General features: G+C 49.5%; 3 protein-coding genes across 7 annotated transcripts; 1 reads left to right on the top strand and 2 right to left on the bottom strand.

The window, feature by feature from the left end:
* Nucleotides 1-37,900: 37,900 nt before the first annotated feature.
* NDUFA8 (NADH:ubiquinone oxidoreductase subunit A8) lies at nucleotides 37,901-54,057 on the bottom strand. Its single transcript, XM_032165045.2, has 4 exons — nucleotides 53,848-54,057; nucleotides 46,664-46,827; nucleotides 41,930-42,095; nucleotides 37,901-38,221 (listed from the first exon to the last, which is right to left on the bottom strand). Exons 1-4 carry the CDS (start codon nucleotides 53,896-53,898, stop codon nucleotides 38,084-38,086), a joined length of 519 nt encoding a protein of 172 aa, XP_032020936.1. The 5' UTR covers nucleotides 53,899-54,057; the 3' UTR covers nucleotides 37,901-38,083.
* A 2-nt stretch (nucleotides 54,058-54,059) lies between these two features.
* On the top strand, nucleotides 54,060-92,558 carry MORN5 (MORN repeat containing 5). 3 transcript variants are annotated; one of them, XM_032165047.2, is made up of 5 exons: nucleotides 54,064-54,240; nucleotides 60,015-60,162; nucleotides 62,631-62,742; nucleotides 67,481-67,612; nucleotides 92,353-92,558. In XM_032165047.2, the coding sequence occupies exons 1-5, from the start codon at nucleotides 54,194-54,196 to the stop codon at nucleotides 92,430-92,432; spliced, it is 519 nt and encodes a 172-aa protein (XP_032020938.1). In that variant the 5' UTR covers nucleotides 54,064-54,193; the 3' UTR covers nucleotides 92,433-92,558. The 3 variants fall into 3 exon arrangements, with proteins under 3 accessions (XP_032020939.1, XP_032020937.1, XP_032020938.1); XM_032165046.2 differs by lacking the exon at nucleotides 92,353-92,558 and having other exon boundaries at nucleotides 54,061-54,240; nucleotides 67,481-67,701; XM_032165048.2 differs by lacking the exons at nucleotides 62,631-62,742; nucleotides 92,353-92,558 and having other exon boundaries at nucleotides 54,060-54,240; nucleotides 67,481-67,576.
* A 2,500-nt stretch (nucleotides 92,559-95,058) lies between these two features.
* On the bottom strand, nucleotides 95,059-121,591 carry LHX6 (LIM homeobox 6). Of its 3 annotated transcripts, XM_032165049.2 has the most exons (10): nucleotides 121,291-121,591; nucleotides 120,043-120,114; nucleotides 119,480-119,662; nucleotides 118,997-119,118; nucleotides 109,650-109,870; nucleotides 106,771-106,871; nucleotides 106,462-106,557; nucleotides 106,094-106,268; nucleotides 102,091-102,194; nucleotides 95,059-97,258 (listed from the first exon to the last, which is right to left on the bottom strand). In XM_032165049.2, the coding sequence occupies exons 1-10, from the start codon at nucleotides 121,372-121,374 to the stop codon at nucleotides 97,238-97,240; spliced, it is 1,179 nt and encodes a 392-aa protein (XP_032020940.1). In that variant the 5' UTR covers nucleotides 121,375-121,591; the 3' UTR covers nucleotides 95,059-97,237. The 3 variants fall into 3 exon arrangements, with proteins under 3 accessions (XP_032020940.1, XP_032020941.1, XP_058301507.1); XM_032165050.2 differs by lacking the exon at nucleotides 102,091-102,194; XM_058445524.1 differs by lacking the exons at nucleotides 102,091-102,194; nucleotides 121,291-121,591 and adding an exon at nucleotides 120,942-120,992 and having other exon boundaries at nucleotides 95,063-97,258.
* Between the last annotated feature and the right edge of the window lie 5,082 nt (nucleotides 121,592-126,673).

The raw sequence follows: 126,673 nt of genomic DNA on the forward strand, positions 1-126,673 counted from the left end.
CACCTTCTTCACCAGGTGGCAGGAAGGAGAATGAACTCAGGAGGAACTACCAAATACTTATAAAACCATCAGATCTCGTGAGAACTCACTCACTATCATGAGAACAGCATGGGAGCACTGCCCCATGATTCAGTTATCTCCACTTGGTCTCTCCCTTGGGGATTATGGGGATTACAATTCAAGATGAGATTTTCAGTGGGAACACAGCCAAACTGTATCACCCCTTAAGAGCTCTGTTATCTATACCGATATTTTACAAATCGGTAAAGAAGATGATACGGAAATGTGGCGTGTTTGGCCAGGCTCCATGCACCAGGCATTCCTGTGCCATCACCACTAAGCCTAGGGGATGACTTCCCGTCTCCCTCACTGGACTCACATGCCAGCCACGGGAAGAAGAGGAGATGCACCATACCGTATCTACAGGTAACAGAATAAAGGCCAGGCTTGTGCAGCAGTAAGCTGGAAAGAAAATAACTGAGAACCCGACACCATCTTAGATTCTCCAAGCATTCTGTGAAGGCCGTGAATAAACATTAAATTTCAAACAACTTTTCCTAAAAGGTCAAGAGAAATTGAAAGTAACCGCACTCTCCTAACAACAGCCTTCTCTCCTGGAGAGCTGTCAGGGTTTAAAAATATTTTACAAAGCAATCATCTGCATGCAATCAAGAGAGATGCCTCACTTAGGTCAAGAAGTAGGGGCTGTTGAAATGTGTCAGTGGAATTGTGCTAGGAAAAACCCACCACTGATAGCTCAATTCTAACCTAACTTCGGAAAGCAAGTTAAAAGTAAAAATAAAAATGAACAAAGGAAAATCAATCCAAGTGTTCCCAAGTGGCCCAATTTGAGAAGAAATCCTTTTCCTTGTTGGTTTAAGGGGTGAACTGGATGGACAAGATAAAGGTACATAATGCATGCTCCTGCACCAGTACCTGGCCTTCCAGGTGCCTCAGGCTCAACTGATGCTTCCTTCACTCCCGCCTTCTGTGCCAAGGCCTGTGCTGGGAGCTCCACACAGGGATGAGTAAGACAAGGCCCCTGGGGCCTGGTGATTTTCTCTGTCCACCGAGAGGCCAGGTGCATCCATAAATAACAGCAGAGCTTGAAGTGATATAATAGACAAACAGGGCGGTCAAGTTGGGCCTCTTAGCCAGGGTGACCTTTGAATGGGCTCCTGCAGCAGGGAGAGCTCACCAGGCAGATGGGGAGGGGTGGGGAGGCTTTCTAGACTGGTGGGGCGGTGGGGGGGCTGGCTCATGCAAAGACAGAAGTGTGAATCAGCCTGGTGCAGGTGGCCAAAAAGAACAGTGTTACGTGGGACATCCATATAAAGCAGTGGACGGGGGAGGCTGCAGAGGCAGGCAGGGCCAGCGACTGACACAGGGTCTTGCAAGCCTGGAGAGTGAGTGTGAGCAAAAGCCTGCGCTCAGCAGCAGGGCACTGTGGGTTTGGAACCAGAGCAGGACAGGACTAGATCGAGCTTTTCCATGTGTTTCTGGCTACTGAGTAGAGAAAGACTTGGAGGGAAGGAGTCTGGAGGCAGCTGGCCAGAGCCTGAACTAGGCATTCATTCATTCAACACATGTTCATGGAACACCAACTGCGTGCCAGGCACTGCTTCCGGTGTGGGGTAGTTTGGACCGTGGGGATGGAGAGAAGGGCACAGACCTAGAGAGGTGGTGAGGTGAGGAAGGGGTGGAAGTCCAGGGGACTCCCTGGCTGTGGCTTGCCCAACTGAGGGATGGATGGTGTTATTGGCTAAAATGAAACCAGAAGAAGAAGCAGGTTTGGGAGACAACCGTGAGCTCAGTCTTGGAGTGTTGGTTTGAGATGTCTGCGGAGCAGTGGACACCTCTCCAGCCTACATTTCCGTCAGTGCTGTGTGACAATAGCCTGGATGTTGGGGTTGTCAGATATTGTCCCTGTCTTCAACTTTCCCTGGTCTATATTTCTGGAGCCAGAGAAGCTCCAGGGCTATGCCCAGGCGGAGTGGGGAAAACCTGTGGGAATTTGCTTGTTCAGAGGAGACAGGATGGGAGAGAGAGGAAGCCGGGTGTAGCTGAGGAATCTGGGGGAGGAGGGGGTCTTTGACAGTCTGTATGGCCTCCAAAGGAAGCCATGGAGCAAGGGAACAGACCGACCTTCCAGCTTCGATTTTCTGTCTGTAAATAGGATTGATAAAACAGTTGACGATTAAACCAGACCATTCAGGTAAAATTGTTAGCAAGAGGCCAGGTCCATAACATCCGATCTCTAAGTGACTGATGTTTTTATTAGTTTGTTGGGCCCTGGATGCAGCTAGGGCCCAAGCCCAGAGGTTTGGGGATGCATATTCAGCTCCCGGACAGGAAGAATCTTAAAAAGCCAGGTGTCCTGGGAGGGAGCGAGGAGAAAGGGAGAGGAGTCAGGAAGGCCAGAGCAGACCAGCTGGGCACCCCCCATCCCCAGCCCCCACTCCCGGTGAGGGCCTGAGGCTGAGTGCTACCACTGATCCTCTCTTTCCCCCGAATCTGGGAGCCAGGTAGCTGTGCAGGGTGGGGCAGGGAGGTGGCAGGGTGTACTGGCCAGGAGGCAAGAGAGGCCGGCAAGAGGAACGCAGCTGGTGGGCACTGGCATGTGAGGGAGGAAGCCTGGTGAGGGGACAGCTTGGGCACCCTAGGGGTCAAGGCCCCGTCTTTGCACCAGGAGGAAGAGGTCCAGTGAGGAACTGCATAGCGGCCAAGGCCTGTCCCACCTGGCCCTGCCTCAGGCAGGCTGCCCTCAGGCAGGGGGAATTGACTAATCCCCCAGCGCCACCACCTTCAGGGATACCCAGTCCCAGAGTCCTAAAAAGACAGGCCAGGTTGGCAACAACCCACCACCACCACCTCAAAATACAGCCTTTCCAAGAAAACCACCCCAAACCAGTTCAGGGCACGTCCCCGACAGGTGAATAGAGACACCTGGCCACCGGCTTCCTGGGCCCGGCTTTGGCCTGGTCCCCAGGGAAAGGGTGCTTGGGGGCTGGGGTTTCTAACCAGCCGCATGCTATTGCCCACCTGTCACTCCCCACAGAGTGTGGGCGGGGCTTGAAGAGGAGCCCTCTGCATGGGGGATGCCAGTGACATAGGGGCCTGTGTCTGCTAATACCTCTCACCTTCTCCACTCCCCTGACCTCATCCCATTTCTGGTTCTAACATGAGGGTCAAATCTATTTGGAGCTCAAGGTGAGCAGCAGGAGAGATCTTTCAGGTTCCTCCCAGCATCCCAGGCCTCTGTTGCATTCAGCAAGCACATATTTGAGCCAGGCACTTCGACACAGACAAATCCTCCTGCCCACACTGGCCCCCAAGCATCACACTTCCATTCTCCTGGGCTGCCTCCACCAATGTCTGCCTGTGGAAGTCCTATCCATCCTGCAAGGATGGGCTTCAAGGACACCACCTCCAGGAAGCCTACCCTGACTGCACCTCCTTTTCTCTCCCTGTGTCTGCCTGAGCCAGAGTGATGTTCCCTCCTTTGAGCTCCTGCATCCCCTTTTCTGACCCTGGTCTCAGGTTTATTCATGGCAGGGCAGGCTCCCCCAAGAGGCCATGAGCTCTGAGAGCAGACCCAGTCTGAAGCAACAGGGGATGCTTTTTGAGCACCTCCTGGGCACCGGGTGCTGTGGTAGTGTGACGTGCTCCATCTCATTGACATTGACCCTTCGCTCAGTGCTATAAGGTGGGCACTGAGACCATCGCCATTCTACCATAGAGAAACTAGGCCACTGCTTGACAAGCCAGTCGTGGGAGCAGAGACTGTATCTGCCTCACCCAGAGAAAATAAGAATGAGTGGGGCCCCGCCAGCTGTTCTGCAGTTCTGCCCAGTGCCATCTGCCTGGAGCTCACTCTGCTGCCACCAGCTCTGCTCCACCTGCCCTTCCAAGCTTCAGCCTCTGTTTTCCGAAGGGCCCCTGGCCAGCTGGGAGCCTCCCTCCCAGGGCACGGTATAACCTGGGATTCCTCTCAGCTGGGGCCCTGGATGACTGGGCCTGGGGGTTTCAGGATCACCCGACCTGGCCCATGGCAGCCAAGGTGGCTGGCCAGGCTGCAACCCCCCACCCCACATCTATGTATGCCCCGCTGCCCAGCCCTGGAGCTGCCACCTGCTTTCAATCTTCAAATGGCTTGTGCTTTGAGGACCCCAAGTTCAGTTGGTCACAACCCTGGCCCCCAGAAATACCCTAAGGTGGCCCATGGGCCCTGGATGATCTGCTCCCCCACCCTCTTCAACCCCCCATCCTCACATTCCATTTCCCAGCCATTGCTCCAAGCACCACTTCCTCCCACAGGCTGGCTTCTCTCCTCAAGATCATGACACCCAAAGCTTCCTCTTCCTGACCAACTCCATCATCCTCCCTGGCCAACTCCATCATCCTCCAGGTCTCTGCTCCAAAGTCCCCTCCTCAGGGAGGCCAACCCTGAACCCCAGAGTAGATCTCCCAGCGCCCTGGGCCTTCTTGTTGTCCTCATCACACTTGACATGGCATTTGAGCAGCCTCCCCCATTGGTGTGAGAGTGAGCTCCATGAAACAGGGCACTGGCTCCTGCTCCGAGCCCAGCACAGTGCCTGGCACACAGTAACCCTGCTGAGGACAGGACACGCAGACTCCTGGGACACCTGGGAAGGAGGGAGAGAACATTTTTAAGTGAAGGTTGGAAAAAGCAGTCCACAGGACTGGCATCTGAGCTCATACCCAGGCGGGCAAGGCAGGAAGGGCATTCCTGATGAAGGGAGCAGCCTGGGCAAGGGGATGAGGGGGCCCCGTTATGGTCCCCAGCAGACAGATGAGAGACCTGAGCCTTGGCTGGGTTCCACGACCTGCCCAAGCTGGCCCAGTTAGCAGCAGGGCCTGAGTTCAAATTCAGTCAGTCTGATTCCACAGGCTACGTCTCCCAACCTGGCCCATCTGGCACCCTGGCCCACCGCCGGTGCCATCCTCTGGCTGCAGTCCATAGAATGACTCAGGGGACAGTGCCTGAGCCCCCATGAAAAATAAAACGATATTCCAGGCTGAGCCCCAGACCACAGCTGCCGAGGAAGCCGAACAGAATTCAGGGAGAGGGGAAGCTCTGACCAGTGGGCTGTGATCCAGGCCTGGCAAAGGGACTGCGGCCCCTGGGTGAGGGCCTCCTCTGTGCTTCCCCATCACAACCCTTCCCTGCCCTCCCCCAGCCTCAGTCCCTTCACCTGTTAAATAGGACCAGCCATGCCTACCTTGAGTGGTTTTGTTTTTATTTTTTATTTTATTTATTTATTTTTTGAGACGGAGTCTCGCCCTCAGCCAGGCTGGAGTGCAGTGGCGCAATCTCGGCTCACTGCAAGCTCCGCCTCCCGGGTTCCTGCCATTCTCCTGCCTCAGCCTCTCCGAGCTGCTGGGACTACAGGCACCCGCCACCACATCCGGCTAATTTTTTTGTACTTTTTTTTAGTAGAGACGGGGTTTCACCGTGGTCTCGATCTCCTGACCTGGTGATCCGCCCGCCTCGGCCTCCCAAAGTGCTGGGATTACAAGTGTGAGCCACCGCGCCCGGCGAGTAGTTTTTATCAAGGGAGGAAGTGGAAATAAAACACCAAGTGTCCTGCAAATGTCAGTTGCTGACATACACATTTTTATTATAATGACTTAGGAATACTATTGATTTCTGATTCCCACTTCGCATTGTGCTTTGATTGTCAGAGGCATTTCAGATTGTGGGGGAGACCCCTCTTGGCGGCGGCAGCCCTAGGCCAGGGGCTACCCTGAGACAGACTATCATCCCTACCCTATCCTTTCTGTCTCAGCCAAATGGCCCCTCCCCTTGCCCAGGTTTTGGGGTCTCCATCCTTCTTGGCCAGTCCTCCACACAGTCAACTCAGGAACCTTTGCTGGCTGCCCGCCATGGGCAGGGTTTTCTGCTGGAGGAGCCAGAATATCAGGCCCTGTGGTCAGGGAGTTACTGGGAAAGACAGAGGACACCAGTAGAAGAGCTAGGGCCATGCTGGGGGAGGCGCTGGGTGCCCGAACAGCACAGAGGCCCCAGTCCAGCCTCTCTCCTGGCCTGGTGTGGGGGGGAGCTGCCACTTGCCAGGGCCCTCCGTCTCCCCTGTTCTGATCATCCGTAGCAGCTGTAATTCGGGGCTCAGTGTGGAGTTCTGGGTTGTCCCAGCCTGCTCTCTCTGGATCTTGGAGCCTGTGGCTCCCGCCTTCATCACCTCCCCATCCTTCCCCTCCTCCCATCCTGACATGCAAGCTGCTCCTTTGGGGAACTCTCCAGGTGTTCTGCCTGAGGGAATCCCATTAGAACAGTCTTGGGGGAATTCAGTTCCCTTCAATAAACATTTACAAGCATAGTCAGAGTGTGTGTACTGAGAGTCAGCAAAAAGCAAACTTTGATCATACCCACAGCTGCCCTGGGAGGGCAGAATTACTACTACCCCCAGTTAACAGATGGGACATTCAAGGTTCCATTCATTCGTTCATCTGTCCCCATGTGCTGGAGATGCAGCAGTGACCATGCACTCAGGACCGCCGCCCAGAGGGAGCCCAGGGACCCTGAGTGAGTCGTTCCTAATGACAAGATGAGAGGAAAGGGAACCCTGGGAAGGTGGACTTTGGGGAGGGTCAGAGACCTGGAGGACAAGGGGATGGTAGACAGAGGTGGGTCAGGATGGAGAAGCAACACAAGTTAGCAATTTGCCCAACTCCAAGTGAGAGCCACAGCTGGAACTCACTAGGGTCCGGGCCCAGTGCTCTTCCCACAACGTCGTGCTGCCATGCTGACCACCTGTATGGCCATGCCCTGTCCTGGGCACAACATGCCATGAGTGTTACAGCGTGGACATGGCTATGAGAGCCCAGGGAAGGAAGTTTGCCTGGGAAGAGTGGGAAAGGTCTAGGAGTGTTACAGGAAAGGGGCCCCAATCCAGACCCCAAGAGAGGGTTCTCGGATCTCACGCAAGAAAGAATTCAGGGAGCGTTTGTAAAGTGAAAGCAAGTTGATTAGGAAAATAAAGGAATAAAGAATGGCTACTCCAGAGATAGAGCAGCCCCAAGGGCTGCTGGTTGCCCATTTTTATGGTTATTTCTTGATAATATGCTAAACAAGGGGTGGATTATTCATGCCTCCCCTTTTTAGGCCATATTAGGTAACTTCTTGCTGTTGCCATGGCATTTGTAAACTGTCACGGCAGTGGTGGGAGTGTAGCAGTGAGGATGACCAGAGGTCACTCTTGTTGCCATCTTGGTTTTGGTGGGGTTCAGCTGGCTTCTTTACTGCAAGCTCTTTTATCGGCAGGGTCTTTATGACCTGTATCTTGTGCCGACCTCCTATCTCATCCTGTAACTTAGAATACCTTAACCATCTGGGAATACAGCCCAATAGGTCTCAGCCTCATTTCACCTAGCCCCAACTCAAGATGGAGTTGCTCTGGTTCAAACACCTCTGACAGGAGGGCTTCACAGAGGAGGTGACGTGGAAGCCAGTCTTTGTAAGATGGGTAGGAGTTTGCCAGATAGAGGAGGGCTGTCCATGCTGAAGGAGTAGGGTAAGCAAAAGCTCAGAGATGAGAATGTGATTTGCATTCTGGGGACCTCACTATGGGGAGATGAGTGAAGGAAGGGGGCCTAAGAAGTCAGCTCTCAACCCCTGTGGCTCCATCAGGATGTGAAGGAATCAGGCAGAGGAAGGAAGAACTGGAATTGAGAAGGAGAGCTAGGAGCCAGGCTCTGCCGCACGGAGAGGGGACCAGCTGCCAGTAATTGAGGCGCGTTGTTGGCTCCTCCATTCATTCCTGTCTCTCTCAGAAGCTGATTAGCAATTGTTCCTCCAGCTTCTTAAGAGGCCAGGGGATTGCAGGGAGGGAGGGGGCGCCTGGAGAAGCTGCCAGGCTTCCGTGGAAGGATCCAGGCACAATTTGGAAGGCACAGGAGGCCCCTCGACCTCAGACACCTACTCCTAACCCCTCCATGCTCCCCCCCTTTCCAACTAAACCTGGGAAATGGGAGAGGAGAAAAACACCTAAAAATACTGAGACAAACCAAAGCATTCTGAGGCAGAGGCATTTAAATCCATGGAGCAGTGGAGCAACAGAAAAAAAAAATCCTTGGATCACACCTGTTATGGTGGTTCATGCCTGTAATCCCAGCACTTTGGGAGAGTGAAGCGGGTGAATTGTTTAAGCCCAGGAGTTCGAGACCAACCTGGGCAATATGGTGAAACCCCTTCTCTACAGAAAATAAACAAAATTAGCCAGGCATGGTGATGTATGCCTGTAGTCCCAGCTACTTAGGAGGCTGAGATGGGAGGATCACATGAGCCTGGGAGGTCGAGGCTGCAGTGAGCCAAGATTGAGCCATTGCACTCCAGCCTGGGTGACAGAGCAAGACCTTGTCTAAAAAAAAAAAAAAAAAAAAAATCCTTGGATCATCAGACAGATGTGAGTTTGAGTTTTCTCTCAGGATGAACTTGCTGTGTGGCCTCAGGTGAGCAGCCTAACCTCTCTGAGTCTCAAGTTCCTGACCAACGTTATTTGGAAGGCTTAAGGAGGCAAAGTTGGCATAGAGGTTAACAAACAGTAGGTGCTCAATAAATTTGCAGTTGAAAAGACAGGGCATTCAATGGATATCTCTATTTTCAAATCTCAGTGGGGCTGTCCTGGACAGAGAGGGTCCTGATGGGGAAGAGGTACCTAAGGAGGCAGGGGCTAGCCCAGCACAACACAGAGAGGAGACGGCAGCCCCCGTCACCACCCACCAACATACCCCCGATGCAGAGGCCCCCGCAGGGTTAGCATCCTCGGCCAAACAGCAGCCCAGTCTCTGCCTCTCTCGGCAGAGTCTCCATCTCCGTCCTTGTCTGCATCTCTGTCTGTGTGTCTCTGTCTGTGTGCCTCTCCCTCTCCCTACGTCTCTCTCTGTCTTTGTGTCTTTCTGTCTCGGTGTGCTCTGCAATGTTTTTAGCAACTCGTGTTTCTCACTGTGTTGCCCAGTGTGTCTGTGTCTGTCTCTGTCTTTGTTTCTGCCTCAGATTCTCTATTTCTCTCTTATTCTTTCTCTTCTCATTTTTGTCACCTTCTGTTCAGCCAAAAAAACAGAGACTGCCTGAGTCTAGTGATTGGAAAACCACCATTTTCTCCAAAATGTTCCAACCCCCTACCCCAGTCCTGGCCGTGGTTCCTGGCCTCTGAAGTTTGGGGGAGGATGGACCCCTCGACCCCTCTGCTGCAGAGGCCAGATCTTGATGAGAGCAGGGAGCACTCCATTCTGGATATGACCATTTTCTGCACAGCCACCATGTGCCTGATAGAGAAGCACTCTAGGCTCCTAACCTCCCCCGCTGCGGCCTTGAGTCATACATCCTATGACCTCAGCTCCTCTTTTCCTGTCCTTGCCGTGGGTCAGGGTTCATCCTCCCAGCCGATGTGCAGTGCCAGCCTCCTCGCTGCCCTGCTGGCCTGGGGCTGATGCCTCCCACCCATCCTAGCCTGCCCCATCACAGGATGAGCTTCTGACCTGCTTATTCCTGCTCAAGAACCTTCTGTGGCTCCCACCTCCTTTAAAATAAGCCCACACTTGCCCACTGGCGACCTCTTCGGCACCTGCCTCTCCAGCTGCCCACCTTCTGTGCAGCCATAGTAGACTTCCACTGCCCCAAACACGCTCCGCCCTCTCCTGGCTCTTGGCTCAGCATTTGCCGTTCCTTCCAGTTGGTATTTCTGCTCCACTGCCACTTCTTGCCCCTCAAGCCAGCTCCAGTGGCCTCTCCTCAGGAAAACGTGAGTTATTCTCGGCTCTGTGTTCCCCAAGCCCTGGCTGTCCGCTTGCATAACCCCAATCCCTCAGGCTTGCCTCCTGGTCTGTCTCCATAAGACTGTGAGCTCCCTGTTCCTGGGGCTGCACAGAGGAGGCACGGAGCGCTTGAGGAGATGAGCCCACCGGACCCTCTGGGGTCTGTCTGCAGCTCTCCCACCAGCCAGCCCAGGACAGAAGCACCATGCCAGGCCAATTTTCCTCTGCCAGCTCTCTTGGGCTTGTGGCCCAGGCTGCTTAAGGGAGGAAGGCATCTTCTCCCTGCCAGCTGTCCAACCAGTGACCCCAGGGCTGCCATTTAGCCAGCAGCCCCTTCAGAGCCACTCACGCCCCCCACAGAGGCCCTGAGTCAATGGGCCTGCGGGAAAAGCACCACCCTTGCTGTGCAAAGCCCTCTCCACATGACTGGGTTTGAGATACATGGTAGAGGGGGTGGGGTTTGCCAACAATGGGGTAGGTTACCCCATGCATTCCATGAATCTCTGCTTCCTGGTACCTGCTGCTCACTGTAGAAAGGGAAGGGGCTTTAGGGGAAGTTCTGGGGCAGGGTTCCAAAGCTGGGGTTCAATCTTGGCTGAGCTCCTGACCTTGAGCTGTGTGACCTTCTTTTGGAGCTCTGTTTCTCCATTGTCCCATGAGAACCAGATGGTCTCTCTGATGCTTGCAGCTCTGACATGCTGGGCTGTGAGACCTGGACTCCCCACAGTCTGCCCTCTGGTAACATCAACCCTAAATACCCACCTTCTGCCTCACCGAAGCCCCTGTGTGCAGAAGCGATGCATGTGAGTGAGGACTTGTGACTACCCCACTCCTGACCTTCCAGAAGCTGGCACTCAGCCCCAGGCAGTGCTTGCCTCGCCCAGGACTCACCCAGGAGGGAGATGACAAGGGTGGTAGAGTGCGAGGTTGGAGCCCTCCGCTTGGGCGCAAACCCTGATTACGTCACTTTTTGGTTGAGTTACCTTAGATCAGGGGCTTCTCAACCTCAACACCAGGACATTCTGGGTTAGAAACATCTGTGCTGCAGGGGTGTCCCGTGCACGGGAGAGTATTTAGCAGCATCCCTGCAGCACCCCCTGAGATGTGACAACCACAACGTCTCCAGACATTAACAAATGGCCCCCCCGGAGTACAATCACCCTTGTTGAGAACCACTGCCTTGGACAAGTCACTTATTTTTCTTTGACCTCAGTTTCTCCATCAGTAAAATGGGAATTAATTGTGATAAGGACAAAAGCTAACTTGCATTGTTTACTGAATGTGAGAAATTGTTCTAAGTGCTACACATGTTTTAAGTTTAAATTCATTGTATCGTTGCCACTGCCTTAAAGGTGGGTATTATTCTTCCCATATTCTGGGGAAGGAAATAAAGACACTCAGAAGTTGAGTAACTCTCCAAGGTCGGACAGCTAAGAGGGCTGCTGTATTAGTCCGTTCTCACGCTGCTATAAAAGACTGCCTGAGACCGGGTAATTTATAAAGGAAAGAGGTTTAATTGACTCACAGTTCAGCATGGCTGGGGAGGCCTCAGGAAACTTACAATGATGATGGAAGGGGAAGCAAACACATCCTTCTTCGCATGATGGCAGGAAGGAGAAGTGCTGAGCACAAGGCGGAAGGTCCCTCCCATCAGATCTCGTGAGAACTCACTCACTATCATGAGAACAGCATGAGGGTAACCACCCCCGTGATTAAATTACCTCCCACTGGGCCCCTCCCACAACATGTGGGGATTATGGGAACTACAATTCAAGATGAGATTTGGGTGGGGACACACCCAAACCATATCAGCTGCCCAGCTCAAACCTTAGGCCCATAACCTTAATGCCTGGCCTCCAGGGCATAAAAAGTTCAGGACTGAATGAGGCAATGCATGTAATGTGCACTGTATCTGGAATTATCTCAGTGCTCAATAAATGGTATTATTAGTCTCAACAAACCTCTGCAACCCAAATGCTGGCCCTTTATGCAGATACAACAGGTTGTATCTCCTGTTGTTTCTGAGTCAGCTAATGGTTATGGCGGTCGGGCACAGTGGCTGATGCCTGTAATCCCAGTGCTTTGGGAGGCCAAGGGTGGAGGATCACTTGAGGCCAGGAGTTCGAGACCAGCCTGGGCAACATAGTGAGACCCCTGTCTCTAAAAAAAAAAAGCAAAAACAAAAAAAACCATGGCTATTGAGTGACTAGTCTGTTCCAGTTATCACATTTAATCCCATGAGAAATTTCCCTGCCCAGGTTGCAGAGGGGAAAAGAATGACCCAGGGAGGGGAAGGGACTGGCCCAGAGTCACACCACCAGGCACAAGGCCAGCACCGGGCCATGGGGCTGTCTGCTATAGCATGACCCTCAGTGGGACCTGGGTGCCCAATGGCAGGCTCTCTCTGCCTCTGCAAGAAATGTCAGGGAGAAGATGACCAAGTGGTATTGGACAGAATGGCAATGATGCCGAGGAAGAAACCAAAGGTGAGCACCCCCTCCCTTTGTGTTAAATGAAACTTTCCAGGCTCAGGGCCTGCAGCCTGTACGGTGTCAAAAAACAATTGTCATAAGTTGTGAACACTTGGAAACATTTAAACTTGTGAGGTTTCACATTAAAATCTGTATTACTGCCTTCCTTTACAAATTTGGAAGAAGGAATGCATCTGTATAGGTGGGTAAGAGCAGGGGCTCTGGAGTCACACTACCTGGGTTCCAATCCTAACTCTGCCACTAGCTTGCTGTGTGTCTTTGGCTGAGTTGCTTAACCTCTCTGTGCTCTGCTTACTTCATCTGCATAACGGGGATAATAACAGCACTTTCACCAAGATTGTCATGGAGATTAAATAAGAAAGTGCCTATACAGCACTTCTTTTGAACAGCACCAGGCACAAAAGAAGCATGCAAAATGTTAGCTGGTGTTATTTGTAACTTTTTTTTTTTTTTTTTGAGACAGGGTCTTTCTCTGTCACCCAGCCTGGAGTGCAGTGGCACAATCACGGCTCACTGCAGCCTTGACCTCCTGAGCTCAAGTGATCCTCCTGCTTCAGCCTCCCAAGTAGCTGGAACTACAGGCTTGGGCCACCATGCCTGGCCATTTGTATCATTATTTACAGAGTTTAGTATTAGGCAGTGCTGACCCTGCATTCTGTCCCCGGCAGAGCTGAGTAATAGCTGCCCCTTTAGATGAAGTGTGAGCTCTTCCATTGTCTACAGCCCACAACCCCAGGGACCAAGACTGAGGTCCTAAAAAAGCCAACACTGTGTAGGGGCCTGACTCCTGGTTGCTATCTGACTTTGGACAGTCACTTCATCTGTCTGGGCCAGCGTCCTCACTTATAAACCGGAAGCACAGAACCCTGAAAACATTATGCTAAGTGAAAGAAGCCAGACACGGAAGGCCACACAATGTATAATCCCATTCCTATCAAATGCCCAGAATGGAGAATCCATGGAGATGAACAGTGAATTAGTGGTTGCAGGGGCTGAAGGAATGGGGAGTGACATCTCATGGCCACAGGGTTTCTTGTGGGGCCACAAAAATGTTCTGGAGCTCCATAGTGGGAATGGTCGCACAGCCTTATGAACGCAGTCATGCGTTGCTTAATGATGGGGATACGACCGGGCACAGTGGCTCATGCCTGTAATGCCAGCACTTTGGGAGGCCGAGGTGGGTGGATCACCTGAGGTCAGTAGTTCGAGATGAGCCTGGCCAACATGGCGAAACCCCGTCTCTACTAAAAATACAAAAATTAGCTGGGTGTGGTGGCACGTGATTGTAATCCCAGCTGCTCAGGAAGCTGAGGCAGAAGAATTGTTTGAACCTGGGAGGCAGAGGTTGCAGTGAGCCGAGATTGCGCCACTGCACTCCAGCCTGGACTACAGAGTGAGACTCCGTCTCAAAAAAAAAAAAAAAAAAAATACGGGGATACATTCTGAGAAATGTGTCAGCGGGCAATTTTGGTGTGCAAACTTACACGAACCTAGATGGTGTAGCCTACTGCACACCTAGGCCACATGACATAGCCTATTGCTCCTATGCTATAAACCTGTACGGCATGGTACTGTGCTGAATACTGTCAGCAACTGTAACGCAGTGCTAAGTATGTGTGTATCTAAATATATCTGGATGGTTTCCCTGCAGGTAACAGCTGGCTCTGATGTCCTGAGGAGACCCCAGCGCCACGACAAACCCAGGGATCTCTGATTGCTCCCAGCCTGAGTGGGTTCATATCCTACATGGGAGGCTGAATCCACAATCCCTCCCACAGAGGTACCCTCTCCTCTCCCTTGTCCCTGCAGAGGCCAAGGCTGCAGGGGATGAGGCTTGCCCCTAGTACTGCATGACCCTGTCTACTGGTTCGGAGGCTCCTCAGCTCAGCCTCGGCCCCTGGGCACTTGTCTTGCTAAGCCCAGCGACCCAGCTCCCACTGGGCTTGGTGGCTGCTTGAAGTGGATCATGCCTTGCACCTCCCCCTCCTCTCCAGAATCTTCTATGTGTGCCAAGATTCCCAGAACAGGAGACATTTGGCTACATCACCCAAGATGGTGCCCACTTTCCATTGCCATGGGTCTAAGAAAAGGTGAAATTCCCTCCCCCAGTCCTTCCCTGCCTGCTGAGGGGTAGGACATGTGTCGCCATCTGCTCTGGATGCAGGGAGGCCTGGAGGAGTGCTCTGTGCTCTGAGTAAGGCATGTTCCCCTGTAAGTGTGCCCATGACAGCTTGTGTATGCATATGTGCATATATGGATATGCATGTTTGTCGACAGGGATCTGTGCACATTTGTAGGTCTGCCTTTCTACCCGTCTTGTGTTCTGGACTGTGCACATATCTGCCTTGACAGACTTATCAAGGTTCACACACTGGCTACACCTGTACATTGTCTATATGTGTGGCTGTGTGCATGAGTCCGCCGGAGCTTGTGTCTGCACTTGTGTGGCTGAGCTGTTTACACCTGTCTGAATATGAGGGGTGTGTTCACGTGTCCCCTGAACGCACACTAGTGCATGTGTCCCTTCTGTGTGTGTCAAGGCAGGGCGCATGGCCATGAGGACATAGCCCAGGCCTTGGAAGTTTTCCACGAGCTTAGACTCCAGCACCCACTGCACATGGCAAATGGCACCAGTGACCTGCCATGGCAGGCACTGATGCCAGAGGGCACCACTACTCCAGCAGGAGCAACACCAACAAGGCCAGCACCAGCCCCACCCATGGCCTCCAGGGATCCTGGAGCCTGGACGGCCCAGACGAGCTGGCAGCTCCAGGCTCCAGGCTCCTCAAGGTCCCACGGACAGGCCAAAATCCAGAGAGCGGGAAGGGACAGCACAAGCCAGAGCCTGGGGACCAGGGGCAGTTTGGGGGTGCTCCATGGGGCTCCACCCCAAGCCTGCTCTACATATTCTTCTAGGGCTCCAGGAGTGGGGAGAGCCACAGGTGGGGAGGGCTGCCCCACAGGTGCACAGATACAGGTGTGAGGCTGACATAGGTGGGTGAAGGATCAGAATCAGGAAGAGGAGATACTTCCTGCCTGATGAGTCTCTAGCTGTCCCCTCCAGGGTGTTAGCCCCCAGCACCTCCTTCTCTCCTGTCTTTGGGGCACCCAGCCATGGCCCCAGCAGCAGCAGCAGATGCAGGAGGCTGAGGCTCAAGTGAGAGTGGCTAGTGAGCAGGTGAGCTGAGCAGGTGGAGGCCAGACCACCCTTTCCCATCCCAGCTGGCCTGGTCCACAGGTGCCACTTGATGAGGCCTCAGCTAAGCACCGAGATAGTTGCCCTCAGAGAGCCCATGCCCGCCAGCTCCCTGCACCAACCAGAATCTCCTGAGGCACCTGGCACCACCAGAGGCCCGCCTGGGAAAGAGAGGGCTCGAGAGCCAGCTCAGCCTAGCACCCGGGAGGCGATGGTCTGGTGAGACTTGGGAAGCTGAAGGTCCTGCCCCAGGTGGAACTCAGAAAGATAAAGAAAGGGCAGCTCAGAGATAGGAGGGGACTTGCATAGGCTGCCTGTCCAGGCAGCGGCCAAGCTCTTGTGACTGTAGAGTCCTTTATTACCCTTTCCCACTCCCAAGCCAAAATGCTGGTACCAGGACCCAACTGAGTCAGATCCATCTTCAGTTTCCCCTAGACACCCAGTGGGCTCCAAGAGGCCAAATCCTGGGGACTGGACCCCTAGGACAAGTTGGTGGCCCAGGGTTGCCTGCCCTTCTTTGCTCCAATACCAGGGCTGCCCTGGGCCTATAAGATGCTTTCCTGAATTCTGGATAGGTCTTCCTACCATAGCTCAGAGAGGGTTGCCCACTTGCCCACGGTCACACGGCCAGGGAGCTGGCACAGGACAGCTGGCCCGTGGGTGCTCTCCTGTGTCACTCTCCTCGGCTGCCCTGGGCTGGCCCAGCTTCTGAGGGGGAGGGGCCCTCCAGGGAGGCACTGTCTCCCCAGGCCACCTCTTGCTTCTGCCCTGGCTTCAGCTTCCCTGCCACCCACCAGCAGTGATCAACTAAAGCCACACTTTGTCAGACATGGAATGAGGCTCCAACCCTGACTCCTTGTCCACAGCTGAGGCCACCAGCACACCAGCCCCTCTGAAGATCTGATGGCGGCCCAGAGCCAGGAACCAACTGTCGTGACCCTCACATTGCCCCTGCCCCCAACCGGCACCAAAGGACTGCAGACCCACAGGGCAGCGCTGGGAGGTGTCCCAGGATAGGACGGGGCTGCCTCAGAGACCTGAGGACCAGCAGTGCTGAGGAGATTCTCATGCTCTTTCCCTCCTTGTCCTGATGAGCCCTGAGGCCCAAAGAGGGCACAGGTGCTGACATGTCCCAGACAGGGCAAACAGTGGCAGGACAAGGAGCCCGGACAAAGAGCCAGAGCTCTGCCCTGGGGGCAGACAGAAGGGGCAGAGGCAGCCCCACCCCCACCCCAGTACTCCCCATAAGAGGAAGCAGAGGCCACCTTCAGAGACAGTCACTGCAGGCAGGTTTAACCCAAACTCATGGGATGGTCTGTCCTCACTCAGCTAACCTTGCACACGCCTGTAGGGCTCCTCGGGCTAGCATTCTGTGTTCTCGCTACATGCTATGCCTGTGCCATTGACCTTACTTTACACACTTATTGTGGTCAGATGGGGGGTGTCACATTGGGCTGGGAAGGCGGTAAGGGGATGCAAAATGAAGGGGATCCCAACAGGGTCCAAGAGAATATGATGTCCAACTGCCCCATTTTGCAGAGAAAGAAACTGAGGCCCAGAGAGCCCAAGGACGCATCATAGATGAAAACAGCATCTGGAAGCCGACTCCTTACAGAAGGCTCAGCCCACGCAGGACCTGTTTTTATGCTGCCCCCTTGTGGTCAGAGGAGTGACTGCCACCCAGAGGCGCCCCCTGCCTTGAGTCCACTGAAACATTGGGTCTCCTTTTCTCCTTCTGAGGTCAGCTCGCCTCAACCCTACCCCAGGGTCCTACTCCCTCCTTGTTTGTAGGTCCGGAGGATCCTCAAGGGCAAAGGGCACCCGAGTGTCCCCACCAAAGGCTGGCGCCCCTTGAGCAGGGATACGTGGAGAGATGACCAACTTTGCTCTGCTGAGCCTGCCTGGCAGCCCCACAGCCACATTTGGGCCCCCTCTTCAGTCCTCATCTCTGTGCCTCCTCTTGTTTCCTACATGACTGATCACGTCCTCTTTCTTGGAACCCCCTCCTTCCTTGGCCCCAGTGATGCCACATTCTCCTGGGTTTCCTCCAGCCTCCCTGGCTGTTCCTTCTCTCTTTTGTGGGCATCTTGTTCCCCTCGGTCCCAGCCTGTTGGTATCCCCTGAGCCTCTTGTTTTTGCCTGGATTTGGAGCTGGGCCACCTAGCCGGCAAGACACCTCAGGGCACCATCAGACCAGGAGCATCAAACAAGGAAGACGAGGAGGAAAATGTGTTTCTGTGAACCCATGGATGTGATGATTGCAAAAGTTTTTTTTTGTTTTTATTTGTTTTTTTTTTTGTTTTGTTTTGTTTGAAATGGAGTCTCACTCTGTTGCTCAGGCTGGAGTGCAGTGGTGCGATCTCGGCTCACTGCAACCTCTCCCTCCCAGGTGCAAGCAATTCTCCTGCCTCAGCCTCCCGAGTAGCTAGAATTACAGGCATGCGCCACTATGCCCGGCTAACTTTTTGTATTTTTAGTAGAGATGGGGTTTCACCATGTTGGCCAGGCTGGTCTCAAACTCTTGACCTCAGGTAATCTGCCCATCTTGGCCTCCCAAAATGCTGGGATTACAGGTGTGAGCCACCGTGCCAGGCCAAGAGTTTTGTAATGCATGTAAGTGTTACATTTTATAATTTAATTTAGACTCCTTCTTTTTGACTCACGGGGGTGAGGTGAACACCATGACATCTTTGGTGCTTAGGGCTTCCAAGGACCCTTCCTGGGTGGCCTCAGCTGTGCACTGCCTTCAACCACCTGTCAGTAACCTTCCAACTCCCAAGTGAATATCTCCAGGTCTGATTTCAACTGCCTCCTGGATACCTCTCCAGACATCCCCTTGGCTCTCAGGCTCTACAGAGCCACATCAGACTCATCATCTCTCCCCCAGGCCCCTTTGTCAGCACTGATATGCCCCGAGGTGACTTCACCTTCCGGCTCCATGCCCACCATGGCCAAATCCTCACCAAAGCCTAGTGAGTCCATCTCCTTAATAGCTCTGGGATCTGCATCTTTCTTGCCACCTCACTCCTGCCCCGTCCCGGTCCAGGCCACCGCATCCCTCCTGTCTGGCCTTCCTGCCTCAGTCTGTTCTCCTTAGCTGGTGCTCACATGCCCATCTGACCAAGTCGCTTCCCTGTCTGGGCCTGTCTCCAGATCCCTGTCCCCCAGAATAAAGTCCACACACCTAACACTGGCCTTGAAGACCTCCAAGAGGTGGCCTGGCCACCCTCCGCAGCCTCATCTCTGGCCACCCAGGATCTCACCCTGCTGTTTCAGGTGCTGAGATGCTCTCAGAGTTTGATGACTGACAAACAAACCAAACAGGAGAGTGGCCGGGCTGGGGTGAAGTAGGAGAAGGCTAGACATACCTCCCAGGGCTCTTCAAGCTGGTGATGACCTATGAAGTTGTCCACTCTGCCACTAAAGACCGCCAATCTTCAAGTGGTCCCAGCCCAACTCGTACTCCTCCCATGATAAGGAGCTCTGCTCCCTCACCATCCCTGGACTGGTCCTTCTGTGAGCAAGTTCTGCCCACATGTTCTGCAGTACATGCAGATTGGGGTAGGGAACTGGAACTCAAAAGACCCCCGACCCTAGGAACACAAATTCCTTTTCCTCCCTGAAATCCCATCCTTGGGAGTCCCAGTTCTCTGGGTCTGGGCCTGGGCCTGGGCACCCGCATCGTGGCTCAGCTGTGGTTCTAGGAAGACAGCCAGAGCCTGACGGAGAGATTGCCAAGACAGCCGCCAGAGGGCAGTGCTGCCACACACACGCCCAGGGGCCAGCCTGCCTTTGTGTCTCAGCCTGCGTGGGTCTTTCAAGGAGAGGCTGCGTGTCTGTGTTTGTGTGTATGTGACTGTGGGAGTCTATTACTTTGTGTGTCTCTGGCGGCAGGGTTGGGAGTTGTCTAGGCCAGTTGGTATATGTGGTTGTCCATTTTTGCTCACGTCTGAATCCCCCAATTTCCATCCCAGGAAGGGGTGCAGATGCCTGGTTACTTGGTGGGGCCCCAGGCAGGATGGGGAGGAGCACGGCCATCCTCTGAAGAGCCCTCGCCACCATCACCCCCACCATGAGCCTCCAGCCAGACCGGGCCTCAGGTACCTGTCAGTTAAGCCGATGACCCAGTGAGAAGGACCAGTTAGTTGTCCTTGTCACTGGAACCCAGGGCCAGTCCTGGCCTGTGGGGTCCAGGTGCTGCAAACCCCCAGTCCCTCCCTCCCAGCCTCCTCTCCCCTCCTGCCCACCATCACCATACAGCAAGGACAGGGAGACTATACCCCCATATCACAGTGGAGGTGTCCGTTTGATCAGCCTTGAGCTGGACACCAGAGCTTCGTGGTGACTCACCGGCAGCCCCCAGGCCGGTCAGGCCCGGGAGGACACCAGTGTCCCCTAGCTGCTGCTGTAACTGCAGGACATGCCTGGACACCAGGGTGCTCTGGGAGGGAGCTGTCCTGTTGCCTGCGGTGGTAGGGACAGGGGAAGGCTGCTCTGAGCTGTACTCGGGATGCGTCTGGAAAGACAGGAAGGGCGTGCCAGCAAGAGAACAGCATGTGCAGGGCAGGGAGGTGTGAAGGCGCAGCCTGGGCAGCCAGGGGGCCGGCGCCGCAGGATAAGTGGGTCTGGTGGCATACGGGAGGCGGCAGAGGCAGCGGGCAGGGAGGGGCCTCTCTCCCCAGCAACTTGGTTGCGGGGACGAGCCAAGCCACCCCATGTTCACAGCCAAGACAGAGGTCTTGAGACCCGCCTCATACCTCTGTGACCTCCACGGAGCAGACAGTCCCCGTTACTGCCCCTGCTGTCCCCAGGCACCCAGGAACGCAGGGAATGTGCAGCTGGAGGGGGAGGGACAGCGACTGACATTCTAGACCGGTGATGCACCCAGTTAGAGGCCTAGAGCGAGGAGAGGAAGTGTGGGGCACAGAATAAGGAGAGAGAGAACAGAGGGAGAAAGAGACACTGGGAGGGGAAGGGAGACAGAGACGGGGAGTCGGAGGAGGGAGCGGAGAGAACCGAGGGAAGGGGGTGCCAGGAGGAGGGGTAGGGAGAACTTTCTTGGCCTCCCTGCTCGCGCCCTCCCGGGCAATCAGGCCGGCAGGAGGCAGGTGGTCCGGGGCAGACAATGGCGCGAAGGAGTGCGGAACCTGGGACTAAATTTGGCGTTGCCTTTGCAGGGCGCGGGGCGCCCGTTCATCTCGATGCAAAGGAGAGACGAAATGAATATGCAGCGCGGGCTGTAATTGGGCCGCCGCGGCCGCCGCCGCCGCCGCCGCACTATAATTTTCCAAACAGGATCTTGCAATCAGGGCCTTATTCATTAGCGCATAAACAATTTTGTTTCTCGGCACTCGAGCTTGTCAATCACGCGGAGAGAGAACATCTTGGCCGGAGGCGCGGGCCGCCATGCGCGCTCCCACGCGCGCCCCCTCGAGCGCCGCCAGGTGGCTTTGTGTCCGGGAGGCCCTTGGGTGCTGGGGTGGAGGGGGCCCGGGGCACGCTTCGGGGTTCACACCCCAGCCCGGCAGATGGGGGTGGGCGGCCTGAGAGAACACAGGTTTCGGGGCCCACCGCCCCAGCTTGCAATTCTGCTTCTGACCTCACCAGCTCTGCCCTTGGGCAACTCCCCTCCTCCTCCCCAGCCTCAGTTTGCCCTCTGTAAGATGTGCGCAGCACACTCACCCCGCAGAACTAGAGGGGGCATCGGGTGGAATAATGGATGCTTTGGGGGCTAAGGCTGGGGGGTGGGGTGCTGAGGAGGGGGCCTTCTAGCTCCTTTTATTGAAGGAGGGGATCAGAGGCCCACAGAGAGCTTCTCATCCCATCACCACCCCCACCCCTCTAGGAGGGCTCCTGCCACACTGCCTAGTGAGGCCTCAGAGTGGTTCTCTAACAGCTATGCTGGGCACAGCCCTGGGCTCACCCACACTCTGGGGTGGGCACGCATGCGTGATCTCCCGTGCTGGCTCCCAGGAGGGCTGTGCAAGCGGAGACACCTATAACTCTACAAGCCCATGTGTGACTGTGCCACAGGCTTTGTGCCTGTGTGTGTGTGGGGGCGGGGGGGGGGGGCGCTGTGACTGTGTGTGCAGCTACTTGGCTCCTGGTGAGATCATGGAGCTGAGTGTGGCTGCCTAGCAGTAGCCAGGTGACAAGGACTGAAGGGGGCTGGTGAACAGAACTGTGGGGTCTTTGGGGCCCAGGTGACCTGGCAAGAACTGCAGAGAGGGCAGGAAGCACTGAAGGGCTGTGTCTTTCAGGACAGATGACAGCTCTGTCCTCCCCACCTCCTCCCTGGCGACCCCTCCATCAGCCCCACGTCCCCAGCACAGTCATCCAGGGTGCCCAGGCTGGGGAGATAAACAGCCTGGTTTTGCCCTACTGCCAGGCCTTGCAATGGGGAGGGTTCACCTTCCCCACCTCTCTGACCCCACCCCCAGCCCCCTCAGTGCCTCCCTGACAGCACCGAGACTCAGCCCCATCTCCCTCCATCAGGGAAGCCCAAAGGCCTCTGGAATTTCAGGGCCAAATGTCCTCATCAGCTCAGATTTACAGAGATCACAGCAGGTCGGAGCTGGATAGACCCATTGCATGGATGAAGAAGCAGAGGCTTAGGACTGGAAACAGGAACGATACAGGCCTGGGAACGCCCTCCGCCCCGCCCACAAGCAAGTGGGGAGCAGAGCTAGGATCTGAACTCCTGTCTCTGGCCCCAAAGCAGAGGGCAAGGACCTGACTTCCCAAAGACACACACCGCCGACAAGCGGAAGCACCAACAGACCACGGAGGCCTCCCCCAACCCGCCACGCCCCTCTCCTGTCCCCACCCCGGCATCCCCCTCCTCTGCTGTGCCCAACCCCTGCCCCCTCCACAGTCCCCACTCCACACAGAGACAAAGAATTTGAGGATGTGCTGGCAGCCAACTGACAGGCCATCAGTCTCTACCCAGACACCCTCTTCACAGCTCTAGCCCCAGCCCGGATGCCACCCCACCCGCTAGTCACCCCCAGCACCGGGCCAGGAAGGGAGGCGGCCCGGGAAGGGGCTGTGGGGGAAGGCACGGAGTCCGGAAGCCCAGAGGAACAGTCTTCAACCTGTGAATCCGGCCGCGCCTGGCCCTGCAGCCTCCCCGGCCCGGCAGCCTCCCTGCTCCTGCGTGTCCCAATGCATGATGAACGGCTGACCCCTGCCTGTGAGGGACCCAGGCTGTCTGTGAGGCAGTTGCCATGAGTGACTCCTGGTGAACAGCCCATTGGCATCTCCAAGTGCCGGGCAGAGGCCAGAGGCAATGGCTTTGGACAAGGAGACCAAGGTTTAAAACCCAGCTCTGCCACTTTCTGGCTGGTTGACCTCAGGCAAGTCACCAGACTTCTCTGTGCCTCAGTTTCCTCACCTGGAAACAAGAGCTATTTAACTCACTGGGCACCCAGTCGGTACTGGTGCTTAGTAAACAACAGGATGAAGGAAAGGAAGGCACAGAGACCCTTCCACCTGCAGGCCAGACTTAAACCCAGACCCTAGACCCCAGAAACGTGTTCCAGAGCTTTCACGCATGAGGAACCCTTGGCCAGGCCCCCACCTGCCGGGGGCAGCCGAGTCAGGGTTTCTAAGCAGAACTCACAGAAGTTTGTCATTCTTGAAAAACAGTCCCTTTCCAAGCCCTGTGTGACCCTTCTTTAATGGACCACTTGCTTTCAGGGCCCTCATCCTGGGAGGTAGGTTACTCTGCCCATGTAATGGGGGCAGAACTGACCCTAGAGGGTCAAAGCCTCTTCCCCAAGGTTCTTCCTCAACTGGGAAGAAAAAGAGTCAGGACTTGAATCCACTCTTTCAAGTACTCTTGTTTCTGCTCCCATTCTTCTGCTGCCTTGGTGGGGATGGGCCTTCCAGTTGGGGACACCTGGGCTGCTCCCAGTCCAGCATCCAGAGCTGCCAGGTCAGCAGTATAACCAGTCATTCCACCTCCTGCAGGGTTGCTGGACTGTCATCTAGGAAGAAGATGGTCTAAATTCAAGTTCCTCAGGAAGTCTTGGTTCTGAGGCCCTCAGGGAGCATCAAAGCTCGAGCGGAGAGAAAACTGAGTGGGAAGGGGGAGGAACCAGGTCTCTAAGGAGGTGTAGAGACCTAGAGGCATGAGTTTCCTTGGGGAGGTCCCTCTGTAGATCTTACCTCATCCCCAACCTCCTCCCTCCTGGAGGCTTTACTTATATCTCAGTTATCTATGCAACATGGAGTAGGAGAAAAAGCTCAGAGGGTTACCAGTTACGTGACCTCCAGAAAGTCAGAACTTCTCTGAGCCTAACCTTTCTCATCTATGAGAAAGGAATAGTATCCTGATAAGAATTACTACTCCACACCAATGCATTATTCCAGACCTAGCACCTAGCATAGCGCCCCGCACATAGCAAGTGTTCATTAAAAGTCTGTTGAGTGAGTGAGCGAGTGAACTGACAAAAGAGAAAGCAGAGGAAAAAGGCTTTCCATCGCCCATGTGGTTGCCTTCTCCCCAACCCCAGCCTCAATCAGCTGGTGCCCTGGAGGCCCCTTTGCAGACTCAGCCCCTCCCAGTGCCTCATTCCTGGTGGGTGGGATCCAGGGCCCAGGGCTGCCTTGTCCGATGCAGCAGCCACTGGCACATGTGGCTACTGAGCACGTGCCATGTGGCAAGTCCAAACTGAGGTGTGCTGTAAGTGTAAGATACACAACAGTTTTCGAAGACATTGTACCTCCTAAAAAACGAATGCAAAATATCTCATTTAATTTTTATATTGATAACAGGTTGAAATAATATTGTGGACATACGGGGTTCAGTAAAATATGGAGTTAAAACTCACCTCACCCACCTCTGTCTACTTTTTTAATGTGTTACTAGAAAATGTAAAATGACAAGTGGCATGCCTCTGTGGCCTATGCTACATTTCTATTAGACAGCAGAGGTCTGGAAGACACTACAGACCCCAGTCCCCCACCCTCCGCCTTTCCTATCCTGGTCCTCTCTCTTCCCATCCAGATGGCAGGGCTGCCAGGCTGGAACAGTGTGGTGTTTGGGAGAGGGGCCCCCTGGACTGGCAGCAGGGACTGAGTTCCAGTCCCTCCCAGTGCACTCAGATCTAGTGCACAGGATGGGGCATCTGCCTCGGTTTCCCCTATCCTGCCCCCAGTTCTGCATCTGGCCTGGTCCTGCCCCATCCCTCCCCACCTCCTGAGACCTGGCCAGGCCGTCCTTTATGCTTATCTCTTGGATCCTGGAATCACCCCATGGTCTCATTCCTGAGCCAGAAAGGCACCTGCACAGGGCCACAGCCACCATCTCAGAAGTCCCTGGGGGGCTCAGCCGTGCGTCCACCACCTCCACTTTAACCCAACCAGTCAATTTGCCTTCCACACCTCACTCTCCCCTTGCACTTCTCTCCTTCCCTTAGGCCACTCCTCTAGTCCAGGCCTCATCCATTCATTCAGCAAGTATCTACTGAGCACCGACGTACCAGTCCCTCTTGTTGGTCCTTGATATGCTTCAGTGAACGAGGCAGGCAAACCCCTCAGCTCTCATGAGCTGGCATCCCAGTGAGGAAAAGAGAGAATAAACAAGAAACTGAAGACAAGTATATGGTACATGTTAGAAGGTGTAAATGCTAATGGGGAAAAAGAATAGAGCTGGGTAGGGAAGATCGGCACCACACTGACCTCCCTGCCTCTAGGCTGACCTCTGACCCATCCTCCGTGGGCTGCTGGAGGGATCTCAGATCCAACCATGCTACTTCCCTGCTTCAAAGCCCTCACTGGCTCCCCAGTGCCTCCAGGTGAAGGTCCAAGCTCCTTAGCCCGGTATGCAGAGCGTCCCCATGATCTGGCCCTGCCAACCTCATCTTCCTGCCAGCAGCTCCCGGCATGCTCTCTAGCACCACCCTGCCTTTCCCTCTGCCAAGAACACCCTTCTCACATTCCTGTTTCAGTAGGCTTGTTCTCACCCTTAACAGCTCCTCTCACTGTCAGGCAGGTTTGCGCCCACACATGTGGGTCTCCATGTCCTAGGCCTGTGTGCATGCTGCAGCTACACGCCTGCCGCTGCCATAGCTCTCACATGCATGTGACATTCTCTGTGAGCAGGCACGCCACATTCCTTTGCGTGCTCCTCCTCCTCGGAGAGGCCCAGTCGGGGGCAGGGGCTGCCCAGGTATGTCCTAAAGCCTCAGCGGGAACGGGCGCTGCGATTCAGGAAGTCGCCATGGCAACCGCCGAGCCCTCCTGCCATCTCCTGCAATCAGCGCTGGGACCCGGCCACCCGCTGGGCTTCCTGGAGATTCGTTCCCTATGATTTGAGGCTGGGGGGAAGAGGCATGGGGGAGTCTCTTAACCCCCTGGCCCCCACCCTTCCTACCCTTGTCCTCTCCCTTCCCATCTAGGATGGCAGGGCTGCCGGGCTGGAACGGTGTGGTGTTTGGGAGAGGGGCCCCCTGGACTGGAAGCAGGGACTGAGTTCCAGTCCCAAATAACAACTTGTGTGGCCTTGGATAGATCCCTTCCTCTCTCTGAGCCGCCGTTTCCTCACCCATGAGATGCCTCTCTTATAGGGTCTCTGTGGGTTCTGGGGCAATAATGTGGCATGTATTAGATATTCAGGTAATGCTGTCATAGAAACTGAAGGTCTGAAACAATCCATTGCTTTTACCGAGTTTTTGGGCACTCTCCCATCTGTTAGTCTGCAACAGCCCTTGAGGTGAGCTTTTTCATGTCAACTTGACAGAAGAAGAGCCTAAGGTCAGAGAGGTGCAGAGAAGGAGGTGGTGGGAGAAGGCTGGGGTTGCTGGGGAGCTCCAGGAAAAAGACTGTCTGGGAAGGAGGGTGCTTGGGATGGTTCTTTCTCTGCCAGCACACACAGGTGACCTTGCCTCCCTTCCACTTGCTGACAAGAATCTGGCCTTCATGTCAGGCTGGAGCTGGGGAGGTAGGGGAGCCCCTAAATCCCAGGGCCCTCTTCAGTAGAAAGAGCCCTGGACTGGAGGCAGGAGGCCTGTGTTCCAATACTGACTGGTTGTGTGACCTGGGGGAGGGGGAGTGGGGCAAAGGGTCACTTGCTGTGTCTGAGCCCCCTAGATTAGAGGATAAGCCAGATGACCCTAAGGGCACATCCTGCTCCCATGGGCTGTGGTTCCTAGTCTAGATCAATGCCTGGCTTCACGCATGCTCTTGGAGAGACTGGAAATAGAACAGTGTCTTTGTTCTCCCAGCTCCACCAGAGCTTGAGTTTCTTCAACAAGATGCTGCAGTGTCTATTTCTCCATCTCTCTCCAGTCCTTGGGAAAGTCGCCCCTAGCGAGGGAAAAGGCACCACGTTTGCCACTAGCCTCGGGCCCCTTTCATGCCCATGGTCCCATCTAATCCCCACAACCACTCTGCAAAGTAGACCTTACTTCCTGCATTTCATGGGTGAGGAAATGAAGGCTCAGAGAAGTGGAGTGACTTGCTCAGGGTCATACAGCTAATAAATAAGTAGCCGAGCTGGGAATTGAACCCAGGTCCCTCTGATCCCAGATCCCAGTAGAAAGACCATTCTCGATTTCTGCTTTATCTAATTGCCTGGTCCCACTCTCAGTGACAGCTCTGCTACCTGGAACTCCTCTCTCTCCTCTTTCTGGGGCCCCAGGTACTGTCCATGGCACTCCTTCCTCCTTATCCAGGCAGGAAAAGTGCTTAGACTCAGAAGTACAGAGGCAAAGAGCCCTTTGAGAGGACCCAGACCAGTCCCACTTGACCAGCTCTGCCTCCAGACAGATGAAGAAACTGAGGCCAGGCTTGAGACCTAGAATTAAAGGTGCGGTCTCCTATCCAACCATGAGGCATGGTGGAAGGTGAGTCTCACCCAACAGGATTCTAGGAGGCAGAGGCTCTCAGAAAGAGGGGAATCAGTGGAGAACGCATCAGGGGATGCGTTCTATGGCAGGCAGGTCTGCTGGTAAGGGCTCAAAGGTTTGGAATGGACTGGCAGAGAGGAGAGGGAACAGGCCAGACCTGAGGGTGGGGGTTGGGTGGCTTGGCTGAGCTGAAGGGTCAGGCAGCCTTGGCCAGGCTCCCATCTCTAGCCCCAGGGCGAGCGCGTGAGGTGGAGCTGCAACATTCAAGCAGCTTCCTCCCCTTTGTTGGGAGTGATGTCGCCCATTTCCTGGATGTCCAAGAACCGGCTTCAAACAATAGCGCTGTCAGGAAGCCAGGAAGGGGCTGCTGCCCTGCGCCTGGTCCTGCCCCATCCCTCCCCACCTCCTGAGACCTGGCCAGGCCATCCTTTATGCTTATCTCTTTGAGTCTGATGCCTCTGCCACCAGCCAGCTGTGTTTCTGCGGGCAGGCCACCTAACTTCTCTGGGCCTGAGCTCTCCATCTAAAACTTGGGGAACAGATTCTTACCGAGCAGAGCTGGCACATCCATCAAAGGAGGTAATAACAGTAGTAGGGCTGGTGGCCAATACACCACATGTAGATATTGCACATGGAAACGCCTGGCACGTGGTGGGCTTGAAAAATGTGAGTTGACAGTTTTCATGGTTCAGAGTCAATTCACCTTTTCCAAACGCCTACTAAGTGTCAAGCATTTCCGCATGCGTTATCTACGTTTGGTAGGTTAAGACTTACGGTTTTGGAATCAGACAAAACTGGGTTTAAATCCCAGTTCTACTACTCACTATCTATAGCTGTGTGACCCGCGATAATGAGATAACCTTTCCGAACCTCAGCTTCTTCATCCATAAAACGGGAATAACAGGAACACCTATTTAATGAAGTCATCGTGAGAAATATGTGGGCCAATAAATGTAGAACCCTTGGTGCAGTGCTTGGCAAACAGCAAGTACCTAATAAGTGTCAGTAATTATCATTTCCGCCATGGCCTTCTATAGGCCCATTTCATATCTTTGCTCACACTGCTCCCCTGCCTCTGAGCCCCTCCTCTCTAAAAGTTGTGCAGGCATCCAACTCTGCACAACTTTTAATATTGAGTTGTAGCCACACAGGTAGTCCACAATGAGGGAGTCGGAAGTCTAGGCTCAATCCTAATTTCACTACTATCTGAACCCTTCCCATCTTTGGGCCTCAGTTTCCCCATCTGTGAAGTAAAGGGAATTTATGGTTCTCTGGGGATCTCACAATTCCGATGCTCCATGAGTTAGTTCAGTTCTCTGACACCGGACCATTCCTAACACTGGACTTGGCAATGGGTCAGAGCCCTCACCTGGCATGAGAGGGCGACTATCTGCTCACGTCACCAGCAGGCTGGAATCCTCCCCAAACGCGGAGAGCTGCACAACTGGTTCAAGCTGTGTCCAGGCTTGGAAGCTGGGTGGATGTTTTTGTCAAGAAACACGGCCTTTTCATTAACGCCATTGTCCGCCAATTAGCCGAAGGCTGACTCACAGGGAACACCGTGCTGGGGGCCTCCACTCAGACAGCCTGTGGCTGGGGCTTTGTGTTCTCCCAGCCCCTCCCTCTTGCCTGGAAAAGCTCTGCCCCTCTGCCTGTCCACCTTGCCTCAAAACCCCCTGCTGGGTGCACTTGTCAACCTGAGGGGTCCCACTGGCCGCACACCTACTTGGTGCAAGGCAATGTATAGTCATCTTGTCACGGAATCTACAAAACCACCCCAGAAGGGCAGCACTGTTGTTATTCTCATTTCTCAAAGGAGAAAAATAAACTTCAGAGAAGTGAAGCGTGTTTCTCAAGTCCGACAGAAGACTCAACTGTCTCATGAGTCACCAGACAGAGTGGCTTTTTGGACCATAATAAGTTTAGAGCTGCATGGCCTGGGCAAGGCACTTCACTCTCCATATTCTCTCCTGTCTCTCCTCATGCTTCCGTTACCAATCATCCAATTCACCAACTCCAAACTGATAACTAAGAGGGAAGCAGAGCCCGGGTTTTGCAGCCAAACAGCCATGGGTTATTTATTTATTTATTTAGAAACAGGATCTCGCTGTGTTGCCCAGGTTGCAGTGTAGTGGTGTGATCACAACTCACTGCAGCCTTGAAGTCCTGGGCTCAAAGGATCCTCTCACCTCAGCCTCCCGAGTAGCTGGGACCACAGGCGCGTGCTACCATGCCCAGCTAATTTTTTCATTTCTGGAGAGGTGGGGTTTCACCATGTTGCCCAGGCTGGTCTTGAGCTCCTGGGGTCAAGTGACCCTCCCACCTTGGCCTTCCAAAGTGCTGGGATTACAGGTGTGAGCCACCATGCCCAGCCTAGCCCTGGGTTTTAATTCTTCTTCTGCCAGAGATAAAATACATATAGTCCCCGCCTTGAGAAGCTCAAGTCAAAAAGGGAGGTAAACAGAACGTAAACAAATAATGACCATGTAATTTGACATACAAGAGAGCTGTACCTCATAGAAATTTCCCATGTCAATAGAGTCACTTTGGTCCTTTTCACAGCTGTTCAGGATCACATTGTGTGGCTCTATTGCAACTCATTTACTGTTCACCACTAATGAACAGAAGCTTTTTTTTTCTCTCTCTCTCTCTGTCTCTCTTCGCTTTTTACAAGCAATACCAAATGAACATTCTTGTACACAGCTTAACGTAATTGAATCAATGCTTCTGTGGTATGAATGTTTACAGGTGAGGAATGGTACACACATTATATTTTGATAGACGTACCAAATTACCTTCCAAACATAATGTATCAATACAACAATTTATACTGCTCCCTGTAGCATAGGAGAGTACACATTTCCCCACTTCTGGGTCAATACTCGATATTATCAACTTTTTACACTTTTGCTGAACTAATTAAATGGCATCTTATTATGGTTTTACTTTGCATTATTCTAATTGCTGTTGAGGTTAAACATCTTTCACATGTTTATTGGCCATTCTGATGCTCTGTTCTGCAAACTGTCAGTTCATAGCCTTTGTAGTTTTTTTTTTTTTTTTTCTTTTTTGAGACAGAATCTCGCTCTGTCACCCAGGGTGGAGTGCAGTGGTGCAATCTCAGCTCATTGCAACCTTTGCCTCCTGGGTTCAAGTGATTCTCCTGCCTTAGCCTCCTGAATAGCTGGGATTACAGCTGCCCACCACCAAGCCTGGCTAATTTTTGTATTTTTAGTAGAGACAGCGTTTTACCATGTTGCCCAGGCTGGTCTCAAACTCCTGACCTCGTGATCCGCCCGCCTCAGCCTCCCAAAGTGCTGGGATTACAGGCATGAGCCACCGCGCCCAGCCGCCTTTGTAGTTATTTCTATTTGGGTGTTTATCTCCCAACTTTCTGCTTCGGTTCTGTCAAGTTTCTGATCCCACTCCTGCCCTTTAGGCTTCTGATGCTCAGGTCTCCTGCAAGGTCCCAAGCACTGCTCCCAACTCCTGTAGTTTAATCTTCCCGATCCATTCCTCCACACGATAGCACTAGCCACAGTTTCAGCCAGCTGAATCCAGGAGGGCAGAGAAATTCAGATTGAATTTGGCCCAATCAAAAGGCAGTTCAAGTAGTGGATGATCTCCAAAAGGTTTCTCTTCTAACTTTTAAGATCAAAGCCCTCATAATAATCCTCTAAACAAACTCAGCCTCAAATGGCAACAAAGTTACATGAAACAATTTCTTTTTCTTCCTTTTTTTTTTTTTTTTTTTTTGAGACAGAGTCTCACTCTGTCTCGCCCAGGCTGGAGAGCAGTGGAGTGATCTTGGCTCACCGCAGACTCTGCCTCTTGGGTTCAAGTGATTCTCCTGTCTCAGCCTCCGGGGTAGCTGGGATTACAGGTGTGCACCACCACACCCGGTTAATTTTGTATTTTTAGTAGAGACAGGGTTTCAGCATGTTGGCCAGGCTGGTCTCAAACTCCTGAACTCAACTGATCCACCTGCCCTGGCCTCCCAAAGTGCTGGGATTACAGGTGTGAGCCACCACGCCCCGCCACATGATTTCTAATGAGGGAAGTGGTTGACAAAATCCTAGAATATCTTCCATATCTTGTCCTTCAAATGTCAGTGTGGGTGATCTATTTAAAACAGAAGCCCAAAATGCTCTTCTCATTTTAATGAAATTCCCGGAATGAATTGCCCAGGTGATTAGGTCTATTTCAAGAAAATATGAAAACTCCACTGTCTCCCCCAGCAAGCTGGCTAATAGAGAAACTATGTTTCATATATTTCTTGACATGGAAAAGAGCCTGGATACATACTTGCTCCAATTCTTTATTTTACAGCTAAAGAAACTGGCTGAAAGGGGTAAGTGACTTGCCAAGGCCACATAACAAGGTCAGAGACGGAGCCCAGCATAGCAGCCCAGCCTGCTTTTCCTCTTTGCCCGGCTGCCCATCACAGTGATATGGAAGAAAAGATGCTAAAGGACTTTCTGGAAAGTTCTTTGGTAAGAATTCACCACTAGGATCCTTGGAAACAACCACAGCAGCCCAAGGGTGTTGTGTGTTCATCAATCAAATAAATAAATAAAACCTTTAAGTCAAACCACTGTCATATGACATAATACCTTAGTTTTGGAGAGCAAGGGAAAGGAACAGTATTATCATTTTCTTTCTAGCATCAACTATTCCATCAGAGCAGCAGAATTGATTAAAACAAGGCTTCCAGAAAGGGCATGCCTGCTTAATTTGCATTCAACCTTCCAATTAAAGGAATACTGGCATGCAATTTATATTTATTGCATGCAATTTATATTTCTTGCATGCAATTTATGTTTCTTATTACCACAGCCTAATTTGACCTTTTATGCCACCATCTCCCTTCAGTTCACAGACAGTATTTTTACTGAGACTGTGACAGGGATTTCTGGGCTTCTTTTTTTTTCCTTTTTGAGAAAACAAAAGCGAAAAGCTTGCAAGTCCCCCGTCTTTTCCAATGGCGTTAATCATTAAGGTAGAATCCCAGGCCTCCTTTTGCATAGAAAATGCCCTGGTGTTTTATTCTGTATAGAGTGAGACACATTGAACAATTAACTAGGCTACTCTCTTTTGCAGAGGTGATGGCTGTGCAGCATTCATTCAACAAACAGTTATCAGGCACTATGTGTCGGCTGCTGTTACACGAAGGAGAAGATACAACTGCAAAGGAGATGCAGTTCTTGCTGCCAAGGAGTGTTATACAAGGCAGGTCATGCGCAGAGTGCTTCTGAACACGGAGGAAGAGGTGATTCCCTTGCTGGGGGTGGGGATGTTGACAGCTGCTTCACAAAGGAGACAAAATGTGAGCTGAATCTCCAAGAAAGGGATCACCAAGAAGAGGTGGGGGAGACTGAGCAGAGGACACAGCAAGAGGAAAGGCACAGACTGGGCTCAACACGGATGGAGTGTTGGGGGACAGTAGTGGGAGATGAAGCTGGAGTGCTCTGAGTCACACTGTGAGGAGACCGACTGTCACACTGAGGAGGCTGTACTTTACCCAGCAGACTGCAGAGACACCTATGGCAGGAAACGTCCCCATGAGCATAGAGGTGGAAGTATTATAGATAGGCTGTGACCTGCATTAGGCTCTTCCACACAAAACCACACTCCAGGCAAACGAGTTTCCTCTCTGTTCCTGAAGCACAGCAAGCCCTGCCCTGCCTTGGGGTTCTGCTCCTGCCAAAGGGTTTGTTCCTGCAGACTGGGACACTCTTCCATCCACTCTTTCACTGGCTGGCTCCTTTTCACACTCCAGGAGGAAGCTCAAACTCCACTTGCTCTGAGAGTCCTTCTGTGGCCTGTCTTCCTAAACGTTCCCTCGCCCCCTAGCTAGTCACTATTGTATTAACCCTGTTTGGTTCCTTCTCAGGATTTATCACAACCTGAAATCATCTTTTTTCTGAATTGCCTGTTTATTGCCTCCACCACTGGAATGGAAGTTCCATGAGGACAGGGCCCCTGTCTCGTTCACTACCCATGTCTAGAAAGGCAGGCTGCAAAATCAATGTTCATTGAATGAATTAACTACTTAATGCGTTTCCAGAGTTCTAGCTGCAACTACACCCCCTTTTCTCCCACTGAACAAAGTATTTATGAGTACGAATGAGCAAGAGTGATAGTATTTATTACAATGCCTGTATGTCCAAGCCACACACCACACCAATTTTTATTTTTTCCTTTGGAGACAAAGATTCTCACTCTGTCACCCAGGCTGGAGTGCAGTGGCACCATCTCAGCTCACTGCAACCTCCACCTCCCAAGTTCAAATGATTGTAATGCCTCAACCTCCCCAGTAGCTGGGATTACAGGTGCGTACCACCATGCCCAGCTAATTTTTGTATTTTTAGTAGAGACAGGGTTTCGTCATGTTGGCCAGGCTGGTCTCGAACTCCTGACCTCAGGTGATCTGCCTGCCTCAGCCTCCCCAAATGCTGGGATTACAGGCATGAGCCACCGCGACCAGCCCCAGACCAATTAAATCCAAATCTCTGGGGATGAGAGCAGACATCAGTATTTCAAGATCCCTTTGGGTGATTCCAATGTGTATCCAATGCTGAGATTCTAATACTTTTGAAGGACAAGCACACAGACAATCTTCATTTTGTTTCCCAGATCTATCAGTTTTCATACATGAAGCCTGGGACATCTTACTTAGCTACTCCCTAGTCTCTGGGATCTGTCTTATTTTTTAGAAGTAAATAAATTTGCAAATTTCAATATCTTACTTAAATTACTTATGACACACATCACAAATAATCAAGACACATAAAGGCATCACAGCCTCAAACTGAGACTTCCTAAATAGGAGAAGCAGCTTTTTAAAGCCCAAGTATGTCATGATCCATTTCAGGGCATTAAAAAAAATCCTTTATTACATCCAAAGCATTTCAGCTAGGATGTGATGTCTACAAAGGTGGCAATCTAACCTCAAAGAGTTACTCGCATTTCTACGTACAAGTAATTTATTGATTGTGGTTTTACAGCACGTAAAGGGTTTGGAAGTCCTTTGGAAAGGTAAACTTCGTGTACAGTTAATCATTTCCTGGATGTTTGTCATATACTGGGCACTAGGATATAGATAGAAATAAGATAGAAGTCCAACTCTTGCAGCACTGAGAACAGGAGAGGTAAGACACAGCCAGGGTCACGACAGGTGTTACTCAAATACAGTCTTATACAACAATGCTACCATTTATCAACCCTCTGCTATGCATTTTGTGTGTGTATATATACTCATAGCTATCCCAGAAGGCAGGTACTATTACTGTCATCTCCTTCCCCTTCTATTTTACAGATGAGGACTATAAGGTACAGAAAGGTTAAGTATCTTCTCTAGGGTCATACAGCCATTAAATGACCAGAGCCTGGATTCAAATCCAGACAGCCCAACTCCAGAGCCATCATGCCCAACCATCATGCCCAACCATCATACTACATTGTGTCACGGGAACAAAGGGGCAGGAAAGACCATTTCTGGCTGTAGGACGGGGATACTTCCTGGGAAAGACACCGTTCATGTTTGCCTTGAGAGATGGGTAGACTTTCAAGAGGCAGATACGGGGAAGGACTGTTTCCCGGCAAGGGGATAGCATTTGTGAAGATCTAAAAATTCTTGATGAATGGCATGTTGTAGAGTATAGGCTACATAAGAAGAAGTAAGATAATGATGGGGAAATGGGCTAGGCTAGGGCCAGATTATGGAGCGTCAGAATGCCAGTAAGGATTTGGGCTTTAGTTAGCAGCCATTTGGGAGCCCCCGAAGGCTTCTGAGTAGCAGAGGCACGTGGAGCAAACTTGAGGATGGCCTGGAGGGGGAGATGGCAATGGGAGACCACTTAGGAAGTCGTTTTAATAATCCAGGCAAGGGGAACAAAAACAGCCTAGGAAAGTGACAGTGAGATAAAACAGGAAGTAGCGAATGAGAGCGATTACAGAAGAAACTCAATAGGACTTGATGTTAGATTGGAACTTGGAGTAAACGGAAGAGTCAAAGATGCATCTCAGGTTATTTGACACTAGGAGGATGGAGACACTATTAACTCAGATAGGGAAGACAGGAACAGGCTTGGCAGAGGAAAGGAGTCAGATAAATTTCCTTTGGGGATATAAGGAATTCATCTCATTATTCTCAAGCCAAACCACCAGGAAGATTTTCTATTATTTGAAGTCCTGTTCAGGAATCCCTCAGACTAACTGCTTTCCAATTGTTCTGTGACCTTTTACCTACTGAAACTGAGACAGGCACTTGCTGTGAGAGACTTAAGAAATTATTATATTTAATTACTTAGACCCTTCTGTCCTAGAAGGCTATGATGTCGTGTAATCCCATCGAGAGTACAGGAAAGCCAGAAGTTAGTTTCTTTGTTCAAGGAATTCAAAGCAAGGTGGGGAGGTGGGAGGCAAGAACTGCTGTCCAACTTGGGCAAAAGTTACATCCTAGAATTGAATTTGAAACCATTAACAGTTCAAGATGTGTTGCTCTGGTTCTAAAGAGGTGAATTAACATTTGGGGAGTGAACAGTGCTAGAAGCTGCAGCAGGTAAATTAGTCATAGATCCTTCTCAGAAAGACAGTATGGTTTATTCCCTCATTACCCGTGTGATCTATGGACCAGCGCCGTTAGCACCAAGAAACAGCTTATTAGAAATCTCAGGACCTACCGCAGACCTACTGAATCAAAATCATTTTATTAGGATCTCCATATACACCATTTATTTTGAGGGTAGGGGCTTTGGAATCAGATGTATCTGGGTTTAAATCTCAGCTTAGCCGCTTACTACTTACTAGCAGGTAGCCTCCTGTACTTGCTTCCTCATGTCTAAAATCAGTATGTGGTTCTACACCTTGGTTTCACATCAGAATAGGCCGGGAGTGCTTTCAAAAATTCCACGCCCAGGCCACACTACACACCAATTACAACAGAGTATCTGCGGGTGGGATCCAAACATCAGGATTTAAAGGCCTCTCAGGTGATTCCAATGTGCACTCAAGGCTGAGAACCACTCATGGCTTTGAAGAACAGGAGCGTGGCCATTGGAACCAGGCAATCTTCACTTGTATCCTGCATCTACCACTTCTTATATATGAGACTGGGGCTTCTTAACCTCTCGCTAAACTTTAACTTCCTTAATCTGTGAAATGAATATCACCTATAGTACCTCGTTCAAAGGACTCTGGGCATTGAAGGAGGTGAAACATGTAAAGCGCTTAGCACAGTGCACAATATTTGTTATTATTTATGCAAGGCGCAGCTTCCTTTGCAGAAGGAACCTAGGAAGCAACATGTGGGTTGAAGTATCATATAAACACCAATCTGCAGCCATGCTCATACCTTACCCACCAGAGGTGACTTCCAATTACTTGGCCACCAAAAGGTTAATGGGTTTTGCCTCAGCTATTGAAAAAAATGCAAAAAAAAACTATTATTTTTCATTAGAGAATCTGAGGCAAAAGTTGGTTGGCAAGTAACTTTTGCAGAACAGGTGGGGGTTCTGCTGGAAGCATCCAAAATGCTTCCGGCTGTGGGGTCAGCACCAGGTGCAGAAGCGGGCATGGTAGATCACAGTGCTTTTTCTTTGAACTGTCCTAGCACTTCAGGCAACAGACTCTGCACCTCATCTGTCTGGTGCCTCACAGCAATCTCCCTACTTAGAAAATCTAGAATGAGCTGGAAGGGCTTTTACAAAGACTCTTGTCCAACTGCTTTGTTTTTTAGAGTGCTGCAAAGAGGTAACCAAGGCCCAGGGAGCTGAGAAGACTTATGCAGGGTCATATGCAATTTAAAGCCATAACCAGAAGGCATAAAATGACCCAGTCAGATGTGGAGGAAACAGCCTAGTAGTGAAAAAGGAATTGAATGAAAGGGGAAAAAAGACATAATAGTGCTTTGAACCAAAGAGCTTTATAAACACTTGTGGCTTTAACCTGCCCAGGAGGTAGATAAGCATGTGCCCTTTAGTTTGTCCTCAAACTCAACCTCTCACAAGAGGTTAAGGAACACACCCAAGGTTGGAACTGACACTCAGACCTCCAGACTTCCTGGCTTTGGAGCTGGAAGTTCAGCCTCCACCTCCCTTGTCTATCAGGAAAAACATCTGGGTTATAATGCTTGAGGATGGGATATCAAGGGGAAGTGGTGGAAGTTCGGTTCTTCAAGAAACTTTGAGCAAGACTGCATGAGACCCTGCTAGGGGCCCCTCCCATTCCCTGAGTCACGCCTCAAAGAAGTTTCTACACTTCTATCCCGGAGGCTCCCCTTGTATGACCTTTAGAGAAATCTATTTGCCTGAGATGTTGGATGGAAGGAAAGAGAGCTGAGACTTCAAAATGTGTGTACACGGACACACCCCAAGGAGGTGCCTAAAGTAACAAAGCCTTTCCTTCACATGGCCACTTCTCCCTGTTCTAACAGGGATCCCCAGCCACATGAGCGAGTGCCTAAAGCAAAGCAAGAGGAACAGGCAGGACCACAAGAAGAAAAAGCAAGGGGAAGTCATCTTTAAAGGCCAAAAGGTCACATAAAACATAATAAAATATAACTGTTTCCTTTAAAAATTTTAATGGACAGGAAATGGTATAGAATAACTGCCAAGTCACATAAATTAACTTTTTTGTTAATGTTTGTGATCCCGGAAAGAACACACTATCAGTCGATGCAAACTGCATGGGCGTTTTCATCAGCCGTTGTCTGGGCACATGACCGAGTGTGGGCCACAGACCCATCTTTACTTGGTCCAGAAATAAAAGCGGCTGCCATGTATGGCAGGCTTCAGATCTCCCTCGATCTCAGGGCTGGGATCCGGTCTTGGTCTTGAGTGATAGGGATTCTCAGGTAAAGGTCGATCTGTTTTCACTTTGGTGACCTGGGAAGGGTGAAGAAGGCAAAAGCAAAGTTGAACGCTAGGGTGGAGGAATCTGTAACCATCAACGCACCTCCTGGTGTCTCCCCAGTGTTCCCGCTGCTACAACTGCTCCCTGACTTAAATTCCCAACAAATCACATTCAGACTTATTTAATCGTTGAACAAACACTCAGGAAAGCCTACTTTATGTCATTCCATGTGGTAGAAACTACGGATATAGAAGGGAACAAGATACTGTCCTCAAGGGGATCACAGTCTAGTGAGGGAGAAAGCCAGGAATAACAACCAAGATTTCCAAATTACCCCGATGCCTAATGGCAATGATGGAGACAGGAACTGCCTGCTATAGGAGCAAGGACTGCGCACATCTAACCCATCCTGAAGGCTGGGGGTCTGGAATATTTTTAAGGAGGTAAGACTTAGCTTAAAGTCTGAGCAGGAGCCAGTTAGAAAGGCAAGGGAGGAAAAGACATTCCAAGTAAAGAGTACATATGAAGATAGACAGGCATGTCTTCAGAATGGCTGAAGCAAAGGCTGCAAGAAGAATGGAGGGAGATGAAGCATCTCACCAGGCACTTATTGCTAGAAATGATGCTGAGCACATGATTCCACTCCATTTTCACTCTTATGAGGTCATTCTGCAGGGGCTCACTGAGGCCACCTAGCTAATAGTGGAAGAAATAGTACACAAAGCCAGATATGCCTACTCCAAAACTTGTGCTTCTTAATACCACACTACAGTGGTGGACAGGCCAGATGATAAAGGGTATTAAATGATATGCAAAGGTGTTTGCGTTTTAACCTGATGGTTAATAGGCGCCACTGAAGCAGGGCAGTAACTAAATCCCATCTCTGTAGGCTGGGAAGTGTGTAAGCTAGACTGGAGAGAGGCAAGACCCAAATTGGGGAGCTGAGCCAATAAGCCAGGAGTGTGGTGAAGTACTAAACTGCCAACAGGGAGAGAGATAATTTACACTCACAGTATCCCCTGATGGTCACAAAAATCTCAACAGAAACTGCTGTCATTTTAAAAATAAAGAAATAGGCCCAGAGAAGTAAGAAGCCATAATGCCACAGCTGTCAGCAGTCTTCTGATTATTCCTCTACTGGTCTGAACTCTTAAGTCACCTCATATAAGATGACCAGATTAATCTTCCTAGATGTATACATTCAGAAACCTTTTATTGGGAACAGAGCTTTTGTGTATACAATCACACAATTATTATTATAACCACCTTATGAGGCATTATTATCTCTAGTGCACAGATGAAGACCAGGGAGGTTGGCATGCCTAGGATAAGATACACACTAACGTCAGAGCTAAAGCTGGAACCTAAGTCTTCAAGTCTACTAGTTTTGTTTGTTTGCTTTTGAAAGTTATCCCACTGCCCTGCCGTAAGTAGAGATGGTTCCTTGGTACTTGCAGCTCCTTTAAAGAATTAAAGACATTTATGAAATTGGTTGGGCACGGTGGCTCATGCCTGTAATCCCAGCACTCTGGGAGGCTGAGGCAGGCAGATCACTTGAGGTCAGAGTTCAAGACCAGCCCAGGCAACATGGTGAAACCCCATCTCTACTAAAAATACAAAATTTAGCTGGGCGTGGTGGCGGGCACCTATAATCCCAGCTACTCAAGAGGCTGAGGCAGAATTGCTTGAACCCGGGAGGCAGAGGTTGCAGTGAGCAGAGATCGTGGCACTGTACTCCAGCCTGGGTGACAGAGTGAGACTCCACTTCAAAAACAAAAACAAAAAAAAATGTTGCCCAGGCTAGTCCTGAACTCGTGAGCTCAAGTGATCCTCCTGCTTCAGCCTCCCAAACTGCTAGAATTGCAGGTGTGAGCCATGGTACCTGATCGAGAAATACACTTTTGAAAAGAGTTAAGAGAATTTTTTTTTATCTTACAGACTTTTAAAAAATGTTAATACAAAGATTCAAGAATAAATATGCTTTCTTACTAGCACGACTTGTTATTTCTTCTTTCATAAGAGTCAGAAATGAGAAAAGGTAGTTTTATTTGTTACGTGTATAAGTTCTACCACTTTCCAACCTAGAATTATCAACTATTTAAAATAATATGTTCAGTACATCAAAAAGTATCTGAAAATAATCAAGCCAGACACAAAATACAAAAAAAATTGCTAAGTTATTACTTCTGACATCCAGCTTATAATCCAACTATTCACAGATGCTATACACAAAGAGAAGGGAACTAGACTGGTGTGGTGACCTGTAATCCCATCACACTGGGAGGCTAAGGTGGGAGGATTGCTTGAGCCCAGGATCTCAAGACCAAACTGGGTAATACAGCAAAATCCTGTCTCTACTAAAATACAAAAATTAGTTGGGCATGGTGGCCTGTGCCTGTAGTCCCAGCTACTTGGGAGGCCGAGGTGGGAGAATCACTTGAGCCCAGTCAAGGCTGCAGTGAGCTGTGATCGCACCACTGCATTCCAGCCTAGGAGAGAGAGTGAGACCTGAGTTTTTTCCTCTGCCTTGCTACCTGTGCTGCCCTAGAGGGAACGGAGGGAGCTGAAGCTGAAGAAGCAGAGATGGGTCAGATCATAAAGGGCCTGCATGCCATGTTATGGAGAAGATGCTTTATCTCACCAGCAATGGAGAGTCCCCGTACAGTTTTTAAAAACACAGTGACATAAGATTTATTTTCCACACAGATCACTCTTCTTGTGGAGGTATAATTTAATCCTCAATTCTTCAATTTCATCTAAAGCCCACATTGATCCACCCTCCTCTCCCAGAAATTCATGTACCCCAGGTTAAGAACTCCTGTCCAAGAATAAGATAACAGCAGCAGGAACAATGAGAGGATTAAAAAAAAAATTCAGGAGATGCTAATCTAAAGGAAGTGATGACTGCATGGAATCACTAGGGACTGAAGAATTCAGGTTTCTAGCTCTGACGTTTCAACAGATGGTGGTGTCACAACTAAGACAGGAAATATAGGAGAAAGAGAAACACTTTTAAAACTACAAGAATGTAGTTTAAAAAAAAAAAAATCTTAGATACGTTCCTGAAAAATGTGGCGTAAGCCTGATCCTATTTCCCCAGTGAATTCCACAATAACCTCCACAATGTTTTCAACTGACAGTGTTTCACTAATACTTTATCTTCCTCTACTCCCTTCTGTTCTTTAATTAGCTAATTAACTAAAATAAATCTGCACATGCTAGAAGGTCTAAAGAAATACTTTTTTTTTTTTTTTTTTTTTTTGAGACAGAGTCTCACTCTGTTGCCCAGGCTGGAGTGCAGTGGCACAATCTCCGCTCACTGCAAGCTCTGCCCTCTGCCTCCTAGGTTCATGCCATTCTCCTGCCTCAGCCTCCCAAGTAGCTGGGACTACAGGTGCCCGCCACCATGCCTGGCTAATTTTTTGTATTTTTAATAAGAGACGGGGTTTCACCATGTTAGCCAGGATGGTCTCGATCTCCTGACCTCATGATCCACCTGCCCACCTCGGCTTCCCAAAGTGATGGGATTACATCATGAGCCACTGCGCCCGGCCAGAAATATTTCTATTTTTAAAAATTCCTTTCTGGATTGTGTATAATCACTGCCTAATTAGTATGTTTGGTAATTCTGGTAAGTTCTTACATAATATCTGTATTCACAGAGACTCTTTGCTGACCACCTCCTGCCTTTATCCCACCCCTGAGTCAGAAAGTGAGACCTCCAGCAGAAGCCTTTTTACCTTTGACAGTTCTCCCAGGTCAGGCCGCACCCAGCCCAGTTTGTCCAGCACACACTCATCAAACTTTGCCTGCTGTTTGCGACAGTGACGGAATAACTGCTGGCCAGTATAATCAATGCAAGTCCAATATTCTGTAAAAGGCTCCGCACAGTGACGTTTTATCTGCCTGGAAAAGAAGGCTGGGTTAAGGGCATCTCTTTGCAAAACAATGAAAAACAGAAAAGTGGGAAAACAATAGGTACAGATCTCAAATACATAGCCTTGCTTTTTGAAAGGTATGTGAGTAAATATTCTTACCTCACTTACAAGACAACTTCAGGATCCTCAAGTTGAGAACAAGTTAGTAAACAAAAAAGACTTCTGAGGTAGAAAACCTAATTTCTTTATATAGTAAGAAGAAAAGAGTATAGCCTAATGCATGCATATTTTACTCAGAGAGGAACTCCTTACTTGGGGCCTATTTATTCTTTTCTTTAGATCCAATTCCTCTAATGGTATCAGCTTAGCAAATTTAGAAGAGAAGGAGGCATAATTAAATAATGGACATGCTGATAGAAGTCAGAGGTCACAGACAATGGCAAAGGAAGAGACAGAATTATAAAAAGCAAATACACAAACTAACAAGCAGAAGATCCTGGGATCATTCAGTATAAAGACAAACTGCACTCCACTCCTCAAAAGCTCAAGGTCCTCATTCTATTTATGCATTGAACAAAAATAGATATTAATCCTTGCTATCAAGAACAAAGTTATATTATATTTGGTATTCTGTTAAGAAGCAGGGTAGCATATAATTCATTCTGTGGCCATCAAAAATGGCTAGAGAAAATTTAACTTCTGTGTATAAAAAGAATAAGCTTCAGTTTTTTGCAAAATCCCCCTTATGTTATCATTCAAGCCTGCTAGTATGCATGTTCAAGCAAGAATAAAATACCATTTTATGTAAAAGCCATACTTGAGGCAGTGAAATTCAGAACACCTCTTTCTCCCAATTAAATAATAATTTTATTATTTAAGTGCTTACCTGTCATACTCCAGAAATCTAGCTACAATCTCACATGAATCTTGTTTAACATGGATCAGGAAGGAAGGATCTCAGAGATGGCTTAAGGAAGTATACAGTGAAAAATCTGCTTTCCACTCCTGCCCAATAAGCCACTCAGTTGCTCTCCTAGAGGTCCACCAATGTCACCAGTTTCTTAGGTTTCCCTTCCAGGTATTCTAAGCATAACCTGCACCCACATAACTTCTATTCAAGAATCACTTTGGGGCTGGGCGCGGTGGCTCACGCTTGTAATCCCAGCACTTTGGGAAGCCGAGGCGGGCGGATCACGAGGTCAGGAGATCGAGACCACGGTGAAACCCCGTCTCTACTAAAAATACAAAAAAATTAGCCGGGCGTCGTGGCGGGCGCCTGTAGTCCCAGCTACTTGGGAGGCTGAGGCAGGAGAATGGCGTGAACCCGGGAGGCGGAGCTTGCAGTGAGCCGAGATTGCGCCACTGCACTCCAGCCTGGGCGACAGAGCGAGACTCTGTCTCAAAAAAAAAAAGAATCACTTTGGCAGAAAGCAACCATTTCCAATGGGAGTTTTATATTCCTCCAAAATGCTGCAGCAGCAGACGGGATGCAAGCCACTACTCTAGTCGCACGGATCCCTGTTCTGGACCTTGTTACCCATACCTAACAATTATCTACTAATGCCTACAACCAGCAACTTCAGCAGTGAGAAATTCCTCTACGGAGGCAGTTAGGCACCTTGGGAATTTGTGAAATCCAAATATTCCCCGCTTAAAATGTACTACCACTGGGCCATGGAAAAAATGCTTTGCAATAGTTCTCTTAGAAAATAAAAATTGTTTAGGCTGGATGCGGTGGCTCACACCTGTAATCCCAGCACCTTGGGAGGCCAAGGTGGGCGGATCACTTGAGGCCAGGAGTTCAAGACCAGCCTGGCCAACATGGCGAAACCCCATCTCTACTAAAAATATAAAAATTAGTCAGGCATGGTGGCACACACCTGTAATCCCAGCTACTCAAGTGGCTGAGGCACGAGAATCTCTTGAACCCAGGAGGCAGAGATTGCAGCGAACCAAGATCATGCCACAGCACTGCAGCCTGGGTGACAGAGTGAGACTTTGTCTCAAAAAAAAAAAAAAGAAAAATTGTTTAAATAAACACACACACACACACTCAACCTCGCTGGCAATCAAATCAATGCAAATTGAAACATCAAAAATATTTGCACCTCCCAAATATTTAAATACTATGCATACCAAAATCCAGCGCTGAGGACAGTATAAATTGATCCAACATTTAAAAAACAAAAGCAATTGCTGTGCACCATGGCTCACACTTGTAATCCCAGCACTCTAGGAGGCCGAGGTAGGCGGATCATGAGGTCAGGAGATTGAGACCATAGTGAAACCCCGTCTCTACTAAAAATACAAAAAATTAGCCGGGCGTGGTGGTGGGCGCCTGTAGTCCCAGCTACTCGGGAGGCTGAGGCAGGAGAATGGCGTGAACCTGGGAGGCGAAGCTTGCAGTGAGCCAAGATCACGCCACTGCACTCCAGCCTGGGCGACAGAGCGACACCCCATCTCAAAAAACAAAACAAAACAAAAAACAAACAAACAAACAAAAGCAATAAAGTTCAAGAGCCACAATAATGTTCAAAGCCTTTTATAGCATAATCTCACTGTTAGGAAATTTATGCCAAGGAATTATTAACTGATGAAAATGTGATTATGCAAAGGTAATCACTGCAGATTTATCCAAAATAATCAAAAACTGAAATCAACAATGATGTTCAATAACAGGAATTGGTCAAGTATGTTATGGTTGGTTTATCCACTGATGGAATAATATATAACCATTAAGAATGATGGGCCGGGAGCGGTGGCTCACGCTTGTAATCCCAGCACTTTGGGAGGCCGAGGCGGGCGGATCACGAGGTCAGCAGATCGAGACCACGGTGAGACCCCGTCTCTACTAAAAATACAAAAAAATTAGCCGGGCGTAGTGGCGGGCGCCTGTAGTCCCAGCTACTCGGAGAGGCTGAGGCAGGAGAATGGCATGAACCCGGGAGGCGGAGCTTGCAGTGAGCCGAGACTGCGCCACTGCACTCCAGCCCGGGCGACAGAGCAAGACTCCGTCTCAAAAAAAAAAAAAGAATGATGATCATGGCCAGGTGCGGTGGCTCACACCTGTAATCCCAGCACTTTAGGAGGCCAAGGAGAGTGGATCACTTGAGGTCAAGAGTTCAAGACCAGCCTGGCCAACATGCTGAAACCCCATCTCTACCAAAAATACAAAAAAATTAGCCAGGCGTAGTGGTACAGGCCTGTAGACCCAGCTATTCAGGAGGCTGGGACATGTGACTTGCTTGAAGCCAGGAGGCAGAGGTTGCAGTGAGCCAAGATCATACCATTGCACTCCAGCCTGGGCAACACAGTGAGACTCCGTCTCAAAAAAAAAAAAAAAAAAAAAAGATCATGAAGACTATACAGCAACTTCAAAGAATGTTTCCAATAATGTCAAGTGAAAAATGAATTTCTCAATGTATACAAACTATGACTATAACCACAAAAATATCTTTGCATAGGGAAAAAGACAGCAGAAGCAAGAAAGAAGGAAAGCAGCTACTGTGCTAAGGTATCCATTTTTTTCTCTAACATCATTGTAGTGGACATTGGTGGTTTTCGCCTAGCCAGGAGTCATTTCCCATTCTTCTGTAACATCTTTCTAATTTTCCTTTGGGAACAACCCCTCCCTGTTTCTCAGCAATGTGGTTTGGATGAAGCTAAGTCCACTCCCCATCTCAGGCCTGACCAATGAGAGCTTTTTATCTCCTGAAGCACAAGTGATGCAATGATATGTATACGAAGTCAGCCAGCCAGGACAACTAGACTCAGTCCAGGAGCTTCTGCTCACTTCTGGATAAAGGGCACACTTTGTCTAGGTTTGCTAAGCAAGTATCAGCAGAATAGCAACTCGAGTGGCTGGTGGCCATTTTTGGTACAGCAAGGTGAGAGTCTTTCTGAAATGAGGTCAACAGAGAAAACCAGAACTAAGAGATTGTGAAAAGACGAGAGGCAAAAAGACATCAAGTAGTTGTGAAATTATTTAAGCCCTTGAATCCAGTCCTGCCTGATGCCAGGCCTATTTCTGGACTTCAGAGTTACAAGAGCCAATTTCCTTTGAGTTGACTTTCCTTTTAAATAGAGTGCTAATATGCTTGTTAAAACATTTTCCTACAATTACACAGTTTAGGTTTTTTTTACTTAAGTATCAAACACAATGACCTACCTAAAACCTAACTCTGAATACAGTTTTCTTTCCATCATACCTGTGTTCTGTAGTAATGACAACAACCTAGTGAATGCCTGCTTAAAAAGGACTGTGCTAGGTTGTTTTACGTGCCTTTTCAAATTTTTCACAGCCAAATTTTTCACTTTCCCCTTGCTGTAGCAAAAATGGTCACCAGTCACTTGGCTTAGCAAACCTAGATAGGTATTATTTTACAATCTGGAAACTGAGATTCATGGAGATTAAAGAATTGCCAGATAATAAAAACAAAACCAAAAGTAATTATCATCCTTTGAATGTTTTATCTTGGTCTGATTTCAAAGCCTATGTACTTCCTACTAAAATCCACATTATTAGCTGGCTGTTCACTTATTCATTTAAACCTTTATGTTTCAACCAAGTAGGCACTGATACCAAAAGACTTTTACCTAAAGAAGTCCAAAGCACACTTGTTGACCAGTTTGCCTTCCTCTAAACACCGCCTCGGATCTTTCTCTTCCCAGCGGCAGAGCATAAATTCCTTGTTGGGCTTATCACATTGAGCTCCATAGTGATGGGCCGCAGCTTTAAGCACAGCAGAACTAATTTTCACCTAGGAAAGGAAAGATGGGACAAAGGCCACAGACTGTGAACCAGAACACCACTTTCTCAACTTTACCTCATGCGGGTCAGAATAGAGAACACAAAAGTAGCACTGTTCTGACTTTACCAAGAAAATTAAACACTGTCATAATAATAATTTTTTTTTTTTTTGAGACAGGGTTTCACTTCCATCGCCCAGGCTGGAGTGCAGTGGTGCAATCTCGGCTCACTGCAACTCTGGCCTCCCAGGCTCAAGTGATTCTGCTGCCTCAGCCTCCCAAGTAGCTGGGATTACAGGCATAAGCCACCTCGCCCAGTGATTCTTTACAATCTATGGTGATTTACAGAACATGAAGCTCTTTCACATATATTATTTTCTTCACTTTTACAATAGTCTCATGAAGAGATTACTATCCCCATTTTAGAGCAGAAGAAATGGCACCCCTAATAGAATCTTTAGATAGTTATGGTAGAGAGAAAGGGGGTGGAGAGAAGGATGGAGTCTTCTGGGATGCAGGGAGAGGAACCAACTCTGGAGAGCTTCGCTGAGTTTCTGCTGCTGGAATAAAATTAATAGATATATAAGGCTGGGCACAGTGGCTCATACAGGTAATCCCAGCACTTTGGGAGGCCAAAGCAGGCAGATCACTTGAGGCCAGGAGCTCAAGACCAGCCTGGCCAACATGGTGAAAGCTCGTCTCTAGTAAAGATACTAGAGATGTATCTGGGCGTGGTGGTGCACACCTGTAATCCCAGCTACTAGGGAGATTGAGGCATGAGAATTGCAACCAGGAGGCAGAGACTGCAGTGAGCCAAGATCACGCCACTGCACTACAGTCAGGGTGACAGAGCAAGACTCTGTCTCAAAAAAAAAAAAAAAAAAATTAAATTAAATTAATGGATAAATAAAACTCCCAGAGGACTACAGAGTCACAGAAGATGAGGCTGGAAAAGATCACAAAGAGCATCTAGTCCATCTAGTAACAGTCCATCTAGTAATAACTAATAATAAAGTACTAAAATCTGCAAATTTTTTAAAAAATCAGAGCATATCCAAGGTTGCCATCCCTTTAACTATGCCCACCGGTTTCCTCAATAGCATTTTAGCGATGTTTTCTTGAGAAGGTACACAGTGTAGATATAGCCAGCTCAGAGAGAACTGCAAACTGTCCAGGGCCTACTAACAGCTGCTTAAGCAAGAGACCTGCTGGTCCCTTTTCTGTACTACCTTTTCTTATACCAATACCACAATGTTTTAATTACTGTCACTGAAGAGAACATTTTGTTATCTGAGAGAACCATCCTCCTCATTCTTCCTTTTCAAAACTTTTTTGGTTATTCTTTCAGATGAACATCTTCCCCCAATAATTTGCATTCAAATTGTATTAAATTTAGTTATATATTAAATTAGGGAACAATGGGCACTTTTTATAATACTGGGTGCCTGCTCAAACTTCACACCCTCAGAGAGCCTCTCTATAATCATCTTATATAAGCTAGCATCAGTTGTCACTCGTCTGGTCTGGTCTTAGCACTCACGTGCTAAGTCTGATCAATTCTAGATATACTTGTACTTTCCTCTCTGTAAGCACAGTTTCTGTGTAAGCACCAATTACACTGGGGTCATTAACATCTTTCTCAATAATTTTAAGAGCCCCTGAGTGGTCTGTGTGTGACTAGAATATAAGCTCCAAGAGGGAAGGGATTTTGTTTTCAACAGAGATCTGCTACTGTAAAGATATCAATTCTCCCTAAATTAAGCTATGGTAATTAAATATAATGTTGACTACGGTACACACCAAGCACCCAAAATAGTGTCTAGCACAAGTAGCTGTTGAGCACCCACTCTTTGCTAGAAAATGGGGATACAATAATTAGAAAACAGATATGAATACATGAATTACACCTTCTCATCCACAACACAGTATTTCTCTCCATTTATTCATATTCAGGTCATTCCTGTCCTTTGGTTAAAATTACAGTTTCCTTCATTATAGGGACCTTGAACATTTCTTGTTTATTCCTCAGTATTTTAGCACTTTTGATAGTATCTAAATAGGATAGTTTTTCTATTAGACTTTCAAACTGTTTACTGCTTGCTTGTACACTGTATTTTCACTCCAGCCATCTTACTGAACTCTTGTTAGTTCTGACACAAAACTCAAGAAGACTAACAGAAAAACTGCCATTTACGAAAACTGTCTCTTTCCCTTCTGCTACTTTATTTTTTTCTTATTTTCATTTCCTATTTTATTGCTTTGACCAACCCCTTCAGGACAATACAGATGAAGAACAATGACAGCAGACAACCTTCCCTTTTTCTAAAATTAAAAGCAAGTTTGGTATAATATTTGCTGTTGGTATCTGGAATATAGTTGTTTGCATATTCCTTTTTAAGAAAGCTTCTTTCTAATTCTAATTAGTTTTGCTTTACTGTTGTTTTCTATACAAGAAAAGACTAAAATTTTTAGGCTTCATTTTCATTAATTTGTAAATGTAACATAGAGCATTAACAGATTTTGTAAAACTGATCCAATGTATTTCTAGAATAAAATCTAGTCTGTCACAGTGTATCATGCTTTAATACACTACTGAATTTGATTTGTAAAATTAAAAATTATTATGTGAGAATAGTCTATTATTTTATTTTATTATTATTCTTATTTTTTTGGAGACCGAGTTTTGCTCTTGTCCAGGCTGGAGGGCAGTGGCACAATCTCGGCTCACCGCAACCTGCGCCTCCCAGGTTCAAGTGATTCTCCTGCCTCGGCCTTCCTGAGTAGCTGGGACTACAGGCATGCGCCACCACACCCAGCTAATTTTGTATTTTTGGTAGAGACAGGGTTCCTCCATGTTGGTCAGGCTGGTCTTGAACTCCCGACCTCGGATGATCCTCCTGCCTCAGCCTCCCAAAGTGCTGGGATTATAGGTGTGGGCCACCACGCCCAGCTGCAATTTTATTTTTTATGCACTTTATGCAGCTAGGTTATTAATAAAAGGCAAGGAAAGATGACAAGAGTAATTAATCCACACACTATAGAAAGGAGAATAAGGTTATGACTATGTCTATTAATAGTGCAACTGTTATAATTATCAAAGATAAAGTTATGACATAAGTGAAATCTGCCATGATGGCTCTAATAAACTTATGTTTAAAATCTGTAAAGTTTTCGTATTAAAGTTTTTGAAAATAAAAGAATTTACTTAGGTAAACTGAGTGGCACACATTTGCTTGTTTCATTACCTATAAACACCTAGGAGAATAAAAACTAACACTCAAACTTTTTTAAAAGCTTAATATATTTTAATAATTAAGTTAGTTATATTTCCTCGTCATATGCCTTAAAAGAGCTTTAACTGGCTGATTCAATTATTTAAAGGCCCAAAACTATAAGGCCCAAAAAGCCTGCCGCATTACTTATTTCCCTACAAATGTGGAAATCTTACCAAAATGAAGGTACACTCATGTTGCTGAGCATATAAAACACCATCCCTGTCACAGAAAAATAAAGGAAGACATTGAGTCTGTTTCGTAATTAATGAAAAAGAGGGATGTGCTAGAGACAACACAGTGAGTCAGTGGCAACCCCAGAACTGGAACATAAAGATTGTGACCTCCAATCAGGCTTCTTCCTATTATATCACCATCACTGAGGTGGATGAGCCTGAGATGTCACCATATCCCCTCACCTGCTTCTTCACTAAGACGGATGAATTCCAACAGAAACAACATCCTTTCACAGCTGTTTACCGTGAATACCCTCTCAAATTCATTCAGATCTCTTTGTCTCGAAGAACACAGAATTTCAACATCCTTCCTCATTTATTCTCACAACAGCCTCACTGCACAGCAGGGTTACACAGTCTGCAGGTGTGGAAACCGAGACAAAGTCACCATCTAGAGCCAATCAACCTTCTAGTCCTGTCCTTGCCTCGTTAAACTATGTCTGTACCTCTTTTTATAGTACTTTATTTATACCATGCCTTGAGTTTTCCTAAATTTATGTAAAACAGAGAATAGTACTTAATAGAACTGTTACGAAGATTAAATGAGTTAATACATATAAAAATAATAAGAACAGTGCCTATCAGATCGAAAGTACACCATAAATATTAGCTATTTTTATTTTTACTCAGAATTGTCAATATGTCCAAGGACTTTCCAGTCCAAAGCTTCTGACTGCTTTTTCAGTGGGGATGTGTCATAACTCTTAAGTCAATGAGGTCCAAAATGTATTTAACTCGCTCTCCAAACCTGCTCCTTCTTCTGGCTTCACCAGTACTATTGCCATGCTGCAAATCTGACTTTGATTCTTCAACCTTCCCTACCTCCAATATCTAATCCATTGCTAAGTCTGATCAATTCTAGATATACTTGTTCTTTGCTCTCTGTAAGCACAGTCTCAGTAAGCACCATTTACACTGGGATCATTAACATCTTTCTCAATAATTTTAAAAGCCACTGAGACCAGTCTCCCTGCTTTTCTTTTTTTCTTCAATCCATTCTTCACACAGCTGCTACAGTGATCTCCCTAAATGACAATTCTTATTTTACTCTGCTGTTAAATTAGCAACCAAACTCTCATTTAGCCTAAACAGCAGAATAAAGCCTAAACTTCTTAATGGGTATCGAAAGGCTTCTGGACCCAAACTATCTTTCCACCCTTCTCACCCACAACATTTCAAAAAGGGACTATTTTTACTGTTCCCTCAAAACACTGAACTCCTTTTTGGCTCCCTGCATTTTCCCATCTCCTTACTTTTGCTCAGACCCTACCCTCACTTAGAGGGGTCTTCTCTTCATCTCTGCCCATAAATGCCATTCTTCAAATGCCATTTCGTCATGTCTTACATTATGCCCAAAAAGTGCTTTCTCTATTCCCTTTATAGTTTCGGAGAATTTTATGGCTGGGATCACCTCATCTTACAAATAACCATGTCTGCAAATGCTAAAATCAAGTAATCAAGGTGACCACAGGTAGGCCTAGAATTTAGATCCAACTTCAAATCTTTTCCTAAACCACATCTGCCCCCTTTCATAGTATTTAATCATACTTTGTCTTGTATTTTAGTTATTTATGTAATTATCCGTATGTTCATTCAATTGTGTGAAGCCTAAAGGCAAATGTATTTCAGATACATCAGTTGTATGAAGTAGAACTTCAGATGTTTGTTGAACCTAATAAAAATTGCAACAAGAAGTACAGCAACTCAAGATTAACCCAGCTACATGGGGTGGGGGCAGGGGTGGTTCTCGGGGGGAACAAAAGAGTGGGGGCCACATGGCAGCTCCCCTCTGCCACCTCAGAGTAAATGTTACTTTAATATAATAAAGTCTCTTAACATAGCTAATAATTTCTTCCTCTGAGGAAAGTAACAGTTGCCACTCTCACAGGCATCTAAGATTAAATGAAGCATTGCAGGTAAAACACTTAACATATGGCCAGGCGCAGTGGCTCACGCCTGTAATCCCAGGCCGAGGCAGGCAAATCACGAGGTCAGAAGATCGAAACCGTCCTGGCTAACACGGTGAAACCCCGTCTCTACTAAAAATACAAAAAATTAGCCGGGTGTGGTGGTGGGCGCCTGCAGTCGCAGCTACTCGGGAGGCTGAGGCAGCAGAATCGCTTGAACTCGGGAGGCGGAGCTTGCAGTGAGCCAATATCGTGCCACTGCACTCCAGCCTGGGCGACAGAGCGAGACTCTGTCTCAAAAACAACAACAAACAAACAAACAAACCACTTAACATAGTGCCTGGTATATCATTGTTGGTACATCATTTCTAGTCTTGGCCTTCCTCTCCTTTAATATAGCCTGTTCTACTATCCAGCCCTGCCATGACACTCCTCTGCCTTAAAACCTTCTAACTCTTCCCACCACCTCCCTTACTGGATCAAGTCCAAACTGTTTGGTCTGGCCTCGTGGAAGCTGCTTCCAAGCCCTATCTCAGCCTAAGTTGCCTCGCCAGGCTCAGCACCTGCTGCTTCCCACCACCACCACTACGGTCACATCAAACTGTACTTGGCTCCCTAAACACACAAGTTCTGCTAGGCCTTCTCATTCTTTTGAGTTTTCACCCATAATATAGTGGAAAACCATTGGTTTTAAAATCAGACCTGGGTTCACTTCCAGCTCTATTACTTACAAGCTCCGTGACCTCGGGCAAATCATTTCTACTCTCAGGGCCTAGTTCCTTATTTATAACATGTTACGACCAATTGTATATGTATCCTACCTTATAGTGTTGCTGGGAGGATTCAATGAATTAATGCATGGAAAGTAATTAGCATCCTGCCTGGTATCTAGAAAGGACTTGATCATGTTAGCTATAATTCGTAGGGTATGTTTCTACTTCACTTCTCACAGCACTAACTACACTGTACTGTGACTGCCTCTTTATGTGTCTGTCTCCCTAACGGATTGTAAAGTCCATGAAGGCACAAAGTATATCTCTTCCAGCGTTATGTGTACATGTTAATAACTCAAATGACATCTCTTGAATAAACGAATGCTTTAAATGAGTCCTGTTACCAAACACCTTCCCATGGCTGTGAGTAGATGCACGCTCCAATATCGTCTCATTTTTCCGCAGCTTCCTCGCCCCACTCTATGCACTCTGCACCGGTGATACCATTTTAAGGTAGGTGACTGTCTCCCTCGACTGTGAGCCCCTAGGGTTGTATACTCACTTCGCATGCAAGTTTGAGGATTAAGCGACATAAATTAAGTAAAATGACTGGTTGGTGCTTAATAAAACACATCACTATTATTCATGGAAGAAAAAACAGGTCGCTGTGGAGGGCGAAAAGGGGAGGATTCTAGAGCCACTGCGGGATGCGACAGGGTGGGGTAGAGGGGAAGCGACTCCCAGAGCTGCGGAGGGGCCCTCCGAGGGTCGACCTGTATATGCGTTGGAGGGCTGGGGAGAAGGGCCCGGGGCCCAGGATCCGCGGAGCCCAAGCGGGGCTAGGCCCAGGCCCGAGAAGCCGCAGCCCCATGTCTCCCTTGCCTGTCCTCCGGATAGCCTCACCTCTTCTACTTTCAGCTCCTCTAGAGTGGGCAGCTCCACAATCCCCGGCATGACGGCTGCAGCCCCAACTCCAACGAGGAGCGCTCAGCCGCGTCGCCCCCGTCTCCTTGAACTCCCCTTTCGACCGCCGAGTGCCAGACGGCGCCTGCGCATGCGCATCCGACAACACGCAGGCGCACTACCCTGCCCAACCACGAGCGAGGGAGCGTGCGCAATACCAAGAAGTTTTCAGCCTCCAGCGGGGCGAGGCTTCGACTCGGCTCCGCCCACCCCTCCAGGTTGTCATAGTGATGCCGTATCCACTGAGACTCCGGATCCTAACAGCTGGAAGCTAAAAACAGGCGCCATGGAGTACACAGGGAGCAAATATATCGGGGAATATGTAGATGGAAGGTAAGGGGCTCATTTGATTCACTTACTATACCTTGAATAGCTGTGACTGGAAAAAGACGGCTTTTTGCTTCTGCGAAACACCTCGTGCCAGGCACTTTCACAAACTTGCCCGAGTAATTTTTTCAAGGACCATATCTAATAAGCAGCAAAGCTGAGATGCATTCATTCCATATATACTTATATGTGTGTGTGCATTGACTGTGTGTGTGTGCTATCTGCCGGTTTTAAACATAGGAATAAGGATATTTAAAATGTCAAGATCCTTGCTCTTATGGAATTTATAATCCAGTTGGAGATGTATTGCCAATAAACAAATAAGTGAGAAAATACTTACAGATAGTGGTAAATGCTATGAAAACAAACACGAAGATTAGGGAAGAGAGACTGGCTAATCTGAATCTACACAGTCGCTTCCTTCCAGGAGTTCACGATCTAGGGATTATTACAGAGGCTTATATACACAAATCACTGTACTGGACTAGTAGTAAAAAACAATTCAACAGTTTTTTTTCTTTTCTTTTCCTTCCTTCCTTCCTTCCTTCCTTCCTTCCTTCCTTCCTCTCTCCCTCTCTCTCTCGTTTTTGTTTTATTTTCACACAAGATCTCGCTCTGTCGCCCTGGCTGGAGTGCAGTGGCCTGTTCACTGCTTACTGCAGCCTCGACCCCCCTAGGCTCAAACAATCTTCCCGCCTCAGCCTCCCAAGTAGCTGGGACTACCGGTGTCCACCACTACCCCCAGCTAATTTTTCAACGCCTTTTGTAGACACGGCGTCTTGCTATGTTGTCCAAGCTGGTCTTGTACTCCTGGGCTCAAGTGATCCTCTTGCATGAGCCGCCGTGCCCAGCAATTCAACAATGTTGAGTGGCTACCGAGTACCAGGCCCTGGAATTGACTCTGGGCACAATCCCTGTCTTCAGAAAGTTCATTCAAACATGATGCGACAAGTAGACATAACACTGCGATTCAGTGTGATAAGAGCTGTAGTAGAGAGAAGCAGAGGAAACACGGAGGTGGCCACTCTTTCTTGCCAACCACCCTGGATGAAGAAAGTGGAATCTCTGTTTTTATAGCTGAGGAAACCAAGGCTGGACGACATGAAGTGCTTTGCCGAACCAGTGCTAGTTGTCGGCACTGTGAAGCACTCCCACCTTGCAGCCCTGTATTCACAACTTGGTGGAATTCCAGGGCATTTTGAGTTAATAGGAAAGAGGGATCTGTGGTCTGGACAGGGATAGGAGATAGATTCCTAGAGAAGGTGGTAGGAATGCTATGGGATGCTATTTCTCTAATCATTACATCAATCTTGCAAGGAAGATGTTATTATCTTTCCAGGTAAGAAAGGCGACCCTTACAGGGCTTGAGACACTTATCCTACTCAGCAGGTAACCGGCAGAGGTGCTTGGTGTGTACTCCCTCTCACTACTCAGTGAGATAGTTCAGGCTGACCTTGCAAATAAAGGAACAGAAGTTAAGAGAAGCAAAATGACTTGCCCACCATTGTGGATACACAGCTAGGAAGTAACGGAGTCAGGATTTGAACCCAATCCACTGTCCAAACCACATTCTTACTTTTCACAAGGCCCTGCTACAGTGAAGGTGGTAGAATTTTGGCAGATAGAGGTGGGGTATTGGGCATTTTAGGCACAAAAAGTTGAGAAACTACATTAATTTTCAATAGACTCTGTATGTGTGAGAAACACACAGACAAGGTAAAAGAGGGAAGGCTTTCAACCATTTGTCTTTGGCCTTCTGTGTATTTTCATTGGGTTTGTGTGTTGAATCAGCCATTTCCATGCTTTGGCCCTAGGAATTTGGGTTTTGCCTGAGGTTGTCTGGTACCTCTGTAACCACGATAGGGATTCCCAGACCTGAACAGGGCTTCCCACCTTCCCATAACTAGCAAGAAGTCAGCAGTTTTTCACTTGTTATACTTCTTTTCATAAGCTGGACATGTGTTGTTGTGTGTTGATTTTGTATTTTTAACAACAGTTAACTAGAGTTCTATTTGGGGCATCTCAAATTTCAGCATGTAACGAGAGCATGAGACAGGTCTGGGCTCAAGTCTGCCATTTGCTTGTTGTACACTTAATTAACCATCCATACCTCAGTTTCCTCATCTGTAAAATGGGAAAGCAATGCACATTCAACAGCAGTGTTCCAAGGAATATGTAATAATCATATATGGATGTTATTTACAGATGGTAGATACTCAATCGATTTTTTTAATTTAGGGAGGGGATATTTTCCTCTTGGAGTTTAAATGAATAGAGTAACCTCTCTATACAGTAGGAAGTTGATATTTAACGTTTGGTTTAAAAAGTTTATGTAGACTCTCCATGGCTGATAGGAACATCAAATGGTACGACTGCTTTGGAAAAGTTTGGCAGTTTCTTAAAAAGTTAAACAGCCATTCCACTCATAGGTATTTACCCCAGAAATGAAAGTGTATATCTACACAAAGACACGTATACAAGTACTCATAGCAGCCTTATTTATAATAACCAAAACTAGAAACAAACCCAAATGTCATCAACAGGGGAATGAAGAAACTAATTTGGTATATCCATTCATTGGAATACTACTCAGCAATAAAAAGGAGTGAACTATTGGTACACAGAACAACATGAATGAATCTCAAAAAATTATGTTAAGTGAAAGAAGCCAGACAAAAAAAGAGTAGATACTGTATGATTCCATTTATGTAAAATTCTAGAAAATGCAAATCTATGGTGACAGAAAGTAGATCAGTAGTCACCTAGAGATGAGGATTGTGGGCAGGGGCAAGGAGGAAGTGTTACAGAAAGGCATGCAGAAACTTTTGTGGGGAGTAGATATTTTGTCTTGATTGTGATGATGTTTTCCCAGGTGATGTCAAAATCTATCAAATTGTACACTTTAAACACGTGGCCTATTGTATGTCAATTACACTTCAATAAATCTACTAAAAAAAAAACCTTAAAAGAGACATAATTTCCCTGTACCATGTGTGAATATTAAAAAAAAATAAAAAGTTAATGTAGGGTCTGTCCGACCTCAATATTCTGGTTTCTTTGGAGTAGTCGCACAATTGAGTTCTAGATAACTCCACTCCAAAGCACCACAAGGTAAGTGCCAGAAGAGACCTACAGACACAGGGGAGGAAGGGACTCCCATGGCATTTATGTAGCAACTACTGTGCTCTGGGTGGCTTTGCCTGCATCTTCTCTTCACAGGGACTCTTTGAGATAGATATCATTATCCTATTTTACAGATGGGAAAAGTAAGGCTCGGAGTAATTATATAACTTGCCCAAAGTAACCCCGTTAGCACTTGGCAGAGCAGGTTTTAAAACCCAGGTCTATCAGACTCTAAGGCCCACATGCTTTCTACAATAGACCCCTGCTGCTGGGGCCCTTCAGAGGCCACATACAGTCGGAGACGTCCTTAAAGGCTTCATGGAAGAGATAATATTTGAAATGGGCCTTGAAGGTTGGGTAGGATTTAGGTGGTTGGAGATGCAAGAGGAAGAATTTTTTTTCTAGAAGTTTCTAGGCAGAGGGAACAGCATGAGCAATAGCCCAGAGGGCACATATGGAGTAGAGCTGGCAGTTCAGTTTGGCAGGAGAGTGGGTTGTGCCCAGAGGAGTTATGCGAGGGGAAGCTGGACAGGCGGTCTGTGCTCTGGCAAAGAAATTTCAATACCATGCACAATTCTGGTGGTGGAGGAACCACTGATAGATCCTGGTAGGGCCAAACATCAGGAAATAAAACTTATTTCGTCTCTGTATCTCTCCTCATAATGCATATGTGTGGTAGAGACTCAGTAAATGTTGGCTGAATGAAGGAATGATAGGTTTTGAGGGGTTTGTTTGAGACAGGGTCTCACTCTGGAATGCTCTGGCTGGAGTGCAGTGGTGCAGTCTTGGCTCATGGCAATGTCTACCCCACCGGACTCAAGCAATCCTCCCACCTCAGCCTCCCCAGTAGCTGGGACCACAGATATGCGCCACCATGCCCAGCTAATTGATAGGTATTTGAGATCTGGTAATCATATCCTTATTATGGATTGAAGTCTTTACTATAAAGTGGATGTTTTCTTCTTTTTAACTTACTTTGAATTTAGAAGGCAGGCTTTTCACCTTGCATGAATTTTTTTAAATGGACGAGAAGGAGGGAGAAAGGAAGGGGAAGAGAGAGGGAAGGAGAAAAAGAAGAAGGGAGGAGAAGGAGAGAAGGAGGGAGAGAGAGGAGGGAAGCAGGAAAAGTGAAGATGGGGAGATCAGCTCAGAGTTCACTGCAGTTGTCCCAGTAAGAGGCAGCAGAACCCTGGGCCAAGGCAGAAGCAGTGGAGCTGCAGGAAAGAGAAAAATGTAGGAGAGGTTTGGGGATTTTACTGCCAGGAGTTGGCAGCTGATTGGCTCCAGTCCCGTCCAGAGATGGCTTACAGCCCCAGCCCAGGGCCCAGCTCCTGGCCTTGAACCAGAGGATTCTAATACCATTCATGGAAATGGAGAACTCTAAGGAGGTGCTGCTTAGGGGTGGAGGAGATGAGTTCTGTTTTAGGCGAGTTGGAGATGTCTCTCAGAGGTCTGAACAGTGACGTCCAGTTTGAGGTAAGAAAAGGGGTGGGGTCTAACCTCAGAGAAGGGTGTAGAACTTGAATATGGAGATGGTGCTTAGAAATGATAGATGTGAGCTCAAGCAAAGAGTAGAGGAGGGAAGGAGAAGAGGAGTTCTCCTTTCCCCCCCTGTCTTGCACTAGAATACAAGCGAAATAGTTTTCAAGTTCTTGCTCTATGCCGGGCATTTTGCTATAGTTTCACATCCATCATCTCACTCAGTTATCTCAACAACTTTGTCATCCACTCTGTTCACTGACTACTCTTTCTGTTTCATTCATTCTTTACTCAGGAGACATTTATGAAGCACCTGCTTAGTGTTTCTAGGAGCTGAGGATACCAAGGTCTTCCTTTAAAGAAGCTTTAATTAAATACAGGAGATAAGATATCTAATTACAAAACAAGAGGCTGAGGCAGGAGGATCACTTGAGCCCAGGAGTTCTAGATCAGCCTGGGCAACCTAGGAAAACCCTGTCTCTACCAAAAAAAAAAAAAAATTAAATCAGCCGGGCGTGGTGGGGCACACCTGTGGTTCCAACTACTTGGGAGGCTGAGGTGGGAGGATCACTTGAGTTCAGGAGATTGAGGCTGCATTGAGCCATGATCACACCACTGTACTCCAGCCTGGGAGATAGAACGAGACCTGGTCTTGGAAAAAAACAAAAAACAAAACAAAGAAGCTAGTCAACTGGTCAAGCTGGTGTCCCTGCTTTGTTCTCCTGTATGAGCCTGTCTTCCTCCTGCATAGCACTTATCACACATTGTATAATTGCCCAATTTTGTCCCCCACTAGACTGTGAGCCCCCCGAGGACAGGGACTGCATCTGCCTTGATCACTGTTGAATAGTGTTTTTACAGTTTTTACTGTGTGTGATTTTGGGCACATCTCTACACTTTCTGGGCCTACTAAGGGGGTTTATTTCAGGGAGCAGTGTGAAATCCAAGGTGAGAGTGAGCCTCCAGGTGAAGAGGAGAATGAACAGAGCAAACTCTATTCCCCTCTTCATTTTTGAGCTTTTGAGGGAAACAAAACAAAAATTTTGTTTTCAGCAGAGTACTGCTGGGATGAGAAGGATCAGAATGCTGAGAATGGGGTTCCTGCTCACTCTGTCACCTGCCAGCTCTGACCCTCCAGCTGTCACACAGGGCTCAGTGATTTCTCTGTGTTTTTACAGGATGGAGGGCAAAGCCAAGTACATCCTCCCTACCGAAACAATATATGTTGGGGAAATGAAGGACGGCGTGTTTCATGGCGAAGGAACCCTGTACTTCCCCAGTGGAAGCCAATACAACGCCATTTGGGAAAACGGATTGGCCATAAAGGTGATCAGCCGTAGGGGCAGGTGCTGTGGAGGAGAGATCCTTGGGCAAGAAGAGCCTCACCCTCTGGCGCCCCATCCTCCCTGTCTGGTGCCCACCTCCTTCCATTCACTCTTCTCTTTGCTTCTCCCCCACTCCCCCGACTTTTTTTTTTTTTTTTTTTGAAAATGAGTCTCACTCTGTTGCCCAGGCTGGAGTACAGTGGTATGATCTCAGCTCACCACAACCTCTGTCTCCTGGGTTCAAGCTATTCTCCTGCCTAGGCCTCCTGAGTAGCTGGGATTACAGGTATGTGCCACCATGCCCGGCTAATTTCTCCCTGCTTCTGGATCTCCCAGGGCTCTAGAATCCTCTCCCTCTAGATCTGGAAGGATCTGTGGAGAGGCCATGATTAATTTGCATCTGTTACACCACTTACTGCCTGATCTTGGGCCCACAACTTCACCTCCCTGAGAGTTCTTCACCTATCAACTCGGGACAGTTAGTTGCATTAGTTATCTGTTGGTACTGTAACAGGTTACCACAAATTTAGTCTGAAATCAGCACAAATGTATTATCTTACAGTTCTGGAGCTCAAAAGTCTGAAATAGGTCAGCAAGCCTGCATTCTGTCCAGATGCTGTATGGGAAAACCTGTTTCCTTGCCTTTTCCTGCTTCTAGAGGCTGCCTGCATTCCTTGGCTCATGGGCACGCATCACTCCGACCTCTGCTTTCATCATCACATCACCCTTTGTCCCTCTGCTTTCATCATCATCTCTTCTTCTCTCACCCTGACCTGACTGTTTCCCTCTCATAGGAACCTTGCAATCATATTTGGCACACCCAAGTAATCCAAATAATCTTCCCACTTCAGGATCCTTTATTTAATTGCATCTGCAAAATCCCTTTTGCCATGTAAGGTAGCATATTCACAGGTTGCAGCAGACAGGGACATCTTTGGGGGACCATTATTCAGCCTACCACAATAGTACAAGGCACCTCCTAGGATGATCATAAGAGTAAATGAGACAATATATATATATATATATATGAACACTTTGCTAAGTTCCCAGCACACAAGAGGCACTCAGTAAGTGTTAGCTCTTATTACCACCATCACTGCTACTATCATTATAACTTACCTAATCCAAGGATTCTTACCCTGGTATTTGTGAGTCATGAATAGAATTCAGGGAGTCACTGAAACCTCTTGATTTATATACAGAAGTTTCTGTGTAAAGGGGACTAAGTTTTTCTCCAGGAAAAGCATCTATAGCTTTCATCAGTTTCACTAAGAGCATACTGGGGCCTGACTCATGACCTAAAAAAGGTTAAGAAATGCTCCTTGTTTTATAGCTTGGAGAGTCTAAGTCCCAGGAAGGGGATGTGACTTACCCGAGGTCACACAGTGAATTAATAGTATCACTGGAATTTCCACCCGTGTTTCCTGATGCCCAGGCCAATGCAATTTCTACATCCTGAGGCTTCCTTTAGCAGTAAGGCAGCAAAGGCAGAATGTATGTGTTTGGACAAAGGGCCGTGGCTGATGGCTCTGACCTTTCCAGCTATAATAATAATAAAAGAATAATAACATTTATTGAGTGCTTACTTTGTGTCAGTGTGTCAGTCAGAGTTCTTCAGAGACACAAAACCAATAGGATATACAGAGATGTATGGAAAGAGATTTATATTAGGGATTGGCTCACAAGATTATGGAGGCTAAGAAGCCTCCCAATCTTCCCTCTGCAACCTGGAGGCCCAGGAAAGCTGTTAGTGTAGTTCCAGTCCAAACCCAAGGGCCTCAACCAGGGGGATCAATGGTGTAAGTCCCAGTCAGAGTTCCAAGGCCCGAGAACCAGGGATGCTGATGTCCAAGGGCAAGGACGATGGATGTCCCAGCATAAGCAGAGAGAGCGAATCGGCGCTTCCTCTGCCTTTTTGTTCTATCCAGGCCCTCAACGGATCGTATGATGCCCACCCACTTTGGTGAGGGTGGAACTTCTTTGCTCGGTCCACTGATTAAAATGTGAATCCCTTCTAGAAACGCTCTCATGAACACACCCAGAAATGTTTTACCAGCTATCTGGGCATCTCTTTCCCTCAACCCAGTCAAGTTGTCTCACAAAATCAACCATCACAGCCAGGCACTGTGCTAAATGCATCACGTGGGCTTTCTCATTGAATTTTCAATCAACCCTATTTCATGTACACCATCATTAACTTAATTTTACAAATGAGGAAATGAAGGGCCAGAGAGAGTGGGTCATCCGCCCAAGTTCATCTGCCAAAGTGAGTTCACCTACTTTGAGTGGCAGGGACAGGGCTCAGCACTTATACTCATTCCCTCTCGTCGTCACAACCGTAATAATTGTGATAGTTACTACTTCTTTACTGCGGCCATCAGAAAGCCCCCCACTTCCCTTTTCATCTGAACCTCTTGGCCAAAAGCCTTCAGCTTTTTCAGATGCACGTGTGCGCTCCTTGTCTTCCAGGGCACATATACCTTCGCAGATGGGCTGCACTATGATGAGAAGAACTGGCATTACTGCGACGGCTATGATCGGAGGTTTTATACAGAGATCCCCAAAGGCTTGAAGCCTGCAGGTACCCAGGCACCCACCCTTTCCTTCATACCCAGACTGAGAGGGAAACTAAGACAGTTTCAGATAAGTGGACTGTGTCCTACTGAAGTAACTTAAAGGGGAAGAGGAACTGAGCAGGCACAGAAGAATACAAAAGAGCTAGGTCCCGGAGCCAGGAAGGCCAGTCCTTATATCTCAGCTCCACTGTGCTAGCCAGAGGACCATGGGCAAGGGACTTTACCCACCGTGCCTCAGTTTCTCCCCTTCAAAATGGAGTTAGTCGGCTGGGCACGGTGGCTCATGCCTGTAATCCCAGCACTTTGGGAGGCCAAGGCGGGTGGATCACTTGAGGTCAGGACTTCCAGACCATCCTGGCCAACATGGTGAAACCCCATCTCTACTAAAAATACAAAAATTAGCCGGGTGTAGTGGCATGCCTGTAATCCCAGCTACTCAGGAGGCTGAGGCATGAGAATCGTTTGAACTCAGGAGGTAGAGGTTGCAGTGAGCTGAGATCATGCCACTGCACTCCAGCCTGGGCGACAGAGCGACACTCTGGTCTCAGAAAAAAAAAAAAAATCACAATGGGGTCAATAGCATCATCTACCTCCCAAGATTGTTGTAAATAAGATAATGCATGTCAGGTGTTTAGAACAGTGCCTTGAATGCATGTGGGTGCAAGGTACATGTCAGCTGTTCTTATTTGTAGTACCTACTATAACACTAAAATTATGTAAATATTTTAAAAAGACTTAAGGGCGAAAACAGTACTGACAGAGCATGTGCTTTGTGTATCAGGTGCTGGGGGAGGCTCTCTGTAATCCCTGTCTCCCTAATGTCCAGATGACCCTGCCCAGTCAGCCTTCCTAGTCCCATGTCACTCCAGGTTGAGGCTGTGGAGTCCAGACATGGTTCCCTGTGGCAGAGCTCACACTGGAGGCCCAGTCTTCCTCTCTGAGGTCCTCTATATCATGCTACCTCCCTGCAAAAACCGTGTTTCATCACGGAGGGCTACATTTGGACTACAGGTCTGGATTCAGAGAGTGGCACCTTAAAAAACACTCATCTGAGTGTTTTTGAGACGTGTTCCAGGTCAGGTGAGCCTCAAGACAGGGGTAGGGGAGGGATAGCATTAGGAGAAATACCTAATGTAGATGACGGGTTGATGGGTGCAGCAAACCACCATGGCACGTGTATACCTATGTAACAAACCTGCACATTCTGCACATGTACCCCAGAACGTAAAGTATAATAAAAAATAAGTAAATAATAAAAAAAATTTAAAAAGAGTGTAGTTTTTGGCACAGCAGAGATAATATATCCAAAATGACAGATGGGGAAACAACTCTTTATACTATAAAAACAATCCCAACTTAGGTTATGAGAGACCATGAGCTGTGGTTGACAGAGCATGGAGCCAGAAATTGTGGGTTTGAGTCCTAGCATTCTCTGTCTGTAGCTGGATGAGCCTGCACAAGTCAACCTCCATCAGGGCAGAAGCCTCCAGGAAGCACCCAGGCACTGGAGTCAGGCAGACCTGAGCTCAAACCCCCATCTCCTTCCCTTCCCGGCTTCATGACCTTGGGTCAGTTAGTTGACTGGGTGAGCCGCCTTCTCTCCCTTTGCCCTCCTGACACTTACTCTGCTATTTTCCTCCTATCCGCAGACTTCTTTGCCAGTGCCTCCTCAACATCCCCCCACCCCCAGTTATTCATGTTGAGGTTCCCGGGGCTCTCTGGCTTAGGCACTTTCTGTTATCATTCTATATGCTCTTCCTGAACAACTTGATACACTTCTAAGCCTTCAACTACCATCAGCTTCTGAATTGAAATCAGAATCCCTGAGCCTAAGATCCCTGCATCAAGCTTCCCTGACACCTGTATTGGTCGTTCCCCAACTTGTCTGCACTGAATTCATTGTCACCCCCACTATGATGGCTGCCTCACTGAATGTCATGCCCATCCACCTAGGTAAGCCTAATCCTCCCTTCCCCTGCCCCCTAAGTGCAATGATCCTATGGATTTTACCTCTGAAATACAGACTTTTATTTGTTTATTCAACAAATATTTATTGAGCACTTCCATGTGCCAGGCAGCATTCTCTTCATACTCTTTGCCACTGCCCTGTTCCAGCCCTCCATCATCTCTCCCCTTGATGACCTGACTCTGGAGATCCCCACTTGGCCCCCTTGAGGTCATTCTCCATTCTGCAGTCACTTGCATCTTTTTTTTTTTTTTTTTGAGACAGAGTCTTGCTCTGTTGCCCAGGCTGGAGTGCAGTGGTATGATCATAGCTCACTGTAACTTTGAACTTCTGGGCTCAAGCAACTCTCCTGCCAAGTGATCTGGCCTTTTAAGTAGCTGGGACTACAGGAATGCACCACCACTCCTGGTTAATTTTTTTTTTTTTTTAAGTTTCTTGTAGAGATGGGTCTTGCCATGTTGCCCAGGCTCTTCTAGAACTCCTGGCCTCAAGCAACCTTCCCTCCTTAACTTAGGATTACAGGCGTGAGCCACCATGCCCAGCCACTTACATCTTTTAAAGTGTGAATCTGATTGCCTCCCCCCGGCCCCGCCCCTTGAGTGCTCCCTATACCCTCAAGATAAGGTTTCAAATTCTCAGAAATGGTGACATTCTCTGGCTCCTGCTCATGTCCCAGCCTCATCCTGGGCTACCCACCCTTCTCGGTTTTTCTCTCTCCCCTCTTGCCATGCTTGCTTTATCTCTATTTCTCAAAGAGACCACAATTTTTCCTGCCATTCTCTCTGCCTGGAATACTTTAACCCTCTTACTTCACCCAAATAACTCTTTCCAGTCCTTCAGGCCTCAGCTCAACATCCTGAAGCTGGGACCCCCTTCCCTGAATTCCCACAGTAGGTAAGGTCTCCCTGTGGCATATCACAGCAGCCACGATCTCCCCCCAGGGCTTGGATCATGAGTGTTCAGCTCGTCTTCCCAAGCTGTGAGCAACATGAGGGCAGGGCCCTAGCACATTGTCTGGCATACAGTGGGTACTCGTTAAAGAGTTATTGTCAAACAGGGATAATGATACTGACATCACAGTGCAGGGTGAAGTATGTGCTTAGGGGAGTTAAAGCAATGACATTAAAGAAACATTTCCTAAGCTCCTACTGTATGTCAGACACTGGCTGGACCCAGGGAGACCAGAGTTAAGAGGACATCATCTCTTCCTTCAAAGAGCTGCCAGTCTAGCTGCAGCTTGAGAACCTTGCAAATCACTCCTCCCGGATTAGTTATGGGAGGCCTGGACTTTGCCATGGGCTCTTCACCCCAATTAAGGCTGTAGGCAAAAAGCCCTCAGCCTTAGGCCTTAGCTCTCACACAATGGCTGGTTTTGCTAAAGCTAAGCCTCTGCCAGACTCGTGGTGGCTTTTCCTGAACCTGCCTGGCTCTCCCCGAACCTGCCTGGCTCTTCCCTTCTTCTCCAGTGACCCTCAGCAGAGCAGCTTGATTCTAAGTAGCTACTTCCTTCCCTTGTCACTCCACACTTTGCCTCTTGGGGCTGGCATTGTTACGGCAACTCGCCCTGCCTGCAAGGCAGGGTGAGGGCTAAAAGTGCCCCGCGACCTCTTCAAGCATCTGTGAGATGGGCATTGGCATGAGGCTTCGGTGAGAGAATGGCTGTAAAGTGCTTGACACGGAGTAAGTGCTTGGTAATCATTAGCCAGTACATGTGGGGTTAGGTTTAGGATCAGGGTCAGTGTCAGGGTTAGGGTTAGGTATGTCATTAAGCAACACAAGAGTACCTACTGTGTGCAAGACACTGAGTTGTGGACATGGTGCTGTGTGCTCAGTGGGCATCAAGCTCTCAGTCTAGAGAACAAGGAATTATAGGAACTATAGTTAGAAGGAACCTGAGAAGTTACTTATTCCAACCTCTCCCTTTACTTGAGCCATGGCGTTTCAAGATACACACACATAGGGTGCCTGACCTAAAAGGTGCACTCAATCTTCTTTCCCTCCCAGGGGTCTCAGTGTCCCTGGTCCTGTGGCTGCACCTAGGCTCTCTCCTCCCCTGATGTTGGCAGCTGAACATACAGTTTCCAGAACTGGACTGCTTCCTAGCTGGATAACCTTAGGAAAGTTACTTTAACTTCTCTGAGCCTCAGTTTTCTTATCTGTAAAATGGAGCCACAGAGTTGCTCTCAGGATTAAATAAAAGAGGAGCACAATGCCTAGCACATAATAAACATTCAATAAGTGGCAGCCACCGTGGTAATTTTGGCAAGAGTCAAGGTTCTCCGCCACCTGCCCCTTGTCCTCCTGATCCATTTCTTTTCTGCTGTTCTCCTTCATACGTGCTCTGCCCTACAAGTTTTCCAGAGGGGTGCTTAAGGCTGCATGCCTCTGGCCTCTGCCCACGCTTTGAATGCCACCCCTCTTCTGGACCTGATGCTCTCCTATCCATTTGCCAACTCTGACTCACCCGCAGGGTCTGTCTGACTTCAGAACCTGTGCCCTTTGTCGTGGTATCCCAAGAAATGGAGGAGGATGGGGTCAAAGGAAGAAGAAGACAGAGGGTCTAGTTCCTAAGACACTGTTCCCAAGAGCCACGTTCAGAAAGTTCCTTTGGGGCATTGTTTCTGCTGGGTTTGCTTCTTGCCCTGAGTAGGGGGTATTTAGTTCAACAGGGGAACCAGATAGTCACATGAGCCACCAGCCACAAGTGGACCTTATGGGAACACTGGGTTTGGATTTGGCCTTGATGGTGAACTAATTGCCCATTATGTTCTTTCAAGCTATGGCTCAACTCACCAATATGGACCCACCTAGAAAAATCCCCAAGGGCTATTACGATTGTGGAGACGGCTTCTATAACCCAGTCACGAGGGTAATCAAGGACTATAGGAACCGCTTTCTAAGAAATGCAGGTAGGTTTCTTCTGACACTGCAGCACGTTTTCTCTTCATCCACATATAAGTATGTGTATCCGTATGTACAAATGTATGCACACACTTGATGAGAAAGAAGCTTTTGCTGATAAAAGACAAAAATTGATTACTTGGATGTTTTATTTTTTGGACTTCTCATGGCTGGCAAATCTGTACATAGTCCTAGAGTGAGGTAAAAGGACATTCGTGGTCTAGCTGTGATGGCACATAAATGTCACACTGAAAGGATTAAGGTACTGATTTTTGTATGCATTCCTTCGATTTTAATGGGCACCTACTACATGCTAGACACTGTGCTTGGTGTTGGGGGAAAAGCAGAGCAAAGCTGGACACAGCCCCCCTTCCTTGAGGAGCTTGCATTCTAAAAGTTGCAGAGAAGTACTATAAACAGTTAATTGTATCATGGAACCAACACAATGAAGGGAAAAACATGGTCCTGTGGGAAGGGAAAGTAGGGGCCCCAGAGAGGTGGGACGGATGCTGTGGGAGCACAAATAAGGGGTATCAAATCCCGAAGTGGTTAGTCAGAGAAGGTTTCAAGGAGGAAATGACTTCTAAGCTGAGACCTGAAGAATAACCGGTGGTTGACCACAAGGCCTGGGGAGAGGGTTTCCCAGTGAGAGGAAATGGCACAGGCAACGGCTCAGAGGGGAGTGATCCCTTGAGGTCCAAGAAGCTTGGTTCATCCTTTAGCCAGGGGAGTAGGTACCTTGGAGGATCCAGAACCTCAGTTTGGTGAGTCAACACAAGGCTGATCAGACTGAGAAGAACCCATTTACAGTGACCACACTCACAAGAGATCAGTACACAAATAATAGGAACATTTTCCTTTAATGCAGTGATTCCTAACTTACCCTTTTCTGGAGTCACACTCCCACTAGGAATATCAAAAGATACGGACCCTCTTGCCAGAAAAATGTCCATGCATGCACACACACAAGCACACATGTGCATACATGTGTGCCCACACGCACACATGCATACACACACACACACACATTTTGCAGATAGTCTTAAGGGATGGATGGTCCCTCTAAAGACCTAGGTCAAGAAACCTTGCTCTATAATGAGAAAGAAACTGCCAGGTAGACCAGAACATCTGCGCTGGTGAATGAGAGTATCCTCTCCCTATAGGGAAATGTACTCAGTAAGTCAGTGATGACCAGAAAGGTGCCTTGTGGGGCTAGAATAAGAGCAAGGAGAATTGTCAGCTAATCCTGTGACTGGAATCCTGGAGCTAAGATGCCCCTAACCCACTGGATACTCCTGGAGGAACATGGCAAATGCTCACACTCCAAGTCCCCCGGCTCACATTTCTTCAATGACTTCCCTTTTCCATTTGCACAATGCACTACTATGTAGCACGCTAACTCTGCTGGGTGCTAATAGGTTTACCATGAAGTTTCTTGGTCAAATAAAATAAGGAAATGTTGCCCTAAACAATGCTAACTAGGCTTATTTACTGCAGAACTTCTCAGGGCCTCTAATATGCTAATATACTTTGTACTTTTCATGGCACTTATTTCAACATAATTAAATGTAATTATTTGCTTAATATCTGTCTCTCCCACTGGACTGTAGGATCCATGTGAGAAGGAACTCTGCATTATCTTGTATCAGTAAGAGTTCAGTTAGAAAAATGGAAAGAGGCCAGGTGCCGTGGCTCATGCCTGTAATCCCAGCACTTTGGGATGCCAAGGCAGGCAGATCACAAGGTCAGGAGTTTGAGACCAGCTGGCCAACATAGTGAAACCCTATCTCTACTAAAAATACAAAAAAATTAGCTGGGCGTGGTGGTGGGAGCCTGTAATCCCAGCTACTCGGGAGGCTGAGGCAGGAGAATCGCTTGAACCTGGGAGGCAGAGGTTGTAGTGAGCCAAGATCGCGCCACTCCACTCCAGCCCGGGTGATAGTGTGATTCTCTGTCTCAAAAAAAAAAAAAAAGAAAAATGGAAAGAATTTAATATCGGGAAATTGGTGGCTACCAGGGAACTAGAAAAGCAAAGGAAGACATTGAGGTAACAGAGAAAGTAACTGCAGGATGCAGGCACCCCCTCAAGGACTGGGGACAATAGTAAGAGATTAGGTTGTGAGAACCTAGAAGGTCAACAGAGGGACCCCCCAGGACCTGCAACCCAGACCCCTGAGCAGAGGCCAGCTGGGGCTGGCTCCTGGGAGCTCAGAGCAGGGCTCCTGCAGAACTGGGACCCAGACCTCTGGTGGGGGAGCACTGCCCAGTGGAGCCTCTGAAGAGAGAGATGAAGCTGATTCTAAGAGTGTAGAAAAAACTGGAAACTGGAAGTGAAATGACACTGCTGAGATGACACTGGCATGAACAACAAAGACAACAGAAAGGAGTGTATCTTTGTCTGCCTGACAGCCCCTAACAAGGAGCAGGCTGGCAAAACTAATGTAATTCAGGCAGTTCCAGTCCCACCATTGCCAGGTTAAGTATAGAAGGCTCAGTTTGGAGCTGAGAGTCAGTAGCTTCTTTTTTTCATTTTGAGATGGAGTTTCACTCTTGTTGCCCAGTCGGGAGTACAATGACGTGATCTTGGCTCCCTGCAACCTCCGCCTCCCAGGTTCAAGTGATTCTCCTGCCTCAGCCTGCCAAGTAGCTGGGATTACAGGCACCCGCCACCATGCCCAGCTAATTTTTGTATTTTTAGTAGAGGTGGGGTTTTGCCATATTGGCCAGGCTGGTCTTGAACTACTGACCTCAGGTGATCCATCCACCTTGGCCTCCCAAAGTGCTTTAATTACCTGACACTGCACCTAGCCAGGTGTCAATAGCTTCTCATTGGCCCAGCCACCCCTTTTGTTGCTCAGCATCCACACACATTCTTCTATAGATATTAAGTCTTCTGTACAACATTAACAAATGTATATTTTTTTGTATAACAAGTTTCAATGCATCCTTCATATTAACACAAGGCCCTCTCCCCTTCTCCCACAGAGGGGAGATAGGAAGCCCCAACAGGCACTGCGCCCATCTTTTGAGTAAGGTTATTCCTTGACAGTTCTGCCTGAAGAGTTTATAACCTACAAGCTCTTGCCAATAATCCTTCTCTAAAATAACAAGGATAAAAGAGGAAACAAAAGAAAAAAATTAGTTAATAAAAACAAATATGCTAGCCAGGCATGGTGGCTTGTGCCTGTAACCTCAGCTACTTGGGAAGCTGAGGCAGGAGGATCTCTTTAGCCCAGGAGTTTGAGGGCAACCTGGGCAACACAGCAAGACCTTATCTCTTAAAACAAAACAGACCGAGTGCAGTGGCTCACACCTGTAATCCTGGCACTTTAGGAGGCCAAGACAGGTGCATCACCTGAGGTCACGAGTTCAAGACCAGCCTAACCAACATGGTGAAACCCCATCTCTACTAAAAATACAAAAATTAGTTGGGCATGTTGATGCATGCCTGTAATCCCAGCTACTCAAGAGGATGAGGCAGGAGAATTGCTTGAACCCAGGAGGCAGAGATTGCAGTGAGCCGAGATCGCACCACTGCACTCCAGCCTGGGTGATACAGCGAGACCCCCTCTCAAAATAAAACAAAACAAAATGTGCATATAGATGAATAAATAGAAAGATAGATGACATAGATACAGATAGACATACACATACAAGCAAGGAGAAAAAACTATCACTACTATAATTCTCTTTCTGTAACTTGTCACAAGGCTGTAGTTAATATTCATAAATTCCTTCTTCCATTATTCACCCCAGGTTCCATTTGCCTTGAGCCCACCCTTCCATTGGTCTGGCTTTTTACCTAGTAGGGTGATCAAAACCTTCATTCCTGAAGGGTCCAAACCCTTAGTGGTCCTGCCTTTGTTGGTTATTTAGTTGGTTGGGTTAGTTTTTTATGAACTTTGACTGTGGTCAGTGGAAGTACCAAGAGGTGTCCTGGAGAACTGCTGGGTTCCATACAGCGTTCCCTTTCTCCTAATGGATGGCAGCATTATCTTCTATACCCAGCCTTCTCTCGGGGGCCAGGAGAAACTGATGGTGACACAGATCATAACAGCACAGAGTTGCTCCCAGAGAACTCAGCAGGGATTACTCTACCCTGGAGGCCAGTAGGCCAGGGAGGTTTCCTGGAAAAAGAAAGATCTACTCTGTAACCTAAAAAAGAACAGACAAATGCAGTAGCATTGGTAAGAGTGTTAAAGGCAGAGGGGACAGCATGTGCAAAGGATTATAGTTGGGAGAAACATGTCATAAATAGGGAGCTCCAAGTAATTCAGGAGCATGAGCTAACAGTATGAAAGGAGACAAAGGGCAAGAGAGGAAGCCCAAGAGGTGGGCGGGGTGAGGGCAAAGGGTACGGTTGTCTGTCACCCTAAGGCAGCGGGGAGCAAGGGAAGGCTTTAGGCAGGTAACATAGTAACTCATTTGTTCTTTAGAAAAAGACTTCTTTGATTACAGATGGAGAAGAGGCCAAAGGAGGTCAGATTAGGTAGGAGATCCTTCTGGTAAGATGATGGGAGAGAGGAGCATGTGAAGGACATGGGCTCAGGGTGATGGGATAGGTGACCTGGGATCCTGGTCCTGGCCCCAGCTCTCAGGCTGCCTGCTGGATGACCCTGGGCCAATGCCTTCCCTCTCTGGGCCCCTTTCTCTTCATCTGTAAAATGAGAGAGTTGAACTGGATAATTTCTAGGGCCCTTCCAACCTTAAGTAAGAGTCTATGATGGAGGAGAAAGGTAGCCAAGGAGTATTTTGGTCCTGATATTATAGGACAGATGAAGTTTGGAGTGTCCTGAAAACCACTAAAAAGGAGTCTCTGTTTGTGGCCACCTAGTCATTACCCCTGACTCACCTCACCCTGGGAGGGACTGATTCAGGCTTCTGTCCCTCTTCTGTTTTCCCCAGGGACCTCTTTCTGCTGCATTTCAATCTACCCCCCCAAACAGTGCTTCCTGTTGGCATCCTGAAGGCTCAGGCTGCTGGGCCTCTGGGCCTGAGATGGGTGACTGAGGCCATCCCAGAGTAAACACAGGGGCCTCAGCCACTGCTATTATGAAGCATATACCACCTGGGTGGGTCAGAGCTGGGAATGCTTATTGTACAGCAGGTCACGGGCTGGGCCACCAGCAGAAGAGTCACCTTTGCTGTGAGAATTTAAATCCATCCTTCCACGTATCAAAATTCTTTGAACATCTACTATGTGCCAGGCTTTGGGGTTCAGGGCAGGCAATGTATTCTCTCTAACTATAGCTCTCAAACCTTCGACCCACAGTAAGGAATGTTTTACATCATGACCCAGGATACACACAGGTGCACACGTGTGATGTATGTATCTTTGTACATGCAACATTCTATGACATTTTCTTTTTTGAGATGGAGTCTCACTCTGTCACCTAGGCTGGAGTGCAGTGGTACGATCTCGGCTCACTGCAACCTCCACCTCCCAGGTTCAAGTGATTCTCCTGTGTCAGCCTCCCGAGTAGCTGGGACTACAGGCACCCACCACCACACCCAGCTAATTTCTGTATTTTTAGTAGAGACGGGGTTTCACCATGTTGGCCAGGCTGGTCTCGAACTCCTGACCTCAGGTGATCCACCTGCCTCGGCTTCCCAAACTGCTGGGATTATAGGCATGAGCCACTGCGCTCGGCCCGATATTTACTATTCTCTTTATTTTTTAAGATGCTGGTTGCTAGGCACTAAATTGATTTCACAACCTTTTCAAAGGTGGGACCAGCTGTTGGTGGACCATTGTTCTAGGCAGCCTTCCCTGACCTTCTCTTCTGTCCTCCACTCCACCGCTGTGTCTGGGTTGGGCATCCCTCCTCTGTGCTTTACAAGCCTACCTCTTAGCACTTAGCCCTGGACAGTAGAGTATCTTTATTACCCTATCTCCCCCACAAGTCTGGGAGCAGCTGAGGGCAGGGACCACGTGACTATGTCTGATTCATCGCTGTGTCCCCAGCATCTCACATGGGTCCCATGAGTTGGAGCTGATTAAATGTTTGTAAAAGACAAAGCATGCAGGCAGGCAGAGCACCTGCTCCCAGGTCCCTCGTATTGTTCAACTAATCACACCAAATTCAATACCTGGTACATGATAGACAACTTATGATTCTGAATAATAAAAACAATCCATTATATTTCTATGCACATCCAAGTTTTCAAAGCAGTTTAACATGTCAGAGATCTTAACCCAGTGGCTCTCAGGACAAATCTGGTTGCAGTTTTTGTTTGGTTGGTCCAATTCTTGAAGCTGCTTGGGTTCGAGCATCTAGGTGGGGCCATGCACTGCCCAGACCCCTCCCACTCCCTGTTGTGTGACCCTAGCAGCATCAGTCATTTCTGGTACCTGCCTTAAAGCCTTTGAGCTCATCTCATAGACTTCTCATGCATCCAGTGAGCTGGGAATGGGCTCACCCTGAGATTGGGAAACTAGGTCTTGGAGTGATGAATGACAGACGTGTGATAGTGAAGCTGGAACTCAAACCCACTCCCATCTTACCACAGCCCAGTGGTCTCTCCACTACCCTCTACTGCTGCTTACATTGGGACCATAAAGCCATAAATGATAGCAACCGCAGACAGTTATTACATATTCTAATCAATACTGCAAACACAAAACAAAAGAGAGACTGAGTTAGGATCTCTTGCCCCACAGAGGCTGGAGAGCTGAGCTGAGAGAGGTGAGAGAGATGGCGTGGTGTGGTGGTTAAAAGCCTGGGGCCTGGAATCCATGCCTCAGGCTGGCCTCTAGTCCTAGATCTACCACTGACCAGCTCTGTGATCATGAATAGGTCACTTTTCCCCTTGGAGCCTCAGTCTCCTCATCTGTAAAAGGGGCATTGTGGTAGTACCTATTGGAGAAATTATGGTTAGAAAAAAAAAGATTAAGTATTCAAAATACATAGGACAGCACCTGGCCCAAGACAGGTGTCCTGTGATTGGTAATTGTGGCTGTTATCATTATGATGATTATTGACTCAGGCTGGAGAGAAAGAAGTGAGTTAGAGCCTGGGATTGGTTAAGCTTTCTCTAGGTGCCTGAGAGGAGTCTCTAGGGAGACAGATGTGCCTGGATATGCCATCTTTCTGCCTCCTCAATGGTTTTGCTTGGAAAATGAGGTGCTGCTGAAACTTTGGGATCTGCAAATGCTTGATTATGGCATTCAGAGCCCCAGCCTAACTTTGAAGGTCTACCTTCCATCCTGCTGTCTCTTCTGCTCCATGTTCTAGTCCAAGAGGACTAGCTGGCATCCATTGATAAACACACCCAGCACTTCCTACTGCCTATTCTCACCTCATGTATTCCCCCAGCGCAGAATGCCTTTCCCTCTTTTCTCCACCCATCTCAGTCCTCCTCATCTCTCAATGCTTAGCACATAACAGAAGGCCATGAAGTCTTTGCCTGCAACCCTCAAACAAGGGCATGTGGCTTTGCCTGTGCATCCACAGCTCAGCTGGGAAAGGAATGCTTATTGTGGAGGATCCTTGCTAGGCTCTGTGCCAAGCACCTTAACAGCTTACCTTGACCATGCGCAGTGGCTCACGCCTATAATCCCAGCACTTCAGGAGGCTGAGGCTGGCAGATCACCTGAGGTCAGGAGTTCAAGACCAGCCTGGTCAACATAGTGAAACCCTGTCTCTACTGAAAATACAAAAATTAGCTGGGCACAGTGGCACACACCTGTAGTCCCAGCTACTCGGGAGGCTGAGGCAGGAGAATTGCTTGAACCTGGGAGGCAGAGGTTGCAGTGAGCTGAGATCATGCCACTGCACTCCAGCCTGGATGACAGAGCAAGACTCGGTCTCAAAAACAAACAAAAAAACAGCTTACCTCGCATGCTCTTCCCTGCCACCCCCAAGTGGGTAATTTGCATGAGACACAGTTTGCAATTTGCAATGAAGACACTTGGTCTCAGGTTAATAACTTGCTCATGTCACACAGCTAGTGATACAGACAGATTCAAGCCCCAATCTTCCCAAAGCCTGTCCTTTTCATTCTTCTTGCCAGCTTCATGGTTCTGGTTTATTCTGTACTCCTCTATCTCCTCTCTAGATAGGGGCATGTCTGATTTATAGTTGTTCCTCCACCAAGCACAGTTCCTGGCACCCAGTGGGAGCTCAGTAAGGTTCCCAAGTGAATGAAAAAGTCCATCTTAGAGCTTTAAGACAAAAACACCACAGTCCTCACAATCAGATGCTACTTCATTTAAAAAAGGGTCCTTTATACACTGTGAGCGAATAAAAAAGCATTTGGAGCTATTTGGGCAAATGGCCTTTGCCATGATGGGAAACTGGGAGACTAACTCTAGCCCTTCCCCCTCCTACACGTCCCTGTCATTCCTCTTAGGAAGGATAAGCTAGAGCCTCGCTGGCAGTTTGTACGAGTATCTCTTTCATGGGGCTGTTGCTTGCCTCAGTGTTACTAGTAGTAATCATTTGCAAAATAACTGTACCACTAATCTTTACTCCCTCCTCCCAATTAATGATACCCCATGCGAGTGTCTCAGATGAAAGACACATTATTAATATTCAAAGAAAAAACCCTCGTAACCATTTTAACATATACAACTAACAATGAACTAAATTTGCTTTGTGGAAGACAGAGAGTGAGCATCCCAAATTAGTTTATGTAAAAGCTGAAATTCTTCCCCGAAAGGTCTCAGTACCATCCTCAAAGAATATCCTGATCATCAGAAATGCCGTCAAGACTCCCGCCAACATTATCCCCTTTGTTGTCTGAAATGTCGAATCAAGCACATCTGGCAAATGTCCTAGAGCTCACAAATCTTTCAAACAGCGTATAATTCCCAATGGTTAAAGAGATAACGCCACCGCTTAATCGTGCTGCTCTTCAAAATAGCACCAACTTTCCTTCAATCAGAAACAATGGCTTTGGCTTCTTAAAAATATCGCACACCAGTGATTATTTGCAGAGAGGGCCCTTTTGCGTTTGAACCTGTGGGTTCCAGACAGAATTTAAAATCAAAACCACAAGCCTCATTTGAATGCACACTCCATTAAATGGACAATGGGAATAAGGGGTGTGAATTGGGGTCTGAAAAGTAACCTGGCTTATGTGACTGGGCTGCCACCACCAGAATCATGAGGAAGATGGGGATGATGGTGGTGGTGACAGCTAACGATGACTGAGCTTTTACCATGCACCAGACCCTCAACCAAGGAGTAGGGAGTACTCATGTGGTCCCTGTTTGACAATGAGGAAACAGGCTCAGTGGGGTTAAGGAATTTCCCCAGGAAATTTGGCAGGAGCCCGAATTCACACTCAGGCTCGCCTGCCTCCCCAGGTTTCCCACTTTCCACTTCTGGCCAGCTGCAAGATCATCTGTTGAAAGAGGCATGGGCGAAAAGCTCCCAGACATGATGTTTATCTGCTCCCCACCCAGCTTTAGAAAAGGGTGAAATTTAAGCCGCACAGTGAACACCTAGAGAAGAAAGATCACTTTTGTCTTCTCAATTTTCTCTGGCGTTGTTTAGACACTTGAAAACTGGAAACATCCCCAGTGTCCAATAGGAGAGGACTGGTTAAATAACATATAGTTTATTCTTACTATAGACTACAATGCAATCATTAAAAATGGCAGCGAAGAAATAGATCTATTGATATACAAAGGTATCCATATTCTATTTCAGGTGATAAAGCAGGATAATAATAATAGCCAGCATTTGCCAACTGCTTACTGTGTTCCAGGCACTGGTCTAAGCCCTTTACATATATTTTATTTTATTTCATTTTATTTAATCTCCACAGTAACCCTGCAAAGTCGTTATCCTTGTTATTCCCACTTTACAGATGATGAAACTGAGGCAAGGTGAAATGCCTGCCCAAAGTCAAACTGATAGCAAGTGGCAGAGCTGGAACTGGAAGCCAGGTCCAGCTGACTTCAGTGCTAAAGATAATGTTAGAGCTGACTTTGAATGAGAAGTTGGAGTTTACTAATGAATGAAAGAAAGAACTGAGGGCCTTCCTAGCAGCCCTATATTTTATAGAGATATAAAAAGTACATATCCAAAGAGTGTAAGGTTGCAGATGCCTATTCCCAAGATAGTTCTCTGCCCACTTTCTTGCTCAAAAATTGGCCAATGAACAAGTCTTTCTTTTTTTTTTTCTTTGAGATGGAGTCTTGCTCTGTCGCCCAGGCTGGAGTGCAGTGGTGCCATCTCGGCTCACTGCAAGCTCCGCCTCCCGGGTTCACGCCATTCTCCTGCCTCAGCCTCCCGAGTAGCTGGGACTACAGGCGCCCGCCACCATACCTGGCTAATTTTTTTTTTGTATTTTTAGTAGAGACGGGGTTTCACCGTGTTAGCCAGGATGGTCTCGATCTCCTGACCTAGTGATCCGCCCGCCTTGGCCTCCCAAAGTGCTGGGATTACAGGCGTGAGCCACTGCACCCAGCCAATGTTTTGTATTTTTAGTAGAGATGGGGTTTCACCGTGTTAGCCAGGATGGTGTCGATCTCCTGACCTCGTGATCCGCCCACCTCGGCCTCCCAAAGTGCTGGGATTACAGGCATGAGCCACTGCGCCCGGCCAATGATCAAGTCTTTCAATGCCACTGACAAACCAAGACTCCCCTAATCTTGAAGCCACTGCCTTCTCCTGACAGATGAGAAATCTGAGACCCAGAGAGGGTAAATGACGTGTCCAACCCCACACAGACTGTCTGTGATAGAGCCAGGGCTGGTACCCTGGTTTCCCACTGCTAGGCCGGAACTCCTTCTGCAAACCCAGGCTACCTTGCCACAGTGCTTCCCTTGCAGTTTCTGCAAAACGGCCGAGTGAGACTCCCCCACAGCCTCCTCCCGCTGTCATCCCTCCAGCGAGACAAAAGGCAATTTATCGAAATGTTATAATCACCTGGAGGCTGGCACGCAGGGACATCCATGCTTTATCTGCGGTGTTGTTAGCAGCACCATAATGAAGGCTTTGTGGAGGGATAATACGCTGTAACTGCCAAATCAAATGCCCGCACCAATCACACATCCCTGCCAGCAGATGGGCATTTGCTGTAAGCAAAAGAGGTAGGAAAGAAAGTTATGAGTATTGAATGCCTCCATGATGCCAGGGACTTACCACATCCCAGTTCTTTGAGGAATAGACCATTATTTGTATTTGGCAGATGCAGAAACTGAGGCTCAGGGAGTAAGTTATTTACTGACAATCAAGCAGCTAGTAAAGGGAGGAACCAGGGTATGAACCCAGGTCCATGTGATACCGGAGGCCATGCTCTGAACCGACGAAATATGCTGTGGCCTTTTCTGAACCATGAACCTGTCTGAGAATCTAGGCCCAGCTACGGACCTCTCCCCAGAGAAATACACTTGAATTCACAAACACAATTTTGCCTACAGAGGGCGGGATTGGCCACTTGGAAGCCATCCATACAGCCCTGTCAGGACCTTTGCTCTAGGAATAACAGCCTGCCCAGCTTGCTGCCTCTCCCTGGACTGCAGGAATTGCCCATTGCCATCCTCTCTCCCCACCCCAGTTCCAAAGGCCCTGGAAATTCCCCTTCCAGCCATGGTGCCCGTCAGATTCTGGTAACAATTCCTCCTCTGCCGCCCCCCGACTCCCCCACGGCAGCCTCCTGGAGACATTCGAGGGACACAGCTTCCCCTTCCGTGGCTGGAGTCAACCCGGGCCAGCGCTGTAATGGTTTGTTTTGTCTCCTTTAATAGAAGTGAGTGGAAAGCCAGACCCTATGAGGCCGGAGCCTGCTCTCTTTCTCAGCCCAAGCTCTGGAACTCAGCACTGTTGACTGAAACCCCTCAGGTCCAGGAGAGGCGGACAGGGTCACAGGCAGGTATTTAGAGCCAGTCAGATCTGCAAGCAGATCCCAACGCTGCCATTCACCAGCTGTGTGACCTTGAGCTAGGCCCTTAACTTCTCTGAGCTTCAGTTTCTTCACCTGAAAAAATGGGGACAGAAATAGACTTCCCTTCCAGGGCTGTGGCCTGAAGTGAGATGACATGCATGAGGTGAGATGACACACTCCAGCAAGAACAGCGGCTGGCCTGAAAGAAGCACCTGGTGCATGTTGACAATCACAGTCGTGATTCCTTTTATACCCAGGATGAAAAGGTGAAAAGCAGGGGCCTCCTTAACTCCACATCCCAAAGGGAGGAGCCAGTGTTTCCATGGCAAACTGCAGTCTGGCCTCCTCCTATCTGCTTTTAATTCTAATTTCAAGACTGGACTAGAGGCCTGTGGTTTTCTGATCTCTCTACCCAGCCCCTGGCATTCCGTTATGGACATGCCCCCATCATCCTCATCATTTCTTATGCACCTAGAGCCTTAGGCCCCCTAAGCTCCCCCTAGACACAGGCCTTTGTTGAGCCCCTGCATCCACCAGGGTTTCACTTGGGGATCAGACCCAGTGCCTGGTCCCCACCAAAACCAGTGCAGGGCTAGAGGGAACATATACATAAATAGACAGTCACAGGACTCGGGTGGGTGTTCTCTGGATAGAGGCCTGGGCCCTTTAGGGAGCCTAAATGTTCAAAAGACTGTGAAGAAACTCCCACCCCTCAAAATATAGCTTAAGAATCGAAATAACATAAACCATAAAAAAGCATAGGAAGCAGTCCAACACAATTCTATATTCCCTACGATGTTTAATTTTAAATATCAAATATGAGATTCTTTCCAGAAAACTGGGAGTATCCCTATTTCAGTGGTGCTGGGAGCTACATTCACAGTGTGCTACACACACAGAGAAGAGCATCAGTGTGTCCCAAGCTGTCCAGATGATGTCCTGGAAAAGATGGAGTTGGCTAGACCTAAAAGGATGAGAGGTGGATTCTGCTGCATGGAAGGGAAGGAGCAATATGGGCAAAGGTCCAGAGGGATGCAGAGGTACAGGGTGCTCCGGATGGAGCAGCTGAGAAGGCTTGTGTGTTGGGGAGTGGGGAAGGTGTCAAGGAGGCCTCAGACTGGACTTTGATGAGTATGGAGGAGTAGGTCTCAGTGGGGCATTCAAGGCAGAGGGACCCAGTGTGGGCTGGAGAGAACCTTGAATAGCAGGTTAGGGAGTTTAGCTTCAGTCCTTCAGACGGTGAGGAGTAAAGACGGGAGTTGCAGAAGAGTTCCTCAGGGAAGTGGGTAGTGGTCAAGGCTGCAGCTCTGAAGACAGACTTGGCTCTCACCCTGCACCCACTCACATGAGCTGTGTGAGCTCGGGCAGACACCTTCACCTCTGAGCCTCAGTAGCCTCCCCTGTAAAAGAGGTAAGGACATTGTCTTTCCACGACCGCTGTGACGATTCTGTGAGTTCTGGTCTGTCACAGACTTCTGCAGATTCCTCCTTAACATCCCTGCTGACTGTTGCCACTGCTCTAGTCTTAATTCAGCCCTCAACATTTGCCGACTGGACAACAAGCTCCCGACTGCCAGGGCCCCTTCAGTCCATTGTCCACGTGCAGCCAGGGATTAGGGGCCAAAAGGAGCAGAGGGTCAAAGCAGAGGCTGTGGGGTCAGGCCAATAGAGTGACCTTGGCCATGGCACTTGGTTCCTCTGAGCTGCCTTAGGACAGCAGCTAGGTGTCATGAACATGTTTAGTGAACATGGATTCAATTATAAGTGTTCAAAAAGAAAAGAGGGCACCAGGAAACAGGAGGAACAGCAACATCAACAGTGTTGGTGATTTTGCATCCCCTCTCCATTCAGCACACATGCGTTCTGCAGCAAATGTGAGGACACTGCATCAGTCATCTCCATCCCTGTGTGCCTCCTGTCCTGGGAGCACCTTGCTACAGAGGATGATTCTAGCATTTAAAGATATGTACCTGGACACGGTGGCTCAAGCCTGTAATCCTAGCACTTTGGGAGGCTGAGGTGGGTGGATCACTTGAGGTCAGGAGTTCAAGACCAGCTTGGCCAACATGGTGAAACCCTGTCTCTACTAAAAATACAAAAATTAGCCAGGGGTGGTGGCGGGTGCCTGTAATCCCAGCTACTTGGGAGGCTGAGACAGGAGAACCACTTGAACCTGGGAAATGGAGGTTGCAGTGAGCCAAGATCGCGCCACTGCACTCCAGCCTGGGTGACAGAGCGAGACTCCATCTGGGCAAAAAAAGAAAAAAGATATGTATGTTTTGATCAGTGTCACCCATAAACACTACTCATATGCATCTGGACCTCAACAGCAAGGCAAACTCTCTAACAATTGTCAGAAGATTGGCTATGTGGGCCAGGCATGGTGTGCCTGTAATCCCAGCACCTTGGGAGGCTAAGGTGGGAGGATTGCTTGAAGCCAGGAGTTCAAGACCAGCCTGGACAACAATCCGAGGCCCCATCTCTACAAAAAAAGATTTTTTAAAATTAGCCAGGGGTGGTGGCATGCCTGGAGTTCAGCTACTCAGGAAGCTGAGGTAGGAGGATCTCTTGAGCCCAGGAGATCAGAGGCTACAGTAAGCCATGATCACACCATGCACTACAGCCTGGGTGACAGAATGAGACCCCCTGTCTATAAAACATTTTTTCTTTCTTTTTTTTTGAGACAGAGTCTTGCTCTGTCGCCCAGACTGGAGTGCAGTGGCACAATCTCCGCTCACTGCAAGCTCTGCCTCCTGGGTTCACGCCATTCTCCTGCCTCAGCCTCCCGAGTAGCTAGGACTACAGGTGCCTGCCACGACGCCTGGCTAATTTTTTGTATTTTTAGTAGAGACAGGGTTTCACCGTGTTAGCTAGGATGGCCTCGATCTCCTGACCTCGTGATCTGCCTGCCTCGGCCTCCCAAAGTGCTGGGATTACAGGCGTGAGCCACCACGCCCGGCCTGTAAAAAAATTTTAAAAATAAGAAGTCTGGCTGTGTGGCACTTAGTGAAATGTCCATCTCCAGCATGGGAACTTCCTAAGAGATTTCCAAGGGTCATTATGACTATGGGAACTTTTCCCCTCACCCATCAACTGGAGCACCTAAGGCTCCCCCGAGACAACACCAGCTATGCATACACAGATGTTAATGAGGATTGCATGATGGCAGGCATGCAAAGTGCCGGGCATGGCACCTTGCTCACGGAAGTACTTCCTAATATGAGGCAGCTATATTCCTTGCCCTGACTTAGCCCCATCCCAGAGATAGTCCTAAATCCAGCCTTAGGCCTAACCTTGGAGACCCCACCTCAATTATTTCCACATATTAAAACAAAGTGTATCCACATGAAATATAAATCCCACATTAAATATAAAAATGTTGCTGTTGCTTGGTAAACTGCTTTACTACGAGTCTTTAACAATTGGCCTTGATTTCCTGAGAGTCATGCATACTGGAGAATTCTCAAAAAATGAGGAAATTGAGCCTACAAATGGATTTCAAGTGTAATAAAATTGTTTTGATTTCTAAATTTAATAATTAAGTCTGAATACCTTAATTATAACATTTATTAATTTCAGTTTTGTAGTTTCTCTTTTTTTCTATTTAGAGCCAATCATCTTTTTCTAAGGCTTTTACATTTGAATAGGCCTTGAGAAGCTTGTGGGTGCTTGGCCCAGCCCTCCGCCCAGCCCAGAAGATGCTCTTCTATGGGGAAAAGCCGGAGCAGGCCCAAGGCCTTCCACCTCCCCGCCCCGTGGCAGGCTTTGCCTAGGCAATGACTCCTCAGTCAATATTGACAATGCTGTGGCCTTGGCCTCTGGCCACCACCACTGCCAGCAATGTTCAAAGACTCTTTCTTGTCAGGAGTGGTGATGGGGATGCCTGGGCATTGCTGCCCTCACTGTGGCACTGCCATGGCCCTGCCCCGCCAGCTCACGTAGGCTGCATTTGCACAGAGGGTGTGGCAGGGCGTTGGATGGGACCCATAGGTGCCCACAAGCTGGGGAGCCTGCTTTGCGGTGCACCCCCCATCCCAGCCTGGAGTCCTCTGAGGATGGGCCTAGACCCCCCCAAAAGATGACAGCCCCTATGACAGAAGCTTCCTTCCCCCAAGGCCTGCCTCAGCCCTGTGCTCACTGCCACCCTGGCATTCGGCATGAGCCCTGGGCTGTCTCTGTGGGTTGGAAGTGCCTCTTCCCTCTGCATGTGATGACACACACTGAGACTTTAGGGACTCACATCCTGCCACACTCAGCCAGTCACATGAGCCACACACTAAGTGCACACCTCCCCTCAGCTGCAGCCACTCCCACACTCACACACACCTCTTCACGCTTATGCTGGTGTGAGAGCAGTTGGATGGAAATACACACACACCTGTGTTTGTGCACACACTCGCAGCTTCACTGAGCGTAACTCTGGGGCCAGACACACTGAGCCTTTCCCTCTGCCCTGATGGAAGGATTTGGGGCAAATAATTTCACCCATCAGTTTCCTCATCTTAAGTGGAGACAGCCCCATCTCACTCACTGAGGAGAGGATGAGTGTAGCCCCCCACATACACGTGGAGCTGGGCACCTCCTAAGTGCCCGGCCAGTGTGAGCTCTGCCACTCTCCCAAGGCAGACGCTTTGTTTCATCTTGGTCTCCTCCCTTCCCTAGTCCCCATCCCAGCCCCCTCACTCACACAGGGTGGAAGCTGCATAGCAGTGGTGACCACAGGTGTGCCCAGCCCAAAGGCGTGCCAAGAGCAGGCAGAGCCCAGCCTGTGGGTGTGCAGTGACCCCAATCCACCTGCCTGCCTTCCCTGGGCTCGCCTGCCCTGGCTTGCCCTGCTGACTTTGAACAAAAATTATTAGCTGAGCTGTGGCCCTTGATCCTTATGGTAGTGATCCTCATGTGAAGACCTCCTCCTCCTGCGGGCTCCCCCTCCATCCTGGCAGGGAACCAGAAGTCCTGGGGGTGTCCTGAGTGAGTCCCTTAAGGACGCTCCCTTATGGGCATCCAGTTCAGGAATGAAAGACCTATCACAATGGTGACCGTAGCTTCCATCTCTGGGTGCCCACCGAGTGCCGTTCATCCTGGTCAGTCCTCACTCTGCCCTCTGCAGAAAGTCTGGTGAAACCTGCTACAAAGGCGAGTCGGTGGCTCAGCATCGGATCCAGGCTTGTTCGGCTCCAGAACTCCTTCTAGTCTTTGCTGTGTTGCCACATGAGCCCTGAAGTCCTACTTTCACGAGATAACTTTTGGCGTTTCTTTTGGTTTTTGGCATTTCCTGTGCACCAAGTGCTGTGCTAACCTTTTTTAGGGATGATCTCACTTGGTCCTCATGCAAGCCTTCAAGACAGGCATCTTTGTAGATGAGGAAATGAGACCTAGGGAGGTGTGAGGCCACTTGCTCAAGGTCTGTGAGCTAGTGACACAGAGTTCCAATGCCCAAGCTCTTAACCATCATGCCACACTGCCCCCTCCCTGCTAATCCTCTGAAGAGCTGATATTTCCTTGCAGCTGTTCTGAGACTTTCAGGATCTCTTTTTTCCCCCAGCTGTGCACTGACCTGCAGGCTGCACTAATGTCACCCGGTGACCTGGGCACAGCTCAGCAGACCCGGCACAGCTGTGCCCTGTACAGGTCAGCTCCTCCCTGCCTTCACTGAGAGACAAGTCCCAGGCCAGCCAGGCTTTGAGCTTCCTGAGTGGGGTTAGTGCCCAGGTATGACCCCACACAACCCAGCCTCTCCATGTGGTAGGGCTGCCCAATCTATTGCCCCAAGTCACAAAAGGAACCAGCAGCTGGCAGTCTTGGACTTGCCCTTGGCGTGCCTGCCTTGCCCTCTCACGAGCTCCGTTTGCCCAGGGTGGGGAAGAAATTCTTCCCCCTTTGTCAAAACCCCACAGGGTAAACCTGTTGCTTTTATGTCCCCAAATTTACATTTCTTTATTCATTATTCACCATGTACTTATGAAATACTTTAAGTGCTGGATCTGTGCTGGGCCCTGACCATCAAAAGTAAATGGTACAGGCTGGAGAGGGTGACCACGATGAACACTGTGACCTCGGCTCAGGGAAGGCTAACATCCGGGCAGGGTCTGTGGGGGTAGGGGACAGCCAAGAGAGTATGAAGTCCAGCCCACACATTCATGGGGCCTTTAAGTATGGATTGTGACCCTGTTCATCAGACAACTCAAAATTCACACCCCCTTTCCTGACTGTAGTGCCTCAGCACACTATGAACTTATACTTTTTTGGAAGAAATCCTAGAATAATACACTCATATTACATTTGGTTGTTTGTGTTAAAAGCAGCAATTTGTCCACTGGGCGCTGTGGCTCACACCTATAATCCCAGCACTGTGGGAGGCCAAGGCGGGTGGATCATGAGGTCAAGAGATCGAGATCATCCTGGCCAACATGGTGAAATCCCATCTCTACTAAAAATACAAAAATTAGCTGGGCATGGTGGCACATGCCTGTAGTCCCAGCTACTCTGGAGACTGAGGCAGGAGAATTGCTTGAACCTGGGAGGCGGGGGTTGCAGTGAACTGAGATTGCACCACTGCACTCCAGCCTGGCGACAGAGCGAGACTCCGTCTCAAAAAAGAAAAAAAAAGTAGTAATTTGTCAAATATAAATGTTTAAACTATACTATAATCGTTATCACTTTGCTTAGGCCTGTTTTCAATTTTATATACACTAATACTACAAAATGGAAAGTACCTTGGGTCTCTGTTGTGTTCTGAGAGGCCCTGAACCCAAGCCAGGTCCTGAAGGAGGAAGGGTGGTCCCTTGGGAACAGCATATGCAAAGGCACAGAGGCACTGGTGAGCATGCACATGGACTACGGCAGTTCCTCCGGTGGCTGCATTTTACAGTGCGAGGGGAGCTGGGAGGGAAGCGGGGAGGGAAGTAGGCCTGGGAAGCAGGGGGACCTGGCGACCTTGAAGGCCAGGCTAAGGAGTAGGGAGCCTTTTCAGGGAAGTTTTTCACTGGGGTAGCCCATGGTCAGATTTGGGGTGTCTCTTGCAATACATTTCTTTTCTTCTCTATAAAAAGCCCAATTATCCTAATGACCTATGAGGGCAGGGCGTGCAGGTGGCAGCAAGGTCACTTCCAAAGCTTCAGAACCGTAATAAAGACATCTTTCGGCCCCAAAGATATACAGACCTAAACCTGAAGTGCACCTGGGTCCTGGCAGCGCTCACTGCTGGTCTCAGTCCCATCTGTCCCTAACACTGGCCACAGGGCTGGCCACAGGATTGGGCTTGCCAATTCGATCATTAATTCAAAAGCTATCAACTGAGAACCTACTATGTGCCAGACGCTCTCCTAAGCACTAGGATATCATAGTGAACAAGCAGGCAGGGCTTCTGGTCTCACTGGAGCTTACAGTCTGGATAGGGAGACAGACAACATGCATGTAAACAAATACATATGCAGGGAGTGGCTTATGCTATGGAGAAAATAAAATGAAGACAAGATGGGAGTGACTGTGAGTGGAGGCGGTTAGATTAGGGTCATTGAGAAGGTGACATTTGAGCTGAGACCTGGATGCCGAGAAGGGAGTGCATAGGGAATGTTTGTTGATGGCAACTGACACAAGTCAGAATGAAAAAGGCTTATTCCAGACTTCATCTGGGACAGTATTTATTAAGCACCTACTGTATGCTGGGTCTAGTGGTCAACAAATCAAACATGGTCCCTGCATTGAGAGCTTACAGTCTAATGGGAGAGAAAAACATTATATAAGAAAATAGGCAAGCCGGGCGCGGTGGCCCACGCCTGTAATCCCAACACTTTAAGAGGCCGAGGTGGGCGGATCACCTGAGGTCAAGAGTTTGAAACCAGCCTGGCCAACATGGTGAAACCCCATCTCTACTAAAAATACAAAAATTAGCCAGATGTGGTGGCATGCGCCTGTGATCCCAGCTACTCGGGAGGCTGAGGCAGGAGAATTGCTTGAACCTGGGAGTTGCAGGCTGCAGTGAGCCGAGATCGCGCCCTTGCACTCTAGCCTGGGCGACAGAGCAAAACTCCATCTCAAAAAAAAAAAAAAAAAAAGGCAAATAAGTATAGATTCAAAAACTGTGATCTGAGGGGACCATGGAAGAAAAGGGAGTGAATGACGTCAATCTGGTTGCCTGGGTCTGTGAAGGGATGTCTACTCCCCTTAGAGTACATGAGAATCTCACCTTTTAGGGACCACACTGGGTTTTCATGTATTTCTTAAACTGTTTATTTGAAAGCAGTTAAATTACAGAATTCTCGCAAAGATAGTACAGAGTTGTCAACATACCCCACGCTTAATTTCCCTGTTATGACTGTCTTACATTGGATGGCACATCTGTCACAATTAGTGAACTAATATTGATGTTATGATTCACTAAAGCCCACACTTTTTACAGATGCCTTTTCCTAATGTCCATTTTCTGTTGCAAGATCCCATCCTGTCTCCTTAGGCTCCACTGGGGGACAGCTGTTTCTTAGGCTTTCCTTGTTTTTGGTGACAGTTTTTGGGAGTACTGGTCAGATATTTTGTAGGATGCCCCTCAACTGGAATCTGTCTGATGTTTTTTCTCATGATTAGATTGGAGTTGTGGGTTTGGGAGGAAGGTCACAGAAGTAAAGTGTCATTTTCATCGCACCCTATCAAGGGTCCAGACTGTCACCATGACTTACCAATGTTGCTGTTAACCTTGATCACCTGGCTGAGGTAGTGTTTGTGAGGTTTCTCCATCATAAAGTTACTTTCCCCTGCTCCCTTTCCATACTGTACTCTTTGAAAGTCACTATGCACAGCCACGCTTCAGAAGTGGGGATTTTTGCTGCAACTCTTTGAGGGCAGAGTACATAAATTACTTGGAATTCTCCTGCATGGATTTGTCTATTCTGATTTTTATGCATTTTTACCAGTATCTTTATGCAAGGTTTTTTTGCTTTTCAGGAGTTCAAGAAAACTGTTGGTATTTCTAGGAACCTAGAAATTTTATTTTATTTATTTATTTATTTAGAGACAGGGTCTCAACTCTGTCACCCAGGCGATCACAGCTCACCGCAGCCTCAACCACCCCAGGCTCAGGTAATCCTCTCATATCAACCTCCCGAGTAGCTGGGACCACAGGCGCTTGCCACCATGCCCAGCTAATTTTTCTATTTTTTGTAGAGAAGAGGTTTTGCCATGTTGCCCAGGCTGGATTAAAACTCCCAGGCTCAAGCAATCTGTCCACCTCGGCCTCCCAAAGTGTTGGGGGTACAGTTATGAGCCACTGTGCCCAGCTGAAATATCTTATTTCAATTAACAAAATGCATGAAGTTACCAAGACATTAAATTGGAGGGTAGGAAAAAAGCCAATTTTTTTTTTTTTTTTTTTTTTTTTTTGAGACAGAGTCTCGCTCTGTCACCATGCCGGAGTGCAGTGGCGCAATCTCGGCTCACTGCAACCTCTGCCTCCTGGGTTCAAGTGATTCTCCTGCCTCAGCCTCCCAAGTAGCTGGGACTACAGGCACCCGCCACCATGCCCGCCTAAGTTTTGTATTTTTGTAGAGACGGGGTTTCACCATGTTGGCCAGGATGGCCTTGATGTCTTGACCTCGTGATCCACCCACCTCAGTCTCCCAAAGTGCTGGGATTACAGTCATGAGCCACCACGCCCGGCAAAAGCCAATAATTATTTTAATTTTTTTTATTTTGTCAATACCCATTAGTGAAAGAAGATTTGGGAAATAAAAGCAGAAAGAGAAACTCTCTCGTCCCACTATGCAGGGCTATTATTCACATTTCAATTTATCTTTAATTTTTCTTCTGTGCACAGTTATTACATAGGATATACTATGTGTACTTTTATTTCTTGTCTCTTCTTGCCTTTTTTCTTTTGCTTATTATCACATCAAAAACATTTCCCCCATGTTGCTATACAAACTTCCTAACAATTATTTTCAGTAGCTGCTAAATATCTCTTCACATGTCTTATAGTATCCACCTCCCCGAATCCAGCATAATGCCTGGCACATAATTCTTTCTTAATTGAATGCATATACAACAAAATAATCATTCCTTCATTTTTAGAAATGTACATTTTCCTTTTTCCTGATTCTAAATAGTTCCGAGACAAATAGATTATCCCTTTAAGAATAGTGTCCCAGAGTGGAATTACCGGGCCAACAGGAACCAAAAATTTTTAAGATAAATGCACCAAACCAGAAATCTTCCATCTCTCTGCACCACTGGCAGTTGTGCCAAGGGTAACAATTTACAATTGATTAAAGAGTTTGTGGGGTGTTTTTTTCCCCATCTTTTTTCTCCCTCCTCTCCCTCTCCCCTCCTGCCAAAAAAGGGGAGAAATTATCTGAGAAGGTGAAGATGTTCTCAGACAATCATATTAACATATTCCAACAATCGCAATTTGCAAAATAGTAATCACAACTCCCAAGATCTGGGAGGCATTAATCAAAGCTGCAGGTTTAATTCCATTTTAAATATTGATGAAATGTGCTTCCGCAGCCTCACCCTGGCGTGGCAGGGCCAGGGGAGCCGCAGAGAGGCGCAGGGGAGGCGGAGGGAGGGTTGGTGAGCAGCTGCTGGGAGGGGAGGCATCTGTGATTCAAATTGGTGGCTGTACAGCCAGGTAGAGAGTGAAAGGGGTAGTGAAGAGGGCTGTTAAGTCCATTGCTGTCAATTTTTAACGATCAGGGAGGGGCCTGAGGACTGGTTCAGCACAATACACCCAGTTTGTCTGGTTTCAGGGGTTACTGCTGAAGAGGTTGCAGCTGCACTGATTCGAATAGCCTGGAGACTTCAGAACTGTAATTATCAACCAGGCTGCTCACAGTGTGGCAAAAGTGGGCTCCACCAGCGCTTAACTCCTTGTGTGCTGACACATCATCGCTGCTTTCCCCACCCCTGGATTTCCCAGCCTCAGCGGGGACTCCCAGGCAGCCTCCCCAGAGGAAACTGAGGCTCACTGGCTGCTTGCCAGAGTGTGCCAGGCAGCAAGCCGTTTTCCTTAGGTCTCATGTAAAGAAATGGTGGGCAGGTGGTTAGTGATGTGGAGGCAGCCTCAGCTCCTGGCGTGCTCACATCTGCCCTGGGGTGAGAGGTCAGGCTGCAGAGCCTGGTGAACCTTGGTTTGAATCCACTGGCGATGGACTTAGGACAAGGCTCTCCCCTACCCGACTGGGCTGTTACAAAGATCCAATGAGACACAGTGTCTGCAAAGCACCAAGCACACATAGGCTGTCTGTGAGCTTCCATCTCTCTGCCCCTGGGTCTGGTGCCTTTCACAAAAAAGGAAGGCATCCTTGGCAGGGGATCTGATTCAGGCAAGCATTCCGCCGGCCCTCTGTGTTTCAGCTCTCAGGGAGTGCCCTTGTTCCCAAGCATCTGCCATTTGTTACCCAAGGAGGGTGGACACACCCATCCTCCCATCTCTTAGGCAGGAGGCACTGGGCTAGACACAGGGTAAGGAGAGGAGGCAAGAACTCCTCCAGTGCTCTGGCCCTCAGGAAAACTGGTTAAAGGCAGGGAGTGGCACCAAGGGAAGGGAGGAGTGGTGGGAAGGTGGAGAGGCAGGAAGGCAGGGAGAAGGCAGCTTGGTGTGAAAAGAGCATGGGCAGCTGCAAGGACGGTGCAGGAAGGATGTGCAGGACTCGTTGACCCTCCTTCTGGAAGGAATGTAACCCCAGAGACATTCTCCACGTATCCATGAAGGGGTGTGGCCAAGAACGCTTGTCCCAGCATTGTTCCTGGTAGTGGGAGTTGCAGGCAATCTCCGCATCCACCACCAGCACAGAGAGGAAAACGTGACGGAAGCCAAGCATGGAATATTAGGCAACAGTAAGAAGCAAAGAGCTGGATGTACACACAGCAACAAGAATAGGTCTTGAGTGAAAGCTGTGAGACATAATGAAAGCCACAGCACAATGCCATTTCTGTAAATTAAAAACACATTTGTACACAAAACAACAGCGCATATTTTACAGAGCAACATGCATTTTGAGGGGTCTCTATCCCATCATTGGAGTAAGTCCCTGTAGTGGTGGAGGAGGGGCCAGTGTGGGTTTGGAGGAAAAAGGAGGAAAAATTAAAATAAAGTAAATCCACGGAGGGGTCTTGCACAGAGAGATGATGGCAGCGTGCTGTGGACTGAAGAATATGATTCACTCAAGTCTCTCTATTTGAGGTTTAAAAAACAGCACAGGCTTTATAGCTGGACAATCCTAGGTTCTAGTCTGAGCTCTCCCACATACTGACCCTGTGGCTATGGACAAGTGCCTTGACCTCTGTGAACCTCTGTTTGTTCATCTGTAAAATGGTGGCGAAGGCTTGCCCATTGGGTGGTTGGTCATGAAGATTAAACTAAGGAGACACTGCATTTAGGGCTGTCAGGGCACAGCGGCAAGCTCCTGCCCCTCTCCGTTCCCCACTGAAAGGCCTGGAGTAAACAAGAGGGTGTTAGTCCCCTAGAGAAACCATGGGTTCTTGAAAGGGTCAAGAATGGAGAGCCTAGAAAGGAAATGAAAATCTCAGGACTCTTGTCTCCCAGCACCACTGGCAAGGCCTAGACCCGCTGTCCTGGGGCTGCTGTGTGTGGGCTGTCAGACCAGGCAAGTGCCCGACTGTGAAGCAGCTGCTGTCTGCCTGTCAGATGAGTCCAGCTTAGGGTGGCCAGACTGCCTCATGTTTGCCTCCGCCAGCAGCACCCACAGCTAGAAACCCTTCTGTGTTCAATTTCCCCAAGACCAGGCACTCCGAGGAATTCAGTGTAAATGAAAGGTCTGTTCCTCCCCACACGAAGCTACACAGACTGGCCATCGACAGACCATCCCAGTCCCAAGGCCCCACCTGGGGAACCCCCCAGGCCAGGAAAGGTCCCAGCGAGCACCAAGCATGACCAGCTCTTCCTCTTTCCTTGCAGATGATGACGAGCATGAGTGGATCACCCGTACCTGTCCAAAGGGCTGGGACGAGATCGTGGGTCACAGGCCCGAGCTGTGAACTCTGCGGCTGCCTCCACCAGAAGTTTCCATCTGCGCTACTGGCATTGGCTGCCCCGGGGGGACAGGCTGTAGTTCTAGAACCTGACTTTTAACTCAGGAATAAAGACTTTCTGCAGTCAGTGGCCCCAAGTGTATTTTCCTTAAAAGATTGTTTCTCAGTGGGCATCATTTAACCTGGACAAAATTGTGAGCTATAGATATTCCCAGGCCCCACCCTAGACCTCCCAATCAGAATCTCTGGGAATGGGGCCTAGTAATTTGCATTCCCAGCATTTCTCATGCATCTGAACGTTTGAGAACCATCTCTTTATAATAATAGATAGATGTAATCGAGCACTAACCAGTGCAGGTAGTGCGTGTGCATTATATCCGCTCCTCACAACAGCCTTGCAAGGGGAAGGCTTTTGCAGATGGGGAATTTGAGGTTCAGAGAGACAGTGACTTGCTTGGTCTCAGAGGGCAGTAGGACCTGATCACTGTGCCCAGTCCTGCAGCAGTCATGGGTTCTTAGTTTCTGTTTCTGGTTGGGCCAGTGAAACCCCTTCCTCATCCCTCTTTTCTGCTTATCATTAGAGACAGAAACTAAAAACTATGGCTTCAGGCTGCTGAAAGCCTAAAACAAAACAAAACAGAAAAACAACAACAACAAAATAAGGTGGGTTGGACAAGCTTGTTAGGCCCAAGAATGATTACTCAGGCCTGTCTTTCCCTCTTGGCAGCTCCCCCATTTGAACCTCATAGCCCAAGCACAGAATCAGCATGGTGCCATAGAAAGAATGTGGCTTTGGAGGCCGGGTGTGGTGGCTCACACCTGTAATCCCAGCACTTTGGGAGGCTGAGGCCGGCAGATCACATGAGGCCAGGAGTTCGAGACCAGCCTGGCCGACATGGTGAAACCCCATCTCTACTAAAAATACAAAAATTAGCCGGGCATAGTGGCATGTGTCTGTAATTCCAGCTACCTGGGAGGCAGAGGCATGAGAATTGCTTGAACACGGGAGGTGGAGGTTGCAGTGAGCCGAGATCGCACCATTGTACTCCAGCCTAGGTGACAGAGCGAAACTCTGTCTCAAAAAAAAAAAAAAGAAAAAAAAGAATATGGCTTTGGTATCATATAAAAAATGGTCATAATAATGCTTTAAAACAATACAGTAGCTGTGTGGTTAAATGAGATAATACATGTAGGGGACCTGGCGCATAGTAGGTATTCAATATGTGTTTGCTTTAAAGAACAACTTGTTAGTGGTGCATATAATCGTTCCTCAAAATCATCCCGGAGGTCACATTTGTCAGCTAAAAATCAGAAGAGGAAGCGACAACATGTTCCAGGGCCACACATGGGCCATATGCATCCTGGATCTTTGTCTAACTGTTCCTCCTTAGAGGTTGCTAGATCCTGTCACCCCCTGTGCTCTGTTCCCTGGCTCACCAGGGCTGCCCAGTGGAGGCAGAACAGTGAGTCAGGCTTGGAAGGCAGGAGAGGATACTGGATCTCAAACTAGGGACCCAGAGGCGTCATGCTGGGGCAGAGCCAGGAGCCAGCGGGAAGGGAGGCCTGGGCTCACTCTCAGCTGCGCCAGGGAGCAGACTTGGGAGGATCACCTCTCCCCAAGACGCCAGTCACCTTGGTAGACAGGGTTGCGCTCCACCAGTGGTTTCCAAACTGTATTTTGAAAACAGAAGGTACATTCATGTAAAGAAACACACAGCTAAACTCATATATTTTCAAAGATACACATATATCTAAACATTTGAAAATGGATTGGAAGAGCAGATGTATGAGGAGCAGAAATGGAATTAGGGATGGGAGATTTAAAAACTAATAGAATAAAGAGAGGGGCCCTGCAGTCAGTGACTCATGTGCACCATGAGCTAAGGTCTCTGAGCAACTCATTTCTGTGCAGGGCCACAGCAGGCCAGGGAAGCCTCTGCATTCTGCAGGGGAGCTCTGCTCTCCACACCAGGAGCTTTGGCTGGAGCAAACGATTCTGCTGCTGAAAGAAATTTGACAACCACCAGAAAGATGCTCTCTCTCACTCCTCAGGTTAGGAGGTGGCTCTGGAGCCTGACAAAACCACTATAAGACCCAGTCTTGTGCAGAAGCTGGGGCCCTGCTGCCCATTCCATATTCCCTTAACTTCACCTTATTAAATTCTTCCCCATCTTCCAAACAGGCTCCTCTGCACCTCCCTCCCTGCCCCACACTCTTGCTTACCTATTCTGTGACCTTCTTGTGTGATAGGATCCAGCTCTAATACCCACCCCCTTGGCTCCCACAGTATTTGCCAGACTGAGAGCTCCTCCAGGGTAGGGTCTGGCTGGGAGCCTTTTCTGAGTGTGCAGAGCCAGCACAGGGCCCAGCAGAGAGTGTACGTTCAGAGACTGGAACAGAGGGCATCAAGCAGCCTGATTTCCTCCAAAGCTTAGATAAGAAGCAGGTGTGACTGAGTACTTAGAGAAGAAACCCATCACCAGGCCTCTACAATCCATTGTTTACTAACTGAGAAATGGTACCCGTTTCCCAGGAAGGAGGATTACACTGTCCAGCAGCCCACATATTCTGGGAGCCAGGGACCTAAGCCCTTCACCAGAGAGCAGGAAAGAAATGGAATCCCATCATGTTCTGGGTTTCAGTGCCAGCACTTCTACTTGCATTAACTTTATTACACAAATAAGACATTTACAAAGCACAACATGAAAGGTATGTAACAAAACAGACATTGGTTTTACAAAAAAAGTGCTTACAATTTTTTTTCCGTGTGTGTGTTTTCCCCCTTTTTTTGTATTTAAATAAATAGTCTTGATGGCCTGTACGTTCCCAGGCTGCTCTTAACAGGGTAGTGGAGACATGTTTGAACTGTAACATGCTACGGCCACATAATCCACGCGAGGAATAGACCCTGAGGAGAGGCTCAAGGCAGAGTGTGTTGGGTGACCCTGGGCAGGGCTTGGCTGGCCACTTACCACATGGTTGCCACTGGGGCCTTGATGATCAGAGCAAAAATCAAAGGAAAGATTTGAGCTCCCCAAGGCCAGGGATTGGGCCCTGGTTGCTCCTGTTAATGTCAGCGCCTAGCACAAGGCTGGGCACAAGCTACCAATGACTGAGTGCTGAGCTGAGCTGTACTCACCACGTTCTGAGTGGTGCCTGCTCTTTGCCCTCACTCAGCCGTCACCGTCTTTGGAAGGGAGAGGAAGCAGGTTCCCTTCTTAGGCTGCACCTGTGCCTACCCCGCCTGTAGATCCCAGAGCAAGAATGAGCTATAGGCTTTCATTTTAAGTGCCAACTTCAAGCATTTGAACTCTGAAGCCTTATCCAGACTCGGTGAGATAAAGCTGCCATTGATTAGCAATGTCTGCCATGGGTAAAAACAGAGACAACGGCTGCGTATGTACCATGAACTTGCTTTCCCTGTCTTAGAGTCTCCTTCCAAAAGCAACATAACAGGTTAACCACAGCAGGAAGGCGGACTTGGGCTAAAACATGCTGATTAGCAACCTCTAGTGGAAAATGCATCAGGACACCAGGTAGTTCTAGAATTACAGGATAAGCTTGGGACAAATGGGCATCCCCTGAAAACATAAATCATGGTCGTGTGTAGCCTGAGCCCTTTTGTTTGGGGTGGAAGAGTTGTAGCAGGATAGATGTTACGCAGCTGTGTCTGGCCTCTGTTCTCAGGGGTGGGTGGGGCTGGCTCCAGGAGGTATTGGTGGGGAAGCTCAGAGGCGCCAATTGGAATCCTCAGCTTGGCACACTCACCTAGGCAATGGGCACCCTCTCTCTACTTAGAGATGGATCCAGGGTTAACATTCTGACTGCCATTTCACTGGGCCCTGTTCCCTCTCCCCTATAAGGGATCCCCCTGCCATCGAGAAGACCTGGCCCAAGCACCGCTATGAGAGGTCAACAAGTGGCCAACAGGGGTCCCCAACTCTAACCTGTCCAAACATTCAGAAGAGTCATGGCACAGATCGAATACCATCGCTGCTATGTTTCCTACATATATGCCGGATAATTAGGTGGGGGTAGGGTCTCTCCCTGACCCCAAAGTTTTCTCTTTCCTCTCCTTAAAATGGCTAGTGCCTCTTCTGGTCCAATATGTCACCGCCCTCTCCTTGATTTCCAAACCAATAGGGGTCTTTCTTCTCCCCATTCCCTGTCTATCCCCCCTGCCTCCTAGTCTGGGCAGGCCTCCATCTCTGCCCTATTAGGCCTCTCAGGGTTGGTCACTGTCTCTTCTCTTTCTGAATTAACTTGACATAACCAGACAGATGGAAATGATAAAATTAGAACATAGCTTTCCTTTGCGGACATCCCACAAACACTGTAGAGTTTTCCAGACAAAAGCAACAGAGTGGATAACATTGGGGGTTGTCAGCTATTCAGAATTCAGAGATGGTTCCAAGGAAGTAGTAAATAAAGGCCAATGTGGGGGAAAAAACCTGTAAATTAGAAGGCCGTTGGCGTCGCACAATTCAATTCCGCCTTTTGCTATTGTAATCAGCTGAAGTTGAAGAGGACTCCTGTTTAAATGGGAAAAACAGGCTGTTTCCACCCTGATTCCAGATTTCAGGGAGTTCTGCTTTCCAAGAGGAGGACTCTGTGGTGCTCCTGGTGGGTTCTGGTTCTCAGCAGGAGAGGGAAAGGCCAGGCCTCGGGAACCGACCTGGTGGTGGGCAGGATAGCGGACGGGGGTGGATGCGGAGGTGGGTGGATTCCTGGCCGCAGCTTGGACACTGGATCTCAGCGGCTGAGGGGCAGCTGTGGGGCGCCCACGGGCAGATGCGGAAGTGCCGGCAGCGTTAGTACTGAAAAAGGATGACCTGCAAGAGGAGGGCATGGGAGGTGGCTGAGCTGGGGGCCTGCCCCACCCTGCTGCCCCCCAGAGAACCTCAAAGGCACAGAGAAGAAGGGTGGGCTCAGGGCCCAGATCTGAGTTTAAATCCTGGCTCTGTCAACTGACTTGCTGTGGGACCTTGGGCAACTCACTTCACCTCTCTGAGCCTGTTTCCTCATCTTTAAAACAAGGATGACAAAATCTCTCTCTGAGAATCAGAAAGATTCAATGAGATACAACAGCAGTAGCAAAAGCCTTCTGGGCATTTCACCCTGCACCTTCCGCGCCTGACTTCACGGAAGCCGCACCACAGTCCTGTGAGGGACTTCCAACGCTATTTTACAAGGAGGGCACTCAGGCTCAAAGAGGTGGAAGCAGGTGAGCTCATGGGCACACAGCGAGGAAGAGGACCTGGCACTGGAGGCCAGGCCTGGCTCACGGCAAGCTCTCCCTACCAAAGCACATTGCCTCTACCTTTCCAAGGTCACCATGACCATAGTGGCTGACTGCTTATTACCCACAGGGCCACGGGCTAAGCACTTCACATACGCTTAATCTTCACATGCACGAAGCCTAGAAGTGCGTGGCTCAGACACACTGGGTTCCCAACACACAGTAGGAGATCAGGACTGTTTGTCCCTTTCCCCCTCCCACTCCTGCCTCTAGCACTTGGTTGACATCTCACTGCTGCGGACACAGCCAGTTCCCTGAAGTTCAGGTCAAGGATCACTGGCTGGCTGGTCAATGGCAATGTGTCATTTCACAGTAAAGTGTGAGGGGCATCTAGTGGGCATGACCACATGGCTGTTCCCTTTTCTGATCAGGAATGTTACTTGCCCAGAATTGGTTATCACAAGGAGGTGATGGAGGAAAGCAATGATGATGATCTCCATAATAGTGATCACGATCATAACCAACACCTCGGGGCATTTTCTGTGCACCAGGCTCCATGCTGGGCTCTTTACACACATTATGCATTTACTCTCTGCAGCAACCCTAGGGAATGGGAACTATTATTATCCCCAGTTTGCAGATGTAGAAACTGCAGCTCAGAGAAACTAATTGCATTCCCAGATCTCACAGGAAGGAGGTGGCAGAGCTGGGATTCCAAGCTGGCCTAACTCCAGAGTGGCCAGGGTGGGCATTCCTTCCCCACCCTGGCCACTGCTCCACTTTGGCCTCCAGAATGCCTGGGTTTTAGCCCTTATTAGGAAAAGCTCTCTCAAGAGTGGTGACCCTGGTAGGACCCTTCCCCTCCATGGGCCTCAGTCTCCTCCACTGATCAATGACAGCTTAGCCCTGATTTCTAAGAACTTTCCAAGTGTTGGATTTGTGGGATCAGGGGACACAACCAGGAAGAAATGTGGCTCTGGAACCTCACAGGCGTGTGTGGCCAAATGATGATGCGGTGGAGGCAGGGGATGCTCCCCTGAGTGCTTAGAGCACTGTTCTCCTGGCCAGGCCAGTGCTGGCCTAGATGAGTGGGTTCAGGGGCCAGCCCCATGGGGACACTGAGTCTCCTCAAAGCTAGGCAGGCTCAGGCCTGGAAGGACTTGGAAGAAAGCCCAGACAATCCTGTGCTGGCCACACACATCCCACACCCTGCCGCCCACCAAGCCCCAGGAATTTGAGAATTGTGGACAAGAAAAGTCCCTAGGAGCTGGTGGAAAGGCCTGACAGTGAGAGGACAGAAGGTCATGAAGGAGGGAGAGACACTTTAATGCAGACTTTCTGGATGCAAAGTTGGGGACACAGCCCAGCAAGGGAAAACTCTGGCTCAGCAGCCAAATCCAGAAGCCAGAAACTGTCTATAGCCAAATCTGACAGCCCTCCAGCGTGGCTCATCCCCCAAGCTGCATGAGACAGAACCACAAGCTTAGCTGAGCAACCAGGAGGCAAAGGCTCCTCTCCAAGCACTGAGCCCAGCCCTCTGCACCTCCAGGGTCCACTCCCTGCCCTCCATATAATGTCCAAGACCCTCTTTCGATGATCCTTTGCTCTGTGGCCCCTGTCGGCTCTCCCCACTTCCCTGGACCTCAGCCACACTGAACACCCCCCAAGGTCCCCTCCGTCCCAAGCTCCTCCATGCTTCTGGGCCTTTGCACATGCGGTTCTCTTGATGTGGAATGCCCTTCTTCTCATCCCCTGTCTCTCCCCTAGAGCTCCCTGCCCCCTCTTCTGGGTCCTCTAAGGTCAAGTTTCTCGCCTACTCCAGCTGCCCATTCCCCTGCAATGTAGCTGCCCACATCCTGTGCTAAGCCACAAGCTCCCTGAGGGCAGGGATCATGTCAGCTCACTTCTGCAGTCCCAGAGCCAGGTCTAATAGGATGAATCCCCTCCCACAGGAAGGGACAGCTCTGAGGCAGGTGGCTCTAGGATCCAGGTCAGTTCTGCCCATGCTCACATTGTGAGTCTGGATGAGCACTGCTCTGTCTGAGCCTCCGTTTCTGCAAGTATGAAATGGAGGTCATCACAATCGCCCTCCCAGGGAGACTATGAAGGATGAGGTCGGAGACAGGGCTGTGTACACAATAAAGTGCCGCACAAAAGGAAGTGATTACTGAACCGCGCAGACTTCAGAGTCCGACAGACTCGCTGCATCCCTGGACAAGTCATGTCACCTCTCGGAATCTGTTTATCTCTTTACAATGAGAAGGCCATCTCTATGTCCACAAAGTGGCTGGGAGGTGTGAACCAGATGCCATGTGAGAAGTAGCTGCCTTGAACAGAAGGAGCTCAACAAACAGCAGCTCTTCCTATGATAGTGACAGTCTCAGCGGCGATGATGTTCCTGGGGCATGCTCACTCACTACAGATTCCGCAGGATTTCACATTAGGCACTACCATTTACTTACAAATGTATCTGTCCAGGGCTGTCTGTACCTCCACACCACACACGTTCTCCTGTGGTGCCCGGCACAGAGAGCTCAGCACATACTAGGTGTACTGAGCTCAATCAGGAGGCCGAGCCAGAGGTACCGTCCTAAAGGAGCTGTCCCCACCCCAGCTGCCCATTAGAATCACACAGGCTGAGTATTACACATGCAGATCCCTATATTGCACCCCAACAGACTCTCTGAGAGTGAGGCTTAGGAATCTCTGTATCTTTACAAGCTGCCCGGGTGATTCCGAGCACACCAAGACCGGGATCTGCTGAACTGGAGGGCTCCTGACTCCAGCCCTAACGCTCTGACCCTCTCCCTCAGGACTGCCACACCCACTGACCTCCAGGGATCCCTGCTTCCTACTGGGTGTCCTCCAACCCAGCAGTCTCTGAAGACTGCTACGGTGATGTTTCTGCAACAGGCCCTCCAGGACCCCACACTGCCGCAGCATAAAATACAGACTCTTCCACCTGGCAGCCTCAAGGCTCTCGCTTTCCTCCTCTCATCCTCCCAGACATGCCTGCCAACAATGCTGAATGGCTCAGGGTTCCCTGAGAGCTCTGGTGTCTCATGCTTTCCCTGATGGCTCAGCTTTCAGGCCTGGCCTTAGAGGTTGCCTCCTCTGGGAAGTCTTCCCTGCCTCTCTCCTTTGCCCCCTTCCCCCTCCCCAGCTCCCATGGCTTCCCCTGTCACACCGTATTGTAACTGTTGGGATCTGCCTCCCTCTTCAGACTCTGGCCTCCTCAAGGGCAGGGACCACACTTTACTCATTTCCACTCCTGGTAACAGACTCAGGGATGCTGCGCACAGACAAGACATAGGAAATGTCTCCAAATAAACAAGTAAGTGAATTAAAAAATGCAAGGTTGGGCCGGGCACAGTGGCTCATGCCTGTAATCCCAGCACTTTGGGAGGCTGAGGTGGGTGGATCACCTGAGGTCAGGAGTTCAAGACCAGCCTGGCCTATGTGGCAAAACCCCGTCTCTACTAAAAATACAAAAAAATTAGCTAAGCATGGTGGCAGGCGCCTGTAATCCCAGCTACTTCGGGAGGCTGAGGCAGGAGAATCGCTTGAACCCAGGAGGCAGAGGTTGCAGTGAGCCGAGATTGCGCCATTGCACTCCAGCCTGGGTGATAAGAGTGAAACTCTGTCTAAAAAAAAAAAAAAAAAAAAAAAAAAAGGTTCTCATCCAGTCTCTGACTCTGAGCTATCTGAGCCTCAATGTTCCCATTTCTAAAATAAAGCGTTGTCTCAGAGCACTGGCTTTCGAGGCTAACTGTGAGGTGTCTTGGAGCTGGGAGGGAGGTGAGGCTCCTCCTCTCTCCATGGTTTCAGAGCAGCTCCTTCCACCTTCATCTGCACTATGGACAAGTTTAAACAAAGGGTTGCATTGCTTCAGAAACAATACCTTGAAGCCCTGGAATGGCGACAGCTAAGCACCCTTTTAGAAGTACAGTCCTAAAGCCTGAGACAACCCGAAATCCTGGCTCCACAGAGGAGGCCCTGCCAGTTGACCAAGGTCACTGGCTGGCCAGCTATCCCCGAACCCCATCAGCTCAGGAATTCACTCCCAATAGACAAGAATGAAAAGGAGAAACCAGTGAGATGATGGGAAGTGGGGTGATGAGTGATATTAGCCCTCCCTGGAACCTCAAAGCTTGAGTAAAGGAAATTCGCAAATCTGAGACAGAGAAGGGCAAACTGCCAGTGGGGAGCTGCAAGGAGGCCTTCGGAGTGGCCATGCACACAGAACATGCCAGCAGCCGCCGCTCCAGTGACTGCTGTGGGGGTGTGGTGGGGGTCTCAGCAGGCCAGGAAGACAGGGTCTGCCACAGTGCAGCATGGTACCAAATTGTTAACAGGGGATGCTGCCAGAAACCCATCCCCAGCAGGGTGGCTCTGACCCACCAGACCCAACCTGGCTCCATTTACCTTCTCACCCCGGTTGGAGAGCGGCCCATCCATATCGGCTTTGAGGTGGACGGGGGGTGCGGTGTAAGGCAGCCGGCAGTGCACCTGCCCGCACTGTACCTGACCTGTGGACGAGAGGATGCCTTGGAGCTCATCCCCCAGGCTGCACACAGGATCCCACCTGCCCTGTGCTCTACAAACTGGAGCCCTGAAACCAGTTTCATCTCTGCCACTTACCTCCTGGGTAGCCCTGGGCAACATTTCAGTAGGGTTGGTTGTGATGATCTTTTTTTATTTTTTTATTCTTTTTGAGACGGAGTCTCGCCTTGTTGCCCAGGCTGGAGTGCAGTGGCACGATCTTGGCTCACTGCAAGCTCCACCTCCCAGGTTCATGCCATTCTCCTGCCTCAGCCTCCCAAGTAGCTGGGACTACAGGTGCCCACCACCATGCCCAGCTAATTTTTTGTATTTTAGTAGAGACGGGGTTTCACCGTGTTAGCCAGGATGGTCTTGATCTCCTGACCTCATGGGGTTTCACCGTGTTAGCCAGGATGGTCTTGATCTCCTGACCTCATGATCCGCCTGCCTCGGCCTCCCAAAGTGCTGGGATTACAGGCGTGAGCCACCGCGCCAGGCCAATTGTGATGCTCTTTATAAAGAGCTATGTGAGAGTGAGGTATAACCATCTAGCTCACTCATAAATAAACACTCCTAAATATGTGCTTTCATATTAATGCACATGCAAGCAAGGCTGTACCCTGCCTATTCAGGCCCTGCAAGCAAGGCTGTGCCCCATCTATTCAGACCCTCCCTCAGTAAGTTCATATCTCTTAGGTATCACTATGACTTTACCCATGCCTCTTAGAGGACTCTGTACTCATATGTCACCTCTCTCTTTACAACTGCATCCAACACCAACACCTATCCCCTACCCTCCCTGTCTTCCTCCCGGCTTTATTTTATTTCCTTAGCACTTATCATCTGACTTAACTGCATTTTTTTTTTTTTTTGAGACAGAATCTTACTCTGTCACCCAGGCTGGAGGGCAGCAGCATCATCTCTGCTAAGTACAACCTCTGCCTCCTGGGTTCAAGTGATTCTCCCACCTTAGCCTCCTGAGTAGCTGGGACTACAGGCATGTGCCATCACGCCCAGCTAATTTTTGTATTTTTTGGTATAGAGGGGGTTTCACCATATTGGCCAGGCTGGTCTCGAACTCCTGACCTCAAGTGATCTGCCCGCCTCGGCCTCCCAAAGTGCTGGGATTACAGGCGTGAGCCACCACGCCCAGCCTGACTTACTGCATATTTTTATTATTTATTTGATATTATCTGTCTTTGCCAACTAGAATGCAAGCTCCACGAGGGCAGGAATTTTCTGTATGTTTTCTAGATTCTAGATCTTTGTGGATTTCCAGCACCTAGAGTGAGGCATGGCATTTAGTAGGTACTATTAAGTATGTGCTGAATGAATTTCCATACCATATTCCAACATCTAGAACTGTTGGGGAAAGTCCACCTTTGTGTCAGATCCAAATTTCTCACGCTTCAGCCTGTTTATCACTACAGCGGAGAAGTCCATTGCTGGTCTCTTCTTTAGGCTTCATTCTCTTTGGTCACAGGGAAAGGGCATTGTAGAGACACTTACAACTGATATATAAACCGGGACAAGTCACTGTGCCCTTCTGAGCCACAGTTCTCCCATTTGTAGAATAAAGGAGTTATATTAAATTGGGAGTTCTTCACCTGGGGTGTTCAAGGAGTCCATATACAACTTCAGATTACTTGGAAAACGTATGTACATCTGCATTTTTCTGGGGTCTGGTTCCAAAGCTTTTATCAGATTCCAAGCTCGAAGCCTCCAGGAAACTCAGTATTCTGTGACTTTAGTTAACTGCAGAGCAAACTCTACAGAAAAACTCATTTTTCTGGGGTCTGGTCCTAACACTTTCATTAGCTTCCCAGCTTAAGGCTTCAGAAAAGTCACAACTGTAGTTTACCATAGAGCAAACTGCTGTGGTGACTCTCAGTCATGCAGCAAGAGGTGCAGGTGCACACACCCTCAAACTCTTCTTCCCCAAGCTGAGTTCCACCACAAGGGTAAGAGGAGAGGGCACCTCAGCCTCTTCTCTAAGCAGCAAAGACAGATCTAAGTTTGGTCAACAGAGTGTATGGACAGAGTCCTGGCAGGGACTCTGGTGGTCATGGCCCCAAGTCCAAAGGGATCATCTAGATTTTTTATTGACTCTACACCAAGTATTAGCAGGTAGCTCAGACCCCTGGTACTTATAGAGCCCCTGATCCTTGGCACCTTTAACAGGCTCTGTGCAGCCTGAATATAGTCATTGTTTAGAAAAGAAAGGGGGAAAATGTCGCTCCTACTGAGCAGATAGTTCAGAAATGGAACTATATAAAGAGACATGGTTTCCAACTGGCAGCCTGGTGCAGAGACAGGGCTCTGCACTCCTAGTTCTGCCAACCAAAACCACTCCCACCATCACAAGAGCAGCCAATACTTATGCGGCACTTGCTGAATGTTGAAGATTTTCAGTTACCTCATTTGATGCTCAGAACACTGCTTTGAGATACTCTTGACCTCATTTTTACAGATGAGGGAATGAGTATTCAAGAAACCTAAGAAACTCACCCAGTGTCACACAGCTAGTAAATGGCAGGGCTGGGATGTGAAGCCTGGCAATCTGACACCAAAGCCCACACTCGATCATTAAGGCATACCGGCTCCCACTAACTTACAGTGGGCCCTTGGTTTCCTCATCTATTCAACGAGATGGTGGCCTCTGATGTTTAGAGACGCAGTCAGTAGAGTGTATGGCATATGGTCAGTAAGCAGCAGTTCTCTCTCTGATTTCCCTTCTTTTTCCCTCTTACGTGGAGCCAGAGAAGGGAGGATTTGTGTGTGTGTGCATCGTAGTCATTTATATTTTTTTGGTCATGCCCAGCTTAGAGGAAACAATTGATGGGAACAACTTCAAAGGGAAAGACAATCTGTGATAGGCACTTGCTCAGCAGCAGATGCACTGAACACTCATCCTCCAGAAATCCCCGGGGCTCCTCCCTCACTCCTCCAGGTTCCCACTCACAAGTCACTTCACCATGACCCGCTTGCCCCTGCATCCCCGCCACAGCGCTCCCTGCCACGGACATGCCTGCTCCCTCCCTATTACTTTATCATCTCCACCATCTCCCATGCTGGAGCGCAAGCCCCAGGAGCACAGCAGCTTTGGTCTACTGTGTTCACTGTCGTATCCCAGTGCAAAGAACACAGAAGGCACTCAAGATATAGCTACTGAATGCATGAATGGTGTCTCATAACCCTGTGAGGCAGGCATTATTGACATCCCAGGTTACAGATGAGGAAATCAGGGCTCAAGGAGGTTAGGTGACTTGCCTAAGGCCTCACAGCCCTGGACACTCCCACCACACTGGCCTTCTGCTCCCCAGAACACACCCAAGCCACGATGCTTTCTGGGCCAGGGCCTGCGTGCATTCCGTTCCCCCACTCCAGGTATCTCACTAAATCCTATCCATCCTTTCAGTCTCTGCTTGCTGAAAGGCAGCCCAGTCCCTTCCCTTCCACCCCGCAGCATCTCCAGTCACTCCTACCCAGCACCTTTCCTACAGGAATCATTCCACTTAAAACGACACGCTCATCTGCCTAGTTATTTTTCCATGCCCACCAGAACGCAGGCTCCACAGAGTAGGTACCTTGTCCATCCTGTTCTCTCTCCAGTCTCCGGGCACTGGCACAGAGTGGGTGCTTTGAAAACATTTTTTGAATGGCTGAATCGCTTGCCTCTATGAAGGACCCCGCTCCACTGAGGCAGAGCCGAAGATTTGACCCTTCTTCCCCCAACTCCTAGATCCAAATGACTTCGGGTCCCGCTTCTTCACCCACGAGGCTCCCCAAGGCCCCCCACCCCACGCCTCGGCCTCAGCTGCCCACGTGCGCTCCTCCGCGCCCCCTCCCCGCAGACCCAGCGGCTCCCGGCGCTGCGGTTACTTACTCTCAATGTAGCCGTGCAGGGTGACCATGCGCGCCCGCTCGGGGCTGCTGAACGGGGTGTAGTGGATGTCGTCGGACAGGGCGGAGGGAAGGCGGGACGGGGGCGCCCCTGAGGGCGGCACTGGGTGTTGCGGCGTGTGCTTTTTATGACGCGCCCGGCAGTTTTGAAACCACACCTGGAACGACAGCCTCGGCAGCCTCAGCCTCGCGGAAAAGAGTCGGACGCGCCGCCGGGAGACCCCAGGCGGAATTGCCTCGTCGCCTCCTGCTGAAGGATGGCCACGTGCACGCACGACCCTCCGCGCCGAGCCCAGCTACGAGCTCCGGGGCGTGCCCGCGGTCCCCAGGCCCCGCCCACCCCCGTCCCACCTGGATGACTCTCCGGCTGAGGCCCGTCATGTCCGCCAGCTTTTGCAGCGTCTGAGCGTCGGGGTTGTTGTCCTGCGCGAACTGCGCCTGCATAACCTGCGGGGCGGGGAGGGCGGTGAGGCGCCCGCACGCAGAGACTCCGAGACCCCGGCCCAATCAGCGGCGCCAGCCAACAGGCCACGCCCCAGGCAGCTGCGGCCCCGCCCCGCCACCCAGGTCCGGGCCGAGGGGCGGAGCCAGGAGCCATTGTCGGCCCCGCCCACTTTTGGCCCGGCCCCCGCCCCCGCCGCCCACTGCTTGTAGCGGTACCTGCAGCTGTTCCGCGGTGAAGGACGTCCGCGCGCGCTTGGCCGGCTTGGGTTGACTGTCCTGTTCCGAGGGCACTGCCCCCTCCAACGTGAGGCCGTTCCCTGGGGGCGATAGAAGCAGCTGACCACGCGTCCCCATCTCTTCTAGTGGCAGCCTGGAAAGGACGGGGGTGGGGGGAGCTTGTCCCTGGAAGGGTCAGGAGCGGGAGTTGGCTGGGAGCAGGGATCCCAGGGTCCTAGTCCCTGAGCTCAGTCTTTGGGGAAGGGGTTTCTGAGCGTCCGCTCAGTACTCGACACTTCTTACACGACTGGACCACGTCTTACAGCCCTAAGGAGAGGTGGCATTACCTCATTATACATGGGAGGAAACAGGCTCAGAGAGAAGGAAAGCCCCTGCCCTGGCCCTTTCGACTAGAATCTGAAAGCTAGCTGACCCTAATGCCCCAAACTGGGCTCCCTGCTGGCGAAACTGGGGGACACCAAAAGCTAGAGGAGATAGGATGCAAGCAAGTAACGGAACTATGCTCCTAATTTTATAAAAATGAGCGGAAGGAAAAAAGGTTGTAAGAATATACAACAAGGTGTTGGCAGTGGTTTACTTCCCAGGAATGTGATTATGGAAACTTTTTACTTTCAGTATTCCTGTAACTTTTGAGATTTTTAAAAACAATCATATGTTGCCTTACTTTTCTAAGGTTTAATTTTGTTAACCGAAGTATATGTTAGATATTCTCTTCCCACTCATATTACTTTTACAATCATACTAAAACATTAACCATATTCCCATTTTATTTTTAATACTTCATTGTTCTGAATATCCTCAAAATCTCAGAAAATTTCCATAAGCACAAAGAAGAAAATAAAAATCACCAGTAATTCCAGCACTCAGAAATAACCATTGTTCACAATTTATTGTAACTTTTTAATTAGGAAAAAATTATGTTGAAAGAAAAAAGCAAACACTGTAACATACATGGAAAAAATCTGAAAAGATACACATTAAAATATGAAGGAAGGCAGCATTTGGAGCAATCGTTATTTTCTTCTTTTTGCTTACCATCTTTTCTATTTTTTCTACAATGAACGTGTGTGTATGTGTGTGTGTGTTATGTTTAAAAAGTGAAACAGTAGCCAATACTGAGGGCTGATCAGTAAGAGAGATCGGAGGCCCCAGCTTTCAAGTTCCTCAGCATGTTAAGTCTGTGGACAGGTGTGGCTGTGAGAGCTAGGATGTAATTGGCAAGGCTGTAACTACAGGTGGTCCTGGTTGGACCATGTGTGGAAGGAGCCTGTGGTCACTGATGGACCACAGTGTGGGAAAGCTCTGACTCCTGCGTTTCCATCCCAGCCCTACTGCTGACTTGCTGACCACTGCAGATAATTTAATTGCCCACCACTGCAGATAAGCAGGCAGCAAGTGAAACCCAAGTTCACTAGATGCCCCCTTAGACCCACTTAGTCCTGATCCTGGCAGGAGAAAATGATGGCCCTGATATGGCCATGGCCGGGAACACTCTAACGGTCCCTGACTAGTCCCCAGGCTGGGACCTAGAAGTTGAGGCAGGGTAGTTTACTCCTCCCCAGAAGAACTGGGGATTGGGCAGACACTCTGTGGTATTAATGTCCCCTAGGAAAACAGGCAGGGCAAGGATTGGTGTGTTGGTCTTTTAGATGGGAAACTAAAACAGAGGCAGCTACATCCCAGAAGCCTCCTTGGCTTTATGAGATCTGATTAAGGTGCCCTAGAGCTTAGGGCCAAGGTGGTATGGTATGGTATGGTATGGTATGGTATGGTATGGTATGGTATGGTATGGTGTGCTATGGTATGGTATGGTGTGGTGTGGTGTGGTATGGTATGGTATGGTATGGTATGGTGTGGTATGGTATGGTAGTTAAGAGGCTGGGCTTTGGAGCTAGGCAAATCTACTAGTATGTAACTTTTGGCAAATCCTGTTTCTTCTTCTGCAAAATGGGGCCGTGCCACCTACTTCCTAGGGCTGTTGTAAGGATTACATAAAATAATCCCTGTTACAGAGAAGTTAGCAGCTTTCACAGACCCTAACAGGGAAATTAGAGAAAGAGTCCCTGCCGCTAACCACAGCCAAGCACTGTCCTTTCCCAGCTCCATCCCGTCTGTAACTCTGTCCCCAGGATCCCTGGAAGACCTGGATCTTATTCCTGGGCAATCTGGGGAATCACAGTGTCAGAGCCAGAAGAGATTTAGGGATCATTCTAGTCCAGTATCTGTCTTGCACAGATTTGGGGACTGAGGCCCAGAGAGAAAAGGAAACTTCATATGTCAACACAGTATGTGAGAGCCTGGTCTCCAGACTCAGAAACCTGGTCCTTTCTCCTTGTAGTTAGAGACTCTGGTCCAGGATGAAAACCCTTCCTCAAACCTCTGGCTTGGAGCTGCTAGGATAGGAATTGGGAGAATGGGAGCCAAGTCATCTCTCTAGGACTCGCCCAAGCCTGGTCCCGGGCAACTGGAGGGGATGAGCCCCCAGGCCAATGAGAGCTGTTCAAAGGTGGAGTAGGCTGCCCGATTATGAGAACCATCTCTAGGGTTCACTGAGTGCCTCCTGGCTTTACAACACATCATTTCATCTATCTTTGGGAAGGTGTTCTGTCGTTAACGCCATTTTACTGATAAGGAAACATAGTTGCAAAGGAGGGCAGTGACTTCTGACTCCCAAGCAAAAGATCGACCCGGAAGTGCAAGATCTGTGCGCCGCCCCACCCCTACGCTGCCTGCGGGAAAGATACCGGGAAGGCCCAATCGGTAGAGGAGTGTGAGTGGTTCCTGAGGTGCTGGGGTGGGGTGGGGTGGGGTTGGAAAGGGCCGGGGGGCAGAGGTGCCAGGCGGAGCAGGTTGGGTACCGTTCTCGGCGGCCCTCTTGAGGTTCTCAATCATGGTGTCGTAGTGGATGCGGCAGAGCACCTTCTCCTCGACCAGGCCGAACTCCTCACCAGTGGACAGCTGGCGCTTGCACGAGAAGCAGGCGAAGCAGGCCAGGTGGTAGGCGTTGCCGCGAGCTCTCCGCACCCAGTCGCTGGCGTAGATCTGTCGGCCGCACCGGGCGCACTTGGTCCCGAATCGGCTGCAGGTCCAGAGGACAGGCACGGGGTGTCGAGACTCAGAGAGGCCAACCTTCCTCCTTCCACCACCCAATGGCCCGCCAGCCCCCAGGCTCCTGACCTCTAAGTCTTCAACTCAGGCATTAGCCTTAGCTTGGACGCACCAACCCTCTACACCTAGTCCCACCTAGGAGGTGAACTGGTGGGTGATTTTTATTTTCTTCTTGGTGTTTTTCTGAATTTTCCAAATTTTCTGCGATGGTCACTTATATTTGCATATTAATTTGTTTGTTAAAAATACATCACAAGTTAGAAAAAACACAATAATAGTAATAATAGGCAAGTTGTTGAGCACTTACCACTTGCCCAGCAAGATTCTAATTGTTTTGCGTTGATTATCCCAATTAATCCTAATTTTGCAGGTGAGGAAAATGGGGACCAGAGAGGTAACGTAACTTGCAGGAGGTCACACCGCTTGCAATGATAGGAACCCTAGCCATCCTGACTCCAGAAATGAATATAAGCTATAGCACCAGCTGTACAGAAGTGCAGTTTCTTAGATAGACAGATAAGCACTTTCTGGCTTTGTGACACTGGGCAAACTGTTTAACTCTGAGTTCTCGTTTTCCTTGTCCTGCACTGAACTAGATGACAACAGCAATGACTACCACTGTTTGTTTAGTGCTTTGCAGTTGGCTAAGTACCCAGCAAGTCCCTCTGGAGCCTGTGGCATTCTATTAATAATACTAAATGTTAAAAAGACAAAAATAAAAATAAAAAGCCTGGATCGAATGTCTTCTTGCCCCTTAAGCCTTCCTTGACTCTACGACTTCTCCTTCTCCCTTCGGGTTTTGTAGTCTGGCAGTTTGGGTGCAGCTGCCTCCAACACCAGACTGGAAGCCCCTCCAGGAGGCAGCAGATTCTGGTTTACTCCATCCCAGAAGTCAGCCCAGGGCCTGATCCCAGGCACCAGGGAAAGTGTGTTCTTTAAAGTGGATGACTCACCTGTGACTCTTTCCCAACCCTGGCAGCCTGTTTCCTCTGGTACACCCTCTGTTTCAGAGAATGGTGCCACCACTTGCCCAGCCCCTGAAGCTTGAAAATCATAATCATGCACTCCTCTCTCTCCTCAACCCCTCATCCAGCCAATCATTGATGCTGTTGGTTCTGTTTCCCAAGTATCTCTGGGATCCATCTCCTCACCATCTGCACTGTTGCCCTCCTAGGCCAGGCTCCCATCATGCAACCCTCACTGTCAACCACCTCCTGGGTCTCCCTGTTTCCAGTCTCGCCCCTGCCAACCCATCCTCCACAGAGCAGTCACAGCAAAGTTTCCAGCATGCACATGAAATCCTGTTTCTGCCTTGCTTACAATCCTATGGTGGCTCCACTCTATCCTCAGGATCTGGTCCAAAACCCTTGGGGTTTGCAAAACCCAAGCGACCACATCCTCTTCAGGCCCATCTCCTCCCTAACCTTCAAGATATGCCGCCCCACCATCCAGGCATGTGTCCCAGTCAGCCACAATGGAAGGTCACTCCCAGGTCTTTATGGCCTCCTCTGAAGCACTTTCCCACCCCCGGGCCTTTGCACTGACCTACCCTCCCCCAGAGTCCCACGGCCCCCTGCACCGCTCTCTCAGCGCTGACCACGCTGGTTTGTAAATGTTTCGTTTCTGGCTCTTCTCTTCCACCCCTTCCACCTTCCTAGAGTTGGGGGCCTGGGGTTGGGGGTGGGGGACCAAGAAGATTTGCCTCTGCGTCCCCAGGGCCGGCACCCCTCCACCTGGGGGAGCATTGGGAATCGCTTGCGTGTGCACGGAGGAAACAGTCCGGCAAAAAGGCTCTGGTTACAGCCTGCCTGCCTTGGCAAATTCAAGCAACTGTCGGTTGAAAAAAACAGCGTCGGGCTGGACTGAGTGCAGGAGCCCAGAGGCTTCTGCCAGTCTCCGCTCGCAGATTCAACCCCAACCCTACTGTCTCCAACAAGGAGCGCGACAGGACCCTTCCGCGGCCGGCGCAGTTCCCTCAGGAGGCGCTGAGCATCTTCGTTGAGTCCACCGCTCCCCTAAGCAGAGGCGGTTCCGGACCTCGGAAACGCGGCTTCCCCAGCGGAGTGCCCAGCCCAGCCCACGGTCTCTGTTCCCCGTCCCGCAGTAAAGGGGAGAGGAAACAGCTTTGCCCAACCCAGCCTACTCCCCCCCGAAGAGCCGACCCCGGGTTCCGCCACCCGGCTGGTGGTATCCGGATTGGGAGCACTTTCTGGCCTCTGAGGGGAGGCTGGCTTCCGATTATTTGTGCTGCAGGAGGAGGGGGAGGCCAGCCGCGCTCAGAGCCCTTACTACGGGCCGGGGGTCCTGGGACTCAACGTTGCGCCCTCTCGGCTTCGTCGCAACCCGGTGAGGTGGGGACTGTGGCATCCGGTTTTCATACGAGGAATCGAAGGTTCAGAGCCGGCGAGTGATTTGCCGGAAACTCCACAGGGTATGGGGCTGAGGTTGAGGCCCCCTCCAAGGTGCAAAAAGTACCTAGAACCTGCGGAGCAACTGGACTGGCGACGAGGAAAGCTGGAATCCCGCATGGATGAACAGGAAGCGGGGCTGGTCTGGCAGCGCCGCGTCCTCACTCCGGGCCGCTGATTCTGGAATCTCCAGCGCGCGGGGCCAAGGGCCCACCCTCCTGGAGAAGGCGGTGAGTGCGTCCTCAGGGAGCGGACAGAGCCGGAGCAGGGAAGGTCATGGCCATCAGAAGCCGGGCAAGAGCGGCTGAGCCTTCTGTGCGCTTGGCTCGTGGGATTCTTTCCCCTTGGCCAGGGACATGTCAGACTCTCCGCGCACAGCGATCTTCCTGCCCCGCGAGTCCCCGACGCCCGAGTCCGTTCTGCGCCTCCACAGGTATGTCACAGTGTCCTCATACCCTTGGTCCGAGGTCGGCGCCGCTAGTGAACTCTCAGCAACTTTCTCATGCTCCGCGTGTCTCCCGAAATGCTGGAAGCTGTCCCAGCTGTAGGATCCTCCTGTGCTCCTCGTGGCTCCGTTCAGTTTACGAAATCGTCCTCGCGCCGGATCCCTGAGGTGGAATTAGGGGGGATTGTGTAGGTTTGGTTGCATTGCAGACTGCCCTGCAGCGTGTCCCTCACCCAGGACAGGAGGCAGCAGCACGAAGGGCGCGAGGAGGCTTATCGATCCAGGCTCTGACAAAACGACAGGCTCCTTCCTAGGCGGGCTGCGAGGCCGGAGCCACCGGATTCCAGAAACAGCGAAATCGGCCACGGAGACAACGAAACTTCAAGAAAGAGATGTGCAGGAACTGCCATCAGAGAACCAAAGGGATTAGGGGGTGTGTCCACTGCCACCCCAGCCTTGCTGTGAGGTCCGGGCCTTGCGTCCCTGGATCCCGGCGTGTGAAGGGCCTAGGTGCAAAGGATGCGCGGCGCTTTGGGGAGAGGTGTTCGACAGATACTGCTCATCCTGGCAACTGCTAAAAGGAGTAAGGTGGGCGTCGCGCACCGCAGTGCCCTCTACCCCCTGAAAGGAGAGCAGAGATATCTGGGTACTCGTGGTTATATGAAGGGAGCTCTGCGCCTTTGACCAAGTCAGACTCACTTTCCCAGCCTAGTATGCTGGATACCTAGTAAGCACTTGGTAATTATTTGTTGGATGAATGAGCTTCAACGAAAGAGCCCATCTGAGTTTCACCTCGACCCCTTCTCCCACTATTAAGCTACCCCTTTTCTGCACAAGGAAACCAAACCTCAGAGTGGAGACGCCAATGTTAGTTACTAAGCTATTGAGCCGAGAGGCCGAAACTCAAACGGAGGTTCACTTATTTTAGGTTCGAGACGTTCTTGAAGGCCTTAGATCCTGTGAGGCGAACAAGGTGGGCTGGAGGTGGAGCCCTACCTATTCTCTCTGCTCCTTCCCTTCTAGGTAAACCCGTAGGGGAAGAAGCCAGAGGGGGGAATAAAAACCCAGAACCAGCAATTAAGAGGTTAAAACGACCGCTTCTCGGAGGTCCCGGCCCCGAGGCTCCTCCCCCAGCTCCCCTCTCGGCTCTCCCAACATCTGTCCCCCAACAGCTGGCCGCCGCTGGGCCGCTCTCTGCCGCGGTGGGGGGCCGCTTCCCGCTCCGCGCTTCCCCTGGGACCCTCGCTCTGCGGGAGGGGGTAGGGTTCTCCCGCTGGAGCCCGCGACAGAACTTGGGCTCAAGGCGGAGGGCCAGAGAAGGCTAAGGGCTTGCCTGAAGTCGTTTGGGCCTAGCTGGGAAGAGGAACTTTAGCCTCCAGGGCACTCACTGAACCCCCACCCCCATAAACACGAGGGGAGGCAGTTAACCCTTTACTCCTCACTCCCATTGTCAGAAGGCAGGAGGGCCAGGGACCGCAGTGACCTGATGTTGACAAAGGTGCTCCATTCACAGGCCTCTGAGGTCACTCCTGCCCAAGTGTTGCAAGATCACCCAGGGAGCCACACATCAGAAAACACAGCGGGTGTGCCAACCAAACTGGGCAGGGACTCTTAGGATCAGCAGAGAGGGGCCCCATGATGCATAGATGGGTGGCTGATATATCTCACCTATAGAAGAGTATGGGGGTGTTTAGGGGCAGGGATGGTGGAGCCAGGCAGCTGTAGGGCTTATCTAGTCTCTACCACTTAGCCGTGTGACCTCATCTCTCAGGGTCTCAGTTCCTCGATCCCACCCCCAGACCACCATAATGTGGGATTATGAGAGTATCATACACACAAGGTGGACCTGAGAATTAAATGAGATAAAGCAGGTAAAGGGTTAGCCCAGTTCCTGGCTTAGACAAGAACTCCATACATTCTGATGACTGGTGTCCTGTGTGACTGCAAGCAATGGCACTTTCCCAGGACATTAGTCTCCCCAACTATACAACAGGCATGATGTTCCAGCAGGCTGAGGGAGCCAGGTGGGCACTGCAGATCGGGCCATGCCCTATTGTAGGGTAGCAGCTGCAGGTATGGGAAGCTGTCCGGGGCTGTGGTTGTTGGTAGCAGGGGAAATGTGAATGTCCTGGAAAGGAGCACTATTTTTCCTCCAGAATTTTCTTCCATTTTTGGAAGAAAACAGAAAGAAAATGGTCTTCACAAAAAGGTGAAGAAATTAAGAGTCCCATCACATTTTCTGGTGATATTTTTTTTTTCCTGCTGGGAATCTCAGGGAGTAAGGGGAGGTAGGGATCTGGTTGAACCCACAAGGGTTGGTAAGGACCCTGTTTAGAGTGTGAATTGGAGAAACTGAGGCAGAGTCCAGTGGCCTGGCCAAGGACACGCAGCCAATGACAACCAACCTCTCCCAACAATGCAAATGAGCCAGGAGCAGCACTGGACCTCCATGTCTCCTCTAAGCTTTGCAGACTCTCTCCCTGGTGAACTTGGAGTTCCTTCCTAACCTTTAATTCCCTGAGCCACCAGTGCTAGCTCTGCCAATGGAGACTGAAGGAGGGTCTATAAGATGATGTCAAGGAGGGACAAGGTGGGGGATAGAACCTAGGTGACCCTCTTCCCTGGGGAAAATACCAGAGGTTAGAGGACCATGGGATCTTCATGCTCCCCCTCCATGGGGCCTTGGCCACTCCCTCCGCCTTGCCCCATTGGGAGCTCTTGGCCTCTCTTTGGGCAGAGTGCTCCAGTCCACATCCTACCAGACCCTTGACCCTGGGCTTCAGGAAACAGAAGCCCAGAGAATCTCAGCATGTGACCCCTCCCTGGGCCCCAGCTCCTTAGAGGAAAATTCTGCCTCCCACGCCACCATTCACACTCTCTCCAGGAAGAGCTTCCTCATAGCAGCCACCCAGAGCTTGGGCTGCAGTGCAGTGCAGACAATAGTCCTTGCCTGGCACTCGACCGGCTTTTTCTTTCCCTTTTTGTGGGTTTTATTATTTTTGTTACAGGTGGGGCTGCCAGGGATGGGTTATGCCTGCAGGGAGAGAAATGATCAGAAGAGCCACAATTCTACCCTCAACCCAGAGAACGTGAGTTTTTACTGCCTCCATTTTCTTAACCAGGAATCTGGTTTAGTTTTGCTTTCAGGGCTCTTGTCATTGGAAAAAGATTAGTGCTCAGAACCTGCAGCCCAGAAATGGCCCAGTCCCATCCCTCCAGGCAGGCTCTGCTCCTCAAGCTGCGTGGGGAAATGCCATCGTGGGCTTGTGCCCAGCATGCACCCTGCCAATGATGACAATAGTGATAATCGAAGCGTTCATACCAACCGCCATTTAGGGAACCTTTATGGAGACTTCCCCCCAACAGTGGCCTCTTTGGCAGCTCTGGGAGACAGCCTCGGAAAGGGCGAACTAAGGGCCGAGAGATGCAGCAACTTGCGAAGGTCACTACTGGCCAGACTGGGCCCAGTCTCCTGCCTCTTCCCACAGTGGCTGCACACCCTACTCTCTACCCCACTGCAGTAGGAAGAAGACTCCAGAATAAGGGGAGGCTCTGAACAGTGGAGTCAAGATCCGTGTTTTGACTAGTTTCAAGGTCTAGTAAAGCACAGTATCCAAGGAGGCTCAGTCCAGCATGGGCATGAGCTAGGGCTGGAGAAGCAGAAAAGAAATTTGGGCAAGTAGCGAATAAGACTGCCAAATCTATTGTTAGGAGAGCCAGGAGAGGTGTCCTAGTGGTGCCTTAGTCTATGGGAGAGACCCAGACACCATTCTGCTGGGTTCCCAAGCTGGCACCTTGAATTTAGTAGCTGATGAATCCAAGGAGCCCCCAGGCATCATCTGGCTTGTTTTTTTGTATGTTTGTTTGTTTGTTTGTTTTTTGAGACAGAGTCTCTCTCTGTCACCCAGGCTGGAGTGCAGTGACGTGATCTTGGCTCACCACAATGTCCACCTCCCAGGTTCAAGTGATTCTCCTGCCTCAGCCTCCTGAGTAGCTGGGACTACAGGCACGTGCCACCACACCTGGCTAATTTTTGTATTTTTAATAGAGATGGGTTTCACCATGTTGGCCAGGATGGTCTCGATCTCCTGACCTGGTGATCTACCGGCCTTGGCCTCCCAAAGTGCTGGGATTATAGGCATGAGCCACCGCGCCCGGCCCATCTGGCATGTTTTATACCAACTGGAGTCAGGCCTAGAGCAGGGAGGTGGCTAGACAGTGACTGTAACCTCCATTTCCTGTCCTGGCCAAACCAATACTCAGATGGGACAGTGAGAGGAGACATCACACTCTGGTTACACACCATTAACCCTTTTCTGACTACATACACACAGACACACACACACACACACAGCCGTCCAGATTCACAAATATGTTCATGTCACCCCCTTCATCCCTCAGTGCCTGGGTGGAGGCCCTTAAGCAGGAATGCCCCCTCAGAGGAGAGGGTGGGAATGGAATGATGGAGTTTCAGAATCCCCTCACCTCACCCTCTCACCTCCAGATCCTAGTCCAGATATAATCCTGTCCTCACCACTTTGCGTGCACACGCACACACACACACACACACGCACACACACACACACGCACACACACAGTCTCAACATTCACATACAGACACCCACTCTTGACACCCACGCATGAACTAAAAGACAGACGTTGGTCCATAAAGGAACACACATGCTATTTACACACCCCCACCCCTGCCCAGTGATGCTTTCCCCAGCACTACTGCACAGATCCCAGACAATACAGACACACAGGCAGTCCTTGCACACTGAGTCCTAGGCCACCTGGTTGAGCTGCCCCCACCCCACCCCAGCTGCACACTCTTTCACATCCATCCCATAACGGAAGAGTCCGTCTCTTTAGCCATGCTTCTCATGGTTTTTTCAGAGTACCCTTGCCCCAAATGCTGCCAACCTTCCCCTAGACTCAAGATCTTCTCTTTCCAGATCCCTGGAGGCTCAATGCCAGTGCACAGGAGGAGATCGCCTTCCACCATATTCCCTGACTCCCAGAGGCTCTTTCTAGGGCAGGGGTCTGGCCAGGAAGACTGAAGCCATGACGTCTTCCTATGCAAGGATAGGAAAGATGTCTGTGGGTTGGAGGGTAGTTACAGGGAAGCAGCTTTCTCCACTTTTTGAGACAGCACTTGGGAACAAGCATCCCTCTCAGGAAGCAATTCTCCACCATTCTCCTCTGATCCTATAGGCCTGGTGGTCCAAGCCTCAGGCCGGTTGATGCCTCCCACTGGGATCAGCAGACAAGGCCGTGACCCTGCAGTGACCTCGACCCCATAATCAGGTCAGGTCCGGGCTTCATGGCTAGAAGCGAGGCCCAGGCAAGTGGCCAAGACGCGGCAGGACAGGAGGATGCGCCTGGCTGCTGTGGGCTGCTGGGACGCGGCCTGCAGTACGGAGAGCGCAGCCCGGGGTAATCCCACTCAGGGCTCTGGGTGCCCGGCTCTACCACTTCCATCCCGGCGGCCCAAAGGCAAGGCCTAGACCCTAGAGAGGCCAAAGTCGGGCCAAAACAACAGCGAAGCTGGGACGGAACAGGCGCCGGGGGCCTGCGCATGACCCCAGACTCGGAATGCGACACTCCAGTGACGCCGGGGAGTGAGTTGCGATGGAGCCGGAGACAGAGGTTGGGGTTCAGGACGAGGCGCTTGGGTATGGGATCGGATCTGAGACGGTTGCGGCGCTGGTGCTTTGGGCTGGACCAGACTCGAACCCAGAGCGGAGCCAGGGTCAGAGCCAGGGCAAGAGTCCGGAGCCCAGCTCAGCGTCCAGCCAGGGAGAGACCCCAGCATGACTGACGTCCGAGTAGGGTTGGAACTCGAAGCCCAAGCGCAATGGAAATGCAGCCGGACGACGGCTGGGATCCGAGTGGGTCCGGGCCAGAACTGGGGACGTCAGAGCTCCACCGAGGCGCTCGAGGTCGGAACTGGAGCCTGAGACTTAGGCAGGACCCGAGACAGAGCCAGAGACGATACCGAAACCCAATGGACCGCGAGGACCGAAGGCAGATCCGGGGCGCAAACCTGTGCAGGCACCAGCGCGCTGCCTGGAGCTCTGGGTTCGCGCCGCTGAGCGCCGGCAGGCTGGACCAGCGCTGCGCGCCGGAAGTGCACTTGGGACGCTGGGGTCCTGGAGAAGAGACCACACGCCGCAAAAGTGGCCTCCGAATGCGCCCGGGGCCTGCCCTCGGCGACACTGCTGGCCCGGCGGCCGCAGCCTACCTGAAGTAGTCCATCTTGCAGAAGATCTCCTTGTTCTTGATGTAGCAGCTGTTCTGCTGCCTCAGCGACGTGCGACACACGGAGCACTCGAGGCACCGCACGTGCCAGATGAGGTTGTTGACCTGGGGAGGGGGCGGGGACGGAGGTCGGCTCAGCGCGGGCCTCTTTCACGCCGGGCCCCAGCCTTCCCGGTCCCATTTGCAGTCAGAGGCGCTGAAGCTCAGAAGGTGCATGCGATTCCCCTATTTTTCTCCCGTAATACTGAGACTCAGGGAAATTGAAATAAACTCTTCTTATTTTTCAGACGGAACCCGGGGGCTCAGGCAGACCCTAAGTCTTGCCCAAAGCTTCGCACTCTGGCAGCCAGCCGTGGAGCCAGGATTTGGAAGTAAGAGGACCTGGAGCCTGCGGTGCTTCCCTGCAGTCTCCTGCGCTGCGTCCCACGCCCAGACAACACGCACGCAACACCTACCCCTGTCTCACCTTGAGCAGATACCGGTCCAGGATCTCGAGGCCGCAGCTGGAGCAGATGTTCTTGCCTGCAGACGGCACGGAGGAGGCGGCAGAGGGCGGTGAGCAGACAGATGGTGTGCTGGGCGTACATGGGGAGGCCTGACCCTCGTCCTTGTCCAGAGCTCCTGCCAGGGCTTCGGCGTCAGACTGAGCCTGCCGCGGGGGAGGGAAGGAGAGAGGAGCGCTGACCCGGGCACCCAGAGTTGGGGCTGTCTTGGAGACAAATCTGGGGCCCCCGAGCACCAATTGACAACGAAATCTCCCCGGGACGATGCGCCGTAGACTGAAGGACAGGGATGGAAGGGCCTATTGGAGAGGAAGGGACGGCCCCAACTTTTAACACGCGCATTCTGGGTGCTGGGAGCGGTTAAAGCCAACATTCCCTGCGGCAAAACCGAGGCTCAGAGAGGGGCGGCGCCCGCCGGGAGTCCCCCAGAGCGTGAGCAGCGGTTCGTGGCCGGAAAGCCTGGCCAGGTCCCCAGGGCCGGGCCGCTGGAGGACTGGGCACCGCAGGCAGGGCCAAACGGACTCACCATGGCGGACGGCGCGGTCCCTTCAAGACAGCGGGTGGTCGCTTTGCAGCCGGACCCTGGCTGGGCCATCACCTGGGGGAGGGGGGAGGGAACGCAGGCGGCGGCGGCTGCTGAACTGGCTCCGCGCAGCCTGAGCCCAGCGCCTCCCCGCGCCTGTTATATAAACCGGCGCCGAACAATGAGTCCTAACTTTGTAGTGGGCATTTAAAGCCCTTCCCCACAAAAGCGGTGTCTCTCTAATGAAGCAATTTGAATTTGGATTGGATTTTTTCCCTCTCTCTCCCCCTCTCCCTGCACTTAACCCGTGGCTCTTGAAGTAATCGCTTAGTTCCCTTGCAATCCAAGCCTCTGAGGGGGGAAAAAAAACACGCGCACACACACACAAACTACCTGCAATTAGAAATTGTCGTGAATGCCCAAGATAAGAGGTAGCCAGAGTGTCAATTCCAACTGTCAATCAGTGAGATCCATCAGGCCGCCCAAAGAATTGCAAATTTGATTTTTTAATGGTAGTAATTAAAAATCGAATTTTTTCTCTCTCCACCCCCCCCCCCCCCCCCACCCCCCTTCCTCGCTCCCTTCTCCTCTCGGCACAAAATGCAAAAAGGAGAAAAGAGAGAAAGAAAGAAAATAAAAAAGAGATGGGTGAGGGGCGGAGGGTGGTTGAAGAAAATAAAACCCCTAGCGCGGTGAGCACCCGCCCGCCCGCCCGCCTGACACGCGCGGCGAAATTGAAGCGGCGATATTGACACGGATTCAGGCGCCTTTCGAGGGCCAGTCGGAGGGAAACCCGGAGCAAAAAGGGAGCGAGATTGGGGGCGAAACGGGACCAAAAAGAGAAAAGAGAGGCGCTCAAGGGGAGGAAAAAGCACCCTCCAGCCCCTCGGCGCGCCCGGTGCCGGCCCCGCGTCGGGATTCTCAGCGCTGCGCCCGCACAACCCCCGGCGCATCGGCGCTATCAGCGCCTATTCAGACGGACAATACCGGCCTCGCCTCCTCTTGATTCGCCTGTGTCTTTACTAAATCGCTTTTTGAGAAATTCCTCCAACATTTGCATAATGTGTTCCCGCTTTCCGCGACCCCCCCCCCCTCGCTCGCGCGCGCTCCCACACTCACAAGCACACACTCACAGGCGCACCCTCGTACCCCTCCTTCCTGCAACCGTCCGCCACCCTGCTTGGCCCGGCTGGGTCCCGGACCCTCCCCGACCCCGGCCCGGGCCGCTCACCCAGTCCTTCGCCGGCTCACCTGGTCGGTGGCGGGGCCGCCCTCGGCCGGCAGCCGGCAGCCCTCGGGCAGCGCCGGGGCGGCGTTCTCATGCTTCCAGTACATGGGCCGGGGAACCTCGGGCTCAGCGGGCGCGCAGCGCGGAGAGCTGCGCCGAGGGGGGCCACAGCCGCAGTGGGAGCAGAGGCTGCTGCAGGAGCAGGAGGAGAGCGGAGGCGCCGGCCCCGCCGCCCCGGGCCCGGCCCCAGCCCCCGCCCCCGGCCCGCGCGCAGCCCCGGCCTCCCTGGCTGCTGCCGCCGCTGCCTCGGAAGAAGGTCCCGACAAACTTGGAGAGGCCCCCGCCCCCTCCTTCTCCTCCTCCCACTCCTGGTAGTCCTCCTCCTCCTCTCCCTCCTCCTTGTCCTCCTCCCCCTCCAGCTGCAACGGCGGCCGCCCTGCCTCTGGAGCCCCGCTCGGTTCAAGATGAGTCATGCGTGACCAATCCCCTCCCCGCCAAGGGAGAGCAAGACACACACGACGAGGCAGAGACCCAGAGAGAGAGACACACACACAGACGCAGAGACACACAGAAACTCAGAGCTGCCGACAGAGAGACTCGGAGACACGCCGGTACACAAAGGCACCGGCGGGCACACATCCACCCAGCTCTCACTACTGCCCCTCCCTCAAGGGGCACCCGTCTTCCTCAGACACTGCCCCACTCACAGGTACAGGAGGGACCCATGGCCATACCATCTGCGGAGATAGATTCCGTAGGAGGTCACACGTTATTATGTGTTATTATGTGTTGATGCAATCCCATGTCTGGTACATTTATGTACACACTAATGCAAGTGATTACCTGTTCACATCATTTACACGGGCACGAGGCACCACACTTACTCTCACACATCTGCACAGATACCTCTGCTCTATAAGAACCAGACAGTGCACCAGCTCCCAGGGACTGAGTGGGATCGGGTTGGGTGAGACAGGAGGGTAGTTTCCCTGAATTCTCTTGGAAGGGATTGCTTGGCACATTCCCCTTCCCTTCAGGATTTGCTTAACCACACAGTCCAATGCCCATCTCATCTTCTCTAGGGTTCTACTGACAATGAGAATGGTAGGGAAGGCAGGAAGGCCCAGGCATTTAGACAGAAGACACTGCCCCCAGACACACGGACACAGAAACTTTAAACCCAAAGATGGAGCCTTACACACACTAATGCCCTGCAGCATACACAAGTGGACACTTAGAGTCTCAGCCCCCTTCTCCACACACAAACTGAGCCTAAAGAGACACATGTAAACATACATCATCTTCTAAAAACAAATAAGCACACTCAGACATAGATCCAGCCCTACAGACACCATGACAGCCTACCTCACCACATCACACATGTCATCACCTTCATAATTGCCCTCATTTACAGATGTAAACACCCCCCACACACAATTGTTCTTCCATTTGTACACACAGCCATATACTCAAGAGGGCACAGGTTTTCACAGAGCTCCAAACCCGTGTATAACCTTATGTCCTCTACTCAGGCACCCTCAAGTATGTACTTACATCCTTACAGATGGTGAGACAACTATTGATAGGCATTTATAGGCAGACACAGCACATATACTTCTGCAGCCATAGATTCCCAATAGTTATAGTCTCAGTTTGCACACACACAGGCAGGTTCTGACAGATACAGGTAGTAGAGGATGCCTGCACACCAACATGATACTAAAGATCCACACCCATATTCCCCAAAGATACAAATATCTGTTCCTTTACTGGCACCAAGGTACACAAAAATAGCCCCAGCCTCAGCTAATGGCATTTCCCACCCTCTGCATCCCAGTCATTCATTGCTCTCAGACACAGAAATTCAGAGTGAAAAGAGTTTCTCTTTGAACCCTAATCTTTTATACGAAGAGAACAAGTTGCAACGTGAAAGCGGGTGAGGTGTATGCATAGATACACATGTGTACACACATACACATGCATTCTCAAACGTGAACACAGACAAACAACCCCTCCCTCTCAAATATCTCCTTTGCACATAATAATTTCAGCTACTACTAGGATTATTCCCAGTTATTACAGCTACTAATCTGTGCCAGGCATGATACTAGGCATTTTACAATCATGATCTCATTTTCCTTTCACAATAATCCCATGAGGCAGCATCTCTCAGCGTGCTTGTTTTACTGATCAAGAGACTGAGGTTCAGATAGTTCATGTGATATATCCAAAATGGTGCACATGGCTAATTGCCAGAACCAAGGACTTAAAACCAGATTCATCTCACATTAGAGCTCATACTCTTGATTTCTAGGCTGCAGACATGACCATGTTTACTTTCTGCACACACACATGTGCACACATGCGTGTGCGCGCATACACACACACACACACACTCCACATTATCTGTTAAAAGACCTGGATATGACTCCCAGCCTCACCACTTATAGGCTCAGCCTGTTTTCTCATCGGCAAAATGGGAATAACAATAGGACCTGCTTTATCTCCTTCTCTTCCTCCCCTTTGGGTGGCTGGGGGAATGGAGAGGTTAATAAACATTATAGAATGCTGCACATATGCTAGATTTGTGAGTGCAGAAGGACTCCAGGGAAGAAGACCATGCAGATTGTACTGGCTTTGCAAAACTTCTTAGACATGAGCCGTGGAGGAGGCTTGAGCTAGAACTAAAGGGCAGGTGAAATTTGGATGGGTTCAGGGAGGAGAAGAAAGTATTTCAGGTAGAGAGAGGACCACAAAGGTTCAGAGGCTGGACAAACAAGCTGCTGCACTCTAATGAGGGGGAATGTGAAGCATGTGCTCCTAGAGTGATAATAACTACAATAATAACTACTATTTATTGAGCATTTATGTGCTAAGCCCTTTGTTGTTTACACGCATTATCCTCTTTAATCCTTGCAACAACCTTACAAAGAGGTTATATTATTGTCTTTCTTTTATAGTTGAGGAAACAAGCTTACAGGAGTCCCATTTGAAACTCTGGCACTCAGATTTTAGAACCCAAACTCTTACCTGCTATGCAGTTCTGCTCCTGAATTCTGATGAAGTGCTCAGATAATAAAAACTGGTGTAAGAGGCAGTGAAGTCAGTAGTGAAGCACAAAGACTCTAGGGCCAGATGGCCTTGATGCCAAGCTTGGCATCTGTTTTTTATTCCCTTTATTACTTTATTACTTGGGTAACCCTGGACAAGTTCTTCAGCAGCCACTCATCAGCCTCAGTTTCCTCATCTGTAAAGTGGGGATAACAGAGTTCAACTCCTATGGTTGTGAAAATCACGCAAATGATCCATGTAACAGGGCTCAGAAATATGCCAGGCACAGAGTAAGCAAATAATAAACAGCCATCATTATGGCATGGACTGGCTGAATCTTGTGGTTGTTATTCTACTAGGTACTACATCAAATTCTTTATGAAGGCAGGGGATGAGTCAACCAAAAAAATCAAATCTTCTCCTGAATAACTTATCTAAGGAAGATGCAGAACCATTATTCGAGCCCAGAACTTGCCTAACTTCAAAGAGGACAGAAGTGAAATTACTTCGGTAAAGAAATCTGTCTTCCAATGACTCCTGACTCCATCTTTTTCCATCAGGAAAAAGAGTCCAGATAGGAGTGACCTTGGCAAAATTAGGATTAGTAAACATAGTATGTTCCATTAGGATACTTGATTTATTCCTATGACAAACTGTGGGTCACTTTGAGTCACTTTGCTTCTCTGAGCCTCAGTTTCTTACCTGCAAAACAGGGGTAATGATACTGACCTCTCAGAATTGAAGTGACAACTAACTATACATTAAAAACTAGTATTTTGGCTGGGTGCACTGGCTGATGCCTGTAATCCCAGCACTTTGGGAGGACAAGGTGGGTGGATCACGAGGTCAGGAGATCAAGCCCATCCTGGCCAACATAGTGAAACTCAGTCTCTCCTAAAAATACAAAAATTAGCTGGGCGTGGTGGCAGGTGCCTATAGTCCCAGCTACTCGGGAGGCTGAGGGCTGAGGCAGGAGAATTTCTTGAACCTGGGAGGCAGAGGCTGCAGTGAGCCGAGATTGCACCACTGCACTCCAGCCTGGCAACAGAGCGAGACTTGATCTCAAAAAAAAAAAAAAAAAAAAGAACTAATATTTTTTAAAGTGCTGCAGATTTATTCATTTATACATCCCTGGAGCTGTATTAAGCACCCTACATGAACAACAGCATCTTCTCACTTCACAGTTCTTCTCCCGGTCACTAAACAGGATGTGGTCATCTGGTCCTCTGGGGTGAATTTTGCCATCTTCCCCCATTTGAGTCTAGGCCCAAGGGTTCAGTTTGAAAGAGGCTTCATTAGTAACTGGATAATTCTGTGGGAGGCCCCCAGCAATGGTTCGACCCTGCTGGGGAGTAATTCTAGGAAGGTAATGTGAGCTGGGGGAGGCTGGAGACCCCGCTTCACATTTATTTACTTTGACAGCTAAATTGGTGAGCAAGGGGGAAATCAGATGAAAGCCATTTCAGAGTAAATACTAAATACAAAATTTAAACATTCAGATTGTGACAAATGGGAAAGGGACAATGGGAAGAGACACCGCAGCACCCCCCTTCCAAGCCTAGGACCCTACCCTCACCCCATCAGCTTCCTAGGTATTTCCTGTTTGAGGAACAAGCACAGAATGGGGTACAAACTGTATGACCCTAGGCCGGCAGTTTACCTCTCCTGGCCTCAGTGTCCTTGTCTGCAAAATGCGCGTGTGAATCAGCGATGTGGAAGTGATGGGATGTGGAAGTGATGGAGAGAGCCTGGGCATAAGACAGACCACCAATCCCAGCCCAGCCACTTCCTGGCGCACTGAACTTGGAAAAGTCACTTATCTGAAACACATTTTTCTCAGTATCAATGTCTGGGGACAATATCAATCTCAGAGGAGTCAATAAGATAATCAGTGTGACAGGGCTTTGAGAAGCACAAAACTCTGGGGCCAGATGGCCTTAATGTCAACCTTGTCACTTCCCTTTATTACTTGGGTAACCCTGGACAAGTTCTTCAGTCACTCATCAGCCTCAGTTTCCTCATCTGTTAAGTGGGGATAACCGAGCTCAACTCCTGTGGTTGTGAAAATTACACAAATGATCCATGTAACAGGACTCAGAAATATGCCTGGCACACAGTGATCGATCAATAAACATTAGCCGTCATTGTGGCACGGGCTCTCTGAATTTTCTGTTTGTTATTCTATTAGGTACCACATCAAATTCTTTATGAAGGCAGGGGACAAATCAAAGCCTCAAAGTATATGGCAAAGCAATATTGCATACCTCAAAGCATATTGCAAATGTGAACAATTATAGTTACTGGAAGTCCCCTTCCAGGAAGCTCTGACGTTCATTAAGTAAGTTCAGGTCAGCA

Source organism: Hylobates moloch, unplaced genomic scaffold (assembly GCF_009828535.3).
Source record: "Hylobates moloch isolate HMO894 unplaced genomic scaffold, HMol_V3 SCAFFOLD_10, whole genome shotgun sequence".
Lineage (NCBI taxonomy): Eukaryota > Metazoa > Chordata > Mammalia > Primates > Hylobatidae > Hylobates > Hylobates moloch.

Bases quoted from the DNA above. Each gene is read 5' to 3' on its own strand.
- NDUFA8 (XM_032165045.2), bottom strand. From the start codon at position 53,898: ATGCCGGGGATTGTGGAGCTGCCCACTCTAGAGGAGCTGAAAGTAGAA. The intron at 42,096-46,663 runs GTAAAAGTCTTT...CTTCTTTTCCAG, and splicing joins TGTGCTTTGGACTTCTTTAG to GCAGATAAAACGTCACTGTG. The intron at 38,222-41,929 runs GTAAAAAGGCTT...CACCCTTCCCAG, and splicing joins ACCTGGGAGAACTGTCAAAG to GTCACCAAAGTGAAAACAGA.
- MORN5 (XM_032165046.2), top strand. From the start codon at position 54,194: ATGGAGTACACAGGGAGCAAATATATCGGGGAATATGTAGATGGAAG. The intron at 60,163-62,630 runs GTGATCAGCCGT...CTTGTCTTCCAG, and splicing joins AAAACGGATTGGCCATAAAG to GGCACATATACCTTCGCAGA. The intron at 62,743-67,480 runs GTACCCAGGCAC...TGTTCTTTCAAG, and splicing joins CAAAGGCTTGAAGCCTGCAG to CTATGGCTCAACTCACCAAT.
- LHX6 (XM_032165049.2), bottom strand. From the start codon at position 121,374: ATGTACTGGAAGCATGAGAACGCCGCCCCGGCGCTGCCCGAGGGCTGC. The intron at 119,119-119,479 runs GTGAGACAGGGG...CCCCCTCCCCAG, and splicing joins TGGACCGGTATCTGCTCAAG to GTCAACAACCTCATCTGGCA. The intron at 102,195-106,093 runs GTAAGTAACCGC...TCTCGTCCACAG, and splicing joins CCTGCACGGCTACATTGAGA to GTCAGGTACAGTGCGGGCAG.